This window comes from Euleptes europaea, chromosome 5, assembly GCF_029931775.1.
Source record: "Euleptes europaea isolate rEulEur1 chromosome 5, rEulEur1.hap1, whole genome shotgun sequence".
Taxonomy (NCBI): Eukaryota; Metazoa; Chordata; class Lepidosauria; order Squamata; family Sphaerodactylidae; genus Euleptes; species Euleptes europaea.
Window position 1 is genome coordinate 83,035,290 of NC_079316.1, and position 144,179 is coordinate 83,179,468.

General features: G+C 44.3%; 4 protein-coding genes across 6 annotated transcripts in view; 2 read left to right on the forward strand and 2 right to left on the reverse strand.

Moving 5' to 3' along the window:
- Nucleotides 1-46,758: 46,758 nt before the first annotated feature.
- FAS (Fas cell surface death receptor) lies at nucleotides 46,759-64,029 on the reverse strand. Its single transcript, XM_056850491.1, has 9 exons — nucleotides 63,982-64,029; nucleotides 61,441-61,606; nucleotides 59,456-59,590; nucleotides 57,776-57,887; nucleotides 54,691-54,755; nucleotides 51,887-51,961; nucleotides 49,558-49,613; nucleotides 48,523-48,547; nucleotides 46,759-47,102 (listed from the first exon to the last, which is right to left on the reverse strand). The coding sequence occupies exons 1-9, from the start codon at nucleotides 64,027-64,029 to the stop codon at nucleotides 46,759-46,761; spliced, it is 1,026 nt and encodes a 341-aa protein (XP_056706469.1).
- A 6,259-nt stretch (nucleotides 64,030-70,288) lies between these two features.
- Nucleotides 70,289-89,855, forward strand: ACTA2 (actin alpha 2, smooth muscle). Its single transcript, XM_056850207.1, has 9 exons — nucleotides 70,289-70,345; nucleotides 77,582-77,752; nucleotides 79,222-79,350; nucleotides 81,558-81,668; nucleotides 86,247-86,331; nucleotides 86,420-86,581; nucleotides 87,515-87,706; nucleotides 88,392-88,573; nucleotides 89,655-89,855. Exons 2-9 carry the CDS (start codon nucleotides 77,624-77,626, stop codon nucleotides 89,796-89,798), a joined length of 1,134 nt encoding a protein of 377 aa, XP_056706185.1. The 5' UTR covers nucleotides 70,289-70,345; nucleotides 77,582-77,623; the 3' UTR covers nucleotides 89,799-89,855.
- A 1,712-nt stretch (nucleotides 89,856-91,567) lies between these two features.
- Nucleotides 91,568-104,359, reverse strand: STAMBPL1 (STAM binding protein like 1). Of its 3 annotated transcripts, none has more exons than XM_056849590.1 (10): nucleotides 104,288-104,359; nucleotides 103,404-103,621; nucleotides 102,286-102,361; nucleotides 99,906-100,001; nucleotides 97,142-97,484; nucleotides 96,707-96,831; nucleotides 95,547-95,684; nucleotides 94,269-94,381; nucleotides 92,782-92,881; nucleotides 91,568-91,661 (listed from the first exon to the last, which is right to left on the reverse strand). In XM_056849590.1, the coding sequence occupies exons 1-10, from the start codon at nucleotides 104,315-104,317 to the stop codon at nucleotides 91,605-91,607; spliced, it is 1,296 nt and encodes a 431-aa protein (XP_056705568.1). In that variant the 5' UTR covers nucleotides 104,318-104,359; the 3' UTR covers nucleotides 91,568-91,604. The 3 variants fall into 3 exon arrangements, with proteins under 3 accessions (XP_056705568.1, XP_056705569.1, XP_056705570.1); XM_056849591.1 differs by having other exon boundaries at nucleotides 96,749-96,831; nucleotides 104,288-104,342; XM_056849592.1 differs by lacking the exon at nucleotides 94,269-94,381 and having other exon boundaries at nucleotides 91,578-91,661; nucleotides 104,288-104,342.
- Nucleotides 104,360-128,887: 24,528 nt separating this feature from the next.
- ANKRD22 (ankyrin repeat domain 22) overlaps nucleotides 128,888-144,179 on the forward strand; it is a 21,219-nt gene continuing 5,927 nt past the window's right edge. The window contains exons 1-4 of the mRNA XM_056850214.1: nucleotides 128,888-128,990; nucleotides 136,104-136,295; nucleotides 143,000-143,107; nucleotides 143,515-143,592. Of these exons, the coding sequence (XP_056706192.1) occupies nucleotides 128,970-128,990; nucleotides 136,104-136,295; nucleotides 143,000-143,107; nucleotides 143,515-143,592 (399 nt within the window). The 5' untranslated portion in view covers nucleotides 128,888-128,969. The remainder of the gene's footprint in view (nucleotides 128,991-136,103; nucleotides 136,296-142,999; nucleotides 143,108-143,514; nucleotides 143,593-144,179) is intronic.

Below are 144,179 nucleotides of genomic sequence, written 5' to 3' on the forward strand. Positions count from 1 at the left end.
GTTTGGGGTCTGTACCCCCAAAAATGCGCCCCCTGCAGCCATGGAAAGAAAAAAGGGGGGAGCCCATATCTCGGGACCCCCTGACCCAATGTTTACAAAACTTGGGTGGTCTCTTAAGAAGGCTTGTCTGAATCTCTGCTGAAAGTTTGGGGTATGTACTCCAAAAAATACGCCCCCTGCAGCCACAGAAAGGAGTGAATGTGCACAAGCACCCCCCCCACACACACACACATGAGGATTTCCCTCTCTCTCTCTCTCTCCCCAGCCGGGCCGCACATCAGCTGATTCCTCCAGTACTCAATCCTGACTGATTGGCCAGAAGAAGACCCAACTTGGCCACCGATTGGCCGGGGGAGGAGAATGCTGCTTACTGACGGTTATGCTGCTTACTGCCGCCCCGAATTGGCCGGATTTATTCGTGAACTCCCGAACTCGCTGAATTCGGTCCCCCCGGTTGCCCACCATTTTTTAGTTCGGTTCGTCCCGAACTAGAAACCACCGAATCAGGGGAAATTCGGCTGTTTTTCAGTTCGGGCCGAACCGAATCAACAGCCCTATCACCTTTCCTTCCCCTCTCCACAACACACACCCTGTGAGGTAGGTGGGGCTGAGAGAATGTGACTTGCCCAAGGTCACCCAGCTGGCTTCGTGTATAGGAGTGGGGAAACAAATCCAGTTCACCAGATTAGCTGCTCATGCAGAGGAGTGGGGAATCAAACCTGGTTCACCAGATCAGACTCCACCGCTCCAAACCACCGCTCTTAACCACTTCACTACGGTGGCTCTAAGTAAGGTTTGGGGAGGGGAGGAACCTTAGCAGGATATAATGCCACAGAATCCATCCTCCTAAGCAGCCATTTTCCCAGAGGAATTGACAATGACCGTCTGGTGATCAATTGTAATAGCAGGGGATCTCCAGGTGCCACCTGGAGATTGGCAACCCTGGAGACATACAAATTGTGGTTTGACACAAATGATTGCCTCTTTGACTAGTTCAGATTTCTTTGTGACCCCCGTGGTTTGCTCCCATGTCGAAATGGTCACCACTAAGGCTTGCGTATGTGATGGAAAGTATAATAAAGTTCCTTTTCCAAAGGTGTAATCATGTCAGTCTATTATAGCAAAACAAGACAGAAATACACCAGCACCTTAAAGACTGAAAACATTTATTTCAGCATGAGATTTTGTGAATCTGAGCAGACTTCCTCAGATGAAATGGGAAAAAAGAAGACAATTCCCCTAAATTACATGGGTGGGGGATTGAGCACAGAGAGGCTTGGTGTCATGAATGAGATGTGGTTGAGCTTAGGTTGTATAATAGATGCTGAAAAAAGTCAGAAGTGCTAGCCTCTGTCTTCTAGGAACATGAATGGACTGTTCTTAATGTGTTGCATCATGCCATGACTATTTACTGGCATCAGCTAATTCTCTCATACTTCAGAATGATTTTTTCCCCTTTCCACTGCATCTGAGGAAGTGGGTTTTGATTCACAAAACCTCATGTTGCAATAAATGTGGTTGGATTTCTGCTTTAACAAATGTACATCCTCGGATGGCTTTGATATTTTGACACTGGCTTAATTTTTGCACTGTTCACTGGAGCCAGGGATTTTCCAGACCCCAGAAATTTCCCAATCCAGAGCTGGCAAGCCTAGGCCTATCCCTTGCCTGTAGAACACTGGTTCCCAACCAGGGGTCCATGGACCCCCAGGGGTCCACGAGAACTAAATTAAGGTCCGCGAAACAAAGTTATAAACCCATAATAAATTAATATTTTCAATTAAAAGTTCTCTATTATAAAATATATATATATATATTCAACTATAATTCTAAGTTTAATGTTTAACTAACAGTTATGATTAAAGTTTATTTTCAAATTCCCGGAATTTTTATTTTGAACCTTGGGGTCCCTGCACTGAACGAAAAAGTCCTAGTGGTCCCTGGTCAAAAAAAGGTTGGGAACCACTGCTGTAGAATGAGTCTTCCTTCCACCGTATCAATTTTGACAGACATCTGCAGTGCTATTCCCCCCCATGCCCAATGTTCCAGATGAGCTGGCTTAAATGCTGTATCTTCATTTAGCTCTTCTAACTTATTAATACAAGAAATACACAGCTATGTGGGAGAGTCTTGCAGATATCATGCCAATCTGTGCATAGCTTCCCACTGCTCCAGACTTGCAGAACCAGATTCCTTCCACCTACCCTGAGCTTGACCCAGCAGAGAAAAATTTTTTTTTTCATTGAATACAGTGAGAATGCTTCCAGAGTGCAACATAACTGCCTTCTTGAAAGAGTGTATCGACAGCCCAGTTCACAATGTCCACTTGGCAGGCATGTGGCCACCAAAAGAACTTTGGGTTTATGGTTGCTAACCTCCAGGTGGCAGCTGGAGATCTCCCGCTATTACAACTGATCTCCAGCCAATAGAGATCAGTTCACCTGGAGAAAATGGCCGCTTTGGCAATTGGACTCTATGGCATTGAAGTCCCTCCCCTCCCCAAACCTTGCCCTCATCAGGTTCCGTCCCCCAAATCTCCAGGTATTTCCCAACCTGGAGTTGGCAACCCTATTTGGGTTCTATGCTGGGAAGTCAATTTCCAGGTATGTGGGGCCCCAGTTCAGATTGGGACAGTGGCACGCGAAGAGAACCTGTGCTGTTTTCTTGACTTGAAATGGTTCTAGTAAGTTATCATTTGCCTCGTTAGGGGAAATTACTTGGAGCTGTCAGTACAGGTAAATTTCCCCAAAGGGCTCCTCTGAGCAATTTCAGGTTGGGGAAATTATGCAGAAAGTGGTGCAGAAGTCCTTCTCCTTGCATGCCTTGGTTGCCTTCTGACTCAGGCTTACATATGCTTGGGAATTAAGTTCCCAGTGGGAAATCCCCCAAAGTCAATCCACAGGGAGACCATTTTGACCTCGTAACACGAATTAGCCCTAGCTTCTTTCTCAAGCAGTAGGCACCAGCTGTGGATATACTTCACTAAGAAGTGAATCCCTGGAAAGAAAAACTTAGTAATGTTTTCAACATGTTAAAACTTTAAACATGGAGCCAGTTTTTCAAAACTCCTTTCTCTCATTTGCTTGGCCAAAATAGAAAGGGTGGGGGGAGACGTTACGAGAATTGGGTTTAAGTCCTGTAACTTTGGCCAAACTCAATCTAATTTGCATTCTTACATCCTGATTCAATTTTAGACTTATTTTTCTTAAAATAAACAAGGGGGCCTAAAGCACTCAGTATATACTACATTTAAAAAAAGTGTTATCCAGGTTAGATTGCATCTCAGACCTCCCATTTTGGCTTGGAAATGCTTTGGAAGCGCCAGACATCTCTTTTTTCCCCAAACACCTATACCACGATGTATTTCGTTATGTCGTTTCAAAACCGGCAATCTAAGGGGTGCGTTCAGTTACATACGCTATTCAGTTCTCCTCGCCTCTTTTTGCAACACCCAATGAAAGGCCTTTCTCCTCCCATCCCACCTTCCCCCTCCCCTCCCGTTTTCATCCACCAATCATTATTGTTACTTAACCCCCCCCCCAAGTGCTTGTGGTCTTACAAAGGAACATGGGAACGTTGGAACATTAGATCAACCATTTTTATTTGTGCAGGGTCCCAATCAAACATTTCCCTCATATGGAATGCCCTTGAAGTGGATTTTCTAAATGGTTCGTGGGCTTGAGGGGGAAGGAATGCACAGGAGGGTGAGGGCTGGAAAAGTAGCAAAATTGCTGCGAGCGGCAGATGGGGGAGGGGGAAGCAGGAGGAGGAGGAAGGGAGAGAGACTGAGGGATAGAGAGAGCGCTTGCACGCACACACACACACACACACACAAGTCAGGGCTCTCCTGCCAGCACAGTTTCTTCCCGTCTGTTCCTCTCTTTGAGAGCTTGCCTCACTGCTCTCAAAAAATTTTTTTAATGTGCTCGTCCCAACAAAAAAAATTCAAGATCGTTGGACCAATGCCCAACAGCACTGTGCTAGAAACGGCTCATTTTGGTGTTTTTTTTTTTGGGGGGGGGGAATGCCTGCATAGGTTGTGATTAGGGTTTCCCTGCCATTCAAATGAGGCAATTCTTAATGGCGTACAGCACTCCTTTGTATCAATGATATTGTGCATGCGTGAAAAAAAAGGGCTGGGAGGCGGGGAAGCATCAGCGACGTAGACATGACGCAGTGCTCCCCCACTCTCCTCCTTGCAATATGACGATAAACCATCTTGAGTGCAGTCTTAACAGGCACAGTGTGATCGGAAATGAAGAATACGCATCCAAAACACACACACCGAGCACGATGATAATATGCTGTAAATTGTTGGTGCGATAAGCCTCAAGGTTTACCAGTTAGTTGCGTAAACTGTTTTTCATATGCAGACGTATAATGCTGTGTTCCCACCCTCCAAAGGCTTGTGACCATTATCTGAAGGGCTGCACAGATGTTGCCTGAAATCCTCCTCTGACTCTCTGGGAACTACTGTAAGTTTGGTTTCCTTTGGAGAAGCCAGCATGCCTTAAGTTGTTTTTGTGAAAATCAGTTGGTCTACCAATATTCACATCGACCAGGTATGATAGGGGCACAAGCTGGGACTCACAAGGACTTGTGGGGTGAATTTCCCTCTCTCCCACTATTTCCTTCTTCCTTTCCTTGGAAAACCCCATGACCACTCCCCCTTTCCTGCTTCCTCTCCTTCCCAGCCACCAGCCAACCTACCTTTATGTTCTTGCCATCTTGAGGTTTTCACCCTACCCTACCTCTATCCATGAAAACTTTAGCTGAGTAGCACAGTGCCAGTTGCCAGGGCAGGCCCAGTTGCACACTGAAGAACGTGCAAGGAATTGTGAAGGGCACTCATTTCACCCTGTCACCGCTTCCCCACACTATTTTCTAATTCTAACCTGAAGGAGTTCCTCAGGGTCTGTAAGACAGAGCTATTCCGCCAGGCCTATGGTTGAGGACGGCCGCAGGTGAGATTAAGTAAGATCTGTGCTGACCTCCCTACTCACCACCCTCTGTTTTTGATCTACTTGAGGGTGGACAGCCGAACCAATGATATACTATGGTTGTCCTTACCTGCTGCAGTATGCACTTAAATACGGTGGCCATCTTTTTAATTAGTCGGGTTGTTTTGTGGTTTTATAGTTATATATTTTATTCTTACTGTTATATTGGAATTTGTAGTGTTGTAACCCGCCCTGAGCCCGGCTTTGCCGGGGGAGGACGGGCTAGAAATGTGAAAAATAAATAAATAAATTCCATCTATCTGGTAGTGGCGGCGGAAAGTGCTGGGCCAGGTGCTGTCACCTGCCTCGCTTTGTGTGGGCTGAGCCAGGAGCTGCCACCACCCTAGGCAATCATCTAGGGCTGCCTAGTGGATTGGCCACCCCTTTGTCAGATTGTCATTTGATTGACTGAGAATTTCATGACTGCCTGGCTCCCCTAAAGGCTGGCTTGAATCCAGACCTACTCCCACCATTTTCACCTCTCATGCAAAAAAGGATAGAAGGAAAACAGCCCTTGCATCTTGTTCACATCGTCCCACTTTTCCAGTGTGTTCAGAGTTTGTTGAATTCTATCTCTGTCTTCTCATGTGTTTGCTGTTCCTCCCAATTTGGTGTCATTTGCAAATGTAATGAGTAGTCCTTCCACCCCCTCTTCTAGATCATTTATAAAAATATTGAAAAGTATCAGGCCCATTGACAACTACTCTTCTGCCATTTATGCTTGGTTACTTTGCCTTGTGTTCTCCCCCAAGCTGCTTTGGGGCTTCGTTGGACTTATTCATGATTTTTCCAACCTTCAGAAGTCACTTCACAGCTGCCGTGCATTTGTCCCACGTTTTCAAGAACCTGTTTTATCATGATTTTAAAGTTAACCCCAATCCCAAAGAGTAGTTAATCGATGCCATTTCTATGCATAGCCTTAACTTTGGGTTCCTCTCCCCACAACCCATTATTGCTTGTCCCTCCCTCAACCTCTCCCCTAGATGCCGTTAGGGTGAGTTTCAGTAGTGAGTGTTTTAAGATCTCAGGAACGGAGCCAGCTGTCCCCCCCACACCTCATACACGTCCTCTCTGGTCAGTTTCAGCAGCAAGAGTTCTTTTGAGTTTGCCAGACCCCTGCTTTGAGATAGCCACAAACAAATTGGTGTATATATATATGTGTGTGTGTGTGTGTGTTTGTGTGCGCAGGGGGGGTTCCTTCTCAGCTTTGTCTGTAAAATGGCCACTAGGTTCAATTCAAATGAAAGAATCCCACTGTGGGGCTTGTGGGGGCTGGTGATCCAGGGCTCCCTGGCCCTGCTGCCTTTTTTTGTTTTTTAGTGGTATTTTAGCGATAAAATGCTAACATAGTAAATATAAATGAAGAGTAGCCGAGAGAAAGACTGTGCTTCTTGCCCCCCCAGTCTGACAGAAGTCAGACTGACTGAGGTAAGGTGACAGTACAATACTGCTTAAAATATCTATTATTTTGGAAGAATATTTGGATATATGAAAACACTGGCCAGAGTTATATTTGTGACAAAATGGAAAATGGATGACTGTCCACAGCAGGAAGACTGAAGAAGCAAACTAGCAGAGTATGCAGTAATGCTGAAATTAATGAGTTATGTGAATAATAGACCGATTTCAGAATTTCAAGATAAACAGAAAGCATATTATTCATGTTATCTCCATGAAATGGAGAGCAGAGGAGGGGAAAGCTGAATTGACATATATGTTATGTATTTCATTTATATTTATTATGCTGTATTATATGTAGCGAGGCGAGAGGGAAAGGAAGGGGAAGAGAGAGGGGAGAAGGAGAGATAAGGAAGAAGAAAAAAAGAGGTATTTAAAAGGGAAAAACATCTGAATGAACAGCAGGAAGATATATATGGATATATGAATGTATGGATGGACTACATATGGATTTATTTTCCAGTATCTGGAAACTATTTATAGAAATTTATGTTTAGACTTATATTATCATTGTTATTATGTTGCTGTTGCATGGTTCTTTTTTCTGTTTCTTTTATTTTCAAAGAAAATACAATCTTTAACAGGAAAAAAATTATTATTAGCTCTTCAAAACAATTCTTTTCCTCATTCGTCTTTGCTGACAATTATAAACATTTCCTTTTCCGCTGAAGTCGTCACAGATTGAGGCAGAGTAATTTCACTGTGAGTTCCTAGGAACACAGGAAGAATAAGGGAGCCATCCCCCTTTCTACTGTTTTAATCTTAGCCATTTTCTTTTTTTTAACCGTGATTTACTGTTGCACTGATTTTCAAGCTCTCTCAAAAATGCGACAGAAAAGTTAAGAATTTATAAACTGCCACCATTCAGGCTATCCTCCTGTCCTCCTTTATTTATTATACGGATCACAGTGAGATTTACATTTATGTAAACATCCATCACCTGAGCAGTGAAAAATCTAAGGATACTGGATTGTGAAAGAAAACCAGGAAATCCACATTTGCTTCACTGCCATGGAAGGGCACGTGATGTTCCTTCGGTTCCACGGGAAATCCCAACAGTCACCCAAATACCTTTCCTTTCATTGTTATGCAGGTTCAGAGGTTAGTCATGGAAAGTGGGATTTTGCAATAAAAGTATGCAAAACAGCTCTGAGCAACCTGTGTCCCCTCAAAAGCAAATAGCTGGTAGAAGCCTTGGAATTTAAGAGTCTTCTCACATGCCTCACTTTATTTTTCACATTTTTGCCTCACTTTGGAGCAGTAGCTAGTAAAATGAACACACTTTTAAAGCAGTGGGATTCTTGTATTTCAGTAACTGTTATGAACCTATGCTGTGAGAGGTGGTGCAGTGGTTAAAGTGTTGGATTAGGACTTGGGGGGATCTGGGTTCAAATGTGGGCAATATTGCAATCTAATTAGGGTTGCTAACAGGCTTGGAGGAAAATGTCCATTTGCCTTAATAGAGGCTTCCTGTGTGGAAATAGGTTGCTGAAACTTATAAAGCTTATAACATCATCTGGTAAATAATATCCCATTAAGTCTCTGTTAAAGGGGCAAGAACATGTTTGTTTTTTCTCTCCAGGCAGCTCTATGTAGACCCAGTAAGTGTGCACTGGATTGCAACCTCAGGCAGTGCAAACACTATGAACAGCAGTCCCCAATCTTTTTGAGCCTGCAGGCACATGTGGAAATTTGACAGATAGGGTTTCCAACCTCCAGGTACTAGCTGGAGATCTCCTACTATTACAACTAATCTCCAGCCAATAGAGATCAATTCATCTGAAGAAAATGGCCACTTTGGCAATTGGATTGGATTGCACTGAAGTCCCTCCCCTCCCCAAACCCTGCCCTCCTCAGGCTCCATCCCAAAAACCTCCAGGTATTTCCCAACCTGGAGCTGGCAACCCTACTGACAGATCATGGTGGGTGCAGAAACAAAATGGCTGCAACAAAATGGCTGCCTAGGGTTGCCAGCTCCAGGTTGGGAAAGATTTTTGGGGTGGAGCCTGAGGAGGGCAGGGTTTGGGGAGGGAAGGGACTTCAATGCTATTAGAGTCCAATTGCCAAAGTGGCCACTTTCTCTAGGTGAACTCATCTCATGTCATGGCACCCACAGCCACCGTGCTGGGGACCCCTGTTATAGCAGATACTCATTTTGCTCTCTCAGATGCACCTGACACATTTCTGGGAGACACACATGTTCTGCCAGTCCTTGAACATGTACTTTAATAATCTCCAAAGCCTTGTGTAGCTTAGGGTTTCCAGGTCCTTCTTCGCCACTGGCGGGAGGTTTTTGAGGAGGAGACTGAGGAGGGTGGGGTTTGGGGAGGGGAGGGACTTCCATGCCATAAAGTCCAATTGCCAAAGCAGCCATTTTCTCCAGGTGAACTGATCTCTATTGGCTGGAGATCAGTTGCAATAGCGGGAGATATCCAGCTAGTACCTGGAGGTTGGCAATCCTAGTGAAGCATCATTACAAGAATGTTTCTCCCTGCCTCCAAAGTGGCAATGGAACAGAAGGAGGGGATGATGAAACACTACCATGAAATCTTTCCCAACTATGCATTACTATGAAGGTGCAGATCACCAATATCTACACATTTCCCCATAATGTGTGGTTTGGGCCTTTTCTTTTTAAAAAGCCTTTTAGAAAGCCTATACTGTCTGGAAAATATTAAAATTGCTAAAGACCACCTACATCTATCCAACCTAAAAGAACAGGGGGAAGGCAGCTTCTACTGGCAAGAATCACATACAGCGTAATGTAGAGTCGCCTAAACATTTCATGACTTTTCATACCATGCCTTTAACATTTGAATAACATTTGAAGTTCAATGAGTGTGGCCTTTTTTGGGCTGGAGATACAAGCTCTTGTCGGTTCTTAAGTTTGGGGAGGTGTCCAATCGCACGCACTGGGAGAGTGTGCTACCTGTGATCCTTCCAATCAATATGTGTGGTCACCATTGAATAGGTGCCCGAATAGGTTATTGCACATGTTGACAGCTTCTGTGCACGCTATGTGGAACTCACACAGCGTGAACTGAATTTGCAAATATGTTATTCAGTGCCCAGAAAAGGAAAAGAATCTCTCCCTCCCTTCTGCCTCCCTCCCTCCCTCTGTATATATATCTCAAAACAAATGAAACACATACACGCAAGAAACAGAATAATCTACAATGAATAATAAAAAGCCAGCTTGGAGGACTTTAAGAGGGGAGTGGACATATTCATGGAGGAAAGGGGTATTCATGGGTATTAGTTAGAATGGATACTAGTCATGCTGCATACCTATTCTCTCTAGTACAGTGATGGCGAACCTTTTAGAGACCGAGTGCCCAAACTGCAACCAAAAACCCACTTATTTATTGCCGAGTGCCAATGCGGCAATTTAACCTGAATACCACCCCCAGAGGGGGCCCAGAGGGAGAGGCTAGGGTTGCCAAGTTCCTCTTCGCCATGAGTGGGAGGTTTTTGGGGTGGCGCCTGAGGAGGGCAGGGTTTGGGGAAGGACTTCAGTGCCATAGAGTCCAATTGCCAAAGTGGCAATTTTTTCCAGGGGAACTGATCTCTATTGGTTGGAGATCACCTGTAATAGCAGATCTCCAGCTAGTACCTGGAGATTGGCAACTAGTTCCTTAGTGTTTTCTCTCTACATATCAAGACAAATGGAAAGGTGTTTGGAGGATAGCTTGTGGGCACTTCAAAGGTGGAATAGGACTGCACGCCCCTCCGCCCGCACAGACCCAGAGGGCGCCGGATGAGCCGCTGGAGGGAAAGAAGGAAGGAAGGAAGGAAGGAAAGAAGGGAAGAAGGGGAGGGAGGGGGAAAGGGAAGGAAGGGAGGGAGAGAAAGAAAGAAAAAGAGAGAGAAAGGGAGAAAGAAATGGAGCAAGGGAGAGAAAGAAAAGGACAGAGGGAGACAGAAAAAGAAAGAGGCCATTTATGCATGGGAGGTTTTGCCTTGGATTTGCCACTCGGTGGGGCGCGGCGGCAGGCTTGTGAGAGGCGAGCAGGGTGGGGCAGAGGGCACTTCCTTCGCACCCACCGACCAGCCATGCCCCTCCGCCCGCACAGGCCCAGAGGGCGCCGGAGAAGCCGCCAGACATGCCGAGTGTGGGCGCTCGGCTTCTGTTCCCCGCTCTCCCACCCGCCTGGCTGGCCGCGCACGCTCCAGCGGCAGCAATGGCGGCAGCTTCTGTGGGAGAGTCCGAGGGCCACCGCCAATGATGTCGGAGGTTCCCCACCCCTGGGCTACAGCCTCCCCCATCCGGGGTGGGGCAGAGCCGGAAAGGCCAGAGGATTGGAGGAACCGTGAGTGCCGGCAGAAAGGGCTACGCGTGCCGGAAGTGGCACCCGTGCCATAGGTTCGCCAACACGGCTCTAGTATCAGAGGAGCATGCCTATTATTTTGGGTGCGGTGGAACACAGGCAGGATGGTGCTGCCCTACTCGTCTTGTTTGTGGGCTTCCTAGAGGCACCTGGTTGGCCACTGTGTGAACAGACTGCTGGACTTGATGGGCCTGGGTCTGCTCCAGAAGGGACTTTCTTATGTTCTTATGTTTTTAGATGGGTAAATCTTGTGACTTATTTTCTCATTCCAGAATGTAATAAACTATATACAGTGTTTATTACGTTTACCTTTTGAGGGGGATTGCTCCTTGGGGTTCTTTGACAGTCTTGTCAATAAAGAAGTAAACCAGATTTTATTCAACCATTCATTTATAGCAGGGGATTCTGCCTTTTTCCACTTTGGAACTTCTTATGTTTAAGAAGTCATCCTCACAGAAAGGAAGGCCCATAGTTCAAAAGCACATGCTTTGTGTCCATGGGCGAAAACGCATGGTCACTTTAGCCTCCTTTATTCCCTGTTTCAGCCAGGATTCAGCCAGGATCGAACGTACGTTCAGCGAAACGCATGTGTTCAATCCTGGCTGAAACCTGGCTGAAACAGGGAATAAAGGAGGCTAAAGTGACCATGTGTTTTCGCCCAAAATCTCCACTTCAAAAAGACCCTTGGTAGCAGAGATGGGAAACTACCCCTGTCTGAGAACTACTGCTAGTTAGAGTAGCTAATTTTGGAATAGAGAAAATTTCTGACTCAGTACAGTTCACCCAGTACATCATTTTTAGCATGGGAGTGACAGATTGCATTATCACTTCATAAATTCTGACATATATACTCTGTTTCCTGCCCTCAAAAGGGGGACATGCTGATTAATGCTTACTCTATTGCTTGCTCCCATTCCTTTAAAAATGAAGTTGATTTACACTGAATAGCTTGTTTGATAGCTGCCAGGCCACCCTTCAGTTGTGTCCTAAAAATGTGCTTGTAGCTCTAGCAGCTGTAGAAATTGTGCTCTTCTCCTGTCTTTCCCAACTTTAGTGAGTTAGGTAAAAAGGGTGAAGGTAGTCCCCCTGACCCATGGGGAGACGTCACATCCCGACGTTTACTAGGTTTATGGGGTGGTTTGCCAGTGCCTTCCCCAGACGTTTTCCCTTTACCCCCAGCAGGCTGGGTATTCATTTTACCGACCTCGGAAGGATGGAAGGCTGAGTCAACCTTGAGCCTGCTACCTGAAACCAACTTCCATTGGGATCGAACTCAGGTCGTGAGCAGATCTTGGACTGCAGTACTGCAGCTTACCACTCTGTGCCATGGGTTACTACTACTACTATGTAAAAAAGACACACCATGATATTTAATTAGGTTTCCCATTCGATGTACCTAATTGTATTCACCTTTGCTCTGTGTCTTCCTCTGCTCCTGGACCCTTTTCAGTGTTGATCCAAATGGATTTGTCAAGACGACAGCTTGTCCTTAATAAGTCAGTTTGAGGGTCAAAGAAAGTAGCAGTGCAGTCTTAAAGAGATTCACTTCAATAGGCTTAGAGTAGAGCAACTCTGCATAGGATTGCGCTGTAGATTATTTAGTCAAGGGGTACAAGGTCAGAGTTTCAATGATTTTGGGGGAGTTATCATCTGTCATGCTAAGACTGCAACCCAGAAAAGGATTTACTAAGAAGTAAGTCCCATTGAACGCAATGGACCTTACTTCAGAGTATACATGTTTAGGATTGTAGTGTACACATGGGAAGCACAGTCTTTCATATACTATTTAAGAGCTGGTGTTCTGGTTTGCTCTGATTTGGAAAGTCCCTACACCAAATGTTACTTTAGCTATGAACTCAGAGCTCCAGCCTCAGACCCTCCCCACCCCACACGACTTAGGGAGAGCAATGCTGACTTCCCTTACAGGGTTTTGAAACTGCTGTTAAGATGTACCCAAAGTGATCTGAAAATACATACAAGAACTGACTGAAAATACTTATTTAGTTCACTGGGGGTGGAGGTGTTAGTTTATCTAGGGTCTGATATTCCAATATTCAGCGCAACGGAATCATCCTCTAGATTCTGAACACGTGTGTGTACAAGTCTGAAACAAAAGAAGCATCAGGCTTCTGTTCTATTTAAACTAAACTCATTTATTGGTGAAATACAATGAGGATAGGAAAGGACAAACAAGGACCCTTATCCTAATCTATCTCGCTTGCTTTCTAGATATAAAAAGGTAACCTGCCCTCCATTCCATGTGGGATTGGAAGGCCTGAGCGCAGCAGCGCTCGGCTCTAGCGGCTTGCTTGGATGAGGGGCGGAAGGGAAGAGAGTGAGAGAAGGGGAGTTTCCCTGACAATATAACTGTAAACATCAAAGGGGACAGGAAATAAGGGAGAGGTGTAACTAGAGGAGACCTTCTGTATCCCGTCTATCTATCTGACTCTATGGTCAGTTCCCCCTCTGAATGTGGAGGCAAGTGACACCGTTAAGAAGGGCATATTTTCCAACAGGGGGGACTTAGGTAACAGCACCAGCTGCGATGCATGCTTTGAACGACTGCTGACATGTCTGTCAAGAGCAGACAGTGTTAACTTCTATATCTACAAGAAGTGTTAACTTAAAGGGGTTGTGGATTCACTCATCTACAGAACCCATCCAGGCGATGAAAAGAACCATATTACACATCCTCACCTAATCAGAACTACAAGGCAGTCAGGAATGTGTGAAAGTTCACCTTACGGGCAGATGTCGCAGGTGAGCAAGTCTCTGCATGCCTGATGTGGTAGGCTGCCAAGTCCTAAGGGGAAGTCCGCATCATATAATTGCTCTCTAAAAAGCACACGCAGATTAAGAGGCTTTAGAGAGCAACTCTAAGCAGGTCTACTCAGAACCCTACTTAAGTCTATCCAGTGGGGCTTCATCCCAGGAAAGTGTCCTTAGGCTTGCGGAGTACAGAAATAAAGTTCACAGTCTAACAGTGCAATTGTAAGCAGTTATACCTTCTAAGCCTGTTGAAGTCAATGGGCGTTAAAGGGTAACGCTGCTTATACATATGAATTGCACATGAAGCTGCCTTATACTGTCTGATCATTGGTCCACCAATGTCAGTGTTGTCTACTCAGACTGGCTGCGGCTCTCCAGGGTCTCAGGTAGAGGTCTTTCACATTACCTAGTGCCTGGTCTTTTTCACTGGAGATGCCGGAGGACCGTTTGCAAGCAAAGCAGAGGCTCTTCCACTGAGCCACAGTCCCTCTCCAAGGAGGGACTTCACTGTAGGACTCTATGATGACCCATCGGCTTCTGGGGTGTGTTTCTTATTTGGGGTGGCTTCTGTGAACTGCTGCTGTTGTAGCCCAAACCAGGGGTGATTAACTGCATGTGTGTCCCCTGATGCTGTAGCAGCAGCACCCATAGCAGTGCAGGAAAGGGGGCTCTCTTCTTTCCCACTGTGATGAGATGGATTGTTGGCTGTTTCTTTCCTCTCTACGTGCTACTGGGAGAATGAAGGTTTAGGGCAAGACAGCAGGGAAGGCCCATTGTTATTCATTTCTCAAGGTTAGGTTAGAGGAGCGTTGCTACTGTTGGACGAATGTGGCAGCCATGTTGTTCTGAGACACCTTCCTGAACTGATTTATGATTAGAGCTGCAGCCTCCAGGTGATAGCTGGAGATCTCCCGCTATTACAATTGCTCTCCAGGTGACAGAGATCAGTTCACTTGGAGATAGGGTTGCCAAGTCCCTCTTCGCCACCGGTGGGAGGTTTTGGGGGCAAAGCCTGAGGAGGGCAGAGTTTGGGGGAGGGAAGAGACTTCCATGCCGTAGAGTTCAATAGCCAAAGTGGCCATTTTCTCCAGGTGAACAGATCTCTACTGGCTGGAGATCAGTTTTAATAGCAGATCTCCAGCTACTCCCTGGAGGTTGGCAACCCTACTTGGAGAAAATGGCCGCTTTGGAAGGTGGACTCTGTGGCAGTATACCCCATTGAAATCCTTCCCTTCCCCAAACCGTGCCCTCCTCAGGCTCCACCCAAAAATCTCCAGGCATTTCCCAACCCAGAGTGGGCAACCCTATTTATGATTCTGATGTGAGGGAAGAGGGTAGAATTACTCATTTATTTATTGACCATTTATACCCCGCCTTTCTCCCCACTGGGAACCCAAAGCAGCTTACATCATTTCCCTCCCTTCCATTTTATCCTCACAACAACCCGGTGAGATGGGCTAGGCTGAAAGTATATGACTGGCCCAAGGCCATCCAGCAAACTTCCATAACAGAGCTGGAATTCAGAGTTGGGGCTCCCAGGGCTTCTGCACCGACACTCAGGCTGTTAGGGCTACATTATTTTCACTTCCCATTCCCAATAGCAGAGTTATGGACAAACACAAAATTTTTGAAGCTCTAGGACAAAGATTCCAAATTGATAGCTGTCAGTTGTGCTTAGGCTTCTCTTGGTCTGCATCTTTTATAAGAGATTATATTGGGCACTGTGATTTCCTGAGGAAATACCCCCCCCCCTGTCTTGTATAGGTAGTGATTCATCTCTTAACTGGGCTTTGTGTCTTTTCCCTGAGGAGTAAAATAGCAACTCGGGTGCTGCTTTGGAACGAAATGTTTTGGGGTGGGAATTGTTTAATGAGAAATAGAGAATGTTAAGGAGCCTCGTGGCGCAGAGTGGTAAGCTGCAGTACTGCAGTCCAAAGCTCTACTCACGACCTGAGTTCGATCCCGACGGAAGTTGGTTTCAGGTAGCCGGCTCAAGGTCGACTCAGCCTTCCATCCTTCCGAGGTCAGTAAAATGAGTCCCCAGCTTGTTGGGGGTAAAGGGAAGATGACTGGGGAAGGCACTGGCAAACCACCCTGTAAACAAAGTCTGCCTAGTAAACGTCGGGATGTGACGTCACCCCATGGGTCAGGAATGACTTGGTGCTTGCACAGGGGACCTTTACCTTTACCTTTTTTTAGAGAATGTTAGCCACAGGAAAACTTTTTGCTCCTTTTACTTACCAGTTCTTTAGAGGAAAGCATTGATATTATTTGCACAGACATCAGAGTGGGTTCAAAGAAGAAGAAGAGTTGGTTTTTATATGCCGACTTTCTCTACCACTTAAGAAAGAATCAAACCGGTTTACAATCACCTTCCCTTTCCCTCCCCATGACAGACACCCTATGACGTAGGTGGGGCTGAGAGAGCTCTAAGAGAGCTGTGACTAGCCCAAGGTCACCCAGCTGGCTTCATGTGTAGGGGTGGGGAAACCAACCTGGTTCACCAGATTAGAGTCTGCCGCTCATGTGGAGGAGTGGGGAATCAAACCTGGTTCTCCAGATTAGAGTCCACCGCTCCAAACCACTGCTTTTAACCACTCAACCACACTAGCACTTTGTGTGTGTGTGTGTGTGTGTGTGTGTGTGTGTGTGTGTGTGTGTGAAGTGCCGTCAAGTCGCAGCCGACTTATGGCAACCCCTTTTGGGGGGTTTTCATGGCAAGAGACTAACAGAGGTGGTTTGCCAGTGCCTTCCTCTGCACAGCAACCCTGGTCTTCCTTGGTGGTCTCCCATCCAAATACTAACCAGGGCTGACCCTGCTTAGCTTCTGAGATCTGACGAGATCAGGCTAGCTTGGGCCATCCAGGTCAGGGTGGCAACATATTACTCCATTAGTACATCAAAAACTCCAAGGAGGCTGAAGTTGGTTCCCAGTTCAGGGTTTTTTAAATTATCCTCAGTATTTGTGACATTGGACACACACATAAGGAACTAGGAAATGTGAATGAGGAACCTATGTCAGCCTTGTGAAATTCACACATACTGCAAGATGGTATATAACAGCACAGTGCAAAACTTAACTTTTGGATGTGAACAGAGCTTCTGATCATGGAAAGTAATACTCACAATGTGATAAACATCAGCCTTCATAAAAAAAAGTTCCCAGCCTGTGTATTAGTAAAGAATTTGCTCTCTATACTATGCCTAGCTTCTGAGGTACATCTTCATCATATCTTTTTCAAGTATACTGAAATTCCCTACAGCCTGAACATACATCAGCAAAGTAACTGGCCACGTATTTCTTTCTAACTAATGACAATTGTATCTTTAATCTTGTACTCTGTATTTCCACAACTATATCGCTGGTCAAGATAAAAGCAGTGCTAGAGGGACAATTTTATTTTTTCCTTCTTTGAACTGGTCTAATTCAAAGACCTTCTGATTAAAACCTGTAATATCCAAGAAATGAGTGCTTAAAAACCTATGTTCCTGGGTTTTTTTTTTTCTTTTTTCTTATGTCTGTTTGTACTGGTCCCATGAGAATTTCTGATAATGAACATAAGAACATAAGAAAGGCCCTGCTGGATCAGACCCAGGCCCATCAAGTCCAGCAGTCTGTTCACACAGCGGCCAACCAGGTGCCTCTAGGAAGCCACAAACATCATCTGTGGTTTTGTTTTGACTAGTTGTCATTTTCTGCTTGTTTCTCTAAGTCAGTATACTCATTCTGATCATTTTTATTCATTCCTCCCTCCCCCCAGCTTTGTCCCTTGAGATGCTGAGGGAATGTTAATAACTGGTTAAAAGTACCACAAAAACACAGAATAAAAATACCCAGTTTTAAAAATAAACACAGTTACTCTTGCTTAACGCTAACCTCTAGTAGCCAGCCCATTTAAGAAAGTGTATCAGTGCTTTAAAGCATTCAGCTCAGATTTTTGCAAACTTGGAGGGAAAACAGTGTTGAATGGCTGCAGTTCAACATTAGGATATTGACGGCACTGTGAGGGAAACTGAGGATCACAGGGGAGAGGTGGCCGCTGTACTCCCCACAGTGGATCAGTTTATACGCCTGTATTCTTGCACTGTTTTTTGGAAACTGTAGTTTGTATGTGGCGGGAGGCATCACTTTGCCAAGGCAACTGTACAGTGCTTTGTGGTACATCTTAGGTCACAGTGCTTTGTCCAATGAACGACTGCTTGCCCGTGCGAAAATTATCATTTACTAGCCAAAAGCAAACAAATCCTAACTGAGGAGTAAGAGTTAGACACAGTGGTTCTGGCATGGTGCCAGTATCACCCATATTGTGAAATGATTCACAGGTCATTTATGCATGGGTACTTTCACGTTTGCCCCCTGGTCTGAGAAGGTCCCAGGTTCAATCCTTGACATCTTTAGCTAAAGGGACTTGGCAGGTAGGTGATGTGAAAGACCTCTGCCTGAGACCCTGTAGAGCCACTGCCGGTCTGAGTAGACAATACTGACTTTGATGGACCAAGGGTCTGATTCAGTATAAGGCAGCTTCATGTGTTCATGCATTATATTCGTTTAGCCTTGATTTGATAAGGGCATTAATTATAGTTGTCAAGCCTTGGTTATACTGAAAATGTCAAAGCCTCCTTTACTAGGCATGTACAAATGTATGATTTCCCCTCCTAACCTTACCAGGGGAGGTTGAACACATTATTTGGTATGCACACTGGCTCCCACTCTAGTCACAAACTATGTCTGAACATGCATCTATTCTGGTTTCTGTGACAGTGCTGTCTGTTTATGAGAGGGCCAGAGTGGTTGACTGAATAAAATGTTGTACTTTGTTTTGGCAGTTGTGTTTAAATCCTGCATCCAGGGCACTCATAGGGTGGTCTGAGGCCAATTAAACTCTCGACTGAATCTAAGTTGTAAGGCTGTTGTGAGAATAAAGTGGTGAATTGTAGCCAGCATTCTGCCCTCAGTTCGCTAGGAAAAGAGTGAGATAAAAATGTAATGATGAAGAAGAGTTGGTTTTTATATGCTGACTTTCTCTACCACTTAAGGAAGAATCAAACTGGCATACAATCACCTTCCCTTCCCCTTCCCCCAACAGACACCTTGTGAGGTAGGTGGGGCTGAGAGAGTTCTAAGAGAACTGTGTCTAGCCCAAGGTCACCCAGCTGGCTTCATGTGTAGGAGTGGGGAAACCAACCCGGTTCACCAAATTAGTGTCTGCCGCCCATGTGGAGGAGTGGGGAATCAAACCCAATTCTCCAGATTAGAGTCCACCGCTCCAAACCACTGCTCTTAACCACTACACCACCACTCTTAACCACTGCACTAATGTGTAAGTAATAGATTATTTTAAATTAATAAGTAATAGACAACTTTAAATTATTGATTTTTAACATATTGATTTTAACCCTTATTTTAACTGATACAAGAGCTGTAGTCTGAAGTCATTGTTACCAGCATTTATAGTATTGGGTTCTCTCTAACTCTCACATCCTCTGTTGTTCATTCTTTGTACGTTTATCACCACTTACAAATTTGCTGCTTCCCGGTAATCTTGCAAACAATCTCCAGAATGTTTTGTTCAGTTACCAAAATGCGATTGATTATTTAAAGCTGCTTGTTATTCCTCATCTGGTAACAATCTGGGGAAATTCTTCAAAGCAACATCAGAAAGTACAGCTTTGTCCCTGATGTAGAAAATCTATAGCAATGTGAGTATAGTTTTGTTACATTATCTATGGACAATTTTTATACACAGTGCCAGTATGTATGTCCCTGTCTAGCTGACCTCTCTGGGATAGGATAGCCACAGCCATGGTTATATCTGAACCACTGATGACTAGAAAAGTCAGCAGATAGCTATCCTGCTGATTAGATGTTAAAGACTCTTGACCGTTTCTTTCACACTGCCCCAGAATTTCTGACTCCAGAGCTACGCAGTGCCTTTCCTCAGAAAATGTGTGGCCTTTTAAGACAAGGAAGTCAATTTCTCTTGCCTAGGAGATACTACATGTCTTTGTGAGTAACATTGCCTCAGAGCATAAATGCAATGCTTTGGGAGGGGCCATGGCTCAGTGGTAGAGCATCAGTGGTGGCATGCAGAAGGTCCCAGGTTCAGTCCCCAGCATCTCCAGTTAACGGGACTAGGCAAGTAGCTGATGTGAAAGACCTCTTCCTGAGAGCCTGGAGAGCCACTGCCAGTCTGAGTAGACAATGCTGACTTTGATGGACCAAGGGTCTGATTCAGTATAAGGCAGCTTCATGTGTTCATGTGGTAAGTGCTGATTCTTACATTAAAGGTACCCAAACAGCTCAGGGCCAGAGTTCCTGATGGATCATCTCCTCCTGTACTGCCTAGCCTGGCGATTAAAATTTGCCTCACAAGCCTCTGCTTTCTGTGCCTCCACCTGCAGAGGTGAGGCATACGTAGGGTTGCCAGGTCTGGATTGAAAAATACCTGGAGATTTTGGGGGCAGAGCCTGAGGAGGGTGGGTTTTGGAGAGGGGAGGGACTTCAATGCCATAGAGTCCAAATGCCATAGAGTGGCCATTTTCTCCAGGTGAACTGATCTCTGTTGGCTGGAGATCAGTTGTAATAATGGGAGATCTCCACCTGGAGATTGGCAACTCTAGGCATGTGGCAACTAGAGACAGAGCATTTTCAGGTCTGGAATCTTGCCTTCAGAATGTCTTTCCCCTTGAGGATGGAGATCTCCCGCTATTACAACTGATCTCCACCCTATAGAGATCAGTTCACCTGGAGAAAATGGCCACTTTGGCAATTGGACTCTATGGCATTGAAGCCCGTCCCCTCCCCAAACCCCATCCTCCTCAGGCTCCACCCCAAAAATCTCCTGCCAGTGGCGATGAGGGATCTGGCAATCCTACCTCTACACCACACTGGTGAAACACCGCTACACTCACATGCTGGCCTCCTTTTATTGTTTATTTTCTCTATAGAGAGGGTGGCCAAACTCCAGGTGGTGGCTGAAGATCTCCCGCTATTACAACTGATATCCAGCCAATAGAGATCAGTTCCCCTGGAGAAAATGGCTACTTTGGCAATTGGACTCCATAGTATTGGTCCCTCTCCTCTCCAACCCCTGCCCTCCTCAGGCTCCACCCCCAAAATCTCCTGATATTTCCCAACCTGGAACTGGCAACCCTATCTACATATGAGTGCGAAGGTGCTTCAGCAAAGAAACTAGTTATTTATGTCCATCAGGCCCTTTAAACCTCTTCGAACTTCAGCCAACCCTTCTTATGTTCATCCTGCACTTCTTAAGAAGAATCAATTAAAGTCATGCCAGTTGGGAAATACAAAATAAAAAATCTTCCCACTCATCTCTAGATAAGCCAAAGAGAAGGCATCTGTCTTCACTTACACTGTGATGATTTCCACTGCACAGATTTCTGTTAAATGTTTATGAGTTCTGCTTAGGAATCACATTTGGAAACGAAACCACACAGAAACATCAAAATCCATTACAAAAGTACAGTCATTACAAAAGATCAGTTTTAGGGGCAGAGCCTGAGGATTGCAGGGTTGGGGGAGGGGATCTCCTGCTATTACAACTGATCTTCAGCCGATAGTAGGGTTGCCAGGTGCCCAGTGGTGGCGGGCAAACCCCTGGCAATTTGCCCCTGTGCCCGCTGACCACCTGAGGGTCGTCGGGCAAATGTGCACGCACGCGTACACATGTGCGCACGTCACTTCCGGTTTACAAGTGCCTCGCGAGGGGCCTTATATCACTCAAACTCTTAGTTTGAGTGGTAAAGGGCTGCTTTACCACTCAAACAAAGAGGTATAAGGCCCCTTGCGAGGCGGCACTTCCGGTTGTCGCATAGCCTTCCGCAGGAGAGGGGGGACCTGGCAGCCCTAGCCAATAGAGATCAGTTAACTTGGAGAAAATGGCTGCTTTGGCAATTGGGCTCTATGGCACTGACGTCCCTCCCTTCCCCAAACCCCGCCCTCCTCAGGCTCTGCCCCCAAAACCTCCCGCCGGTGGCGAAGAGGGACCTGGCAACCCTAGTAGAGAGCACCCATTCAGGAAAAAGCTGCCTTCAGCAAAGGAAGATGCTTTGCTGGGAACCACCTCACATGTTGTGGAGTCTCTGAACAGTCTATGATCGCCCCCCTCCCACATAAGGCTGCCAGGTCCCCCCTCTCCTCTGGCGGGAGGCTTTTGGGGCAGAGCTCGGAATCACTCACGTTTGCTTGAGTGGTAAAAGTCCCCTTGCGATGCCTTTACACCCGGAAGTGGCCTTCTGGTTGTAAACCAGAAGAATTGCCAGGGGTTTGCCCGCCACCACCGGGCACCTGGCAACCCTACCCTCACAGCCCTTTTGTTGTGGTACCCACTTCCTGTTCCCCAAATTCCAAAAGTGCCCATGGGTTCAACAAGCTGGGGGAGCCCTAACTTAATTTGTGAAGTGGGGTTGGTGATGTGCTTTCCAAAGGGCATCTGCTTAGGATTTCATTTCATGCCCTCATCCTGGATTCACTACTTGTTCAAAAAAAATCTGTTTAAGAGAAGAAAATTCTTTTTTTTTTTTTTTGTTTCATATAGGCCTATTGGGGGTCTGGGCAATATTGTTGTCATGAAGAGCTCTTGCGCTTCAGATTTCAGCACTCCATTCATGTTGTGACAGACTGGAGCACATCAGTGATCATCCCAGTGCACCTACTTATGAATAATTACTGTGCAAATCTTTGCACATTTGCTGGACGTACAGGAATGGGGAATTTGTACAGGAAAGGTCAAACTAGAAGAGATGGCGCCTCCTTGAGAAAACCCAACTGGTCTGAGCACAGTCCAAAGCTTCCTGGTTTTGCTGGGCCGTATGCTAAGGATCCCTTTTTTAGACGGGCTGTGTCCCTGCCCTCTTCAAGTCAGTGGACTGCTTGGTTCATAACCTTTTCCATTGTCCTTACATATACCAATTTAGGCTAAAATGGATTATTTCATGTTTTAACAAATGGTCCACATCTTCTCGAGCAACTTTGGAGCAAAAAGTACAGTTCCTCTTAGAGGTCTCTGACCCTCAGCGTACTTATTTTGTTGCTCGTTTTTTGGAGGCTGCAGAGAAGAGACGAAGGGAGGTGTTTTTAGAGATGGGTCTTATTTAAGTTTTATGGGTTTATTGTTCAAGACCTTGGTCTAAGAACAGGGGGAAATAAAGAAAGGAGCTTCCTGGTTCAGGAAAAACTTTCCATTCCTTCTCTTCCCAAAAACGTATTTTATGATAAATTAAGTAAAATCACTAAAGGAAACAATTGCTGACATTTCCATCTTCCGGCTTTCTCTTATTTTCAGATTCCAGTCAGGGCAGAAAAGACCATGATTCACTCTCTGCTTTAGCCAATAAGTGTCCAAAGCGCGCCGGGTAGTCTGTGCATGTTCAAGCATGGGAAAAGCCACAACTTTTTTTAAAAAAAAACTTTTCTCCTGGTAAAACAAGCAGTTCCTACCCCTAAAAATTTCGATGTTTTGTTGTCTCTCTGGACTTCCAGTAAAAGTATTGATGGTGTTAGCTGTCCTGAGCCCGGCTTCGGCCAGTGATAGAGGGTGGGATAGAAATCAAAGAACACACAAACAAATAAAATCATTCTCAAACATCCTATGGTATTTGAGGCTGATACTGAATATCCCAAGAGAATGGACACTGTTTCAGGAACATGTTTTCCTGGAAAGTTAAGTTTGTTATCAGCGAAGACATATACAGTAGTACAATTTCTTTTGTGGCCTTCCAGTAAGTCTGGGACATTACAGGGCTTCGTTCGCAGCAATGCTGTTTCCTGACCTTTGACCAAATATTCTATCACCCCGATTTATGTGCAGCCCAATTAGAGGAACTGCAGCTATTATTTCCTCCCCTAGTTCTTTAGAACGGACAATAATAGGAATGACATTCCTACAAAGAACAACGATGTGCCCTTGATTCCATTTAAAAGTAATACAGATAACATCCCTTTTGAGTTGAATTGTGAAGGGAATGAAAAGAGTAAGACCAGTAAAATTTCTCAAGAGGATTTTGCATGTCCTCTCTTTAAATTGTGGGGGAAATTGGGTTTGCCGCTGACGTTAAAATAGCAGGAGCAAATTCTTAAATAGGGTTACCAGCTCTGGAGATTTTGTGGGCAGAGCTTTGGGAGGGCAGGGTTTGGGGAGGGACCTCAATGGGGGATATAATTCCATAGAGGTCACCCTCCAAAGCAGCCGTTTTCTGTAAGGGAACTTATCTCTGTATTCCGGAGATCAGTTGTAATTCTGGGAGATCTCCAGGCCCCCCCCCCTGGATATTAGCAACCCTGAATGTCATGGGTCTGTCACTTAAGAATTCAAATTGAAAAACTCCAGGGGTGTAAGTTGGCCAGGGGTAGGGTTGCCAGGTCCCTCTTTGCCACCGATGGGAGGTTATTGGGGGGGGGGAACATGGGGAGGGTGGGGTTTGGGGAGGGGAGGGACTTCAGTGCCATAGAGTCTAAATGACAAAGTGGCCATTTTCTCCAGGGGAACTGATCTCTATTGGCTGGAGATCAGTTGTAACAGCAGGAGATCTCCAGCTAGTACCTGGAGGCTGGCAACCCCCAGGGGTCTCAAAACAAGAACTCCAGGAGTCCGGCCAGAGCCTGACTCTACCCTGGCCATAAGCAACCTATCAATCTGGGCATGAAGTAAAGGACAGCACCATCCTGCAAGGGACACTTAAGGAACTGCAGCAAAGGTGTGTGCCTGGGGAAGCCAGTCGGAACAGAGGATATGTAAACTCTTCCTCCGATTTAGTCCTAGTGTCTGTCATGGAAGGACAGTGCTGGTTTCTCTGCTGCCCCTTTTGCCAGCTGCATTGCTTTACCTGATTATGCCTCCTTCCTCTAGCTGCCTGGATTAGCTCTGTTGGACTTGAACCTTGGGACTGACTAGGACCGTACCTCTGGCCCTGTTGTTCCAGCTTCCTATCCTGTGGAGTTTGTGAGTCTGGTTTAATTAGGGTTGCCCACCTCTAGCTGGAGATCTCCAGCAGATAGAGATCAGTTTCCCTGGAGAAAAGGGTCACTTTGGCAATTGGACTCTATGGCATTGAAGCTCCTCTCCCAACCCCACCCTCCTCAGGCTCCGCCCCAAGAACCTCCTGCTGGTGGCGAGAGGGACCTGGCAACCCTAAGCAGTAGCAAGGTGTGCAGGGACAGGCAGCAGCAGTGTCCACACACCCTCATTCCAGTACCGTTTGTTCACCGCTTGCTGTCCCCCCATCCCTTCCTGTCACACATGCACATTTTTCAGGGCTCCACATACCCACAGCCCCCTTTAAAGCCATATGAAGAAACTCCTCAGTTTCTTTTCCCCAGACATATTACTGCAGCTCACACTTCCTTTATATCTCACTGGTTTGATTAGGGTTGCCAACCTCCAGGTACTAGCTGGAGATCTCCTGCTATTACAACTGATCTCCAGCCGATAGAGATCAGTTCCCCTGGAGAAAATGGCTGCGTTGGCAATTGGACTCTATGGCATTGAAGTCCCTCCCCTCTCCAAACCCTGCCCTCTTCAGGCTTCACCCCCCAAATCTCCAGGTATTTCCCAATATGGAGCTGGCAACCTTAGGTTTAATTCAACTGGATCCCAGACAGATGGCTACTGTAGTATATAGCATGCTTTGATAAATCTATAAACTGTGCACAATTATATCTTTAGAAAGCAACATTTTCGTCATGTTTCGGGCAATAGCACCAAAATGCCTTCATTCTCAATAACTTTTTAATGTATTAAGATTCATTCTCACACAAGATTCTCACATACTGTGCAAAGAGCATTATGACAGTGATTCAGTCCCGTTTTCTAAAACAGCCCAAAGATCCATCTTAAACCCACACAAGTAACTACTGGAATGTTTTGACTCTTTTCCTTGGCTGCTTTCCCACTCCTCTCCATTTCCAACTCGGGCTCAGGGGACTACTGTTGAAGAAAAAAAAAAAAAACCAAATCCAAAGTCCCTTTGGGGCCTGGCACTAGGTTTACGGCTCACGGAATCCTGGCCAAAATCTGCAGAGTTTGAGTCGAAAATACCCCATGAAATATTATGCCTTTTGTTCTTTCCCTAGATTTAACAGTTATTGGCTATTCATCTACCATTTCACACTTTAAAAAAGGGGAAATGAAATTTAATTTTTCCTTGACATTGCAAAAGAGAAAAGTTGCCACATCTCTCATGCAACTGACTGATCTACTTGACATCAGATAACGCAGTATCCACTTCTCAGAAAGTGTCTTCAGCTGTTATATCCAGGGAGTGATATATTTTTTGTGTGCAGTATTATTTTGTGGACATGCTAAAACAATGTGGGCTAGGGAGTCTACTTGATCCGGACAAAATGGACATTTTCCTTCTGTGATAATTTTATTGTATCACCCTTGCATCTTGGCTGAGTCTAAGGCATTACATCCCACCAATAAGAAAGCTAGTCTAAATTTATGGATTTCTAACCAGTGCAAATAGTCTGGCAAGAAGAAAGTTCTGTTAAAGGGTATCTGAAAGAAGCAAGCTGAACATTTATGAAGAACCAACCCTCATTTAAGATCTTATTTTGTACTAGTTTACAACTTGCTTTCCGAATACTATTCCTTGCAGCTTTCAGTTGCTCTAAAAATAAAAATAAATGAAATAAAATTTATTGCCATCTTTTGACCAGTATAACAAAAGTTATCACAAGATTTAACAAAAGTTCCAGATTTAAAACAATGATTCAATACAACAGAAGAATAAAAGTCTACAGCTTTACTATCGTTCCCTGAGTCTTAGGGGCTTAACGCACGGCCAATTTGTCTCGCTTTTGTGCCTTAATAGTAGCGAATCTCCATGGTCCACACGCACGACCGTCCAAGGGCTGCGCATCGGACCCACCTTAGTCACGAATTAAGGCAAAAAAAACCGGGTTAATCAATCCCTGGTTTATAGCGATCTTTTCGGTTCTAATCCGCTACTTTTTTTTAATTCCGCTACATTACCGGAACGCCGACGTGCGTGTAATTACTCGGCTAGCTCGCTACTAATGCTCCTTACCAGTCTCCTCCGTCCCGCCCCCTTCCCTGCGCAAGCAATTGCCGCTTCCCGTCCCCCGTCCCGCCCCCTTTCCTGTGTGAGCAATTGCTGCTTCCGGTCTCCCGTCCCGCCTTTTTTTAATTGACAGGTTGAGATGATGGTATACCGGAACGCTGGCGTTCAAAGAAAAAAAAAGGGGGGGAGAATCGCCCTTTGATTGGATAACTCCTCAGCCAATCCTTGGGCGATGTCACTCCCCTGCTATCCCGCATTGCGAACTATCCCACATTATATGGTTGGTTCAAACGCACGGGGAGCCTCCAGCAGCTACTTGTTTCAGACTTAATGTGGGATAGGCTGGCGTCATGCGTTTGATTATCCAGGCTTAAATATTGTGGGATTAAAATATTGTGGGATAATAGAGGAGCGAACCAGGAACATTCTGCCCATGCATTAATGCCCTTACATATCCTGAGGCAAAATTTATCAGCTTGTCTGGATGCCCAGAGATTTTTATCAGGCAGTAAATTTTCCAATTTAATTTCATCGGATTCACAATCGCTCTATTGGAAGGGAAAATCTTTTGTCTAACTTACTACTCCATGTGAAATATTATGCATTCATGTGATTGAGTTGCTACCTTCCTTTTAGATATCAATTAATTGAGATGGGATTATTTCTGAGTTTAGCACTTCACATGATCAACTTTCGAGAACTCCACCAATTTGTGGTAATCTATGTCAAAGTAATCAAGCAAAATTAGACACCGGGCTTATTGCACAGCAGCACCAATTATCTGAATTCCAGTAATCTTCTATGTTAGAGGCCCCAATCTTTTTTGAGCACGTGAACACTTTCAGAATTCTGACACAGTGTGGCCACAAAACGGCTGCTACAGAAGGTGAGGCCGGGCACAAAACGGCTGCTGCAACTTACCTTCAGTCACTCAGTAAAGATCCTTGTGCTATGGTGGCAGCTGCTGCCAAAGCAACATTTTTTTAAATCTGCAAAGCCCATCAAATCTCCAATGGCCAATCAGCAGCCTTGCTGGGCAAAACCCCCACCTAACCCCACCCACTTTCCAAAAACACTGGGCGGGCACCAGGAAATGTGTTGGCAGGTACCATGTCACCCATTATGGTTGCCAGCTCCAAGTTGAGGAATACCTAAAGGTTGGGGGGGGAGCCTGAGGAGGGCAGGGTTTGGGGTGGGAAGAGACTCCAATGGGGTATAATGCCACAGAGTCCCCCCTCCAAAGAGGCCTTTTTCTCCAGATGAACTGATCTGTGTCACCTAAGGTTGCCAGGTTCCTCTTCGCCACTGGTGGGAGGTTTTGGGGGCGGAGGCTGAGGAGGGCGGGGTTTGGGGAGGGATTTTAATGCCATAGAATCCAGTGGCCAAAGCAGCCATTTTCTCCAGGTGAACTCATCTCTATCGGCTGGAGATCAGTTGTAATACCAGGAGATTTCTAGCTAGTACCTGGAGGTTGGCAACCCTACTGTCCCCTGGCAATCAGTTGTGATAGTGGGAGGTCTCCAGCCACCACCTGGAGTTTGGCAACCCTAGCATCATGTTGGGGACTCCTATCTTTGGAAACACTTGCACTGTATCCCCCTCTCCCCATCATGTAGCCCATTGCTCTGATCCAGAACTGGAGTCCCACACAGAACAGAGGTCTTTTTTATTTGGGGAACAAGCACAATTCATGTACGGAGTATCCTAACAACACTTTTCTGTGAGAAAGGCCCACTGAATGAATAGCTTGTTTAGGACAATACTAGTAGATGCTCATCCGGACTTCTCATCTAGGCACTGTTGTGTTTCATCAATGCACTTTTTGCTTTGGATAGCAAATATGCATTCCCAATCCTGGGAAATATCGCACACAAAGCGTTTGTTAAGATTATGATCAGAGCTGTGTGATGAACTAATGATATTACAGTAGTATCTATCTTAATATCTGTTCTCGAAACAGTTTTGGGTTAGGACAGGGGTCTGCAAACTGCAGCTCCCGAGCCACATGCGGCTCTTTGGCCCATTGAGTGCGGCTCTCCAAACTTGGTTCAGAGCCCCTGCTCTCGCGCCCGCTCTCAAAAGAGAGCTCTCAATTTGGCTCTCAAAAGAAATCTCAATCGTTGTACTGTTGATATTTGGCTCTTTTGACTAATGAGTTTGCCGACCCCTGGGTTAGGACATATAAGAGCACATTTAAATTAAATAAAAAGGCATATAAACAATGTAAAACTGTAAACCTTCCCATAAGAATCGTGCAACAAGATACTGATATGCATGATTTGCTAATTGCCTCCAAACGATACTGCAATGTTAATTCAAGTTTTGTATTGTTGCATCTACATCGTAGCCAGCTTGAACATATGGTCCAGATCAGATAGTTTTTGCTAGAACTCTGACAAGGAATAAAACCTTTCTTGCAATTTTGGAGATCATAATTTAAATCATGTGTATTATTGTGCAACAGGAAACAAGAGACTAGCTGCAAAATTGAAGTCCCTGATTCAAATAGTACATCTACTAAGTACTAGCTCACTAGCAGCGCAGTCCTAAGCTGGTTACCTCCTTCTAAGTCTACTGAAGGCAGTGGGTTTAGAGGGGTATAATTCTATTGAGGATTGCATGGGAGATGGCTTCATACAAACTTCTGTCTCTCAGATTCAGCCCCCAATCTGCAGAACTCATACTGACCTACATTATTTCCTGCAACTGTAATAATTTCCTTCTCATTTCCACAATTGCTGAAACAGTTTGGCAACATTAGAAGAGCCCTTGTGATTGGACCACATATGGTCCATTTAATCCAGCTTCTCTCTGTTTCCCACAGCTGTCAATCAGATGCCCTTGGGAATCCCACAAAAAGCAGGAACAATTCTAGAATAATTTACTGAGAGGGGAAAAACACAGATTCAGGGAACACTAGTTGGGTGGGGATCCTAACCAAGGCCATGCATAGGGTTGCCAGGTCCCTCTTCACCACCGAGTGGTTTTTTGGGCGGCGCCTGGGGAGGGTGGGGTTTGGATCTTCAATGCCATAGAGTCCAATTGCCAAAGCGGCCATTTTCTCCATGGGAACTGAACTCTATCGGCTGGAGATCAGTTGTAATGGCAGGAGATCTCCAGCTAGTACCTGGAGGTTTCCAAAAGTCTTCACACACAGTTGCTTTCAACAATAATTGTCCATAGCTTAAATGATTTATAAAGTTCCCAGACAACACAGCTGAGGAATGATGCAAATGGAGTTGATCAGAAGAGTATTCACGCATAGAAATATTCTCTCACGTCCTCCCCACTCCTCTGAATGGTAAGAAGTTCCAGGGACTTTGCTTACTAGAGTTGGCTCCCTTTACAGAAGAAAGCACTGGGGATGAATGGGGAGGTCTTTTTTGCTTCTTCAAGGAGTGAGAAGTTCCAAGGCACTACTTGCTTTTATTAGGTCACTTTGGAGAAGAGAACACTGGAGACAGATGCTGATTTTGCAGTGTTTGGTTCATTTACAAATAGATTAGAAGAACAATAGGTAGTAACAAGGGTTGCCAACCTCCAAGTACTAGCTGGAGATCTCCTGCTATTACAACTGATCTCCAGCCAATAGAGATTTATTTATTTATTTGTTGGGGAGGGGCCGTGGCTCAGTGGTAGAGCATCTGCTTGGCATGCAGAAGGCCCCAGGTTCAATCCCAGGCATCTCCAGTTAACGGGACTAGGAAAGTAGGTGATGTGAAAGACTTTCACCTGAGACCCTGGAGAGCCACTGCCAGTCGGAGTAGACAATACTGACCTTGATGGACCAAGGGTCTGATTCAGTAGAAGGCAGCTTCATGTGTTCATGTGTGCATTTATTTATTTATTTGCTTTATTTACCCATGTACAAGCCAAGCACAGGCAGAGGCAAAGAAGTTCTCCTCCAGGGCAGCAGATCTGCTCCAACCATTCACCTGTGTCTGTGTACCTTTCTTTCTGTCTCTTCCACACTCTAAACCAGTGGTTCCCAAAGTGGGCTGTACCACCCCCTGGGGGGCAGTGAGATTACCTATGGGGGCACTAAGAGGCAAGGGGGCAGCAGACGGGTGCTAGAGGTGGGCCCCTTCAACTGTGCTGTTGGATAGGGTGGGGGTGCTGGGGTTGAGTTTGTGGAACCAAGGGGGGGTGGCCCGAAAAGTTTGGGAACCACTGCTCTAAACTTATTTTCTCACACATACAGACTTCTGGTTGCATGGAGGTGGGTCACCTCTTCCAAGCTCTGATGGATGCTTCAACAGAGCCATCAGAAGACCCAGCAATTAGCGCCCATTGTGTATGTGTAAGCAGCCTCCAAATGGGGCCTGGAGATTGGGAATTGCAGTTCATCTCCAGACTACAGAGATCAGTTCCCCTGGAGAAAATAGCTGCTTTGGAGGGTGGACTCCCTGTCCTCCCTGTGCTCCACCTCCAAATCTCCAGGAATTTCCCAACCTGGAGCTGGCAACCCTGCCCCACATCCCCTGCCAGGGGTGACCTGGAAACCTCAGTAGGATTTTCAGGGCAGGAGACACTCAGAGGTGGTTTGCCATTGCCTGCCTCTGCACAGCAGTGCTGGTATTCCTTGGTGGTCTCCCATCCAAATACTAACCAGGGATGATCCTGCTTTGCTTCTGAGATCCGACGAGATCGGGTAGCCTGGGCCAGGCCAAGTCAGGGCTAATGCCCAATAGGAAATATTATTTTGTTGTAAGTTTAGGATCCTTCCTAGGCATCCTACTTCAGGACAAGCCCACAAGACAGTGCAATTTACAACAGCCAGTCTCAGGACCTATGATATCAGTGGAAGGCGAGTTGCCGGTTTTTCTCCTAGAAAAGAGGATATAGGAACAATTAACAAGAAAAGGAAAGCACTCATGATGATTAGTCACTGTTGACATATTGCTAATGTATTTCCTCATTGCAACAGAAAGAGCCATTGTCCTGCGCGTACACCTTACTGTAGGGAAGTTCTCACCTTCAAAAGAAACAAATGCCATAATCAGATGTTTTATTTTCCTTTGGCTTAGGCTGAGTAGGATTCCATGTTCAGGGCGATAACTTGCTGGGAAAAGAATGTCCAGGCACATTTTCATAAACAGTAAGCAAAATTGTCAATCAAGATTTCTCTCTGTGTATGAAAACAGTCACAGTACTTCCATTTCCTTTTACAGCTTCTGAATGGGTTCCTATGCGAATAGCGTTGCCAATCTACAGGTACTAGCTGGAGATCTCCTGCTATTACAACCGATCTCCAGCTGTTAGAGATCAGTTCTCCTGGAGAAAATAGCTGCTTTGGCAATTGTCTCTTTGGCATTGAAGTCCCTCCCGTCCCCAAACCCCGCCCTCCACAGGCTCCGCCCCCAAAATCTCCAAGTATTTCCCAGCCTGGAGCTGGCAACCCTACTTATTTAACCAGTAAGAGTGACTGGTTTTCTCCCACCTTCTTCAATCCATAATGTCACAAAGTAATCAAGAGCTGGGTTTGAGACAGTACGCATTTATAGTTCAAGATCTTTGAGAGGTCTAGGCTTCTGAATACTGAATGTACAGCTATGTAGGCATTTTTCAGACAGCCTTAATGTTCCAGTTTTATTTCTCTCTGTTACCTTTCGGGGGGGGCGCCCCCTCATTTCCACACAGCGTTAACAATCCCTTGCTCTCTTGGTCTTTCAAAAAAAACCTTTCCCCCCCTGAAATCTGTTTTCCCCCAGGTTTCACAAAGAGAGAGAGGGAAATGTTGTGAAACAAGGTGCATTGCAGCGGCCAAGTGCTTCCTATATGCATGGTTGGCAGGCTTCCAACGAAAGGAATCCATGACATAATATGGAATAATTTTTAAAAGCCATCCAGGTTCGCAAGGGGAGAGCTTGTCAGGGCCTTTGAGAGAAGAAAAGTCAAACCAAATGTGTGTCTTTACAGTAGAAGTTAATGCTCCTAGCAATCAGCATTTTTTATCATTGCCAGGTAATTGGCCATTGGCAGAGGGAAAAAACACTCAGCAGGGAACCATAATCAACCATGCAGGTCACAAAAGAAAGAAACAGCTATGCCAAATGAGTAATCCCTGCCAGACATCCAAGAAAGGAACACAACTAGACAGGGGACAGGAAGGAAATGGCTGAGATGGGGGGAAAGACGGTTCACATGACAAGACCATTGAAGATGGAGAAATGCAACTGAGAACCTACAAAGATTGACTATTGTACAGTTTACTTTCCTGTGTAACTGTGTGGGGGTGGAAAGGGCCTCAAGTCACTGCTTATTCCTGGTGACCCCGTAGGGTTTTCAAGGCAAGAGATGTTCAGAGGGGGTTTGCCATTGCCTGCCTCCGTCCGTGTCAAGACCCTAGTATTCCTTGGAAGTCTCCCATCCAAATACTAGCCAGGGTCAGGGCTGAGAGTGTATGATGGCCCAATGTCACCCAGCAAGCTTCCACGGTGCGAGTGGGGATTTGAACCTGGGTTTTCCAGGTCCTAGTCTGACACCTTAACCATGGCACCATGTGGCTTTATCCTGTGTAATTATGCCGGGATGAAAAGAGAAGAAGAATGTGTGCTAATTTATGGTCACCCCATCCACAGGGCGTTTTGGGCAGAGGAGCAAAGATGCTTTGCCAGTGCCTTCCTCTGCATAGCAGCTCCAGTCTTCCTTTGTGTTCTCCCAGATCCAAGTACTGACCATAGCCAACCCTACTTAGCTCCTGAACTCTGATGAGCTCAGGTACAACTGGGCTACTTAGGCTGCTAGGGGAAAAAGAGAACAATCCCTTATTCTCTGGGTTTTTCTTTAGGGCTCTACTGATATTGCAGTTTAAAAAAAAACCCTGCAGTGCCATTCCAAGCATAGTGACACACTGCTGTGTCCATTGAGATCACTGGGCTTTGAAGAGTAGAACTCTGCTTAGGTTGGCCACATTTCATTTACAGTGTTCAATGGATTACTTAGAGTGGCCCATTAAAATAAACGTAATCCGTAGGCTGAAGCAATACTAAAGCAATACTCCTTGATGACCCAACAAGCTAGGGTTGCCAACCTCCAGGTACTAGATGGAGATCTCCTGCTGTTACACCTGCTCTCCAGCTGATAGAGATCAGTTTAGCTGGAGAAAATGGCTGCTCTGGCAATTGGACTCTATGGCATTGAAGTCCCTCTCCTCACCCCGCCCTCCTTAGGATCCACCCCAAAAATCTCCAGGTATTTCCCAACCTGGAGCTGGCAACCCTACCCCAAGCACAGGGGCATTCTGGAAGTCTGGCTAAAAAGAATGCCCCCCTCCCTCACTGTGGTTTAATTTTGTATGCCTGTGGGTGGGAGACCGCAATGATCGCCAGCCTGCCAAGACATACAGCACCAAGTCTCCTCTGCAGACTGATAGGGAGGTTGGATCAATATATTGTCATCACCAGACCAATGTTGCTGCTTCCACTGCCAAAAGCAACACAAGGTGAGTTGCTACTCAAGAGCCATTCTCATTCCCTCACATACTGGTAAACTAACCAAGGCACAGCGAGACAGAAATAATGAACTACTGCTTTTGGTGTGGGTGTCTTTTCTTAAAAGACAAACTGAGAAAAGCAGATAAACCGAAATATGAGACTGAACACACACAAACACCCACTCACAGGGGAACAATGAGTCAAGAGACAGATGGTAAACCAAAATTTTAAAGTGGGGGACTTTTTGATTACTTGGATTAACTCTGTTCCCCCTGGCACCCACAGTGTGGTATAAACAATGAATGAGAGTACCTAGAGCAATGGTTTCCAAACTGTGTTTGGAAAACTTCCCTACTCAGGGGTCCTTGAGAACTTATCAAATGTTCTTCATTGCTGAGATAGTAGCACAGCCAAGATCCGTGGCCTAGAAGTAGAACATAATGGCATGCTATCAGTGAGTTGTTAGTAGGGTTGCCAGGTCCCTCTTTGCCACCGGTGGGAGGTTTTTTGGGGTGGAGCCTGAGGAGGGCAGGATTTGGGGATGGGAGGGGCTTCAATACCATAGAGTCCAATTGCCAAAGCAGCCATTTTCTCCAGGTGAACTGATCTCTATTGGCTGGAGATCAGTTGTAATAGCAGGAGATCTCCAGCTAGTACCTGGAGGTTGGCAACCCTAGTAGTTAGAAATGTGGCTACCTGCCATCAGCCATGGTTGTTCCTGGCTTAAGAATTTCCCAGAAGAGAAGTGAGAAGGATTTTTTGAAGGTAGATGTTCTGGAAACGATTGGACTATGAGATTTCCTCAGGTATTATACTCAAGTGGGGGAACAATTCCCATCGAAATTTGCAAAATGTGGAAGAATGCTGAGGAAGATAAGGAATGCTGGATCAACATTCCAGTGTTTTAAGTAAATGTCACACAGCCACATAGAAGAGGAAGACAGCCAAAGCACTGGGTTTAATTGTAAATAACAGTATTATTTATGAGTCCAACAAGCACTTCCCACAAGTGCCTCCAAGATGTTGTGTTCACTTGTTTCTCTCTTCCAGCAACTAAATGGGAACTTGCAAACTTCATGCATCTATTTTGTTCAATCTGTGGTCAAGAAGTACAGTTTATTCCAATTTAAGAAGAACAGTGGGCACCTTATGGTTTCTATTTGTGGCTTCCCCACAATCACCATTGAATCTGACCACCACCGCCAAAACCTCACATCCGAATAAATTATATTACAATGGCTATTTCAGGGCAAAACAATTTGCACAGTGGTTGTTAATTAAAAAAACCTTCTAAATATCATGAGTGACCAGATAGGTTTATTCTAACATTGACCTGATGATCATAATTCTGTCTGTCTCTGTCTGTCTGTCTGTCTGTCTATCATAACTCTTGCAATAGAACTTAGAGAACAATCCTTGCAGGTACTCAGAATCCTACTCATGTCTATTCAATGGGGCTTACACCCAGGAAGGTGTTCTTAGGATTTCACTGTAGGGTTGCCAACCTCCAGGTACTAGCTGGAGATCTCCTGCTATTACAACTGATCTCCAGCTGATAAAGATCAGTTCACCTGGAGAAAATGGCCACTTTGGCAACTGGACTCTATGGCATTGAGGTCCCTCCCCTCCCCAAACCCCGCCCTCCTCAGGCTCCAACCAAAATATCTCCAGGTATTTCTCAACCCAGGTCCAATTGCCAAAGTGGCCATTTTCTCCAGGTGAACTTCTCTCTATCAGCTGGAGATCAATTGTAATAACAGGAGATTTCCAGCTATTACCTGGAGGTTGGCCCGGAAATGCCACATCGTGTGAGACACTCTAGCACTCTCACCCCCAAACTCTATGGAAACTGTAGAGTTTTTTTGGGGGGGGGGAGTGCTAGAACATCCCCCATTGTGATGCAGCATTTCCGGAGTAAACCCGAAGGTGATATAACTGCAGTGCTGCGGCTGTTCATACACTGGATTGCTGGAAAGAAGACTTCCCCGTTCAGTCCGGTTAACTGGCAAACACTTGCCCACCAGAGCTGGGCATTTGCTAAGCTTTGCCGGTTGTAATCAGTTTTGGGGGTCCTCTTATTTTTTAATGTCTGCTTCTTTTCATTTGTGTCAGCTTTTAATGACTTTATGCTGTTTTAGGGTTTTTTTAATCAAGTTTTGCTTTGTAAGCTGAATGAAGTAAGTTGTCAGGAGAGATGGCGTACATTTTCTTAATTTATTAATTAATGTGGTCTTAGTTACCCTCCACAGATCTGAACTAGTATAGCGAAAGGTTGCTTGTTAGGGTTACCAGGTCCCTCTTTTCCACCAATGGGAGATTTTTGGGGCGGAGAGTGGAGGGCGGGGTTTGAGGAGGGGAGGGACTTCAATGCCTTAGAGTCCAATTGCCAAAGCACCCATTTTCTGCAGGTGAACCGATTTCTATTGGCTGGAGGTCAGTTGTACTAGCAGGAGATCTCCAGCTACTACCTGGAGGTTAAGCAAATACAAAGTTCGTGTTACAAAAGTAGTTACAACAAGAAAATTGCAGCACTGTGGCCACAAAACAACAAGTCACTCGGTACTGGATGCAAGCAATTTATAATGCAAGAAATATATAACTATTGCAACTACTACTATCTATCTATCTAACTATGCCTATAACGTACAAAAATATATACACAATCAATATACAAAGGTATACAAAAGACTGAACTGTGACAATAGGTGAAAACAAGGTGACGCACAAAAATACGGTGTTGCTGTCGGTAGTCCCAAACGGGGCTGCATGGCATAGCTTCCCACTGCGCCGCCACTGCCAAGTAAAATTTAAAGGGGCAATGCCTTTAGACGGAAAAGAAGTATGTGGCTCAATGCACCTGAATGTAGTAAATAGTCCGATTTCAGAGAGCTATCTAGCCTAGTCGGAAGGAGATCAAAGTATTCCTCCGCTCAATATAAGATAACACAATTCGTGGAAGTAAATATGACTGGAAATGAATTCCCTATAAATATTTGGTGTGTTTAAAGCTATAAAGGTCCGTTTTGACGTTAAAAATGCAACTGAAGAAGTAACTCATCGAAATAGGGCTATCAGATCCTTCCCTATTTTGATCTTCCAACATTCCAGCTGAAAGCAAGCCTGTCTCTTGGTCCTTCTGCTTTTTAACCTTTATACAAACGACATGATACCCTTCCTCCAAAAATTATCACTGCATGCACCTATATTGGCTGGTCACGAAATCCTAGTTCTGCTGTATGACATGCAGATGACACAGTGCTATTATCTAGGTCAGATGATGGCCTTCGCAGGGCATTAAATGCGTTGATTGATTACTGTTCTCAAGAGGGCCTATCTGTAAATTATGACAAATCAAAAGTCATGGTTTTCTCTAGGTCTTGCTCTATGCAGAAAGTTTTGGAATATTAATGGAGGGAAAATAGAGCAGGTGGCATATTTTAAATACTTGGGAGTCATGTTTAGTTAGTTGGAAAGCTCATGTACAATCAGGTAGTTTCTGCATGGGAGTTTTACCTGAGATTCGTTGCTCGCTGGACCCACACTTACATGTTAGGAATCTATGCACCACCAGTCTCCAAACTCAAATCAAGTCCCCGCCCTTTCAAATGCTGCTCTGTAATTGGCTTACTGAGAGAGAAAAGCCCTCCCCCCTGAACCCAATGGCAGCATAAAACAGCATTTTAAGGAGAGAGAGAAAAAACAGCAATCTGAAAAGGGGAGGGAGAAATCCAAGCCTCGTTTTTAAAAAGCCTTTCTTCTGCTCAGAAAGAGCTCCAAGGAAGCAGGAAGCCTTTGAATCCCCACCTTTTTACACGCTGCTTTGTAATTGGCTGTGAGAGAAAGCAAGCTTCCGTGTCCTGCGCTTGTCTTATGCATGGGGATTTCAAGCGGGCTGAGCTCAGGGGAGAGGGAAGAATTGGGTTAACAGAGGAACAGGAAGGTGGCAGCAAGGGCTGTGAGGGCTGGCAGCGAGGTAATCTCTAATGGAGGGAAAACTCATGCATAACTCCAAGGAACAACCGAGACAGACCTGGGGGCGAACGTGAGTAAACGTTTGTGCATAAACGACCTCAGTAGCTAATTCTGCTAGGTTTAATGTAAATGTGCTCCTAAGGTTTTTTTATTCAAAAGTTGGCCATTATATACCTGCAGCCATAGAGGCTTTTAATGCAAAAATAATCTCTCAGTTCTGTTTGGGGCAGGAATTTGGATAGGTGGAGTTTCTGAGTATTTGGACATCACACTTCTCTAGTTCCTACAGAAGTTGGGGAGTGCCCAGTTGTGTTTCAGGAACTGCACTTAGGGTGGAGTTTGCGTAGTGTTCATTTGAGTCTAGGGCTTGGGTTGCTTCTTTTGAGAATAAAGATTTTTTTTGCGGTACCCAAAAACTATGGGGGCTTTTGCATCTCTTAAAGGAAGACAATTTTAGAAGTGCCTGGGTGAAGTGTGTAGATGATAAAATTGAATCCCTTGGCCTTTCCTTTACAACCCTCAGGAATATGGGTATCCAGGAAGCACTGAAGTTGACCTTGACCGAGCTAGTATATTGAGTCGGGCAAGGAGAGTGTGCTCGACTTTTGCACTAGGAATTTCTCCTCCAATTACCCTCCCTTCATATTTGAAGTTCCTCACAATCCCTAGTCATAGGCGTGCTTTTATGCTCAGCAGATTAAATGTCCTGCCGACAGCAGAACTGAGATTTGATAAGATTCCATTCTCAGATCGCTTCTATGGTTGCATATCAGGGGCAACAGAGACGAAAGATCACCTGTTTCTATTCTGTGATCAGTGGATTTCACCCAGAGCTATCTGGATTGCTCCTATTTTATCTCTATATCAGCTTCCTGTTGATCCATGGGTGGTATTACTATTGCTAGCAGACTCTGACCCAGAAACAACTAGATGTTGCAAAATATCTGGCAATAGTAGTTTCTTTAAAGCAGTGGTTCTCAACCTTTTTCGAGTCGCGACTCCCTTTTACAATTGCCAAGTAACCTGCGACCCTCATCACATTTGCATAAATTTGCATACATTTGCATAAATGACATTTTCAATAGGATAAAGAAAACACATTTGTTTTTTTGGCAGTCCAGGGTATCCATATATATATAATTACTTTAAATTTTAAAGTTTAAAACAAACAAGCAAACGGTACTACCACCTGTTGCGCAGCGGCTGTGACTGTGTGGCGCGGCAACCTTTTTTGGCAAGGAGGAAACAGTGCCTCTGAGCATGCACTGCGTTCCTTGTCCTCCCCTCTCTCCCCAAAAACTCTTCCAAGCAGGCCGGGGCTCTCGTGAGGAAACCCCCTCTCTTGCGACTGGGACACTGCTTGTGCACAGAACTGCAGTTATCCCTCAAAGCGGAGCTCCATTTAATCACCTCACGAGAGCGAAGGGCCAGGAAAGAGCAGAGGGCCGCTTATGCCGCTCGGACTTTTCATGCCTTTTTCTCCCCGCCGCCAGTCACCGCTCCTTCTGCGCCTCACCGAACCTGCGCGCTCGAGGGGGAAATCCCGAACTGCGCATGCACTTCGACTCTCTCCCCCTTGGCCTTGCCAGAGCGGAACTGATGACTCAGGGCAGAAAAGCGAAGCCACACTACAGACATGCGCACTTGGATTCCAGGCTGAAGCTCCCGCCCCACCCGAGCGCGGCTAAAAGTAAAAACAACGTGGCTGTAGCAGCCTCAAGGGGGACCGCCCTCTTCTCCTCCGAGACCTGAACTGGCCGAGCCAGGGGAGCTTCCTTGGCCTCCCACACATCCTGCCGCATCATCCGCCCGGCGCAGGTGCGACCGCGCCCAGGGCTGGCCCGCCCCCCTCTCAGCTGGGCAGCGGGGCTACAGCTGGTGTGCCGCGGCACGCTGCCGCATCTCTGCAGCCCGGCTCCTTCTGGCTGTCGGTCGGCCAGTTCCTCACCTCTCTGCTTGGGGTCTTCCCTGCCCTCGCGGACAGATCAGGGTTACAGGGCATCTGGGTTAGTCCTGGACAGCCCGGGATGGGGGTGTCCCAGGACAGTGGCGGCGACCCCCCAGAAAACACTTCGCGACCCCCTTGGGGGTCCCGACCCCTAGGTTGAGAACCACTGCTTTAAAGTTACATTAAAATTGGTTCTTCTAGGTTATCCAGGCTGTGTAACTGTGGTCTCGGTTACAAGACCTGGATAACCTACAAGAACCAATGAACTCTTGGTTACAAGACCTGGATAACCTACAAGAACCAATGAACTCTGACCGTGAAAGCCTTCGACAATATTTACATTAAAATGTTTTTATTGCTGATTATATACAAATTAGATGGGTCTATGTATTTATTTTCTTATGTGCTAACTGGAGTTATTATCTATTTTATTGTTTATATTTGTAATATAATGTTTTAAATCCTTTAAGATATTATCATGTTTTAATGTTGTTTTATCTTTTACATATTTTTCATGCTCAGGATCTTTGGTCATAGGAGCTTAATAATAAGGAAAGGAATAATTGGAAACTGGAATCTTTTTTTAGTTTTGATTTTATATATTGTAAAACAACTAGAAGAAGAAGCAGCAGCAGTGTTGGTTTTTATATGCCAACTTTCTCTACCACTTAAGGGAGAATCAAACCAGCTTACAATCACCTTCCTCTCCCCTCCCCACTGTCCTTCAGTGTTACTCCTCTGAAGATGCCTGCCACAGCTGCTGGTGAAACGTCAGGAAAGAAAATACCAAGGCCACGGTCACACAGCCTGATAACCTACAAGAATGCAAAGTATACTCAGAACTTCTTCGTAACTCTCTGAAAGATCACAGTTTTTGAAGAAACCGGAGCTTCAACAGCACTAGGAGCCATTATTTAGGACATTTTCCAATTAGGCGTTTGACACCAGCTTTCACTTTACACACATTATGCTATTTTATTTGAATATGTGCTGCCCTCTGGTGGACATAGGAAGGATAATGCATCTCTCAAGAGCATTCCCCCCCCCCCGGAATTTTGACTTTTACCCATCACCGATGAGCAGCAAATGTCCATGTTCTCTGAAAGGACTGTTTAAGTTTTATTATTGTAGCACACCTTGAAACGTCCTCAAGAATAAGCACAGACTGGTAATGGACATCGTGTGTAACACCACCAGCAAGTCCCACGAGGCAAACACAGAGCGTGGACAGCACTCACTGTGCGTTGTGTCTCAAGATGGGTCTTGTAGCAGCGAACACAGCAGAGGATCTTGCAGCTACAACCACAGCAGATGCTTCCAGGGAAGGCTTTTGGGGAGAAACCAGGGAGTGCCAATAGGATGAAAGCAATTAAGCCACACCAGTCTAGAAGGCAAAGATGCCTCTTCCTGTATTGTCTTTTACATGGTATGCCATCACTGACCATTAACTCAGTTCAGACGTTAAGTGCCCTGTGACAGCTTGGAATCTCAGATGCAATACCTCCCATTGTTCCCAAAGCTCCCGCCAAATATATGGGCTTTTATGCATTCTCCGTTTCCTCCTGTCTAACTTCCTGTTTCTTGGAGGGAGGGGGGGGTCAGTTCTGCACATGTTTTGCACCCTCTGATGGTCTATTCGACATCACAGTTTAAGGCTGTTACCGCACTAGGTATTCCCACCGATGTATTGAGAGTTTGAAACTGTTATAAAAAATACTGTTCGCACTTTGTTTGGCCCCTTTAGCTGTGAAGACGTCTTCCAACCATTTTTTCGCCGTGGCATCCAAAAACCCTTTTAAAGCAATGGGGGTTACCGCACTTTGTATTCCCAGCGATGTATTAAGAGTTTGAAAATGTTGTAAAAAACATCGCTTTAAAAGGGTTTTTGGATACCACGGCTTATAAATGGTTGGAAGACGTCTAAAGGGGTTGTTTGGCTAAAGGGGCCAAACAAAGTGCGAACAGTATTTTTTATAACGTTTTCAAACTCTTAACACATCGCTGGGAATACAAGTGCGGTAACCTCCGATAATGCGGTAACCCCCTAAATCTCCTCCTTACTTTTTACAGCGAGGTGTTGTGTTGCCAGGTCCCTCTTCGCCACCGGCGGGAGGTTTTTGGGGGCAGAGCCTGAGGAGGGTGGGGTTTAGGGAGGGGAGGGACTTCAATGCCATAGAGTCCAATTGCCAAAGCAGCCATTTTCTCCAGGTGAATGGATCTCTATTGACTGGAGATTAGTTGTAATAGCAGGTAGTACCTGGAGGTTGGCAACCATAACAAGGTGGCATTCCCTGATGCAAGAGGCCCTTCCAAGGCAGTCTCTTGCATTGCAGAAAAGCACCTTGTGCCAAAGTATGGTGCTACCATTAGTTGAACCAGTCTATAGAACCATACATCGTTGGGCTTTGGTGCCCATCTTATGGGGTGTTTTACCATTGTGTTGTGGTGTCAGCTGCCTTGCTTCAATCTCTCAGGCCTGGTTTTAACATACCACTGTCAGGAAAGAAAAATGTTCAGCTCTGTCTAGATAATATAAGTAGGAAATGGCCACATCAAATCTTACAAAGTTCCCAACTGAAATACAGGCTTCCTTGTGGGGGGGGGAAAGGGGAAATGCATGTGGATTAGCACGACTCTTGTGGGTTACCAGAATGCGTATAACAAAGTAGGGACATGTGCAGTCATGGCAAATAGCCTTCATGTGGTTTTCATGTTTTCCTCTCCACAAGTGTGTAGGAAATGCATAGCATGTAAAGTAGCTCTCAGGAGACAGAGCAGAACGGCACATTTCTCTCAGGGAAAGAATGACTCATTGCTGAAACTTTTTTAAAAAATTGTTCTTAATAGCAGCATTTGTTTAGGAAAGTCCATTCTGTCTAAAGATAACTCATCATCATTCCTTTATTGGCATAAAAACATAATACACAAAGGGTACAAAAGGAATGGAGATATTAAAAAGTGCCCTTTATGTTTAAAAGACAGTTACATCGAATAGCGCTGTTGGTTGATAGTGCCATCGAATTAACCATTTGGCGGGCTTTTAAAACAAACTTTAAAAACTGTGCCACCGTCTCCAATGTATGGGGCGAACGATTGTTCAACAAATAGGAAATGTTAAAAGAATCTGAGACTTTCGGTCTATTAACCAACAGGGGGCTTAAAAGTTCATTGCGAGATTCTGTGTAGAAACTACAATAAAATAAGACACGAGCAACTGTTTCAATACAATTGTTGCCACAAGGGCAAAGCCTGTCAGACAGAGGAATTTTCTGAAATCTGCCTTCTAGTAGCGCAGATGGCAAAACATTAAATCTGGCCAGAGAAATGGCTCTACGTTGAGAAGGATCACACAGGTGAGATAAGTATGGAACGGGCTGATAAACATCAAAAGGTACCCCTAAATTTGATGGGTAATAAAGATAACTCAACAAGAGTTTTCATTTCAAATCATTTTAATTTCAAGCGGAGGATAGAACTTGGATCTATAGCACCAACAGATTAAAAAGAGAAATCTAATTTGTGTGCACACCTTTTAGACATGCAAAGGGAGGAAATACAAGTACATGCTTACATTCACACAATTTCCTCCTTAGTGAGCAGTGGAAAAGTTTGCCCTAGTTTCTTAAAGCATTTGAGCCTTGCTCCCTTCTCCCTTTCCTTTTGTTGAATCCAAGCAACAAAAGAAAAGAGGGCTGCACCAAATAGGGTTGCCAACCTCCAGGTACTAGCTGGAGATCTCCTGCTATTACAACTGAACTCCAGCCAATAGAGATCAGTTCACCTGGAGAAAACGGCCACCTTGGCAACTGGACTCAATGGCATTGAAGTCCCTCCTCGAATCCCACCCTCCCCAAGCTCCACCCCTAAACCTCCCGTGGCAAAGAGGGACCGGGCAACTCTAGCACCAAATCAAACGAAGAAAAAAAATTGGTGCAAGGAAAAAGTATTTAATAATTATGCTTCCTCAGGTGGAGCTTTCTAAACTCAAACGTCCCAAGCAAGCAATAAAACAATCATGAAGATTCATGGTTGTTTCATTGCTTGCGATGTTTGAGTTATGAACGATCCACCTGAGGAAGCAAATCCAAGAAACCCAAACTTCCTGCATTGCAAATTGCATGAAATGACTGAGTAATGCTGAGAATTACGGTAACATTGGCAGTGGTTCTGAAAATGGTGTGCGCGTGTGTGTGCCTCATTGGAGGACATGATACACTTCAGCGGTGTCCGTGCACAACATATATGCCAAGCTCAAACAGAGATGGGATCCTGAAACAGCTGAACGTTTTGTCTGATCTTCAGTCCAGACCTAAATTGGTTGAATAAGCCCTGACAAATTAGGGGTTTTTTGGTCACATTGGATTTATCAGGTTTGCTGTTCCTTGCTCTACCGTGTCAACAGAACTTTGGAAACCCCAGAAAGAACTGCTGTTCAAACGGAAATCCACTGTGCATTTTTGGGGGATGTATCAGATGTCCCATTCTAGTCTTCTCACGATTTCTGTGTTTGACTAGTGCTCATTAATTTGAAGATCTTTAGACACAGTAGCGGAAAGCTACAAAAAAAGAGTCCACAAGGATCGCCACACACTCTCCTGTGGACCACATAATTAGGTGAGGGATCACATGGTAGAAGTTCAGAGAAGGAGCAGTCTGACTTTAAAAAAATTGAAATGTAGTTAGGGTCAGGGTACTAGAGAGTAAATTCAATGCTTCACTCCTCCCAGTTCTCTGAGCAGTGAGAAATCCTCAGGGTCCTTCTTATAATGTTCATTTCATTAAAGGTAAAGGGGTGACCCATGCGGTGACATCACATCCCGACGTTTACTAGGCAGACTGTGTTTATGGGGTGGTTTGCCAGTGCCTTCCCCAGTCATCTTCCCTTTACCCCCAGCAAGCTTTACTGACCTCGGATGTAAGGCTGAGTCAACCTTGAGCCGGCTACCTTAGGGAGAATACAAGAGACTAGTATTGCTTTTGTAATTAGCTCTTTGCAAATTTATTTATTTATTTAAAATATTTATTAGCAACAATGATTATTTATGCATGGGAGATTTACCTGAGGTTTGTTGCTGGCTAGACCCACACTTTCCAGTTGGGAATCTCTGCACCAAGCTCTCTCCAAGCTCAAATCAAATCCCACCCCTTTAAATATTGCTTTGTAACTGGCTTACTTTGCAGTGCTCACTGTGAGAGAAGATTCCCCACCCCAAAACCCAATTACCGCATAAAAAAGCATTTTAAGAACAAAAAACGGAGCAATCTAAAAGAAAGGGGGGGGGGTGAAATCCAAGCCTTGGTTTTAAAAAGCCTTTTTTTTGCTCAGAAAGAGCCTCTAGGAAGCATTTGAATCCCCACCTCTTTATATGCTGCATTGTGATTGGCTGTGAGAAATGCCAATCTTCCTGTGGCCCGAGCTTTGCCTTCTGCATGGAGTTTTGAGCCGGGCTGAGCTCAGGGGAGAGGGAAGAGTCGGGTTAACAGAGGAATGGGAAGACCCGGACATTGCGAGGTCTGGCAGCAAGGTCATTTCTAATGGACGGAAAAAACACCTGCAGAACTCCAAGGAACAACTGAGTCAGACAGAGGGTGAACATGAATTCAAGTGACCATGCATAAATGACCAATGTAAACAGCAAAACACAACATAATACATTAAAACCACTGTTTTAAAACCAATAGTTTAAAACTTCTGCTATGCAGTCATGAATAAAACCATCTTCAGCTGCCTTCTAAAGGTTGGGGGGGGCAGGCTCACCTCCCTCAGGAGGTTGTTCCACAATCGTGGAGCTGCCACTGAAAAGGCCCTCTCTGGTGTACCTCTCAGACAAGCTTGTTTGGTTCATGGGACAGTCAAGAGGGCCTCTCCTTGTGATCTTAGTTCCTGAGCAGCAATGTATGGGAGAAGACAGTTCTTCAGATAATTCAGTCCCTAGCCATGTAGGGCTTTAAGGGTCAAAACCAACACCTTGAATTGGCAAGAGTGGATCAGAAGCCAGTGTCACTGCACTAGTATTGGGGGGGGGTTGTCACATGATAAGTGGCCCCAACCAGCAGTTTAGCTACAGCGTTCTACATTAGCTATAGCTTCTGAACATTCTTCAAGGGTAGCCCCAAATAAAGCACATTGCAGTAGTCCAGTCTAGATGTAACTAAGGCATAGATCTCTGTGGCTAGGTCAGATGGTGCCAGGAACAGGCACACCTGACACATCAGCTGAAGCTAGGCATAAGCACTCCAAACCACAGCAGGTTGAACAGATAATAAATGAGCATGCAGGCAGTAGTAACCATCAAGCCACATCAACTTCAGTTTCCCCAGTACCTTAGAATAATGGTTCTTAAATCTGTAATTCACTACCATCCACCAAGTATACACCCACCTTTGATGCATATGCTGTGACCTTCCCTGCTCAAATTGCAGGCAAGCATGTTCGTGTGTGTGTAAACTGCGTGTGTGTGTGTAAAGTGCTGTCAAGTCAGAGTGCTGACTTATGGTGACCCCGTAGGGTTTTCAAGGCAAGAGATGTTCAGAGGTCGTTTCCGTTGCTTGGATCTGCATGGGCTGAGAAAGTTCTGAGAGAACTGGGACTGTCCCAAGACAGTCCCAGAGGGCTTCATGTGGAAGAATGGGAAATCGAGCCCAGTTCTCCAGATTAGAGTCCACTGCTCTTAACCACTACACCACGCTGCCTCAGGTTACTGGACGCATAAAATGGCATATGCACAAAGCAAACACGCGTTTCTGGAAACAAATGTAAACGTTGCAACTTTGATAGCTGGATTTCAACGGCTGGAAATTTGTTATATAGGACTACTTTCTTCAAAACTGGAACTGTTTTGATACTCTGGCATTGGTACATTGTTCTGTATATGAGAAGGCATCTTTCGTTCAATCTTTTGAGCAAGGGCGTGTAGCTTAAGGCCTTTCAGGCTGCTGATTAAAGTTCCATAAGCATCTTTTATCCCTTTCTCTTGGTACCAGCATTCAAGTAGCTTTATCTTCTTCTCAGAAACATCATGCATATTATCCAGATTGATCCTTTCTATGGTAGGGTTTGACAGCCCCTGTTTCCGAATAAACTTCATGACTTGTTCAAAGGTCATTTCCTCTGCAATGTCACTGATGTAAGGCGTTAAGTCAATATCTGGAAAGAATTGACAAAGGGGGATGAAGAAGTAATCAAAAGTATATGCCATCAATTTCATTTTAAATTGGAATAGTATAAAAGAAAGGAAGAAAAGAAGAAGAGTTGGTTTTTATACGCTGACTTTCCCTACCACTCAAGGAAGAATCAAACCAGCTTACAATCACCTTCCCTTCCCCTCCCCACAACAGACCCTATGAGGTTGGTATGGCTGAGAGAGCTCAAAGAGAGCTGTGACTAGCCCAAGGTCACCCAGCTGGCTTCTTGTGAAGGAGTGGGGAATCAAACCTGGTTCTCCAGATTAGAGTCCGCCACTCTTAAAAACTACCTGGTGTAACGGCACAATGCCACAGCAGCACAATGCCACAGAGTCAAGCAGAAGTGTGGGCCTGATTCTGTTGGGAGTCTATGCACCAACAGTCTCCAAGCTCAAATCACAAAGTATTTGAATCCCTGCCCCATGAAATGATGCTCTGTAATTGGCTATAATGAGAGAAAAGTTCTTTCCCCCCCAAACCCAACTGCCGCATAAAAAACCATTTTAAGAACATAAAAAACAGCAATCTGAAAAGAAGGGGGGGATTTCAAGCCTTGGTTTAAAAAAGCCTTTCTTCTGCTCAGAAAAAGCTCCGAGGAAACAGGAAGTATGTGAATCCCTGCCTCTGGACATGCTGCTTTGTAATTGGCTGTGAGAGAAACCAAGCTTGCATGTCCCGTGCTTTGCCTTATGCATGGAGATTTCACCTGGGCTGAGCTCCAGGGAGAGGGAAGAATCGGGTTAACAGAGGAACAGGAAGTCCTGGATTTGTGAGGGCCGTCAGCAAGGTCATCTCTAATGGAGGGAAAACTTGTGCATAACTCCAAGAAACAACCGAGACAGGCGGAGGGTGAACATGAGTGAATGTACCCATGCATAAACGACCAGAGAAGTCTGTTCTCTGAAGTGATAACTTGTACAGGGATAACTTGTACAGCAACTTTTACAAGCTGCTCCATTTGTAAATAATGAGCTGACAGAATCTTGCGAGAGGACTGACATATAACTGAAAGAGTATGTTTGAATTGGTCCTCTCATGTGTGTACAGAAGTTTAGCTTCTATTTGAAATAGGTTCATTCCACAACTTTTCAAGCTTCCATTTTGACTCTCTGACAACACAGGTGCATGGACGGAGTTTTCCCGGAAAAGATAGGAACAAATTTTAATGGAAAAAATGGCTAGGAGGGAAAGAGTTTACAGTCATATCCTCCCCAGCTGCACCTCACAACACACATTGTACTGCTCATGACTGCAAAGTTTCATGTTAGTTTTCGCATTAAAATAAACATTGAGAGACCATGGCCTGCATATACTGGGAAGCATGTAGTTTGGCCTTAACAGAAATGCACACTGAAAAAACATATTTTCTATATTTTCTATACCTGGGTAAAAAAGAGGCTTCAGTTCCTAAGAAAGACAAAGTGAAAAATTGATTAGTGAAAAACATCCTACCCAATCCTGTTTCTCACTTTTAATTTCTTTCTGACACCTCAAACTAGCAACATCAACCTGCTGTCAAAAGGGACATTTTTGTGCCATTTTTCACCCCTCTCCTGTGCAGTGTGGAAGATCATGTTTCTTGTCTCCTGACATCATCCCATCCAGGAAGGAAATGAATGTTTACAAACTTGGAGTAATTCACAGGAGTGGTCCGGGTACGCACCTGACTGAAAGGGTATGTGATCCAGCGCCACAAGGAAGTGCATGCCAATCCCTTCCAACTTGTGTGAGAATTAAACAAAAAAAACCACCCTGGATGTGTCACAACTGGCCAAATCCTGAAGTGATTCATCAGGTTGCTTCATCTTTTCACCAGAGGAGGTTTTAGCATGTGCCGGGGACCAAACCGTACATGCAGTTGGCAAATCAGGCGACTGCTCTGCCATACGGCTAGCTGGGATGTGTTCTGGTAATGAGCGGCGAGTCCAAAAACTCATATCGATATCAGTGCTGTTAGCCTTTAAGTGGACACTGGACTTTTGTTTCATTTTGGGATGACAGATTAACTCGGCTACCCCTTTGCAATTCAAAAGTCTGATCTGGCAGTGGCAAAGCCAGTTCATCTATGGCTGCTATGTTGTCATTGCATATTGTCACTGCAATGCTGATTCTATGACCTTAGGTAGATTATGAAAGGGAGGGCAGCTTGGCCAACTTCTGGGCATGGAGTAGGGGGTCACTGGGGGTGTGGTGGGAGGTAGTTTGGAATTTCCTGCATTGTGCAGGGGGTTGGACTAGATGATCCTGTTGGTCCCTTCCAACTGTATGGTTTTAGTTATCCCAAACAAAAGCAAAATGATGTTGTCTTGTCTTGTCAAAGTCTTGTCAAAGTCTGGCACTGACAATTCTCTCCCATTTATTTTCTTGGTATCTTCCTTGATTATCTGAATTGCATTCATGTGAGAAATTATACACACCGTATTTTTCTGGTCATCTTTGATTTGTGTCCTTCGCATCCTGCGGTTATTGCGCCCTGCAAGAAGAGAGATCACTTGGTGTAATACCCACAAGAAGCACCTCTAGCTGCCAGATTGAGGTGTTTGTATATGGCCACAGCAGGCACGGAACTGGGGGAAGGAGCACCTTGGGCAATGGGGAGGGAGGGGGGTGACACCGCCACATACCCACCCCTGGCCTCACATGCAGCTGCTGTAGGCAAGGTGCTGGCAACGAGGAAGGGTGGGCATCTACATGCTGGGGAGAGGTGTGCACACCTGCCGGGTCGCGGGTGGGCAGCTGCATCCATGCCACGGTGCACTAGCGCTCCTCTTGTCCATACCTGTGCCGGCACCCACCTCCTTGTGCCTGGGGCGCTTGCCCCCTGCAGACCCTCCCCCCCAAGATCCTGCCCTGGGCTCACATAAAGTGACCCAAGAGTTGCAGCTCCAGATAGTGGGAAACATGTGCTGGGCCAGCATTGCCTAAGCTGCAGAGTTGCTACCCTTGAGGCTGCGCGCTATGGTAAGTTTTGAAGTGTTATGGGGCAGGATCCATCCTGCACCACTAGATTCTTTTCAAGGCCATGTATGGTTTCCAGCTCACGAGCCACAAGAAGCTTTTTATTGGATTATATGTACTTTATAAAATATTTGTTTGGGTCTGATACAACTGCCAGCACATACACTGCCAGCACAGTCTTGGGAGCAATGTTTGTGGTCAATGGCTAGTTTGAGCTATCAGTAGCTTTGTTGGGAGGGAAGAGGGTTGTAGCTGGCTTGCTGGTAGCCACGCTGAAAGGCTGCACACACGGGTCAGCAATGGAAGAGGATGGAAGAAGAAGAAGAGTTGGGTTTCATACCCCACTTTTGTCTACTGTAAGGAGTCTCAACGTGGCTTACAATCGCTCTCCCTTTCCCGCCCTCAACAGGCACCTTGGGAGGTAGGTGGGGCCGAGAGAGTTCTGCAAGAACTGTGTCTAGCCTAAATAGGCTTCATGTGGAGGAGTGCGGAATCAAACCCAGAGTCCGCCTTTCTTAACCACTACACCACGCTGGCTAGAGGAGCCCAGTGCTGTCATTGACACCTCCCTGGCCCTCCCAGGAGCCTCCCCCCCCCAGCCCCCAACACTCAGTCATGTGGCTGTTGTGGGGCTCTGCTTCCTAACTGTGTCTGCAGCAATGTTGTGGCCCGAGGCACAAAAGAGGGCAAGGGCTGGGCCAACAGGCCTTGAAAGCCTTCTCGCTTCTGCCTAGGGTTGCCCACCTCCAGGTACTTGTAAGGAAAGACTCACTATACTGTTAATCAACAATTGTTAATAAAGAAACAGTACAGACTCAATGTATATAACAAACACTATATTCAATGAACTATCTATATAAGAAAGTGCAACAAAAACAATACATGTGATACATACAATTCAAGACTATATACAAGAGATACAAAATGAGGCAACAGCGCTAGTAGCATATAGCTATCTCCAATAGCAAACAAAGGCTAGAGAGTCCAAACCTAAATGGAAGTAACAGTCTCAATTTTATAACAGCAATTGCTCCAACGCTGCTCAGTAGTAAAGGTGGAAAAAATGAGAAAAATGCTCCAAGGGTGCTCTGGAGCATTTTTCTCATTTTTTCCACCTTTACCTCCATTTAGGTTTGGACTCTCTAGCCTTTGTTTGCTATTGGAGATAGCTATATGCTACTAGCACTGTTGCCTCATTTTGTATCTCGTATATATAGTGTTGTATATAGTGTTGAATTGTATGTATCACATGTATTGTTTTTGTTGCACTTTGTTATATAGATAGTTCATTGAATATAGTGTTTGTTATATACATTGACTCTGTACTGTTTCTTTATTAACAACACCTCCAGGTACTAGCTGGAGATGTCCTGCTATTGCAACTGATCTCCAGCCAATAGAGATCAGTTCACCTGGAGAAAATGGCTGCCCTCCTTGGGCTCTGCCCCAGAAACGTCCCACCAGTGGTGAAGAGGGACCTAGAAACCCTACCCCTGCCACTCTGGCGCTGGTAGCCTCCACCCACCTGCGTCAGGACTGACACACACTTCCCCATCCACAGGCTGCCTGCAAACCCCTTGCTGAAGGGTGGGATGGAGTGGTATTGGGAGGGAAGAAATCGGAAATTGTGAAAGCGGAATTCTAGATTTCAAGAACATTTGCCCCTAAACATTATTATATGCATTATAAGCATAATTATGGGGGAAGGGAGGAGTTATAATTTTTTTTTACATTCAACTTTTGAATATAAGATTTCAGAAAAGTTTAAGAAAAAGGAAATCAACTTACAATATTTCCATATTATGAATAAGATCGGAGCGAGTGTAAGTGGAATGACAATTGCAATGATCCAAAGCAAATTCTCTGCAAAGAGGAAAAGTTCTGTACGTTAGGCAGATAAATATTATTAAGAAATATTCCCAAGGCAAGTGAGTCGCTTTGCAGGTTTGTTTCACAGGATGCTCTTCTGATACAAAAGCATTTTAAGAACCAGATATGCAAACCAAAACCACTGCTAGAAGTGCAAATATTTGCTCAAATGGGGTAGAGAAAAAGTAACATCCATCTACAGTGGAATCCTAGGCAGAGTTACACCCTTCTAAGTCTGCTGAATTCAGTGGACACAGAAGAGAATAATTCTGTTTAGGACTGCACTGCTAGGAACCTATTCACATGCCGGCTTTGGCCTACACCTTTAGATTTAGGCCTTTTATGCAGGGACGTTTCCCCACGGTCACCCCGGCCGACTGCTTTGGGGCTTCCTTTTGATTATGCATGCCTTTTCCCACCATCAGAGTTGCTCTCCCCCCACGTTTTGCCCACGTTTTCCAGATTCTGGCTAAAACAGCATCCGGAAACACACGGTCAAAACACGCGGGGAGAGCAAGCTGACCTCTGACTGTCGGAAAAGGCATGCATAATCAAAAGGAAGCCCCAAAGCAGTCGGCGGGGGTGACCACGGAGAAACATCCCTGCATAAAAGGCCTGACAGTCAAGCCGATCTCATGCATCACTGACTGGATTGCTATCCTGCTGTTCCTCCAAGGAGCTCAAGATGGCGGAAATGGTCCTCACAGCTCAACCATGTAAAATAGGTTAGGCTGAGAGACAGTGGCTGTTACCGCACTAGGTATTCCCAGCGATGTATTAAGAGTTTGAAAATGTTATAAAAAACATCCCTTTAAAAGAGTTTTTGGATGCCATGGCTAAAAAATGGTTGGAAGACGTCTTCACAGCTAAAGGGGCCAAACAAAGTGCGTACAGTATTTTTATAAGTTTCAAACTCTTAATACATCGGTGGGAATACATAGAAAGTGCAAACAGTATTTTTTATAACATTTTCAAACTCTTAATACATCGCTGGGAATACCTAGTGCGGTAACAGCCAGTGACAGGCTTAAGGTCATCCAACAAACTATATGGCAAAGTAGAGCTTTCCATCAGTCCCATCAGTTCTAGTCCAGCATTCTAACTACTACAGCACACTGCACATCATGTACAAAGTTAATATGCATCAGGGGAAGGGCTCAAGGCATTTTTCTAGGCAGTTTAATGGTTTTAAATTTGTTTTTCTTGTGTATGTTTTGTTAGCTGCCTTGGTGGCTAGGGTTGCCAACCTCCAGGTACTAGCTGGAGAGCTCCTGCTATTAAAACTGATCTCCAGCTGATAGAGATCAGTTCACCTGGAGAAAATGGCTGCTTTGGCAATTGGACTCTATGGCATTGAAGTCCCTCCCCTCCCCAAACCCCACCTTCCTCAGGCTCTGCCCCAAAAACCTCCCGCTGGTGGCAAAGAGGGACCTGGCAACCCTATTGGTGGCCCTTGTGAGGGCAGAAAGGTGGGATATCAATTATGACTAAGAAGGCACACTTAAGTTTATGAATGCAATGGAAAGAGTGAATATAGAGGAAGACGTGTCTCTCTTTCTCAGTCTAGCAGATCTCAGATCACCCGAAAACTAGCACTAAATTCCAGCTCAGAATAAAGTCTATTTTCAAAGATGCTACTTTGTTGAATAACAAATACTGCCAGTGGGTGTGGGCTATTGCTTTATAGTCTGCATGTGAGCTTCTTGGAAGCATCTGACTGGCTTCTGTGGGAATCAGGAAGCTGGATGAGATCGGCCCTAGATGTGGGCCTTTTATGCAGACGTTTCCACACGGTAACCTCCACCAACTGCTTTGGGGCTTCTTTTTGATTATGTATGCCTTTTTTGCCCATCAGAGGTCACCTCACTCTCCCCACATGTTTTGCCCATGTTTTCCAGATGCTGTTTTAGTCGGAATCAGGAAAACGCACAGGGAGAGCAAGGTGACCTCTGACGGATGGAAAAGGCATGCATAACCAAAGGAAGCCCCGAAGCAGTCAGCAGGGGTGATCACGGGGAAATGTCCTTGCATAAAAGGCTGTGATTCATCAGGGTTTTGTGATCATAAGACAAAATCATTTCTTGTGCAGTGCATAATTCTGTAAGGTCTGAGTCCACCTGTCAAATCCCAAACAACAGAACATCCAGACAGAGTCGTCTAAGAAGCAGTTTATTTGGGAAGCACAAGGTGTGTAGCAGCAACTTACAGGAAAAGGTACGAGGACTCAAGTGGGGGAAAGCGGGCAGGTTGAAACATATACATCAGAAAGGCACCGTTGGATACCAGGCTGAGCCTGGTTCCCATGATAGATTACAGGGCACAGGCCGTCATAACAAACCTCTGAGCTACTCGACCTTGACTCCAGCTGCGCTCTCAGCCTGAATAGAATTCAGTGCTATTCACAGATGGCCATTGCTAGAGACACTGAGTATTGGATTATATTATCCAAGCAAGGAAATTCTTGTGTCCTGAAATGGCAGCTAATTGAATTGACAGCATTTGGAGTAACTGGGATTGGCTATCAAAGGATTATTTTGCAGCACATCATTGGTCCAAAGACCAGAGAAAACTGTGGTAGCATGGCTAAGTTTGAAATGGCTGGCTGAAAAATTGTGCTTTTATGTGCTGAAACAATTGCATTGATTTAGCTTTCTACATATCTGAAGGCAGTTCTTCCCCTGGAATTATACTCTGAGGGGTATTTCAGAGGTTTGTAAACTTACGTTTACTTCCACAGATGGTGTCTTTGTTTGGGGTGCATTCTTCTACGATTATATCATGTTCACATCTACAGAGAAAAAATATATGAAAAGGCACTATTGGAAAATGATGGAAGATTCAGTAGCCTTTAAAGAGAACAAGTCAAGATTATCCACCTGTTTACTTATTGAATTTCTGCCATGTTTCAATTCTTCCATTCAGCTGGGCCAAATGCCCTTTATACTGCAATGTCAGAGCCAGGGCCCATCAGGACCATAAGCACGTGCACCCAATCTTAGATTTGCTCCCTCATGAAGCCTTCCAGTCTTTAAGAACTGCCAACAAGGCCTTGCTTGGGGATCAAATTCACATTCAGTTTCTACCCCATGTTTATTTTAAATACCATTTTAAAAAATAGTACATACAGGTCATTTAGGCATGGGCACTTCCATTCATGTTTGCCCCCAGTCTGTCTCAGTTGTTCCTTGGAGTTGTGCATGAGTTTCCCCTCCATTAAGGTGACCTCACTGCCAGCCCTCAGAAATCCTGGACCATCCTGTTCCTCTGTTTCACTGGAAAAAGTCAATCTTAAACTGCCTTTCCACAAGTTAAGGTGTGTGTATGTGTGTGTGTGTGTGTGTGTGGGGGGGGATACAGAAAGCCTGAAAGCTTTCCTCAGCAGAAGTAAAAGCAACTTGCAGGTAAGTTTTTTTCCCCAGCAAGAAAATGGCAAAGGAGCAAAGAGGTAGTTTCCCTCTATTTCCTTGCCATTTTCTTCCTTGATTATGAAATTCCAAATGTTGTTTAAAATAAACCTGGAAATAATTGTAATGTATATTTGAACCTTCAGAACAGCCTCTTAGGTTGTGTAAACACTGGGCAAGACCAGGAGAAGGGCTTTCTCAGTAGCTGCCCCTGGAGGCTCCCCTTTCTTCATCCTTTTTCTGTGGCCACAGACATTTTCTTATTTCTCTGAGCTGTTTATACAAAAATGTCTCTTAAAGTCTCTATTCTTCTTCTGATGAATATGAACGTTTCTTAGATAACAGGCCTGAATTTTGAACTTTTCATATGGTGCTTTTATTCTCTTGCTGGTTGTTTTATTTGTGAGATACTTTGTGAGCAGTCATTTTAAGGCAGGGGTGGGGAACGTCAGGCCCGGGGGCCGTATAAGACCCGCGTAATCATTTGGTCTGGCCCTTCATGGGTCCTGGCAGATCTCTAGCTCAGAAGTATGCTTCCCTGCCTGAATTTCTTGGGCCCAGCTGGGGACAGCAAAGCTCAAAAGCGAGTCGCTCTATGTGGCAGGCACTCGGAGCCGTCTCCGGTCGTGCCCCTTGGCTAAATGTTTGACCAAATATAGCAGGCTAATTTTTAAGTTGATAATTTTGTATGGCCCCCGAATGATGTGTTAAATATCCAAATGGCCCTTGGCAGAAAAAAGGTTCCCCACCCCTGTTTTAAGGCCACATAAACAGATTGCAAATAAATGCATGAACAGCCATCCAGCAGCTCAGAATCTACTCGGATTCTCTGTAGCACAAGACAGACTGGCATTTATAGCCATAAGGAAAGTCCGCCACCTGGTGTTTGGAAACGAGTGCACATTTTTCAATCTCAAATCTCTCTTCCCAACAGGGAAGCGAAGACTGGGTGAATATCTTCCACTTTATATACTGCTTACTGCTCCTCCTGTATTTATTAAACTAATGATATTCCCATAAAGAATAAACTTTGAGTTGGATCCCCTGAAAAATTACTGCTAATGAAAGGGGGAGGGGATTCCCACCAATTCCCCCCTCCTGTTGCAAGCTTCCAAATTCCCCCATCATGCCATTCCTGAAGTTTCCCTGGAGTAAAACCACACCGCTTATGTGTGACAGCTGCTGGCAGAAGTCTACCCCCTGGCCCATCTTTAGGAGGTTGCCCAGTCCAGTGAGGGTGCTACACAAACCTAGGGTTGCCAGGTGGGTGGTTTTGGTAGGCAATCCACCCAGTTGCTTAGAAGCATCGATTGTGTGCATGTGCGGCCACACACATGCGATGATGTCCCCTCCGGGTTTACCCCGGAAGCACCGCAGATGCTTTAGCACTATTGGGGGTTGAGTGCTAAATCGGCTGTGGAGATGTGGCACTTCCAGAGGTAAACCTAGGGCTGACGTTATCGCGTGCGTGCGGCCGTGCACACACACCGCTGCCCCAGCTCCCCCCCCAAAACCTCCCGCTGATTTAGAGGGGGTACCTGGCAACCCTACACAAACCTTTGCATCAGGAAAAGGCAAGGTTAGATGCTACTGAACTTGTCTACATCCAGAGGACTCACAGGACCCAGAATTGTAGTGGAGGAATACACAGGAACTATTTAAGCTCCCATAGCCAGAGCCAAGACTAGATTAATTCATGCCATCGTATTCCCTATTACTATGTATGGGTGTGAAAGCTGGACAGTGAAGAAAGCTGATAGGAAGAAAATAGATTCCTTTGAAATGTGGTGTTGGAGGAGAGCGTTACGGATTCCGTGGACTGCCAAAAAAACAAATCAGTGGGTTATAGATCAAATCAAGCCTGAACTGACCCTAGAAGCTAAAATGACTAAACTGAGGCTATCGTAATTTGGTCACGTCATGAGACGACAAGAGTCACTGGAAAAGACAGTCATGCTAGGAAAAGTTGAGGGCAGCAGGAAAAGAGGAAGACCCAACAAGAGATGGATTGACTCAATAAAGGAAGCCACAGCCTTCAATTTGCAAGATCTGAGCAAGGCTGTCAAAGATAGGACATTTTGGAGGACTTTCATTCATAGGGTCACCATGAGTCGGAAGCAACTTGACGGCACTTAACACACACACACAGCCAGAGGCTGAGGAAAAAAAACTTCAGGCTCATTCCTCTCCCAGGGCAGGATTCTGAGATAGAGAGTGAGGGGGGAAAGGGAGCGTTCTGAAAGGAGAAGTACCAAGGCAGAGCAAAACCCCCTCCCCTCCCTAGCTGAGGCCTCTTATGGGGAGTCAGTGGGGCAGCAGAGCCTCGAGGGGGTGGCTGAAGTAATCCCAGCCTTCCTGAATCCCCTATGACTCTCCATCTTTAGGAGCTGTACAGGCAACTTACTTTGTACATGGATTACAGTGATGGCACGGTTCCGAGGAATTGTAAAAAAAGCCAGGCCTGCACCGGCATTTCACATTTCGGGATCTGATACAGGGTTTGTCAACTTCCAGACCTAAAATAAATTGAAATGTTTGGTTACATCGTTCTTTTTAAAAGGACTTGGCTGCTTCTACTGGGCAGCTTCTGAAGGCTCAGAAGCATCTGGCATACCTCAGGGAAATGAAATCTGAGAGACATGGACACCCATTTAAGTGTCTCAGAGTCCACTAATAGCACAGATATGGCAGCATATCTAACTTTCTGTGTTCTGCTTGACCACATGGGTTTTTGTATGTCTGCCTCAATTAGATTTACTTCCCATAAATAATAAGATGCCCCAAAGAGAATACAAAACACTGAACTGATAAAGGCTACAATGAAATAAATGTGTTTCTTCAGAATATCTTTGGCACCAGGTCGGCTGTAGAGGGGAGAGGATTTCCTCTGTTGCATACGCCTGCTGAATTCTGCTATAAGTAGGCGAGTTTACAAAAATTAACTCTGGAACCGGAGCACGTGCAGTTTGTCACCACTCCAGTCCTGTCATCTTTTGTATCTTCCACCCCCATTTATTTATTTTCATTTACACCCTGCCTTTCTCCTCAATGGGGACCCAAAGCAGTTTACATCATTCTCCTCTCCTCCATTTTAATCCTTACAATAACCCCATGAGGTAGGTTAGGCTCAGCGTGTGTGACTGGCCTAAGATCAAGCAACAAGCTTTATGGTAGAGGGGGGATTCGAACCTGGGTCTCCCAAATCCCAGGCCAGAAAACTAACCATTATGCACCACATTAGCCACATTGATAAAGCACTGTGAAAAAAGCAACCTTCCCACAGCAGTACAAATGATTACATTAGGATTCCTTTCATGCAGTGTTTCACTCATATGTACCTGTGCTCTTCCAGATCGGCAAAACAATGAAGACACACTGCACCTTAGGAATTGTGATGTGATAATTGGTATGATCACAGCAATGCTGCTTTTGGGGGACTCTTTTATTAATGTTCACATGCATGCTGAAAATGGAGAGGTGGGGGAAAGTTACAAATGGGATTAAGGTGTCTACAAAGTGGCTTACAATCGCCTTCCCTTCCCCTCCCCGCAGCAGACACCTTGTGGCTCTACCCCACTTATACCCCACTTTTCACTCTAAGGAGTTTCAAAGTGGCTTACAATCACCTCCCCCTTCCCCATCAGGTACCTTGTGAGGTAGGTGAGGCTGAGACTTTTTGGAAGGAACTGTGACTAGCCCAAGGTCACCCAGCAGGCTTCATGTGGAGTGCCGGGCAATGAAACCCAGTTCATGTGGGGTACCGGACAATCAAACCTGGTTCTCCAGATTAGAGTCCGATGCTCTTAATCACTACACCATACTGGTTGGTGTAACAGCACAATGCCACAGCAGTACAATGCCACAGAGTCAAGCAGAAGCGCAGGCCTGACTCTGTGCCATAGCAGCACTCCGAGACCCTTCTACTCATGCCCAGGCACATCATAGACTTCTGTTCTCTGTATAATTTACGGCACCCTATTGCAGACTGACCATCCATACCTTAAGCGTTCTGCAATGAAATGTACTCAAAGTGTTTTCCCCTGTATCTGATGTTGTAATAAAAATTGATCAGTTTCAAATGTACCATGCTCTGCATCACAAGAGCTGCACCGTCGGCATTTGGAAAGGTAATTGTAACCATCTGTGTACTCTTCTCCTTCCTTACACTCTTTACAAGTTGTGTTACTGGAGTCTGTACAGTCTTTGTCTATAACCTTGCCTGCAAATAAAGTTAACAAACAAATCAGTATCGTATGATCCCATTGGACATCTCAGATTTCCTGAATTATTCTTACTCTGCCAGACCTTTTAAGAATGATTTTAGGAAGATTGTTACCCAAATGCTGGTGGGGCAAATTGGTATCGGTATATATAGAGGTAGACAGATAGACATAAATTAAATTTGATAATACATGGAATCTAATAGAAAAAAATTCTAGAGCCTTCTTTTTCAGTGATTTTATAATGAATAGACCCTGAGCCAATAGGATTAATCAATACCATCTGGGGAAATTAATGTTTATGGTGATTTTTGGCAAATCCTACATCCCTAGCAATGAAAAATAGATGACGGCACTGCATCACTCACAGCCTTCTATGTGTAATCCCAGCTGTTTTTGTTTCCTCTCTCCTACAACTTTCCATGGCATGCTATTGGTAAGCCATTGTCTACACAAAATCCATTCTAAAAGATTATCAGGAGGATACAAATTGGACACCAAGTATTTGAGGGGTTATCTTGTACAGAGATATCAATAACAGTTTGATTCCTTGAGCATTTTAGGGTTTCTTTTGTCTAACATACAGCCCAGCACAATCATTCCGCTTCATTTCTAAAATCAACAGCACCAAAATTATGGATTTGGCTCCCCGGGGAGATCTGTCTGTCCCCCTCTATCACGGTCTTCCGCCAGCGGGTGAAGATTTAAGTTTTATCTGGCAATCTCTCACGGAGCCTCCTTCCTGGGTGTTTGTTTTAACTGCGTTTAAAATAAATAAATAATGTCACTAATTTGCTCTATTTTCTATTTCAGATGTTAGCTGTTTCTGGTTGTGGTGACATAACTGTACAGTGTGATCTAAGTAGGCTACAGTAGAAATGTTGTGGGAGGGGGGGAAATGCAAACAACCTGGGTCTTTTCAAGGTTAGTGTGTCATTCTCCAGGCTTAATCAAATGAAGAAGGTTATTTACCGTAGTCAGAATGAATGCTGACAACTCTTCTAAAAGCTGCTGTGACAGACAGCAGCATTCTAATGAGTTGTCCCGGTCATAGAACCCCCCTGATTGACAGGGAGTTCAACTAGAATTCTGAGAGTGGCAGTTAAGAACTGACAGTTAAGACTCTGACAGTTAAGAACTGACAGTTGACGGAGAGAGAAGTTAACAGACAGAACTTGGAAACAGCTGTGTGAGCCGTAAGCTGTCTGGTGGAGGTTTCTCCTCAGGAATGAAAAGGAACACATTTTGGGTTTTTGGATCAAGACAGGATCCATACCCAGATATCTCGGGAAAACTGCTCTAAGGTTTATAGGGTGATCCCTAAGAGTTTAATGGGAGATAGCTCTTCTGAAATGAGTGGTCCTAGGCCAGTTTAAGAGAGAAACAGGGGAAGTGTGCTAATGTTCCTAACTGCTAAAGTAAAGAACCAGTGTGTAAAAGAAAAAAACTTCAGTTTAAGAAAGTGTAAAAGAAGCTTAAGTTGAAGAAACAAACCAGTGACTGCCAAGAGAAATCACTCTCAGTAGAAAATAAAGATTTAAACACTTGATACATTTGGAAGTACAATATATCACTTGAACTTAACCATCTCAACTTCTCAATTTTGTTATGCTATTACAATCTACATTTCTGGTTATGAAGCACTGCTAACCTGTCTTTTAAATCCCACAAAAAGAGACAAATAAAATGTTTTAAAAGTTGTATTTCAAAAAGCCTCTCAAGTGCCAAATATTTCTGACCATCTTATTATTAAAAATAACTCCCTCCCTCCATCAAACTGCTCGAGCAAGGATCCTGCTGCAATACCGTACTTGTCAAACCTCTTCCGCAAACTTACAATAATACCTACCAGGCTCACAAAGGTCACAGCAGTTATCTCCTGATTGGTGCTTCCCCGGTGGACATACTTGCCGTTTGGAAATATTTTTCACTGCAGCAAATTTAATATACGCACTGTGTATCACAGGATCAGAATCATTGTTATGAGGTGGTCCAGCAGCAATCAATTCAAGGGCCTGTGGAGGGAGAGAAAAAGTGTGTAACAGGCTGAATGCTGATGTGTGCTGCTTATTCATATCGAGACCCTGGAATACTGCTAGAGTCTATTGCTATTGACACACCTCTTACCTAGGGTTGCCAGGACCCTCTTCGCAACCGGTGGGAGGTTTTTGGGGCGGAGCCTGAGGGGTGTTGGGGAGGGAAGGGACTTCAATGCCATAGAGTCCAATTGCCAAAGCGGCCATTTTCTCCAGGTGAACTGATCTCTATCAGCTGGAGATCAGTTGTAATAGCAGGAGATCTCCAGCTAGTACCTGGAGGTTGTCAACCCTACTCTTACCAAGAAGGACTCACAGGGGAAGCAATTGTGAACTTGTTTAGCTATACAAAGAGCATGGTAGGGAAATGAGTTATAAAGGCAAACGGAGGCCCGTAAGTATAACCAGGTACAGGAATGGAATGGAGCAGATGGGAAGGTTTGGGGAACCAGAACTGAATGATAGAAGAGAATGGCTAGCTGTCTTGGAACCATTCCTCAGCCTGCATGGCTTGGTTTTGAGCATATGGAACTGGACGTCAGGGGATGGGAGAAGGGTGAAACGATTCCATTTTCATGGCTCTGGGAAAGGCTGTGGCTCCTGAGTGACCCTGAGGAGCTTTCTTTCTTGCAAGGAGGAGGAGAAGCAGGAGTTGGATGAGCACTATAAAACCTTAGCAGTAAGTCATCTTAGTTCTGGGCTTATTGCTTATTTTTTTATCGATGCTGTTTTTATCACTGTTTAATATATTTGTATATGTGGTATGGCGGTTAAGTGTGTTGCACTAGGATCTGGGAGACTTGGGTTCAAATCCCCACTTTGCCATGGAAGCTTGCTGGGTGAAATGTGTTGCATTTTAAAATGTTTCACATGTGAAAAACTCCATGCATGTAGAGAACTAGCATATTGGAAAGATCCTGGCGTGCTAATTTATTTCCATGCGTGCAGCTTTTCACATTAAAAAAACCCCAACCTTCTGTCTGAAGATTATGGAATCTAACTAAGCAAGCGTGAATACTTTCAGTACAAAATTAGTCAAAGGTACTTTCTTCTTAATTTAATTTCAAAAGCAGATGTATTAGGCAACTACTTCTTGGAATTCCCCTGTGCTGAGTAACATTTTTTTTTAAAAAGGTCAAGCCTCTTGCCCTATCTGGTCAAAGGAGGGGCAATCGGCACAGAATATAGCTGAAAAGCTTGCTCCACTCAAACTAGTAGCTAAAGTACATTTCAATTCAAAAAAAGCAATTCCACACATTGCATCATTTCCGTATGAACTTCTAAGAGCTCAGCTTTTACCGCAAGTCCTGCAGTCATTGGAAAACCGATCACTGTTCGATTTGAACCATCAGACTTCACGAATTTACTACAGAGGCTTGCACCTGCCATTTACTTATGGGAGCTTTTGCCTTGGATTTGCCACTCTCTAGATGCACGCTTTCCCCATCCAAATCCCCCAAACTCCACAGTTAGCCCCCATGCAGAGCTGTGAGAACTCAGATGGGGGAAACATGCATGTGTAAAGTGCCGTCAAGTCGCAGCCGACCTATGGCATCCCCTTTTGGGGTTTTCATGGCACGAGACTTAACAGAGGTGGTTTGCCAGGGCCTTCCTCTGAACAGCAACCCTGGACTTCCTTGGTGGTCTCCCATCCAAATGCTAACCAGGGCTGACCCTGCTGAGCTTCTGAGATCTGACCAGATCAGGCTAGCCTGGGCCATCCAGGTCAGGGCAAAGGTGCATCTAGAGCAGTGGTTCCCAACCTTTTTTTGACCAGGGACCACTAGGACTTTTTTGTTCGGTGCAGGGACCCCAAGGTTCAAAATAAAAACTCCAAGAATTTGAAAATAAACTTTAATCATAACTGTTAGTTAAACATTACACTCAGAATAATATTTGAATATATATATTTTATAACAGAAAACTTTTAATTGAAAATATTAATTGATTATGGGTTTATAACTTTGTTTCGCGGCCCTTAATTTAGTTCTCGCGGACCCCTGGGGGTCCATGGACCCCTGGTTGGGGACCAGTGATCTAGAGAGAGGCAAACCCAAGGCAAAACCTCCCATGCGTCAATGGCAGTTTCCCAGAGCCAAAAGCGGCATTCCTGGATGCCGATGGTCTCCTTTTCCCGGACATGATACCTTCCCAAAACTCTCTTTCTACATTGCTTTCGCATTTCGGTGCAAGCAGCAAGGGCGATCAGCGCCCATTTCAGCTCACGCGACCCTTCCTGGCATCGATCTCGCCGCCCTCCGCTTCTCAACAGCCTTCGCAGCGCCTTGGGGACGGGAGGGCTGCGAAGAAGATTGTCCCCAAGTCCCAGGGGGGCTGTGGACAGAAATACTCACGGGAAACAAGCTGAGGAGGTGGAGGAGGAGGAGCAGCGGCTGCTTCATGCTGCCTCTGGCACAGCCCGTGAGCAGAAGCCTACCGAAAGTGAAAGGGTGACGCTTCGGAGAACCTCCCTCCTCCTTGGCTCTTAAGCAACGTCGACAGCAGCAACAAAGGTGCCTCCGCAGGACGTCCCGCAACTCCCAGCAGCGATTGCCCGTGGACAATACACGCTTGGCGACAGAAACAGGCACGATTGCCCATAGAGAATAATGGAAACAACGCTTGCCCATAGGGAATTGTGGAGAGCACGCTTGGCTGTCAGTCAGGAATAATATTGTGACAGCACCCCAGAGATCTCCCGGGAATAATTGGCTTCCAGACTGCCAGGGAAGGCATTTCTGCCTACCCCTGATATCGCTAGTGCTGTTGCAAGGTTTTTGGCGGAGGTGATGTCGCTCAAACGTCAAAACAAAACAAGCGTGTATGCATTCCCATCTAGGATGCTCTCAGGCCGATACCTCCAGATCCCTAGACATGAACGCCTATGCACATGCGGTTTAAACTTGTTAGACACAATTGACCACATCCTTTTAGATTGTCCCTTCTATGTGACTCTGCGGGATAAACTGCTATCTACTTTGCTCCAGTACAAGACATACAGGAGTAATGAAGTGAAATGCAAATTTCTTTTGAGTGACCATGATCCTAAAATTACGGCTACCGTGGCTGAATTTCTTACAGGAGTTCTTAAAGAACAAGAAAAGTTTTATTAACCCGACTTGTAACTTATATGTATTGCCCTTTGGAGGTATATTGTTTTTTTTTCTGTTTTTTTTTCTATTTCTGTCTTTTGGTATGCCAATAAAGGTTAATGAAATGAAATGAAATGAAATGAAATGAAACAAGCATGTAAGCTGCGAGTTGAATGCTGAAACAAATTTTGTGATTTCAATGAGGCTGGTTCAGGGGGAATATATTGTTATGGTGTTAGTGATGCTGTGTTTAGTAATTGTTTTCTACTGTGTTTTAACCTTAAGTAAACGTTGGGTGTTGTAAATTGATTATTTGGTGTTGTATTATGTATTATTGTTATGGTTAAGCCCAAGACCTTTGGTCAAAGGAGCTAGTAAATAAATGGAATGGAATCTCTGCCTAGCTACAAGCCTGCTCTGTGCACTGGGTAACTGGGCTAAGAGTCATGGAGTGTCAGAGTGAACGATCAACAATGATAGGAGAAACTGGATGCTACTGCAACTGTCCTGAGTCGCCTTTCTGTCTGTAATACAATCAGATATGCATAACTTGTTAATGTATCGTCATAACTTGAATCTGGATAAATATCTCTTCCCCAGTATAATCGGGACTCAGAGATTTCTGCCCATTAGGGCCTCTGAGTCAGCAGCTGCAAATAAACTGTTTTCTTGATAACGATCTTGGGTCTCCCTCTCCCCCGCGAACCCCTGTTTTACTGCAACAATATAAACCATGGTTACCCATAGGGAATAATATAAACCACGCTTAAAAAAGGGAAAGGTCCCCTGTGCAAGCGCCGGGTCATTCCTGTCCCATGGGGTGACGTCACATCCCAAAGTTTCCAAAGCAGACTTTGTTTACGGGGTGGTTTGCCAGTGCCTTCCCCAGATCTTCCCTTTACCCCCTGCTAGCTGTGTACTCGTTTGACTGACCTCGGAAGGATGGAAGGCTGAGTCAACCTTGAGCCAGCTACCTGAAACCGACTTCTGTCGGGATCGAACTCAGGTCGTGAGCAGAGCTTTGGACTGCAGTACTGCAGCTTACCACTCTGCGCCACGGGGCTCGCAAACCACACTTGTCCATAGGGAAAAATTATAACCTTGCTTGTCTATAGGGAAAAATGATGAGCTTGCTTGCCCATAGGGAATAGTGGAGAGGACGCTTGCGCATAGGTAGTAGTGGAGAGCGCACTTGCCCATGCTTGCCCATAGGAAAGAAAGGTAGGGTTGCCAGGTCCCTCTTTGCCACTGGCGGGAGGTTTTTGGGGTGGAGCCTGAGGAGGGCGGGGTTTGGGGAGGAGAGGGGCTTCAGTGCCATAGAGTCCAATTGCCAAAGCAGCCATTTTCTCCAGGTGAACTGATCTCTATCGGCTGGAGATCAGTTGTAATAGCAGGAGATCTCCAGCTACTACCTTGAAGTTGGCAACCCTAAAGAAAGGCGACCACACTTGCAAATAGGGAATAATGGAAACCATGCTTGCCCATATTTATTCCCTAAGGGCAAGCGTGCTCTCCATTATTCGCTATGGGCAAGCATGCTCTCCGATGTTCCCTATGGGCAAACATGTTCTCCATTATTCCCTATGGGTAAGCATGCTCTCCACTACTACAGATGGGCAAGCATCCTCTCCACTATTCCCTATTGGGGGTGGGGTAAGTGTGCTCTTCATTATTCTCTATGGGTGAGCATGCTCTCCATTATTCCCTATGGGCAAGCGTGCTCTCCATTATTTTATATGGGCAAGCATGTTTTCCATTATTCCCTATGGACAAGCATGCTCATCCTGTAGGCTTTTTGCCTTCCTCTGGGCATAGAGCTGGGATCACTGGGGGAGTGTGGGGGGAGGTAGTTGTGAAGCTCCTGTGTTGTGCAGGGGGTTGGACTAGATGACCCCTGAGTTCCCTTCCAGCTCTATGTTTCTGTTCACCCAGACTTTTAATTAAGGGAGTGACCTTCTAATGCCACTTTATAATGTGCTTTTAGTATGATAACTTGTTATTTTAAGCCACTCAGTTGTCTGTTTTTTATGCTAGACTGGGTTTTTTTTAATTAATAACATCTTATGTTTTATGTATTTATTTGGTTTTATTTTGTCAGCTGCCTCAGGCAGGTTCCCTGGAGAGGTGACATAAATTTTTTCTAAATAAATAAATATGCATTCTCTCCAAATTCCCTAGTGGTAAATAGGCAAATTAGTCATAGTAGCAAAATGAGCAAAGGATTTGTTGATTGCAAGCAAGCCCAAGGAACAAGCCACCTTCATAGCACTTAGTTGCATGCTTAATCAAACAATTTCTAGGGACACTGTGCTTTTGGAAGTTATCTTGTGCAAGCCCCATCAAAAAGAATGGGGGATACGCAATAGAATGTGTGTGCGCTGGCATTATTCCTTCCTTGCAGAATGGATTGGATCCAAAATCGGTAATTACTTTCAGGAAGATACATTTTTACACTCATGATCTGGAAAGGCCTTATAATACAGACGTGGAAATTAGAAGGCTGGAAAACCCTACAGCAGTGGTTCCCCCCTGGGGGGCGGTGGGATTACTTAGGGGGGCACTAAGAGGCAAGACGACAGCAGGAGAGCACTAGAGGTGGGCCCTTTCAACTGGGTTGTTCACTAATTTACAATTGATCAAGCTATGGCACCATGCTGGCAAATCTGGTGGAAACTATCAGAATTTTTTTCCAGACTTTGAAGAGCTGGTATTCCTGGATCAAGTTTATCAGTTTTGTTGAATAATTTTCAACTAAAAAGTTTTAATTTGATTTTGAATAGATGTGCAATTAATTGTGACTGTATTGAATAATAATAATTATTATTATTAATTTCTTTAGTGAATCATGCAAACCCCTATTTTGAATAATGCTTTTTATAGGATAGGGTAGGGGGTGCTGGGGTTGAGTTTGTGGAACCAAGGGGGCAGTGGCCCAAAAAGTTTGGGAACCACAGGGTTGCCATAAATTGGCTATGCCTTGAGGGCCATTTTCCACCACCAAAATAGTTTATACAGTTACATGGTCTTGACACTAGATGTCCTCATAGCTCACCTCACAATGTACATAAGAACACAAAAAGTGTCATGGACTTTGACACACTGACAGTCAACAATCCATTTTTATCAAGAATAGCATATAAATAAATGACCCATAGGGTTGCCAGGTCCCTCTTCGCCACCAGCTGGAGGTTTTTGGGACGGAGCTTGAGGAGGGCGAGATTTGGGGAGGGGAGGGACTTCAATGCCATAGAGTCTAATTGCCAAAACGGCCATTTTCTCCAGGTGAACTGATCTCTATCGTCTGGAGCTCAGTTGTAATAGCAGGAGATCTCCAGCTAGTACCTGGAGGTTGGCACCCCTAATGACACATGATATGCAGACTGGCTGAAGAGGATTATTTTTGTGCTGTGTTTTATTGACATGCACATATCCCCCTGGGCATTGGTAAGTCGTCATACAAAAGAAATCTTAACTCATACATTCATGCAAAGATTTTTGTAGTATTCACTAATATGCGCACATCTTTGTAAAACATTGCAGACAGAAGGATGTCGATGCAATCTTGCCTTTTCTTTTTCTTTTTCTTTTTGCTGTGCTTTATCAACAAACCAAAAGAAGCAAACGCTGCAGAAACTGTGCATGGCCAGTGCTCTGTACAAAATACGGAATTAAAAAACAGACAATTCCTATTTCGTCCATGCCACTTCAGTAACAAGCCCAGGACAATTAAAACGGCCAAACAAAGGAATAAAATCAGATGAAAAAATTTCCTGAATATGATAAATCAGTTAAAATGGCTCACAGTCGAAGCAGCCTTTTCCCCATATAGCCTTCCCTTTCGCCTCCCTTCGGCTAGAAAAGCAATTTGGCTTGATGCCTGAGAATGCTCCCAGCCAATTGCTGCAATGTTAACCATAAATGTAAATGTATTTCTGTCTCAAAGTGAACTTCCCAGATTCTTGATTTTGGCCATCAGACTTCCCTGCTCTCTCAGTGCTGTCCCGTGTCCGTGTTCTCCCAGTCATTGGATGTAGTGAGTTCTGTTCAAAAGCTCTGAAGTAATTTCCACTCGGAAGTAATTTTAGGGTTGCATAAAAAATGTCCTGACCCTTTAATAGAGGCTTAATGTGTAGTAGGGTTGCCATCTCTGGGTTCAGAAAAACCTGGAGATTTGAGGGTGGACTGGTCACCTGGGAAACCTTAGCCAGTTAGGACCACATTGCCTCTCATTTAATCAACCAGGTGAAACTGTATGGTAAGAGATCAAGATCTCTCCATGGATTGAGGCTCCTTTTCCGTTCACTAGCCCTCTTCAGACATCACATTGACATGAACTGGGAGCCCACCAGCCATGTGCTTTTGGAGTTGTGTGTTCCCCACAGTGCACTCAATACTTGCAGGCCCCACTTTGTGTGACTTGGCCAATGCATGGATTTCCATATGCCCCATCAGCGGTGTTAAATGGAAGATATGTCCCCAATACAATTCTTATTTCAATCAATGGATCACTCCTATCTTAATCAAATTACCTGCCACCGTAACAAAAGACAAAACAATCCCCTTTTTGCTGGTGGATAGAGACCCAAGAACAACATTGGCGGTAGCCAAGTATCTCTCCACCATATTTTCCTTAAAGAAGAAAAAGAAGAGTTAGTTTTTATATGCCGACTTTCTTTCCCTCTTAAGGAAGAATCAAACCGGCTTACAATCACCTTCCCTTCCCCTCCCCACAACGGACACCCTGTGAGGTGGGTGAGGCTGAGAGTGTGTGACTAGCCCAAGGTCACCCATCTGGCTTCATTTTTAGGAGTGGGGAAACAAATCCAGTTCACCAGATTAGCATTCTCTGCTCATGTGGAGGACTGGGGAATCAAACCCGGTTCTCCAGATCAGAGTCTACCGCTCCAAACCACTGCTCTTAACCACTACACCACGCTGGCTCAGAGAGAGAGAGACTGGCCCAAAGTCATTCATCCAATAAGTTTCATGGCAAGTGGGGATTTGAACCTGGTCTCTGGTCCTAGTCCAGCACTTTAACCACTATCCATACTGACTGTCACACCTATGCATGACCTAAGAGAAAAAAGAAATGCCTTAAGGGCACTTACTTCATGTTACTAGCATGTATTTAAAAAGGTGGAGCATTTTTAAGAAAGCAGCATTTGGCTTCCTTTCCCACAGCACATGAAGACTCTGTGGGCTGTAGCCTGTCAAGGCAGGGGCATCTGCTGACTGCCGTACGTATAACAAGCACAGCAGCGCGGGGCATGTTGCTGGAGCATGTGCTCCCTGCCAGAAGCTGCCTGTCACTCATGCTCAGCCCTCCTGCCATGTAACTTGTGTTTATATTAAATGCGGCCGAAGCCTCCTCCTGCGCTGCAAACAGCAGAATGGAATGCACCAGTGGAAGAGACGCAGAGCCGTTGTGGCCACCCAGATCAGAGGGTTTTGTGCAGAAGGCCCTATATGGTTCTGTTTGACAGAGGGATGGGGATGGAGCCTGGGTTTGCTCCTTGTTTGGGAAGCTGATGGGAGGGGAGCAAGCGAAGGAGCTATATAACCGGGGAACTTTCAGTTTCCCACTGCGCCGCCCCAGAGCAGCTCTCCCCAGCCAAGCACTGACAGGGTAAGTGGGCAGAGAACCAAAAAAGGGGTTGGCTGAGCCCTCTCGGGAGTTTCCTGAACAGTTTAGATAAGAAATCCTTTCCTTATTGTATTGGTCAATTATGTCACTGTCTGAAATCTCATGCCGGACGAAATGACTACCAGACAGTTCTAGGCAGGGTTAACTCCAGTCTAAACCCATTGATTTCAGTAACTCTGCCTAGGAGGATCATTCTGTAAACATTGACCATTTGCCTTCAATGAGGTTTGGCATACGTTTGTTGGTGGCAGTCCTGCCACCAGATATTCTGGACAATAAGAGCAATCCTGACCAAGTCTACTCAGAATTCTATTCAGCTTTATTCAGTGGGGCTTACTCCCAGGAAAGGGTCCTTAGAATTATACTGTAAATTGCACCAACCTCAGTGGGACTCAAACCCAAGCCAGGGTGCACAGGATTGCAGCCTTCCCCCCCCCCCTTTTAGGTGCCCAAACCTTTGGCATGCTGAGCTCGTTTTTAATCTCATTGATTTTTATTGGACACATGAAGCATTGGAATTGATGGGGGTTAACTTTGGCTTGGTTGTTCCTTCTGTCTTTTCTACTCCCTTTCATATTTATTTTGCAAAATGCAAATGGTTATAATGTTTACTGGCTAAGACATTTAGAGTTGAGATTTGGTACTGGTCTGTTTTGTTGATATGCTTCACCTATGATTTGGATGAAGGAACAGAAGGGATGCTTATTAAATTTGCAGATGATTTTAAGTTGGGAGGGGTAGCAGATACAGTAGAAGACAGAGCCAGGATACAGGATGATCTTGACAGGCTGGGAAACTGGGCTAAAACTAATAAAATGAATTTCAACAGAGATAAATGTGAAGTTCTGCATTTAGGTAGGGAAAATCAAATGCATAATTATAGGGTGGGGAGAATTATCTTGGCAGTAGTATGAGCAAAAAGGATCTAGGGATCTTGGTCAACCATACATTGAACATGAGTCATCAGTGTGATGCAGTAGCTAAACAGGCAAATGCAGTGTTGGGCTGTATAAACAGAAGAATAGTGTTCAGATCATGTGAGGTGATGGTATCACTTTACTCTGCTCTAGATAGACCTCATCTAGAGTATTGTGTTCAGTTTTGGGCACCACAGTTTAAGAAGGTTATAGATAAGCTGGAATGTGACCAGAGGAGGGCAGCAAAGATGGTGAGGGGTCTGGAGACCAAGTCATATGAGGAAAGGTCGAAGGAGCTGGGTATGTTTTGCTTGAAGAGGAAACGACTGAGAGCTGATATGATAACCATCTTCAAGTACTTGAAGGGCTCTCATGTAGAGGATGGTGCAGAATTGTTTTCTGTTGCCCTAGGTCAGACCAGAACAAGAACCAATGGGTTGAAATTAAATCAAAAGAGTTTCTGGCTAAACATTAGGAAGTTAGTATGGTTTCTCAGTGGAACAGGCTTCCACAGGATGTGGTGGGATCTCCTTCACTGGAGGGTTTTAAGCAGAGGCCAGATGGTCATCTGTCAGCAGTGCTGATTCTGTGAACTTAGACAGATCATGAGAGGGAGGGCAGGAAGGGTTTGGTTCTTGTGGCCCTCTCTTACATGACCAGGGAAATGCTGATCATAACTTTGGGTTTTTTTGGCCATCTTCTGGGCATGGAGGGGGGGCACTGGGAGTATGTGGGGAGGTAGTTGTGAATTTCTTGCATTGTGCATGGAGTTGAACTAGATTACCCTGGTAGTCCCTTCCAACTCTGTGATTCTATGATTCTATGTCACTCTGCCATTAATACACCATTCAAAGCAATTTTTGCTGGGCGGTGTTCTTTCTCGCCAGGCTTTGGCTCAGATTTGTCGCTGGTGTTGCCTTTTACTTCAGATAAAGTGGATTTGCTCTTGCATGAATTAGCTTCTGTGTTGCCTACCTAATTTGATTGCAGCAGATTCTCTTCAAACTTACCTAGTCTAAACAAGACTGCTGGATTGGGCATTTAGCATTTTAGTTCCTGGCTCGCACTACTCAGGAGTAGGAGCTGCATTTATTTCTGGCTTCAGAGCAGGAGGCACTATGTAAACTTAGAAGGGCATAAGTTTTGCCTTGCTTTTGAGTATTAGGCAAAGTATGTGTACCCTGCTGGTGCTACGTAAATGCATAGTGGAAACACATTAGAGGTAAGCAGGGCAGATGATTTCCAGTGCAATATAAAGACAACTACACAGAGCAAAATGAACTTGGCACTGTGGGTTTTCTGCTACAACATAACCGACATAATATAGAATCTCAAACGTGGGATATTCTCACTTGAGATCATGGGTAGATTTACAATCTTTACCTTTCTCTCAAGGAGCACAAGGTGGTTCTTTCCCTTCCCCACTCTCACATCACTCCTGTGAGGTGAGTTTGGCTGAGAGGCAATGACTGGGCCCAAGGTCTCCAGGCAGGACTTCACAGCTAAGTGAGGACTCAGTCCTCCTACACTCTGACCTCTTCACAATACTACATGACATGGTAGCCCTTAGGGTTGCCAACCTCCAGGTGGTGGCTGGAGATGTCCCGCTATTACAACTGATCTCCAGCCGATAGAGATCAGTTCACCTGGAGAAAATGGCTGCTTTGGCAATTGGACTCTAGGGCATTGAAGTCCCTTCCCTCACCAAACCCTTTCTGCCTTCCACAGGCTCAGCCCCAAAAAACTCCAGGTATTTCCCAACCTGGAGCTGGGAACCCTAGTAGCCCTGGGGATGACTCCTTTCCTGGTAGCAGTTATCAGCATGATGCAAAGGAGACCACCTCCTCTGTGTCACTAACCTTGCTTGGTGTGGCACCATGCATGCAAACATCTTTGTTTTGGTTGTGGCGTTGTTGTTTTTTGCCATCAAGTCACAGGCAAATTAAGGTGACCTTGTAGGTTTTCCAAGGCAAGAGATGTTCAGAGGTGGTTTGCCATTGCTTGCCTCTGCATAGCAGCCCTGGTATACCTTGGTGGTCTCCCATCCAAATTCTGACCTGGGCTGACCCTGCTTTGGTATCTGAGATCTATCGATATCAGGCTAGCCTGGGCCATTCAGGTCAGGCCTCTACTCATTATCTACTGGGGACAGGGGAGCTACTGCTCCACTCTATCAAATACATAATTTTGAACTGGTTTGAGTGAGGTTTCTCTGAGTACCACTCCAGGGTTTCATCATTACATGAATATTAGCATTTGATTTTGTCCTTGCTGATTTAATTAAGGTATAGGTTCAGTTTTTTAAATTATTAAAGGTAAAAGGTTAAGGTCCCCTGTGCAAGCTCTGGGTCATTCCTGACCCATGGAGTGACGTCACATCCCAACATTTTCTAGGCAGACTTTGTTTACCAGTGCCTTCCCCAGTTGTCTTCCCTTTACCCCCAGCAAGCTGGGGACTCATTTGACCGACCTCGGAAGGATGGAAGGCTGAGTCGGCTACCTGAAACCAACTTCTGTCGGGATCGAACTCAGGTCATGAGCAGAGCTTGGCCTGCAGTATTGCAGCTTACCACTCTGCGCCACGGGGCTCCTCTTTTTTTTAATTATTAGCTATTTTAAATAATCTCTTGTGAACTATTTCATTTATATATCGTTCATTGAAAAGGCTTCCTTGTTTGCTTTTCCTTTCTGCTAACTGTACATATCAAGCTGCCTTAGACAGCTGGCATATCAAGATCAGTATTTTCTACACTGGCTGGCGGGGGCTGTGTGGGATTTTAGGCAGCAGTCTTCCACATCACTTACTGATCCGTTTTTAATAGGAGACACAGGGGGACAGAACCTAAGACCTTCTGGGTTCACTGAGCAATGACTGACTGGCTGTTTGACTAATCCTGCAGGTTCCTGCCATGTCCACCTCAGTCTGAAGGGTACTGCAGGCCCAGAGCCTGCTCTGTAATGACATGGTACCTGTGGCATTCTCCCTGGAGGGAGGTTTATCTGGCCAGCTCATTTCAGATTTTTAAGAAAAGAACAAAGACCCTTCACCTTCCTCATAACCTAGATTAGCACCTGCTACCTATGTATTGCAATTTTATCCCATCCTTCCTCCAGAGAGCTCAGACCAGTGAGCCCGGTTCTCTCTTCCCTATTTTATCCTCACAATGGTACTGTAAGGTACATGAGTCTGAGGGGAAAGCGATTGGTCCAAGATCACCAAGTGAGCTTCATGGCAGAATGGGAATCTGAACCCTGGTCATCCAGATTATAGTTTGGCCCTCTAACCACTATAGCACACAGTCTGTAAGACTTTTGACGTGAACAGCACAATCCTATGCATGCTTTCTTTTCAGAACTGAGTTCCCCTGAACTCAATGCAATTTACTCCAGAGGAAGTGTATACAGCATTTAGGGTTGCCAGATCTCTCTTCACCACTGGCGGGAGGTTTTTGGGGCAGGGCCTTAGGAGGGTTGGGTTTGGGGAGGGGAGGGACTTCAATGCCATAGAGTCTAATTGCCAAAGTAGCCATTTTCTCCAGGGGAACTGATCTCTATCGGCTGGAGATCACTCGTAATAGCAGGAGATCTCCAGCTATTACCTGGAGGTTGGCAACCCTAATAGCATTGCAGTCTAAATCTGGTGATTTTGGCCTTGTTGATTGTTATGCTTTTTCTTCCTTCATGAATTGACTTTTGTGGTTTTTAACTGCATTTTTCAAATTGTAGATTTGATGTGTGTGTGTGTTGTTGTTTTTTTTAAAATGTTTTATTCGATATTAAGTGCTGCACAGGGAGCTTGTTCACCTGAAAGCTTGGGTAAAAATATCAGAATTCACCCTCATAATACATCTCTGTAAGATCCTGCTGGCAGTGTATTTCCAAGGAACCTTGCTTTGGCAATACTGTGCTGGGGAACTTGGTGTGCTGAAATCAGTTTTAGATCTTCCTGGGAACAAGAGACAATTAGCAGTTAATTGCATCCCTTAATCACCCAGGAGAGATGCGCATTACAGGTTGGTTGCATCAGCTACTGTATGTTCTCCTCCCTGCTCTCTGGAGCATCCCGAGGCTTTAAATCAGAGCTGGGCTGGCATCAGAGGGAGCTCCAATTTCCTCCGATTTCTGAGCTTTGTTACTAAATATGGCTTTCCTGCAGAGTTCACCATGCTCAGACAGAAACGCTGCACTCCCCCCCTTGCTCCAAGGATTTTTTTGGCTCCGTTGGCTGAGTTTGAGCAAAGCCCTTTGACCTCTCCAGTTCCATTCCAAAAACAGACTTTTGACAGACTTTGTTTCCTAATTAGGAAATGGTTTGTTCCAAACGGGCTCGAGGCATTCATGTTAGGTAAAGTTCCTGTGTCTTAGAGCAAACGCTTACATAAAAATAGCACCTATCCCAGATAAAGTTATCGTTTCAAACATTTCCTTTGCAGTAAAAGGATATTCTTCTGAAACTGAGATTTATTTCTCAAATTCTTTGACCCAAGAGCTTCAGGTGAGCTATTACAAATTCTCATTTTATTTTGTTTTCCCAGAAACTCTGTGAGGGTTGTTAGGTGATCGGTGTGGGGGGCGGGGGGGGGGGGAGAGGAGGAGACCTTCCCAAAGCTATCTGCTGAGGATCTTCTCATCCATTATGTTAGGTGTGCACCTAAAAATGTCATCTGTGAATGTGACAGATATTGCAAACATGAGCATCCTCATCAGGGAGGAAGGCTAAGCTACATTTGTTGAGCGCACATTTGCAGTGACAACTCTTGGTTTGCCAACTGGATCACACAGCAGATCCCCCGAACTCTTCATAATTGGTTATCCTGCTGGCTGACATTAATACAGAGACATCCGTGGAAGAGCACGGGGTTCACTGATTCAAAGTTTGCAACCCCATGCTCATTTACTTGGGAGTACATTGAATGCCATTGGTCCTACTTCAGAATTAATGTGGAAAGGGTTTTGTTGCAAAGTGTTTTCCCTCTTTCTTCAGAATCTGTTCACTGTTTCTTCAGGTGAGATGAGGTACTGACATTTTAGGCTCAGTATAGCCTTCTGCGTAGGAACATCTTTATATAAGGAACTTATGCTATCAGGACCTGGTGCATGGCCCGTTTAACCCTTTGAACTCAAGTGTAGGTCTGGAATTAAGGAGGAGAATAATAGTATCAGAATAATAGAATCATAGAGTTGGAAGGGACGACCAGGGTCATCTAGTCAAACCCCCTGCACAATGTAGGAAATTTACAACTGCCCTCCCCCCACACCCCCAGTGACCCCCACTACATGTCCAGAAGATGACCAAGATGCGTTCCCTCTCATCATCTGCTTAGGCTAAGTGATGTTAAGGTTAAGTGATGTTATGGGTGATACTTAAATTAGCAGGAAGATGTGTAATCCTTGCAAATAAAAATTGCATCAAGAAAAATGAATCCTGATGTTGTGTATGTAAATAGTTAGCGCTGGTAAGTAGGGGAAACCTGGGGAGCTTGAGTCCCAACGAAGGCTCCTAAAACCTGCACATGCCATTGGCTACCTGGGGAACTGTTCCCGGAGTGGCTGCAGGCGGCCAGGGGGGGATATAAGCAGGGCCGGTTCACTGAGTTCTCCAGTTCTGTACTCGTTCTGGATAAAGCGGTTGTTGTTGGAACTCCGTCTCCGACCTCGTGTATCCTCCCCACACAGACTTAACACCTGAAAAATGTAAAAATTAATCAAATTGAGGTTAAGGGGGGATATGATTGCTCTCTTTGAGTATTTGAAGGGCTGTCACTTAGAGGAGGGCAGGGAGCAGTTCCTGTTGGCAGCAGAGGGTAGGACCCTCAATAATGGGTTTAAATTGTGGGCGGAGAGGTACCTGCTGGATATTAGGGGGGGAAATTTACTGTAAGAGATGTTCGACAGTGGAATCAGCTATGTAGGGAGGTGGTGAGCTCCGCTTCACCGGCAGTTTTGAAGCAGCTGTTGGACAAGCGCTTGACAGGGATGCTGTAGGCTGATCCTGACTTGAGGAGGGGGGTTGTATGGCCCCTTCCAATTCTATGATTCAAATCTGTCTTTTTAAATATTTACTCTAGTTTTGCTAATTGCAAGAAGAAGAACAATGCAGGGCATTGAAATGCCACCCCCAGCCAGTACCACTGAAAAACGTATGCAGCTACCCCTCTGATCTCTAAGGTTTTAGCAAACGTTATCTGCATAACTTCAAGCCTATATTCATAGTCATAAGTGATGAGGTTAAGCTCTGTGTTGCCTACTGTTCTACGTTCTAGAAACATTTTATTATTTTGCATTGGTTTTCTCTTTATAGGACTGTAACTGTGTGGAGGGTCTGAGAAAGTTGCCATAGAAGATGTGTGAAGAAGAGGACAGCACCGCACTGGTTTGTGACAATGGCTCAGGACTGTGCAAGGCGGGCTTTGCTGGGGATGATGCTCCGAGAGCTGTTTTCCCTTCCATCGTGGGACGTCCCCGGCACCAGGTGAATGATTGGTTCAGGTGCTTGATTACTGCTTCATAGAGTAAACAGGATAGGTCCATAACAGTTAATGGGGAGGAAGACTTATCTTTTTCTAACCTCACCCTCCTCAGACCATTGAGCTCTCTTCAGTTACTGCTTCGTAGAGTAAGCAGAACAGATTCATGGCAGTTTATGGTTAATGTCACCATTCTTAGATCATTTATTCCAGGCTCATCCACTTAAAGGATACAATGCCCTTACTCATTTTCAGCTTGACTATGAGCAGCCATCTTGGATGTCAGCCATCTTTTGTTGGAATCTGGCCACTTTCTCCTTCTGCCAGGGTCAAACTATTTTACACATAGTAAATACTTCAGCGCTTGTTTTGCTGAAGTGGGGTGGGTGACTCAACTCAGTATATTTAGTCAAGTTAAAAATGGGTGAGAACGGAACCAGAGTAGCCTGCATTCTGTCATCACAAGAGCAGTTGATAGTAGAGGTGGGTATGAATCCCGGAAGTACTGTGTGCCTCTTACTAAACCACAGTGAAATTAAATGTGAACGTCACAGCCCAAGGAGGCCCCATAACTGTAGAGGGATCTGGAAATCCCAGTGAGGGGGTTGTGTATGTATAGGCTAGGTGTTCTGCCCAACTTGACCCCTTGTCTCAATACTATAACTGTGGCTAGTGCTGCATATTTCCTGGGTTTGATAATCATTGGAGCATGCAGCAGACTAAAACAAGAGTCTGATATTGTTAAGAACTAACACAATTTATTCCAGTTTAAGCCTTTGCAAGTCAGAGGTCACTTAATCAGGTTGCATTAAGTTAACACTGGAAGGCCTTTTATGCAGGGAGGTTTCCCCGTGGCCACCCCCACCGACTACTTTGGGGCTTCCTTTTGATTATGCATACCTTATCCGCCAGTCAGAGGTCACCTTACTCTCCCCACACATTTTGCCTGCATTTTTCAGATTCTGGAAAAAACAGCATCTGGAAAGCATGGGCAAAATGCACAGGGAGAGCAAGGCGACCTCTGATGGGCGGGAAAGGCATGCATATTCAAAAGGAAGCCCCGAAGCAGTTGGTGGGGGTGACTGCAGGGAAACATCCCTGCATAAAAGGCTTTAGAGAATTAACAGAATATGCTGTTATTCAATTATTTTAAAATAACTAGAACTCTCACTTTAAGGCTGAAATCACAATGTTTGTCACTAGATGGCTTTTTTCCCATTTGTGTCTCTGAATTTGTCCTCACAAAAGAAAAGAAACTGGTGCTACGGCTGAAATGCTTGTCAATAATCCATATTTAATACATAATTCTGTCGGGCATTGCATTATGCACTTTAGATTTAGACAGTTTGTCAGCTTCAGGTTCTTCTCTAACATGAAATTTTTAAAAAAATGATCTATGGGGCATCTTGTGTGCTGTTGACTTTACTTACTGCAAAGCTTGAGGGAGCCATCTTTTGTTTCTCTCTCTTATTAGGGTGTGATGGTAGGAATGGGACAGAAAGACAGCTATGTAGGTGATGAGGCTCAAAGCAAAAGAGGTATCCTGACGCTGAAATATCCCATTGAGCATGGAATCATCACCAACTGGGATGACATGGAGAAGGTATTTAAATTGTATGTCTGAAGTTCTGCAAAAGAAAAGGGCCCTGATCAAACTGTAGTGAAATCAGTGTTTGTTTAATTACTTTTGCAAAATAAAATATGTTTTCCTGATTTGTGCAAGCCTTCTAGTGCATGTCTTCTTGAGGTACATGACATTTTAGACTCAAGTGGTAGATACACACATGGGTACAAATAGGAGGAGGGTGAGGGACAGAAATGATCACGGAGTGGTAATTTGAAATAACAAGACCCTTTACTTTGTACCTTGCACCTGCCTTCCGTTGTAAGCTTGTGTTTGCGGTAAAAAAATTAATTTTTACTCTTGAGGATTTTTTTCAGTCAATAGCAAGTCACAATATAAATAGCAAGTCACTTTCTCAGGCCATTGCTACCTAGCTTCTCCCTGCTTGGCTCCTGGGATATTGTTATCAATCTATCTAATTCTTAATGTGGCCAAATCTGTGGATACTTAAATCCAGAGAGTGGAGGCATGAATAGACAGATCTTTCTAGCTCTGAGTTTTCAGAAAAATCTGAAATCTAAAAAACAAAGCAAAACACTGGGGATTAAAATCCCTCCAAACTATAAAAGCAATGCCCATAGCTTTAAGAAACAAATGCCCTCAGTAAGTCCTGCTAGGCAACAACATATTGTTGCTCATCTTCAAGATTTTGTTTCTGTCACTAAAAGGTTGGGGGCAAGGGCAGGACCCTTACCAGGGCTGATTTGACCTTTAGGGGAGGACTAATGGGGCCAGGACCATCAGCAACCACTGTGTGACTTGCTACCACACAACTTTCATGACTCACCCAAGCCTGGCTGCTTGCTACAATTCAACTACAGTCACTGTATGAACACCTGTGTGGTTTAGTGATTAGTGTTTCAAACTGTGATCTGGGAAACCCAGATTTGAATCACTACTCTGCAAGGAAGCTCACTGAGTGACCTTGGGCAAATTATAAGTTTTCAACCTAAGTTAACTCAAAGTATTGTTGTGAGGCTAGAATGGAGGAGAGAAGAGGGGGGAAATGAGGTGCCCCCATCAAGTCTTTATGGATTCTCCACCATGCAACTGGGCCCAGCCTGGAGGCCAGCACTGTGCAACTGGGACGTAGTTTTCCCAATTAGAGATTTCCAGTGGAAGGTTAGGGAGGAAGGCTGAAGTCAGGGGGACAGATAAATGTAGATTGGTTGAGAAGGAGAGAAGGAAGCAGGAAAAGAGAAGAAGCTAAGGGGGCTTTCAGAGAAGGGATAGAGGAAATAGTGGGGGAGATGAAAGTGAGATGTCCCACGCATGTCTTGCATGTCCCCTATTTGTAAGATCTCTGATTCTGGGAGGAGGAGGACAGTGACTACACCACTGAAGCAACTGCCATTCCTAACTTACCAGTGGAAATGCACCTGAAGAAGAGCGGCATTGCTTTTGGTATGTCCATTTGGAGAGTGCAGCACTATTTGGAAATCATATTCTGAGGCTGAGATAATCATGCTGTGGTTTTCTTCAATCATATAAAAATGGTGGGAAAGGACAGGTACCATTCTACACTGTTGAGCCTGGATGAGCTATGGTAGATGCATGTCCCATGGTGAGGATTGAGGCATTGGGATTGGAAGAGAAAGCGGGAAGGCAGCATGGTATAACCTGTTCTTATCAGATCTCGGAAGTTAAACAGGGTTGGTACTTGGATGGGAGACCACCAAGGAGAATAATTGCAAACCACCTATGCTTCTCACTTGACTAGAAAGCTACTTGCTTGGGTTGTCGTAAGTCCGCTGCAACTTGATGACATGTAAGTACTAAGAGGGAAGGAGAGTAAGAAATTACAATGGCATTTCAGAATGTTGTAAACCCCTTTGGGGACCTGATGATTAAAAAGTGGGAAATATAATAAATGTATACATCTTTTGATTGTTCTTTTTGAAATGCTGTAAGATTGTTGCATATAGTGTGCATTTATTGGTCTTTGACCGCAAATAAAATTTAATTCAATTCAAATTCAAGATTGTTATTTAGGCTTAGACGACCCCATATGAGTCACATTGCTCAGCTGAATATAAAATGTTGGCAGGTTTTTAAAAATGTATTTAGACGTTCCACTGTTATTGCAGTTTCAGAATTCTGTTAAGGGGTGGTGGTTGTGGTGTTAATTATTGTGAGGTTAATGAATACTGGCTTGATAATAATAATCATCATCTTGCGTTTTATAGATTTGGCATCATTCTTTCTACAATGAGCTGCGAGTTGCCCCTGAAGAGCATCCAACTCTGCTTACAGAAGCTCCATTGAACCCTAAAGCTAACCGAGAGAAAATGACACAGGTAAATGGCATAGTCCAAGTTTTTGGAGGAGTTGATTCTCTGATTTTGGTTGTTCCTCTTTTTGTGTTGAGGAAAATGATCCCTATCATGCTTCAGTTGTGTACTCCCGTTTTCTCTGAGGTGAGACATGAAGAGTACAGGTTATTCCAACAGTCCTAGTCTCTTGTTGCTTGCTTACTTTGATACAGATAGTCATAAAATTGTCCCTGTCTGAATTTGTTCTGGATTTTTTTAAAAAAAATTATTGCCAGTCTTCAAGCCTTGGCACCAGTGAGTTAGCCATTCTTCCATTTTTGATTTCTGGACTTTATATCAATGTGCATGCAATTTTCTGTTCACCTCCCCCCCCCCCTCCAAATAGGTAACCAATGCACATATATACATGTATACTGGCTACAAAAAAAAATAAAAAATATAACACAGTTGTTCCAGCATGATTATATTAACACTCTGTGTTGCAGAGTGTTTTCAGCAATGTTCATAAATGTTCATGCGTGCTGTTAACTTGGAAGAAAGAAAAAGATGTAATCTGAAGACTGCAGCAAGCTACGCACGCACCAATTCCAAAGTGAATTTTATAAATTCTCCACGTTAAATTGGAAAAGCAGGCAAAACAGAATGCAGGGCAGAGCCAACTCACATAACAATAACAAAATGGAATAGAATGGGAATGTTTAGTCTGGAGAAGAGGAGGTTGATGGGGGGACATGATTGCTCTCTTTAAGTATTTGAAGGGCCGTCACTTAGAGGAGGGCAGGGAGCAGTTCCTGTTGGCAGCAGAGGACAGGATTCACAATAATGAGTTTAAATTGTGGGCGGAAAGGTACTGGCTGGATATTAGGAAAAAATTTTTTACAGTAAGAGTTGTTTGACAGTGGAATCAGCTACCCAGGGAGGTGGTGAGCTCCTCCTCACTGGCAGTCTTTAAGCAGTGGCTGGACAAGCACTTATCAGGGATGCTCTAGGCTGATCCTGCATTAAGCAGGGGGTTAGACTAGATGGCCTGGATGGCCCCTTCCAACTCTGCAATTCTAAGAAACAAGAAAACAGTGTTCTAAGAATACCTAAGTAAGAGTTACAAAGTATGACCAGTACTATGAGTTCTCCCCACAATCCAAGTACTACTTAACTGTGCGGCTTGGGAGAGTGTCAGATTGCTTTCATCCTGAGTCAGTTTCTACTCCTCTTGAAAGAACCGACAGAACCCGCTCCACCATTGTCCTACTACATGCCACTTGTTTGTTTGCTGACTCTCTACATTCAGGTTCTCTACTGTGGGGCAAGCATCCTAAAGAACAGCCATGTGGGTTTCATTGCCTTGATGTCTCATCTCTGTCTGTGGCTTGTTGTTCACTGAACCCCACTACTGCTTTTCCTTCTTTGATTGGTAACCTTAGTTACTTTATGATGGGTAGCCGTGTGGTCTGTCAATAACAGTAGAAAAGAGCAAGAGTCCAGTGTTTCTGGCAGGATATGAGCTTTCATGAGCCACAGCACACTTCTTCAGATGCAGCTAGAATGTGAGTCCAGATGCAGCTAGAATGTGAGTCCATCTATCCTTAAGTAGAAAAGAGTGAATTAGACACCCGATGGCAATGTGAATGTCAAAAGCAAATAAATTACATTAGTTGCTGAATTACAACTAATAAATAAGCTCAAGACAATGCATTATCTTGGACAGAATAGAGATGTGGGATTCCTGTCTCATTAAGTAAAGCAAAGGTCCCCTGTGCAAGCACCGGGTCATTCCTAACCCATGGGGTGACATCACATCCCATCGTTTACTAGGCAGACTTTTGTTTTACGGGGTGGTTTGCCAGTGCCTTCCCCAGTCATCTTCCCTTTACCCCTAGCAAGCTGGGTACTCGTTTTACCAACCTCAGAAGGATGGACGGCTGAGTCAACCTTGAGCCAGCTGCTTGAAACCAACTTCCATCGGGATCGAACTCAGGTCGTGAGCAGAGCTTTTGACTGCAGTACTGCAGCTTACCACTCTGCGCCACGGGGCTCCTGTCTCATTACCAATGCTAATTTTTCCATGCCTACTACCCCTCTGCATATCACACCTAATCCAATCATGCCTGCCAATGTCATTTACTTGCTTTTGACATTTACATTGCCATTGTGTGTGGAATTCACTCTTCTCTACTTATGGATCGATGGACTCACATTCTAGCTGTATCTGAAGAAATGAGCTGTGTCCCATGAAAGCTCATACCCAGATTACATCTTTGTTAGTCTTTAAGGTGCTACTGGACTCGTGCTTTCTACTGCTCTTGGTTGCTTTGATAGCCATGATTACGTCACTGGAACCATGATCTTAATGTAGATTCGTTACTCCTTAACATACTTCACTAGCCATTACAGTCAGGGAGTGGTTAGGAATAGTAACGGAATAGATAATTTCTAAATGTTTCATTTAGCTGAAGAAGTGGAAATTTCAGTTCATGTTTTTAAGATAATCGCATAGCTACTTATATAGGTCTGATACAAATTCAACTGTCATGGCTTCTCCCAAAGAATCCTGAGAACTGTCGTTTGGCAACGAAGAAGGAATGACTGTTAAACCAGTTCAAGTTTGTAGTGTAAAATATGTCCAAAGTGGTGGGTGGTGTTCTTATTCCTCATGAAAGATCTTGTCATGTTGTACATGAATGATGACAGCTGCTGAGACTTCCTTGTTAGTCATGATTTGTACTGATTCATGCAGCGGATTCATCCTACATTTGCATTTCTCTCTCTCAGGACATTTAGAATTTATTGTTTAGAAGGACAGGAGAAATCACTTAAAACTATGCTGTCAATAAATACCGGAGCAGGCCCAGCTATTTTGTCAGCAGCTTTAATATAACAAGTAGTGTGTGGCTGTCCTCGACAAGGGCCAAGGCTCTTTCGGACCTGGCTTCGGCCTGGTGGAACTCCCTTCCTAGTGACATCAGGGTCCTGTAGGATTTGAAAGAGTTCTGTAGAGCTATCCCACCAGGCTGACAAGTGAGGGCAATCTCAAGTTGTCATCGGTGCTGGGATCCCTACTCTCACCTTTAGTTTTATCAATTATGTGGGGCACTGACTGCTCTACTGGGCCCTCAGTGTTTTTATTAGGGTTGCCAACCTCCAGGTACTGGAGGAAAAAAAGGCACCACTGTACCAATATCAAAGGATAAGGAACTTAGTACAGGAGTGAAACATACAACGAAGTGCAAAAGTACAAACTTTATATGCTACAAAGATTCCCAAGAGTAACAAGGTGTCTATATAAATAATACACCAACAGTAAGGACAAACATAGTGGCTATGTACAAAATCATAGAGTAACTACGGTATGTACAAGATCATGGAATAAAGTTACTTTCTCATAGCATGTCTTTCTATGGTAGATAGATAGCCTCCGAATGTGAGGGATTTGGAAAGAATCCCCCTTCGTGGCATGTTGCTGACTTTACCCCTTTGGGGAAGCTATACAAACTTGGCGGCTTGAAACTTTACCCGGAACGGGAATTTGTTTATACATATGATTGTACAAGAGATTTTTGAAGGACTGATGAAGAGTTGCTTTTTGGAACTCGAAACGATCGTCTCCTCATTGTGAAGTCTCTTATCTTTCCGGATCCCTCACGTTTGGAGGCTATCTATCTACCATAGAAAGACATGCTATGAGAAAGTAACTTCTCATAACATGTCTTTCTATGGTAGATAGATAGCCTCCAAACGTGAGGGATCCGGAAAGAAGAAGAGACTTCACAATGAGGAGACGATCGTTTCGAGTTCCAAAAAGCAACTCTTCATCAGTCCTTCAAAAATCTCTTGTACAATCATATGTATAAACAAATTCCCGTTCCGGGTAAAGTTTCAAGCCGCCAAGTTTGTATAGCTTCCCCAAAGGGTAAAGTCAGCAACATGCCACGAAGGGGGATTCTTTCCAAATCCCTCACATTCGGAGGCTATCTATCTACCATAGAAAGACATGCTATGAGAAAGTAACTTTATTCCATGATCTTGTACATACCGTAGTTACTCTATGATTTTGTACATAGCCACTATGTTTGTCCTTACTGTTGGTGCATTATTTATATAGACACCTCGTTACTCTTGGGAATCTTTGTAGCATATAACGTTTGTACTTTTGCACTTCGTTGTATGTTTCGCTCCTGTACTAACCTCCGGGTACTAGCAGATCTCCTGCTATTGCAACTGATCTCTAGCCAATAGAGATCAGTTCACCTGGAGAAAATGGCCGCTTGGGCAATTGGACTCTATGGCATGGAAGTCCCTCCCCTCCCCAAACCCCGCCCTCCTCAGGCTCCGCCCCCAAAACGTCCCACCGGTGGCAAAGAGGGACCTGGCAACCCTAGTTTTTATGCGAATTACGCACCATCTTGTTTTATTTATTCGTATGGTTGCATGGTTTTAATAATTTTAATGGATGATGTTTTATTGGTCTTGTTGTGTTTTTGTAATGATTTGTTACCCGCCCTGAGCCCGGCCTTGGCCAGAGACAGAGGGCGGGATACAAGTCCAAATAAATAAATAAAGACCAAACAGTAAGCAGTACTGTTCCTTTGTTTTACTATTTTTCAGATTATGTTTGAGACTTTCAATGTACCAGCCATGTATGTTGCTATTCAGGCTGTTCTGTCCCTCTATGCTTCTGGCCGAACAACAGGTGAGTGTCATTGGATTAAGGACTTTTAAAAATAAACAACAGCCAACAGATATGGGCCCCAATGCTGTTGGTTTTGTGTCCTCTAAAGGGATCGTACTTGACTCCGGTGACGGTGTAACCCACAATGTGCCAATCTACGAAGGCTACGCACTGCCTCATGCCATCATGCGCCTGGACTTGGCTGGCCGCGATCTGACCGACTACCTCATGAAAATCCTGACAGAGCGTGGCTACTCATTTGTTACTACTGGTAAGTGAAGCACTTGTTATCAGGTTTTGCTTGGTGTGTCCTATTTCTAGAGTTTTGGTAGTCATTATTTTAAAAATGCATTCTAGTCTGTATGTTACAGCAATCATTTTCAAATGTTTCTGTTTTCGCCGTTCCCTTTTCTGCTGAGGGTTCCTTGCATATTATGTTCTTGGGTGTATGATCAATTCATGTGGAGTATTGTTGGATTGCAGGACATTGCCTGAAATTCTCTGATGCTATTGCAGGGGAAGATGGGTTGATTGCCTTACCTGCCTGCAAACAGTGATTTTTCTCATTGAGAAATTTGCTATAGGCTTTGGGGAAAAAACCAGTTCCCCAAAACATGTTCTAATCACAGCTGGATTAGACTGAGCAAGAATTGGCTTTGATGCAGAGATAGTCAAATGCAACAAGTTGATACAGACAGGTAGAAACATACACATGGATCGTACTGAGACGTAGATTCATATTAACATGGATGAAAAGCAGCACTCCCCTTTTTAATGTTTATTTATTTTTGAAAATCAGCTGACATACATTAATTTCTAACTAACAAACCACACTATTTTCTGCATTACTTTACCACTAAATTTATATCTAATTAAGGGTTTCCAGTTTTCGTCTTCATATTTTATCGGTCCATTCCTTGGGGGTGCGGGGGGGGGGGAATCGCGGCAGCAGGGATGGCACAGCTGAGAAACCATAGAGTCCACCTTCCAAAATGGCCATTTTCTCCAGGTGAGCTGATCTCTGCAACCTGGAGATCAGTTGTAATAGCAGGAGATCTCCAGCAACTACCTGGAGGTTGGCAACTCTAATTAAACTATAGAAAAACAATACAAATACCAAGATAAAGCCATATGATTGTTATGACTGAGGAAAAACTAGTAGGTCTTGTCATGTACAGATCTTTATTTTGAATCCCAACTACAGCTGAGCGTGAAATTGTCCGTGACATCAAAGAGAAGCTCTGCTATGTTGCCCTGGACTTTGAAAATGAGATGGCTACAGCTGCTTCTTCATCCTCCCTTGAAAAAAGCTATGAGCTACCTGATGGCCAAGTGATCACAATAGGGAATGAGCGTTTTCGCTGCCCAGAGACCCTCTTCCAACCCTCTTTCATTGGTAAGATCATGTATATTGTCCCTTAGCCAGTTATGTTAATGTTCTTGCCCTGTTCGGTTCTGAAATTTAGTCTCTTCATCCTCCCTACATACAGTTCCAAATGTCCTTCTTCAGCTTCTGCTTAGTTCTTATTCTGGACCTATTCAATGCATATAATACTTGAGCAACCATATTGGGCAATGAAAGCCATTTCTCAGTTTATGGATTTTGCCACCATATATACGTTTGACAAGGAGTCACAGCCATTCTTAATGCATGCATCTGTTTGACATACATAAATAAACTAAAGGGTTGATTAGAAGTGCCCACACTATCTTAAGAAAAAACTAAGGATGCTTCTGAAAATTTCCTCATCCAAATTGCTCCCTGGAGTTTGGAGTTTTCAAATTAGATGGTCTTATTTACCAAGTGGAACGAATGCATTAAAAATCTTCCACTGTTCCAATTTTTTGTTTCCAAATGGCATACAAAGCTCTACGCATGTGCATTTCATTGCATCTTCTCATTCCTTCAGTTCATTTGGATCACTTGCAATGTTGTCAGTATGCGTGCACACGTCAATAAAGCTCTGCAAAAAAAGCACTCCTTATTCTACACACAGTTGCATCAAAATTCTTTTACTGTGGTGTAATCCAAGGGTATTTCACCAGCTCTCCTTGTAACGCATTTGCTGAAACCATTACAGGCATGGAATCTGCTGGCATTCATGAAACCACCTATAACAGCATCATGAAGTGCGACATTGATATCAGAAAGGACCTTTATGCAAACAACGTCCTTTCTGGTGGCACCACTATGTATCCTGGCATTGCAGATCGGATGCAGAAGGAGATCACTGCCCTCGCACCCAGCACTATGAAAATCAAGGTACCCCAGGATCGTTCATTATTGTTCAGGGTGACAAAGAAAGCCAGCTGTAGATGAACTATTTTAGTATTATATTTTAGTATGTATCAGCCATTTCAGTATTATAATGCCACCAAGTTCATTCAGAAATAGGAAAACTCTCTGTGTAATGCTAAAGAAGACAGCTCATCTTGTTCCCAGAAAAACAGGAACTGGGAAGCTTGAATCTATTGGAAGACCCAGAAGGTCAGCAATGATTATTAAGATGATTTCCCTTTTTTTAATAAATTAAAAGTCCTCAGATGATCCCCTTTATCTATAAGTCCCATCTGACCTATGGTGACCCCTGGTGGGGTTTTCAAGGCAAGAGACATTCAGAGGTGATTTGCCATTGTTTGCCTCCACATCACGACCCTGGTATTTCTTGGAGGTCTCCCATCCAAATACTTGCCAGGTCCAACCCTGCTTCGCTTCTGTGATCTGAAGAGATCAGCGGAGCCTGGGCTATCCAGGTCCCCTTATCCTGGTCAGACTTACCCCAAGTTTTTGAGGTTTTCTAAGCAAACAAGCCAACAACGTGGCAAATTATAAACCTCACCACATGGGTGCACTTTTCGCAAGAAAGCTGAAATATAGCAGGTCTAAAGAAACGTGGTTTGGATCCACCAGAGCGTTTCCACAGTTAGGAGGATTTCTACCTGCAGAGTGCATGATCTCCAAAGTGCTATTTTTTTGATAAATTCATATTTTATCTGTATTTTATCTATTTTGTTAGCAATTCTTGAAAAGCAAGGTTTAGATTTTTGGAAACGTAGCATAGAAATGCAATATGATATTTTCTGGTCTGTGCAATAAATTAATTATTATGATGATTATAACCTCAATCATGCTGAGATTCCAGGAGTAGCTCTCCTTACCTTTGTCAGATGCACAAGTAAGTATAGATTTAAAAAATCCTTCTGGCAATACAAGTTTCATCATAGGGGCAGCTTAAGCAACACCCTTGAATGAACATTCTTTATGCAATACAGTCCAGGGTAACCTGTTGCCCAACATTTTTGCAAGAATGCTTATTTCTCTCTTTCCCCTCCCCCCTTTCCAGATTATTGCTCCTCCTGAACGTAAGTACTCCGTTTGGATTGGAGGTTCGATCCTTGCTTCCCTTTCCACCTTCCAGCAGATGTGGATCAGCAAACAGGAATACGATGAGGCTGGGCCATCTATCGTACACCGCAAATGCTTCTAAATTTCTTCCTCCTGTTCTCTCTCTCTTTGAGCACATTACTGTGAATGTATTCAGGAATAATAGCATTCTTATATATCTCCATTCCCAATACTCTCATTATGATGTCTCTTTGTTTCCAATTAGATTTATGTATAATTTGAGGGGCGGGGGAATAAATCTTAAAATATTATGTGCTAAGTTCTTTTTATTTTTCACAAATAAAAATTCCCTTTGGCTTCTCTTGTTGCAAATCCATTCCTTATGGAACAAAAAGAGTCTGGCCCAGCAGGTACGTACAGGATTGACTAATACTTGTGTATTAGTCATGAAAGCTAAGTAGAACGTTCATGTTCAAAGACAGTGAACTTCTGAATATCTTATTCTACAACGACAAACAATGGAGATCTGTTGTTGGCATGCCCTGCTTTGAGAAGAAGCTGGCCGGCCACTGCTGTTAACAGGATGCTGGACTAGATGGATCCTCAATCTGATCCAGGGCTCTTCTTAGGTTCTTATGACAACTGTAGGGAATGCTCCTAAGAACAGGAAAAAAAATTAGTAATGAATGCTTCCTGTGAATAAAAGTGCATACAGGGATCCCCAAAAGATAGATTCCTCGGGCATGGGAAAGTTCTCCTGTAGGGAGATTCAGCCTCATTAGTGCATTTTGGTGACAATTTCTGGTACAGTTCATACTGGAATCGGTACTAATATTTCAGCTTTGGGGTTGAAACTAGTGGTTTTGATAAGGCTGAAATTGTTTTGGAATATTCAAAATATTTACTAATAGATGGAAAGTAGGGTAAGGATTTTTCAAGTAAGTCTTCAAGATTTGTAGCTTCATCAATATGGGCTACCAAAAAAAAAAGTAGATAGTATTGCTGTGTGGACTGACTCTTAATATTTCAACCTGAAGCTCAGAATGAACTTAGAAACATTTTTATTTGTAGTCTTCTTTCTGCTCCTTTGATAGTTTTGCTTGTGCCCATTTTGAACACTTGGTCACTGCAGTCAAGATAGGTAGGAAGTTCCAGGAGTTGCTCCAAATTTTTTATTTTTTTTAGTTTCAGGGAACATTAGTGTTCCAATTATACTCTTCCAATTGCTGTCTCCCCCTTGCTTTATAGGAAGCATTACTCAACTGGGAAGCACATGGTAGTGAGGCAATAGGAGTAGTCTGTTTTACTTGGAAGTTTGTTTGTCTTTGTTCTTTTGTGCAGTCCCACATTGGTACTGCACAGGCCAGCTGGTTGGAAGAATCTTCTAGAAAATTTTCAAGCCTGTAGACACTAAAGAGGGAGCCCCTGCCATCTGAAGCATGTCAACATCCGTTTTCATGCTCAAACGGTCATGTGGTCCAGGTGAGGGGCTTCCTTTCCCTCAGTTCTGAGCCGGAGAGTTGGAATATTCAGGAGTCTTAAGAAATGTTCTGTAGTCCATAATGCTTAATCAATTCATTAAACAATTCAGTTAAACAATTCATTAAAATATGTGTAGCTGAAAAGCTGCAGTTGAGAAAAATCATGAAGCTAGAAAGATCAGAAGTAGTACAAAAATCCCAGTACTGTCACTGTTTCAAGTTCACTTTATTGTCATATCACAGTATTTCAGAATAAACAACAGATCCTGATTGAATGCCACCGTGAACTCTTATCTCAACAGAACAACAAAATAACCTCAAAATGGGAAAGGGTAATAAATATCAAATTATTAAATCTAAAACGTACAAATATAAAATGTCAGTAACTTTTGGAAAACACTGTAGTAAAATCTGGCAGCCACTGTTTGGCCATCTGTTTCGGGAAGGCCTTTCTTCTACCATCCGTATCACCTCAGATCCAAAACAGTTATTTTTACATCTTTCTCGATGACATGTTTGCAAGTCTGTAAACAAAACAATCAAATCAGTCAAAGACATCTGTTAGTGGGGAATCAGCTGCAGCTGAAGTCATTCAAGAATAAAACATGTAACAGACAGAACAAAATGATAGCTTGTCTCTTGGAAAACACGGTATCTATCCAATGGCTAGCACTGCCCCTCTCAATGGGATCTGACTGGGAGTTAGGGAGGGTATTTTCCCGACACACAAAGAAGCGTTTCCTTTTTCTGGCTCACCCTTGCCTTTCTTGAAAGCTTGGTGGTGGTGGAAATTTCTGTCAAGTCGCAGCCAACTTATGATGACCGCGTAGGGTTTTCAAGGCAATAGATGTTCAGAGGTGGTTTGCCATTGCCTGCCTCTGCATCATGACCCTGGATTTCCTTGGTGGTCTCCCATCCAGGTACTACGCAGGGCTGATCCTGCTTAGCTTCTGAAATCTGAGGGGATCGGGCACCCAAGTCAGAGCTTTTGAAAGCCTGCCGTCATATAAAGTGTGAAGCAATAATTACCAAGTTTTTGTGACATGTCGGACTGTATATTGTTGGATACTGTGATACCAATGCACTATACCAATCTTGTCCACAAAGGAAAATCCAACTGTGAGTGATTGCTATAGCGTCACAATAATGTAATATCCACCGATGTGTGGGTATATCATCGGTCAGTGTAAGCTTAGCCACACTGTTCCAAATAAAAGGAATGAATAGTGACTGGAATACTAGGGAGGTGCCAGGTATATTAAACTTTCTTTTCATGGAATGAGCAAGGGCAAATCTCAATCCTATCTCAGCTACAAGCTGGCAGAAACCCCCTCCCCTAAAGTTATAGGATTTGTGCTTATTTCTTCTCCTCCCTCACCAGTACACTACAGCCAGCTTCAGGAAGCAGAGGGGAGAAGAAATGGATCTCACATATCCTCCCTGTTTCCAGAGTCAAACTGGTAAAATGTAAGCAAAAATCTCCAACATACATGTTTTGGGATATTATTAATGAATCATTTCTTTCAGTACTGCTGCCACTGGTATGATCTAAAAAAAAGAACTGCTTTGTGACAATATATTTTGTGTTTTAAAATAAATATCCTTAACCGAAGTGATGGTAAGCAACGTAAGTGTTATCCTTACATTAAATAGCCTAGGGTCCTTTGTATGAGGATGGAAGCCCTTCTTTTTACAAGCAGAAACTTCCAACATGCCAGCATTGGTAAGTCTGAAGACTCTGGTGCTAGAAAGGAAAGAATAAAAGTAACTTGTATACAATGGTGCTCCTCTCCACTCTGAAAATATATCCACAGGTTAGCCAGAATCATAATTAAAGGTGCACATCTTCATAATTTACTATGTGTGAATAGTCAAGTGTGGGCCTTGCGTAAAGAGCAGACAAGCCTAAGTATTTCCAATCAATCTCATCCCTAACTACTGACACACAAGTAGCCCAATCCCATGAAGTTGCTTTAAAGGCAGAGGTGGTGCCCAAAGCGGCATCCTCTGCAGCAACTACAGCAAAAACAGAGGTTCCGAATTGTCCAGCTGTGCCCTGCTTGAATTTATAAAGCCCTGAAAGTATCTTACTGTATTGTGCTGCAAATGCAGAACTCTGCTTAACCCTAAAGAGCAAGAGTCCAGTAGCACCTTAAAGACTAACAAAAATATTTTCTGGCAGGGTATGAGCTTTTATGAGCCACGGCTCACGAAAGCTCATACCCTGCCAGAAAATATTTTTGTTAGTCTTTAAGGTGCTACTGGACTCTTGCTCTTTTCTATTACTGAAGACAGACTAACACGGCTAACCACTGTGAATTATCTGCTTAACCCTAGGAGGCAGGCGGTTTGCTTCACCAGCCATTAGGACACCATCAATGCAATCCTAAATAGAGTTGCACTTTTCTAAGTTACGGGCCAGACCTGAGGCCGCCAACACCATTTTAGAGAAGAATTTGGCGATTTGAAAATGCTGTGAGAACGGTGTAGAGGTGGTGGCTGGAGATCTCCCAGAATTACAACTCATCTCCGGACTACAGAGATAAGTTCCCCTGTAGAAAATGGCTGCTTTGTAAGGTGGTCTCAATGGCATTATACTCCTCTGAGTTCCCACCCCTCCCCAGCCCCCTGCCCTTCTCAGGCTCCACCCCCAAAATCTCCAGGAAATTCCCAACCCAGAGGTGGAAACCCTAGCATATACACTAAGGAAATGAAGAAGGGTAAAACAGGCCTCAATTGAGGCCTATCAATGCTAACTCCTCCACATGTGGGGATAGCTCTACCAGCAGTTATTATTTTCTTTCCTGAACAGGATTTCTATTGGGACAGAAAATGAGATTATGGATCCCCAAGTCTGAGAAAACACCACTGAAATTTGTTTGCGTACTTAACTCGATATTATTAGCCAAAGTTTGTAAAATGCAAGAAGAAAATTAATTAAAATATTATATAAATTGAGACTGAGAAATAAAGTGGCCTGTTAATGAATGATCACTAAAGTACTAAAATGTGTTCCGTTTTTTCCCCACCTTGATAATTAAAAAGGGATTTTGTAGGTGACCTGACTACAGAAAAAGTAGCTACTTGAACACGGCTGAGAGTTTAGAAAGAGAGAGAGAGAGAGAACTCACTCGTTATGTTTTGGCGAACAAACAATTGCAATAGCCTCCGGTAACATTAGCTGATAAGAACAATGTGTATGAAGATCAACACTTGATAAGAATGCAGTCTGTGTTGGATGTGTCTACAAAGAAAGAAAAAAAAGGAAAGCTCTGCACAGTGGACACATTTTTTTTCTTTTTACCAGTCAAGGTTAAAATACCATCAAGGAGAAACCATAAGTATATGGGTTTTCTAAACCTATCAATGGAGGAAACCATTTATGCCATGGCCCTCACCTAAAGCAATAAGCAATAAGACCCTCAGAAGTTGACACCTTGAAGTCACAGATGAGGTCCTTTTTGAAAGTGTTAAGAGTAACCAGGCAAGAAAAAAATCCTGAAAGAAACAGAAAGCAAGGGCTTTTGCCTATGCAACTATTTCTGGAATAGGGAAAAAGCACACACAACTAAATGCCAACTTGAATTCAACTGGCTTAATTATTTTCTTGGAGTGCACTCAGAAGTATAGTGAGCTCACTATAGAAAGACACTCATCCTGGTTTAGGGACCTGCAACCCTGGGGATCAGATTTCCCATAGTTGGAAGTGGCTGCTGGAGGAGAGGGATAGAAGAAGCCCAGTAACCATGCAGGCCTTCCACTTATAGATCACTGGATCCAACCAATTATTTCCAATGAAAATGTGACCTAAGATATCTGTTGGAGAAGGTAAATCACGCAAACTGTAAATGAGAGTAACTGTGCAAAGTTAAAGAATTCTTATTATTGTTTTGGCCCAAGTCCATCTTGCCAATACAAATGCAGTGCTGCTCAAAGCATCTCTTTCAATGTAAGGCTGAAATGTTTGAGTTGAGCGGTGTATTATGAATACACCAACGCAATCTCATCTGCACGTGCTCAACTCTGCACTGATCAGCTTGCCCAGAATGCAACACATTAATATGGATTTGACATTTGCACTGCAGTATTTGCCAGCGACACCAGTAACCCAACAACACCTGTTTGGACTACAGCATAATGACCAGCTCAATACTATGTACACCTACCCCTGTCCATAAGGAGGCATGGGAGAACAACCAAATGCACCTTGTAATATATGACTTAGCTTAATCTCTTATTCCTTTCTTTCCACCATGGTTTCGGTGATGAGAACTAGGAAAAATTACACATGTATTTGAGAGTTGTCTTCCCCCACCACCCTGCAATGCTGGCAACAGTATGTTTGTTGTTGTTTTTTAACCTACATGCTTGCCCTTCCATCCCCAGCACTTCACTGGCTGTATACTTACATGGATCCAGCCTAGAGTGAGGAGATCATGTTGGTCTTGAACACTGAATAATTCTTCCACATTCTCCATGTCACAATAGTCTGGCCCTGCAGACTGTTTTGGTACTATCACATGAGTAATAGTGAATTCATTATGGGTCTGTAAAACACGAGAGGGGAGGAGGAAGATATGTTTTTGAACAAGCAACTTTAATCTTCAGAACCTACCGTCTGTATAAACTGGCATGGGTCTTACAACTGACTTCAGTGGAGCTGTGCTAACTTACACCAGCTCATGCTTCAGTCCAGTGATTCATCACAGCAACAGACAAAATAGCAACAGTGGAGTTAACACAGTATATACAAAAACACAAATACACACAAGTCCCCTGCACCCCCAGTGGACTTAACATATTAGATATAAACACACCCACACACAAGTCCCCTGCCCCCCTAGGATGCTTGTCTGGTCATATCTATAGTTAGGACATCAGTACTGCCCTTTTAGTACGCAAGCCTGAACATTTGGGACCTCAGTGGAATTTACTTCTTAGTAAACATACATAGAATTGGCCTGCATACTACATTATTTTTACATTCTTCTTAGATATAATATACACATTCAGCATTTGTGTATACCTCAGGTGCCAGGCTGAACATTTTGTACATCATCCATGTTTTACATACAGTTAAGTATTTCAGTAGTGAACGTTAGACACCAACATGTATTATTGAGATGCGTAAGGAAAACCCATGCCACAGTAAATGATAGGCGTTAGAAGTGGATTAAAAAAAAAAAGCAAAATCTGAGGATAAAACACATCATTGGCTTCTGCTATCCTTAACATCAATTTTACTGCAACAAAATTCCTTTTGCATTTCATGGAAGAAAAAAAATCATGAAAAATCTTGTAGGCACCTAACGTCAAGAAGGTGGATGGCTGCAGGGTAATTGCATTCCGTGCCTCTCACAGAATTAACTACTTCTGCAGAGAGGCAAACAATCAGACCTCGGTTCAATAAGAATTTCTGCCCATACCCATACAAGCTATTTTACAGAAATCCAGTTATATAGCACACTTACACTTCAGATCAGCTTTTGCTCTGATACCACTTCATTATAGGAAAATACAGTACTATTACAAGTGCCTTCCCCATACAAATGTGAAGGATCAACTGTACCAGTTTGCCACAGAGAATTCCACATGTCTCTATTCCTCTTACTGTATTTACTTCTGCTAGCAGCAGAAATTTGTGACTCAGATCCTTGGGTAGAACTACACTTCGCAGCCCTTCAGTCGCATTGCCTGAAAAGGAAAGGGAGGTTGGAAAGGAGGGAGGGAGAGGAGAGAGAGGTCATTTGTAAGGAAATCTTACAGTAAAGCACTTCCCTAAAACACAGTGTCGAACCGGATCCTAACAGGTTTAATTGTCGGAGATGTAAATGTTTGGATCTTTGAAGTTAGTTAAGTTGGACCTTTTACTATATCTGAATTGTGGTGCTAATCCTGATCATTAGTGCTCAAATGACCCATAAATGATGATTCTAAAATGGGAAACATTTTAAAAATAAAAATGGGAGGCATCGGCCCATTAGGAAAAAAGATGCTTGCTTACTCTGGACAGCACTTAGGGTAGCAGCTGGCTTTATTGCCCGACTAATTGGAGGAGACCGTCCAGCCGAGGCTTCACTTTTGTTTGTTAATGAAGCGGACAAAGTATTGTTCAGATGTGGTGAAAGGCATGACGACAACATACTCCCATCCGTCTGCTCAGAAGAAACAGAATCATCTTTAATTTTTTGATCACGGGCTAGTTCTTGCTTCTTCAGTTGATCTTCAAAGAACTGAAACTGCTCCTTTTCCAGCTGCTGTTGACGGATTTGGGCAATTCGCTTTTTCTCTGCTTCGATCAAATTCTGCTGCTCCAGTTGCTTCAGTACTTCAGCTTTGCATTTGTTCTGGAAAATGCGTTAAGTGGAGAGATTTAATCAACATCCAAAGACAAGGGTGGGAGCCTAGCTAAGGAAGGCCAAATCCTTTAAGTGGTGTTGGCCTGTTTGTACTGATTGTCTCTGGCGAGGCGACATAAATTTTCTAATTAAGTATATAAACAAACAGGACCACGGGGGTCCAAACCACATGCAACAACGACAGACCATGTCTTTAAACTGGGCTCTGCCTCAATCATTAGTAAATGTGTTTTTTCTTAAAGGCAGAGGTAGTCCTCTGTGCAAGCACTGGGTCATTACTGACCCATGGGGTGACGCCCCATCCCGATGTTTAGTAGACAGACTATGTTTACAGGGTGGTTTGCCATTGCCTTCGCCAGTCATCTACACCTTACCCCCAGCAAGCTGGGTACTCATTTTACCAACCTCGCAAAGATGGAAAGCTGAGTCAACCCTGAGCCAGTTACCTGCAACCAACTTCCATTGGGATTGAACTCAGGTTGTGAGCAGAGCTTTTGACTGCAGTACTGCAGCTTACCACTCTGGGACTTATTTCTGGTACTGAAGCTTGGATGAATGGACTGAAGGGCGGGTGGGGATGGGATGCCATCAGGGCACCCCCACTTTGGCCCTTTAATTCCTCTGCATGTCAATAAATCACATTTAAATAAGTGGATTTGCAGCCATTATGCCAGTTTGGCCATCCTGATCTGGGCTTGGGAAACAAAAGCACACTCAGTCTATATTATTATAAGGGACAATAATAAGGAAGATTAGAACCCCAGTTAATTAAACAATAGTGCAAAGCTGAAAAGAGTTACACTCTTCTTAAGTCTACTAAAGTCAATAGGCTTGTAATTCTGAGGTCAAGGGTACAACTCTGTTTAGGATTGCACTATAAGTCTATCAAGGCTTGCTGAGTATTTAATTTTTATTGAATCATTACTGTGTATGCTATCTTACTTCCTTGAAACTCTAGGCAGTATACATGGGTGCTTTGATAGGAGTCCTCCTGGAAACACCATCAAACCCAGACCTGCTTATCTTTAGCAAGCTTTCTGTCTCACAGCTTCCTAGAAAAAGTCTGAAGATTTTAGAGCTGACGCTCACACTACATTTTGTGAAAAGATATTACTATTTGTACATAGTAATGCAGAAAAGGATGTGGAGTGTAGCCCAATCTCATCAGATCTTGAAAGCTAAGCTGGGTTGGTACTTGGAAGGGAGACCTCCAAGGAAGACTCTGCAGAAGAGGGAAATGGCAAACCACCTCTGCTTAGTCACTTGCCTTGAAAACCTCACCAGTGGTTGCTGTAAGTCAGATGAGACTTGAGGGCATTTTACGCACACAGTGTGAAAAGGGCCACATGAGTGTATATTTTGGTCTTTGTAAATGCATCTGGAATGAGATATGGAGACGGATAATTACTTCTCAACAATCGTTTTGGCCCATTAAATGTTTTCACAACTACTTTAACTCATTGAGATTAACTTCCAAACATTCATGCATGGGACAGGGAAGTTAGGATGTTTAAATACCACGGAATGCAGTGGGACTTAAGCAACCCAACTGGACGTCGCCTTACTTTTAAAGAAACTATAAGAAGCATCAAATGTACTTAGGGCACTGGTACCATATATTTTCCCTTGCACACTAGTGTTTGAGTACTCAGGGAGACAAAGCCAACAAGGCCCACAGAAGAAAGAACTATGGTAGACATTTTCCATTCCTATCTGGAGAAATTGCAAAACTCCCAGGCTAGAAAGAGAATTATCTGGGGCTTGGTTATGTGCCCTGTGTGTAGATGGGAGGGGTGAGAAGTGGTTGTGATATTTAGAGTGTTTTCACAGATCATGCCTGGAGGCAATGAAGTTTGGCTTTTAAGTAAAAAGCAGTACGTTTCTCTGCTGATTTCCAGTCACTCACATGACATTTTGATATTATTATTGGTATTATCATATTACTACATTAATGGGATTATAAAAAACAAACAAACCACTTTATCTATTTACAGAATTTATATGCTGCCTCTTCAAAACCAGCTCAAGATTCATCCCATTAAAAACAAAACAAAAAAACACCCAAACAATTCAATTATTTCAAGAAGGGGACAAGAAATATACCTTTGCTGTTATTTTGTGAAATATGAATTAAGCTTCACATATATTATTTATTTAGGTATTTATCCTCCACTTTCCTCCCAAATAGGGACCCAAAGCAGCTTACAATATTATTCTCCCATCCTCTGTTTTATCCTCATAACAACCCTGTGGAGTAGGTTAGGCTGAGAGAGACCGCTAAGCCCAAGGTCCTCCCGTGAGCTTCCAAGGAATAGTCGGGATTTGAACGTGGGTGTCCCAGATCCTACTATAACACTCTAATCGCTATTCTGTGGTTGATAAAAGGTATAATTGTCTGATGACATTTACCTTGTCTTGCATATATTCCTGATATTCTGCACTGTATTTCTTCAGCAAGTTCTTCTTCAGTTCATCCGTTCTTGGAAATGCAATGTCCTTCAGTTTCTTTGAGGGGAGGGGGGGAATAAAAACAAATAAATCCTTTGCATATATACGCATGTGAATGCTTCAGCTCCTCCATTCCGAACCATCATCTGGATACCATATCCATCATTTACTACTGTAAAGTTAAACAGAAAGCAATGCATTCATGCTCACTGATATGTATCACCCGCCCTGAGCCCAGCCTTGGCCAGGGATGGAGGGCGAGTTACACAACAAATACATAAATAAAAATAAATAAATTGCTGCAAGAAGTGTGATACCAATACGGCCACGGTGCAATTTTAATGGCTAGCTATGTCCTTCCCCAAATTTAACATATGGCACAGGAGTAGGGTTGCCAACATCCAGGTATTAGTTGGAGATCTCCTGCTATTACAACTGATCTCCAGCCGAGAGAGATCAGTTCACCTGGAGAAAATGGCCACTTTGGCAATTGGACTCTATGGCATTGAAGTCCCTCCCCTCCCCAAACCCTGCCCTCAGGCTCCGCCCCCAAGAGCTCCTTCTGGTGGCGAAGAGGGACCTGGCAACCCTACACAGGAGGTGTAAATGCCCTTGTCTGATATGGGCAATGGTACCTCCTCTACTGGGAGGAGGAGGAGGTAATGTTGCATCTGCTTCAGCAGACAGGCTCACAGAATCAGGCTACAGAAAATCAACGCATTCAGTCCTCATGTCAGAACTGCAGATTACAAGGCAAGCACGGGCTCCTGACCCTGAGTTCTTGCACTGAAATACTAAAGAGGGGAGGCATTTTACAGGGAAAATTGACACACAAGGAACACCTCCCCCCACCCACAGTTCTTTGTTTTCCCTTGGGGCATTTTACCTCCATTCTTACCCCAGCTAAGGCTCCAAACAAACTGGACTGGGGAAGTGAACAGTTGGGGGGGGGGTTTCGGTGGGGGGTGGTATTTGCATCAACAAAGCTTGTTCAGAGATCTCTTATTTTTAGGCAGTAAAAATGCTTAAATAGCTTCAGCAATAATGGGGCTCCAAAAAAACACTGAAAACCATGGCTTCATTCAAAGAGTAGGCACCGTACTCTAGAAAATCAGACAGGAAAAAATACAATGGTTTTAAATATCTCTCTCTAACCCAAATAAATTTATCATTTAAAGCAGGGGTCCCCGACCTTTTGGAGCCTGCGGGCATATTTGGAATTCTCACAAGGTATGGTGGGCGCAGCAACAAAATAGCGGCTGCAGGAGGCGAAGCCAGCCACAAAATGATTGCCACAGCTTAACTTCAGTAACACAGGGCAGACTCTTGTGTTGTAGTGGCAGCTGCTGCCAAAGCAACATTTTAACAAATCTGTACAGCCAATCAAATCTCCAATAGTCTATCTGCTGGGCAAAGCCCTACCTGGCTTTACCCACTTTCTAAACCCACTTGGTGGGCACCAGAAAAGGAGTCGGCAGGTGCCATGGAGGCCACGGGCAGTGAACTGGCAAGCCCTGATTCAAAGTATCTACCATCATTTATGAAACTATGAATGTATGGTATGTTAGCCATAAACCTAAACAGATAAAGGTAATTATATCTTGCTCATTCATTTCTATTGTGGTTGTTTTTATTTTAGAAAAACAGAAAACAGAATGGGGGGGGGGTCTACTCAAGACAGAATCCTAGATAGATACAGTTACACAGACCTAACCATAATACATTTTACTGAAACCAGATATACACATAAATGTATTTAGGATTGGAGTATCAGTTATGTATTCAGCATCTGATGTAATGATGTGACATTTTATAGATGATTTGCATTAATAAAGACTGCAGTTATAATTTAGGCTGCAATCCTATGTGAAACTTAGAAAGGTTTATGAGTAATCATGCCTAGGGCTGCACTCCTGTGATTACTGCTAGTATAACTCTTCACTGGATGGACTTTAAAACAGGCCATATTAGGGCCACTTTCTGGAAAACCTGGAGTTCTTTGGAAGCTTAACAAGGAATGTAAGACAGCTTTCTTGAAAGACACTGTATATCATGCCGCTGCCAAGAGAGAGTTGGGTGTGTTCTCAGTTAATTTGGAGATAATGGTGATGCTGAACAGGCCTGTACAATGCCCTAATGCACCAATTGTGTATCCTGGAGCATATCTTTGCAATGTGCTGGCAGATGTACAAGGGTTCCTTATCTGACAAGCTGATGGGGAAATGTTCCCTGAAGCAGCGAATGTGAAAGCCACTGTTCTAGAGCCCTGGTGAAAGTTTATAATTTCTAGAAAGACACCCCCTCCTCGCTTTGAAATGATGGTTTAAAAAAGCAACTCTACCTTCATAATATCCTGTTTTTCTGGAACAGCACATTGCTGGTAGTCTCGATGACCAGGCAGCTTTTCTACAAACAAGCTAGAAAATGAAACACACATGTTGTCCCTGATGAATACACACAATATCATTAGTATGTTTTTTTTTGTCCTGAGACAAAAGCAAGTTGCAGAAATCATATGGGACCAGACACAGTGTTCCTTTTTTATTATTCATATTGGTTTTCTATAACCTTTCTAAGTTTACTTTATGAAAACATAATTCTACAATAGGCTCTCACAGAGCCTATGTGCACAATAGCTTTAATTCTCATACTATTTAACAACAGTAATGCCACCAATGCTAATGTCACTATTCTGGAACAGGTGGTTCGTCAAACACAGCCAATGACATTTCTGGAAGGCATTTGTAGTAACTGTTTTGTTATGGTATTTTCAGCTGATACAGACTACTTGTCTATTGAGGGCAGTATTGTCAACTCTGATTGGAAGTGGCTCTCTAGAGTGTCAGGTAGAGACATTTCACATTACCTACTATCTGATCGGTAAGAGCCCTGTGGCGCAGAGTGGTAAAGCTGCAGTACTGCAGTCAAAAGCTCTGCTCACGACCTGAGTTCGATCCCAATGGAAGTTGATTTCAGGTAGCTGGCTCCAGGTTGACTCAGCCTTCCATCCTTCCAAGGTTGGTCAAATGAGTACCCAGCTTGCTGGGGGTAAAGGGAAGACGACTGGGGAAGGCACTGGCAAACCACCCCATAAACAAAGTCTGCCTAGGAAACGTCGGGATGTGATGTCACCCCATGGGTCAGGAATGACCTGGTGCTTACACAGGGGGACCTTTACTACTATCTGATCTCTTTTAAACTAGACACACTAGGGATTGAACCTGGGACATTCTGCATGCAAAGAAAACACTATACCACGGAGCCATGGTCCCACCCTAGAGACAGCTTCTAGCCCTGTGCTAGAATAAGGCAAGGATTTGCATAGGTCAGCAAAGTACTTATATCCAAAAAGGAAAACTCTTCCTTCCCAGCAGCCTGCATGAACAGTATCCACTAGCAGTCCTAAAATCTAAATGAAGTATATATCAAATAAAAATCTGAAAGCAGACAAATTCTTACGTTATAAACTTGTTATAGAGCACAAAGGCGTTTTCAAGATTTCCTTCTTCAAGATATACAGATGCCATACGCTCCATCTCCACTCCAAACCTAAAGTAACGTCGTGGAGTAATGTCTTCATTTATGGTGATATTACAACCAAGCTTGCTTAAGGCACGTACACGTTCTTCTGGGCTCAGTGAAACATCTGTGTGGTCAGGCATGGCGGCTAGCCTTTTCTATTAAATCAGAGATCACAAGTTACGTGTCACTTTGTTGACTCTATTGTCCTTATTCACAAACAATCTTATTCAAGAAACTCAAGAAAAATCTTGAGCTGCAATTAGGTGCCACTTCTAGTTTTAGCAACAATCAAAGAGCTTTGCTGCTTCCAGGCCATTATAATATAATGGCAGAAAATTACACTAAAAGCAAGATCATACCCAGCCGCACGTTCCCCCCAAACCACAACTTCCCCAAAGCTTCTTGCTACTGATGAGCTGCGAGGTTGTTTTTTAAATGCCTATTATGTTACACTTCACTGTGGTTCTTATTTCACTTCACTTTGCACTTATACAGGTGGGTTGCAGTTAAAACCAATATTAACTGCTCCGTTATTTTCATTTTACAAAAAAGTATAATGAATGAGGTTTGAAATGCAGTTCAGGCCAAAACAAAGACATAATGGAGTTAGTTGTTGTTTTCACATTGCCTTCTCCTCGCTTTCCCTCCCTCTCCAGTAACGTCTAATAATCTAAAATGCATAACATGATGTTACCATGCTGAGATTTTCCCCACCCATTTACCCAAGTTGCAACCAATATAATGGAGTGGGATTACTACACATGATATTTAATTAGCTCAAAATTCAGTTTCCCATGGATGCATCAATCCTCAGTACTTACCAAAGAACTCGCAGAGAATGGCTGGTCCATATTAGTTTCTCCCTTCAAACCAACTTCACTGCTTCATCAGAGTCCTTCCATATAGCCACAGAATGGGAAAAAATGTTCCTATTCTGTCTTCAACTGCATTTCTTATATTTGCCTGTAAATACAAAACACTGGCATGAACTGATATGTAGGGGTAATCCAAAGTATTTTGGGCACAGAAGAAAGAAATTCCAAGTGGCTCAGTGCAACTGATTTCCCCCAAACATGATGATGTTCACACAAACCTACGGTATACATTATTCTGGCTTTGACAGAACACAGTATTGAAGCAATAGGCTTGCTCTGCACTTTAACACACCAAATATCAATTAACTAACCAACAGTTACATTTTACCAGACAGGGTGTTGAGGGTGTATACATAACCTTATTTTTTACCCAGTTAAAAAAATTAACCTAGTTTGCTGACAATTAGCCACCTTTCAATGGATGCTGAAAGTAGACACTTCATTCCCACAGGAGTGTCTGAGCATTAATATCTTGAGTAGAGGCACCACTATGTTTGCCTCCACTTTTGAAGGAGGTAGATGGCTACTAGAGGATGGTGACTCCTCTCCAGAAATTTCCTCCTTCCTTCCCTGAAAATATTTGCCTGGCCCTATATGTGTTCACTTGACAGCCATGTGGGAATAATTGGTGTATTTCATTTGGTGGAAAATACAGGGCATGTACCCATGCTGGAGCAACATTTTTCAGGAAAGGTGTCTGAAGAATTGAGTAAAATGGAGGTGACAAGAAATGAAGTTCTAGAACTACAATCTAAACTGAAAACTAGTAAGTCTCAAGGTCCAGATGGCATACACCCAAGGGTTCTTAAGGAACTCAAATGTGAAACTGTTGTTCTGTTAACCAGTAACTAGTCTCTAAAGTCTTGCCAGATGACTGGAAAGTAGCAAATGTCACACCAGTTTTTACAAAGAGGTTCAGGGAATTACAGTCTAGTTAGCCTAACATTTATTTGAGATAAAGTACTAGAAACTGTTATTAAGACAGAATTCTTAAGCATATTGAGAAACAAAGCCTGCTGAGGGAAAATCAGAATGGCATCCGCAAACAGAAGTCCTCCCTCGGTTAGGAAAAACAATGGCTAAGCACATGATAGAGGTTTATAAAATTATGCATGAGGTGGAGAAAGTGGGTAGAAAGCATTTTTTTCCTCCCTTGCCCATAATATTAGAACTTGGGGGCACCCAGTGAAGTTGATTTGCTATAGGTTGAGGATGAATAAAAGGAAATACTTCTTTACTCAACAAGTAATTAAATCATGCAAGTCACTGCTACTACACCACTGACCTAACCCATACTACCGCACGAGAAGAGTTCACAGTGGGGTAGAGGTAGGGAATGTTTGCCTGCACAGAAGACCTCAATGACCATCAGTTACAGGTAAGTGAAACATGCTTTTCAGTTTTGGTCTTCTGTGAAGTCCCCCATTGGGATGTTAACAAGCTTCTTACTAGGGTGGTGGGTCTAAGCTCTCCTTAGGCGCTGAAGATGGGAGTGCAAGATGGCCTTTCCCATCTGGGTCTCCCTTCTTGCCTGCAGGTCTAAGGTGTAATGCTTGATGAAGGTCTCTGCCGAAGACCATGTGGCAGCCCTGTAGATCTCCAGCAAAGAAATGCCATTGAGGAACACTGCTGAAGATGCTTGTGCCCTGGTCGAATGGGCCCTCAGAGCCAATGGACAAGGAACTCATAGCGCCTCCTGATGGTAAGGACCAACCACCTGGACAATGTTTGGGGAGTTGCCCTCTTCCCCTTGCTCAGGCCAAAATAGCACACAAATTCCTTAGATCTTTCTAGATAGAATAGTAGGGCTCATCTCACATCAAGTGTATGCAGCATCCTCTCGCTATCTGATGTTGGAGGGGGTTTTTTTTGGGGGGGGGAATTGGTAAGATTAACTCTTGGGCTAAATGGAATTTTGAGATTATGTTAGGCATAAACTGGATGCTCAGAACTACCGTTTTCAGAAAGATCTTTAGAAAGGGAGGATCCATGCTAAGGGCAGTTAACTCGCTGATTCTCCTTGCTGATGTAATAGCCACTAAGAAACAGTCCTTCATTGACAGCAGACCAAGTGAGGTTGTGGCCAAGGGCTCAAAGGGCTTTGACATTAATTTTGTCAATACCAGCGACAGTGACCATTGTAGACCATTGTAGACATTGTATTTTTAGACAGACACGAGTTGAACAGGCCCTTGAGGAACCATTTTGAGGTTTTGTGAGAATATACTGTGGAACCCTCTACCCCCTCATAGAAAGCCAAAATGGCAACCATATGGACCTTCACAGATGAAAAATTTAAGCCTGTTGCCTTAATGGCTACCAGGTAATAAAAAATAGCCACTAAAGAGGCTTTCGCAGGAATCAAGCTCTTCTCACACCGTTTAGTGAAGCGAGACCACTTGACTTCATAAGAACACCTCATGGAAGGCTTGCGGGACTGGAGTAGTATGTCCCACATGAACACATGAAGCTGCCTTATACTGAATCAGATCCTTGGTCCATCAAAGTCAGTATTGTCTACTCAGACCGGCAGCAGCTCTCCAGGGTCTGAGGCAGAAGTCTTTCACATCACCTACTTGCCTTGTCCCTTTAACTGGAGATGCCAGGGATTGAACCTGGGACCTTCTGCATGCCCTACCACTGAGCCAGGCCTCTCCCCTAAAGAGAATTGGTCATTGTTCAGACCCTCTAGGCTGTGAGGTGGAGACAAAGGATGTCGGGGTGAAGGCCGCCCTTCCAGGACAACAGATCTGGGACCATCGGGAACCTGATGTACTGTCCTGTGACATGTCTATCAGTACTGGGAAGCACACCCGTTTGGGCCAAAATGGGGTGACTATGATCTTCTTCTTGCCACACCTTCCCCAGCACCCTGGGGATAAGCAGAATGGGAAGAAAGGAATAACAGAACCTCCCCTTCCACCATATTTGAAATGTGTCCCCCAGTGATTCTACTTCCTTCCCAAGCCTTGGAGCAAAACACCATTCACCTTTGTATTGGCAGCTGTGTCAAAGACATCGATATCTGGAATATGGGTTCCAGGTATACACCTGCTACAGACCACTCGCATGACGTGGGGACCTGTTGAGCCTGTCTGCCCTGAGATGTGGATGGCTTTTATTTGACAGAGACATGTGATAGCCCAGTGAATGATGGACAGTGCCTCCTGAAAGAGGCGATAGCATCTAGTTCCACCTTCCTTGTTGAGATAGAATATTATTGCCATATTGTCCATCTGGACCAACACTGAGCATCCCTGTAGCATATCTGCAAAATGCCTAAGGGCATTTTTCACAGCACAAAGCTCTAAAACATTGATATCAGTCTCTCTATCAGCCCATATATCCTGCACCTCTCTCCTGAGGCAACATGCTCCCCACCCCACCAGGGAATCACCTGTAGTGAGAACAACATCGGGAAGCATCGGTAGTGAGAACAACATTGAATTCTTGCACCCCAAGGGTAAGGGATACCTTCCTGGAGGTTACGTAAAGAAGACCACTACATAAGTGACTTCAGAACTGGTCTAGGCATGGAGAACTTTTTATGCTGGGAATGTATGAGTGGTTTAAATAGCAACAAGGACCAGATCTGCAGTGGGCGCATAAACAATCTTGTATGCGGCAGAAGGGGAGCAGTCAATGCTATCAGGCCTAATAACCTCTGGATTGCTCCTGCTGTTTGAACTCAGTGTTTTAGAAACATATGCACCATGGCTCTAATGGCTGCAGTTCTCTCTGGTGGTAGAAACCCTTTTGTCTGGGTATTATTCACTACAGCTCCAACAAATTGAGTTTACTTCTCCAGTACCAATTTGGATTTCTCCCAACTGATTACTAGGCCTGAGTTCCGGCAGGTTCTCACCATTATGTCAAGATGTTTACGTAACTGTTGTTCTGAGTCAGCTACTAACAGCCAATCATTGCACTGATTTTGGGAGGTGGGTTTGAAAATGCTATTGCTGTGCTGTACAGAGTATTGTCAATTCTTGCCAGCACAGAAGTCTCCATGCATTCTGCTGTGCTGGTCTAATGCTCTATTTGTCTTGTGATGTCACCTCAAGTGGCATAGCTCTGATTTTATGAAGCCACAGAAATCTTGACACATGAACCTATATTTGTATTTGCTGATACAACAGCAGATAGGTTCAGGCAACTATAGAAGCACAGCAAAGATGACATACAATATTTTAAGAAATGTATTTAATTGACAAACATCTTCTTTTCGCTTTCAACCGAGGCTGATTGCCTTACTGACTCATCCATTGAGGACTATTCATTTCAATGAAAGTGGAATTGACTGCCTAGCTGCTTTGGAACATTAAGTCAAAGGATAAACTATTTATAGGATTATGGACAATGATCCCAACAGGCTCACTGTATTCTAAGTAGAAGAAACCTGTGTCTATAAATCAACACATAATCATCAAAAGCAACCGAGAATTAAGAGTCATTCCACTGTCACAAAGCTGGCATTATCCGTTATCTCACTGTGCACATTCTTCCTCCGAAACAGTAAAAATATAGAGCCCTTAGGCCCACACACATCTGACAGAGGTGAAAGAGCTGAGTGGGTGAGGACCTCCATGAAGACTTCTCATTGCAAATTCACAGCACATTGTCTTTCTAGCTAAGGAGAAACAGTTCTCCCGTGCCCTGCAGGAAGCCGGATAGTTTTTTCCACTAGGAGAATCACATTACTTATGGGAATACAGAACTACAGCTGACAGTTGGGACTTTTAGATATGACTCAAGAGATACTACTTTCACCATCATCTCAAGAGATACCATCTACTGTAGTGGTTGAGAGGAAAGTAAGAACGAGACAACCACCTGATGGGAGGAAGGACTATGTTATGGGTTAAGAAAGGGGGAAATGTGGTGTAGGCATGTACATCTCTTTAAGAGAATTGTAAGAGAATTGTATAGAAGTAGATGTAGAACGTGGGAGAGGATGCAGCTGTTTGGATGTGTTTTATGTTGCTTGGTTGAGCCTGAATAAAGAACTTGGAACTTAACGTGGAGGCGTTATTGAACGGACATAACAATATGTTCATTTGCCTGCATTTTCTATACCTGCTCTTTTCAAAGCAGTTTATTCAAGTAAGCATTTCATTGTTGTCTGATATTTTTCAGTCAACATCACCGCCGTCAAACACATCTTACAAGATAGTAACATTTTTTTTTCCTAGTGTCCATTTCTAATTTCATGATGGCAGTGAGTGCCTGAACCTAAGAATCAGAGCCTTCTGGATTAAACCAGTGGTCCATCTAGTCCAGCATATTTTTCACACAGCAGCCAACCAGTTGCCCTGGAGGTCCAAAGAAACAAGGCATAGAAGCCACAGATATCCTCTGATACTGCCTCCTAGCACTGGTATTCAGAGGTTTGCTGCCTCTGGATATGGATACTCCCTTCAGTCACCACGCCCAATAGCCATATATGGACCTCTCCTCCATGATGAATCTGTTGAATCCTGTTGTAAAACCAATGAAACGGTAGCGCTCTAGAAACACTTTTCTCAAGCATTTTCTTGAGCTCTGCAATACACAGCTTTGAAGTTTCTTTTAAAAAGCTAAACAAGTAGTAAATTTATTTATTTATGATATTTATAGACTACCTTTCTTAGTTTTAATTTGATAGTCATGTTTTAGTTATATTGTTGTATGTGAGACCCTTCTGAGCGAGATGGAGGACATCTATGCACTCTTGTTATTATTATTATCATGCCAATAAAGGTGACTGAAACTGAAACTGACTACTTTTCTCACTTGGGACTCAAGGCGCATCGCACAGAGTCAATACAATTCACGGATGGGACATTCAGTGAACAATGTTATGTTCTGAGAATACTAAGAGCGCAATCCTGAAAGGGGGGGTCGAATTGGCATTGGAACCAGGGTGACCCAACGCTGACACAAGTGCCTATTTATCCTGGGATAAGGGGCACTTATGCAGGCAACGGAGGGCATTCACGCTGGCGCTGGCAGGCAATGCCACTGTGCGGGACTCCGCCACTGGCAGTCATGCTGGGAGTGAAATCCCGGAAGTGGGGGGTGTTCCAGGGGGCAGAGCTGCCTTTAAACAGCATCCTAACCTCTTTTGCCCAAGGAATGCTCCCTCGAGTTGCAGCGTTGCTACACCACCTTTTTTGTGGAGTAGCCTCGCTGTTTTCTATGGGGGCATTTCCCCCATTTTACATTTTAACTTGTTTTATTTTCTACGGAGCAGCTGGGAAGCCCCTGGAGGCACTCCGGCTACACTGCTCCCAGCCACAGCGCATCCACCACCACCCTTCAGAATGGGCTGCTCTTCTTCCATATTAAGCTTACTCATGGTGGGCAAATCTTGCTGAAAGAGTTTACCCTGACTAACCTTGACCTGCAACATGAAGTCACCTGTCTGCATTCAATGGCATACTTTTAGCTTACACTGGTTGACAGGCCTGACAAGCTACAAGACTTGTACAGCAACACTGGAGAGATAAATGCCCACCTCCTGTAAATCAATGGATTGAAGACATTACAGCTTTATCAATATTTGAACACATGGCATATAGCCAACAACTGTGTATGGACTTATTTTTAAATATTTGTTAACCTTTTATAGAAACTTATCTATAAAACACCAGTGTTGAATACATAGAGACAAAAAATATAACTTTTTATGTATACTTTCTTCTTTTTCTTTAAATTCTATTTAGTTGCTGGAGTTTTAAGATTTTTCCCCTTACTGTTCTTTTTTCTGTTTTTTTTTTAAAGAAAGAAATTAAAAACAAACAAACCATCTAACAGATCTGCAGTATCTCTGTGAGCAACAGATTCTACACTTTCCCAGTAGCAAAACACAAGTAATTTTTTTAAATTGAAAGTTTTACAAATAAATGCATTTGCTATTTCAAACAGCTGATACACAAAACTTTAATTTGCCCATCAAAGCTCACCAGACTCCATTTTCAGAGAAAGGTGTACCAAAATGCTCTAAATGAACTTCTCATAATTGTATCCCACCCCTTTCTCAGTTGAACACAGGGTCACTAAAAGACACACATTAGCGTGTCCATGGGAAAATAAACACAGATCAAACATATACTTTATAAAGCTTCACACCCATTTGAATTGGAGTAGTGTTTCAATCTGACATTCAGCTTTATGCACCTAATTAAACCGCATAATAAAAAACATAACAGTCCCAGTATAATTTTTTTAATGAATGCTTTAATCCCTGGAACTCAGTGTTACAATTTCCAAAACGGTAGCTGCTGTCTCACAATATCCTCTGCAACTATGACATCTTTCACCTTGGCATCTTTCACCTTGTGCTACTGATTTTCTCAAGGTGATGATGATTGTCCTCAGGGGGTTACTTCTATCCTAGAATCATATCACTTATTTCAATCCCTTATCATGTGAATTACTCTTCTTTGGGGGGATTTAAAGCAGAACTGTCACAATTTATTTTATCGGAGGTTGTTTTTTTTTAAGTAAACCAACTTTATATGTAATTCTCCTAGCAACACATATCACAAGTTGGGTTCACCTTGATGTATCAAAGGGCAATCTGTGATTTTAGATTCCTTTCTTCTTCTTTTTTGTACTCTGACCATGCCATTCATGTGTTATTTATGACATGTGGAGAACACAGACTTTCCAGGAAAAACAAACCAAAACCCACCACCCCAAGCAAGCATTTTCATATGACACCTGACCCTATGCATTTACTCAATTGCTTTTGACTCCAGAAAAGCAGCGAAAGTCCCCATGATGCATTCAAGACCCTAATGACAGAAACCATAAGTGCTGGCGAGATCAATAACATCACTGTGAAACCGCTGAGAGCAGGCAAAGAGAAATCTGCAGCCTGGGTGAAGATTGAACTGGAACAGAGACTAAGTCAAATCCCCTAGAGCAGACACCACGTGCCAACTAAAAGGAAGCAGCATAGGGTATAACGTGTCCTAGACGGTAGGGAGATGACTGGATATGCACAGTAGACGTCACAACCGAAGGAGCTGTGCCTATTTTACACGGATGCACTTAGGGTTGCCAACCTCCAGGTGGTGGCTGGAGATCTCCTGCTATTACAACTGATCCCCAGCCGTTAGGGATCAGTTCACCTGCAGAAACTGCCCCCTTTGGCAATTGGATTCTATGGCACTGAAGTCCCTCCTCTCCCCATGCTCCGCTCCAAAAATCTCCCGCCGGCGGCGAAGATGGACCAGGCAACCCTAGATGCACTACTATGACTAGCGGCGGTTGGGGTGTGGAAGGCCCTTTACGCATGGGAGGTTCTGACTGCGCTCTGGATGCACATTTCCCCCATCCAAATTCTCAAAACTCAACAATGAGCCCCCCCCCTGCAGAGTTTTGAGAATCCGGATGGGGGAAATGGGCATCCAGAGCGCAGCAAATCCAAGGCAAAGGGCAAAAACGCACGGTCGCTTTATCCTCCTTTAATCCCTGTTTCCAGGATTCAGCCTGGATGGAACGCAGGCGTTTCGCCGAACGCGCGTTCGATCCTGGCTAAAACAGGGATTACAGGAGGCTAAAGCGACCGTGCGTTTCCGCCCACAGTCTCCCGTGCCCAAACGGCCACAATCTCCGGCTCTGCGATGCCCTGAAACGCGCCTCCGCCTCCCGGGGCGCTCGAAGCCCCGCCGCAGGGTTTCGGGTCTCCCCCACCTCCAGAGCCATCTTTGGGCCAGCTCTTTCCTCCCGGAGAAGGAGCTCTCCAGATCCCCAAATCCAGACGCGCCCTCGGCGGTGCCCATCCCAGCTGGCTGGGGGCGGGGGGGGGGGATCCCGGCGCCAGGCCCCGGGAGGCCGGACCCCGCCGCTTCCGCCTCGTCCCTTGGCCATCGCGGCTCGCCACGGAAGGGAGAAGCGCGTTCCTGGCCCGGTGGGGCGCTCCGGGGAGGAAGGCGGGAGCGGCCGCCCGTCGCCGGGTCGGGCCGGCCGGCCCCCCCCTCCATGCCCTCCCCGGGGAGCGCAAAGACCCGCCCGGGCCGCCGCCGCCCTCGCCCCGCGCGCACAACCCGGCAGGCGCGCGGCTGGCTCGCTTACCACCAAGCCACCTGGGCTGGAGGCCAGGCGGGGAGCCGCAGCGCGCGCGCGCTGGAAGGACCCGTCGCCGCCAGCGCAGCAGCGGATGCAGCAACCCGGGAGAGGGGCTGAGCCTGGCCCTGCAGCCGCCGCGCGCCGCCTCTTTCCTCCGCCTCCCCGTCGCCAGCCGCGAGCCGCCGGGGACGGCGCGCGCCCGGCTTCCCCTCGCGCGCGCTTCGGAGGGTCCCTGGGCGAGGACACCGCTGGCAGGGAGGGGCGCGGCGCCACGCGCGCGCCCACCCCGGGGCCGCAGCACCCCCGGCGCTGGGGAGGTGGGGTGGGGCCTCCTGCTTTTTGCGCGGCGGTGGGGTCCGGGCCGCTGGGGGTTTCTCCCTTCCTGGCCCGGTTCCAGCGGAAAGCGCCTCCGCCTGCGGCTAGACCTCAGAAAGGCCCTGCTGGGTCAGGCCTGTCATGCCCAGGTGGAAGGGCTGGTTGAGAACACTATGTAGTCGTACGCGCGCGCGTGGAAGCTTTGGGGAAGTGGGCACCCGGGAGCCAGGAACCAACAAATCATGCTCTCCGTGCTTGGTACCACCTCTCACCAGTTGAGAGCTCTGAATTACCTTCATCTTTAGGTATGTGGTTTCTAGTTACGAAGATCACAAGACCTAGACAGCCTTTGGCCAATATCTATAGGTTATGCTAATTAGAGTGAAGTAGACTCTTAATGTGCATTGGTGCTTTTGTGTATCAATTTTCTTGTCAGCAGCCATGGGCCTGCCCCATGCGAATACATAAATGACACTGACTTTCCTTTGTTTCTCGGGTGAGTAACTCTGCGTCTTATTTGTGGGTTACTTCACCCCCAGGTCTGTGTTTAGCTAAATAAAGAACTGTGGCTCTTTTTGAGCTCCTCCTAGTTGTCTTCATTGGACTCTATAAGACAACCAGGGCACTTCAGGCCGAGGTCCAGCAGTCCATCCACACAGTGGCCAACCAGGCGCCTCTAGGAAGCCCACAGGCAAGACGACTGCAGCAGCACCTCACATAATAGGCATGCTCCCCTGATCCTAGAGAGATCTTCAGACAGCAAACCCTCTCCTTCCTTTGGAATTAAAACCAGGCAGCACTTCTCCCCCAAAGAACCAAGTCTAGCTTTCCTCAGCCTCCACAGAGCAAGAGCTTCTTCAGAAGAGTGCTAAAATTACAAATGTGTAAATTTTAATAAGGTGCACGTTCAAGTTACAAACATCAGGCCTCTAGCTTAGGCAAGACTTTCACATGCAGTGTATACAAACATGAACGCCTGCGATGTACAATCTTACATTGACCAAAGTAGGATCCAAAAAAGGACAAAAAATATTTGTAATTCTAGCATTTTTCAGCTCAACCTCTTTGGTTCAGAATCAGTACTCTGGATGAGTTCCATTTGGTTCCCCCCCCTCTTGTTGTTTTTCAGAAGAGACCAAGGGCGAAAACGCATGGTCACTTTATCCTCCTTTAATTCCTGTTTCAGCCAGGATTCAGCCAGGATCGAACACATGCGTTTTGCCTAATGTGCGTTCAATCCTGGCTAAAACAGGGATTAAAGGAGGATAAAGCGACCGTGCGTTTTGCCCCAAGGGGATTAACGCATGGGCAGAATGTTCTTGGTTCGCTCCTCTCTTATCTCACAATATTTTAGTCCGAGACTGGATAGTCAAATGCATGACGCTAGTCCATCCCACTGTAAGTCCGAAGCAAGTAGCTGCTGGAGGCTCCCCATGCGTTTGAGCCACCCATATAATGTGGGATAGTCCGCAATGTGGGATAGTAGGGGAGTGTCATCGGCCAAGGATTGGCTGAAGGGTTATCCAATCAAAGGCCGATTCTCCCCCTTTGTTTTTTCTTGGGACTCCAGCGTTCCGGTATACCATCGTCTCAACCCGTCAATTAAATGTCAGGAGAATTGATCAGTGTGAGTTGAATGGCTAGTTGACACCTCACTGGAGTCTCCCTTCACAGTCTCCCCACATAGCGATGAGATCCGAGGTCTCTTTCTCTCCACGACCTCCCACGGGCCCCTTGTGAACGTCCCGATGGAGACATGTTATTTGTCAAAAAATAGTCAAATAAATCCCCACACAAGCCCTCACACGACCAATATAGTGACGGAATGGGGAATGACGGGAAATGGTGGGAAAAGCGGCAATTGCTCGCGCAGGAAAGGGGGCGGGACGGGGGAGACCGGTAAGGGGCGTGTCCCTAAATGAAAGGAGGTTAGTAGCGAGCTAGTTGAGTAATTACATGTTCAGGTAACGTTGCAAAATTTTAAAAAAGTAGCAGTTTAGCACCGAACAGATCGCTAGAAACCAGGGATTGCTTAACCCGTTTTTTTGTTGTTGCTTAAATCACGCCTAAGGTGGGTTCGATGCGCTGCCCTCGGACGGTAATGCGTTTAGACCATGGGAATTCGCTACTTTTAAGGCACAAAGGTGAGACAAATTGGCCATGTGTTAAACCCATAGAGACATGATGACCTTTGCATATTAGGGTTGCCAGGTCCTTCTTTGCCACCGGCGGGAGGTTTTGGGGGTGGAGTCTGAGGAGGGCGGGGTTTGGGGAGGGGATGGACTTCAATGCCATGGAGTCCAATTGCCAAACGGCCATTTTCTCCAGATGAACTGATCTCTCTGGGCTGGAGATCAGTTGTAATAGCAGGAGATCTCCAGCTAGTACTTGGAGGTTGGCAACCCTATTGCATCTGCAGGGAATGCCCATTCTCAAGGGAATGCCTTCAACGTATGAAAAAGAAGAGTTGGTTTTTATATGCCGGCTTTCTCTACCTTTTAAGGAGAATCAAACCAGTTTACAATCTCCTTCCCTTCCTCTTCCCACAACAGTCACCTTGTGAGGTAGGTGGGGCTGAGAGAGTTCAGAGAACTGGGAGTAGCCCAAGGTCACCCAGCTGGCTTCATGTGTAGGAGTGGAGAAACCAACCCAGTTCACCAGATTAGAGTCCGTCGCTCATGTGGAGGAGTGAGGAATCAAACCTGGTTCTCCAGATTAGAGCCCACCTCTCATAACTGCTACATCACACTGGCTCTCTTGACCGTTGCCCTTGAGCCTCCCAATGTTTTGTGATGGGTAGCCGTATTGTGGTGATGTCCATTGTCTTTTCCCAACATACTACACGTGCCTACAAGTTCAAACAGCGTTCGGGACCTTAGTCTCTCTTACTGTTGGGCAGGGGTGCCACAAACTCTTGCTTGTTCCATTCATGCCACCTGTAATGCAGATTGGCTGCCCTTAGTCCACCCCCAGGTTAAGCAAGCAGCCTGGCCTGAGGCGGTGGTATAGCTGAAGTTACCTTTTGAGATTATAAAAGGATAGGAAACAGAACTGCAATTTTTCTCTTTGAATTCCTAGAGTCCTCAAAAAGTATAGAGAAGCTACACTTATTTCAAGTGTAGGATAAGAAAGGTGACATGGGTCGTTTATGCATGGGAGTTTTACCTGAGGTTTGTTGTCGGCTGGACCCACACTTTCCTGTTGGGAATCTATGCACCAGCAGACTCCAAGCTCAAATCAGGAAGTATTTGAATCCCTACCCCTTGAACTTCTGCTTTGTAATTGGCTGTAGTGAGAGAAAAGTTCCCTCCCCCCAAACCCAATTGCTGCATAAAAAAGCATTTTAAGAACATAAAACAAAAAACGGAGCAATCTGAAAAGAAGAGTGGGGGAGAAATCCAAGCTTCGATTTTAAAAAGCCTTTTCTTCTGCTCAGAAAGAGCTCTGAGGAAGCAGGAAGCATTTGAATCCCTGCCTCTTTACACCCTACTTTGTAATTGGCTGTGAGCAAAACTAAGCTTGCGTCTCCTGCACTTTGCCTTATGCAGGGGGATTTCACCCAAGCTGAGCTCAGGGGAAAGGGAAGAATCGGGTTAACAGAGGAACGGGACGGCCTGGGATTTGTGAGGGCTGGCAGAGAGGTCATCTCTAATGGAGGGAAAACTCATGCATAACTCCAAGGAACAACTGAGACAGACGGGGCGGGGGGGGGGGGTTGAACATGAGTGAAAGTACCCATGCATAAGCAACCAAAAAGTATAGAGAAGCTATACTTATTTCAACTATAGGATAAGGAAGGTGACCCAGTGTGCTGCAGAAGCCATGTAATCCCAGCTTTCAGCACTTGGTGGGGGGCGTAGTTCATGTGGTCAGATTCTTGTACAAGCAATGCAGCCTTCCTGTTCTTGCAGGGATACGCTCACATGCAGGATGTAATATGTCCACAGGTGCAGCTACCACTGCCTGGCAAGAATTCCTGTGTGCAGCTGTGGTCCTAGAAATTGCTGGTAGATTTCAGCCATGACAGTCACAGGAAACTACAGCTGTAACTGCTGGGAGAACATGAATGCAGGAAGAGGCTTCTTTGCTGTTACGGTTAGTTGCTACATCTTTGTGAAACTCTGTATCTTTACAACACACGCACACACACACACACAGTTCATTTACCTGCAGTGGCAGTTATTGATTCGTGCCCATTTTTAATATTTTTTTTCTATCAAAGGAAGCTTATGCCTGCATATCTGTGCTGTCTGCAGTTTTGTATGGAGATCATTACCACTATGAATTCAATAAAAAAATTCCTTGCTATGCAATAAGTGGAATAAAGGTGAAGTCTCATCAATGCCTGGATTTTGAAAAATGCAGAATGGTGCAGTAGCTTTCAAGTAAAGCACTTCCATTCCTGCTGTGGCTCCCAACTCTTAAAATGGTATTGTTCCAAAAGTATCACCATAGTTGCAGTGCCAGAAGTAAAACAGGACAAAGAATAGTTTCCATATTTAATTGGGGGGCTCCAATGGTCCATTTCCACGGCCACAAGGAAAGTTGCAGAGTACAACTTTCACAGCTTCCCCTTTCCGTGGCTCCCTGAATTGCCCCCTGAAATTCTGTTCCTGGAGAGTTGTTGCACATAAACATAATGTTTTGCAGTCATGTCTGAAAGCAAGGAGAGGTGTGCAACTCTCAGATCACTTGCTCAACAGTCACCTTGTTTAATGGGGTTGCTGTGGAGCCCCATAGTGTAACACTTCACTCCTGTGATAGGGGTATGGTATGTGGTATGTAGGAGCCCTGTGGCGCAGAGTGGTAAGCTGCAGTACTGCAGTCCAAAGCTCTGCTCACTACCTGAGTTTGATCCCGATGGAAGTTGGTTTCAGGTAGCCAGCTCAAGGTCGACTCAGCCTTCCATCCCTCCGAGGTCGGTAAAATGAGTACCCAGCTTGCTGGGGATAAAGGGAAGATGACTGGGGAAGGCACTGGCAAACCACCCCGTAAACAAAGTCTGCCTAGAAAATGTCGGGATGTGACATCACCCCATGGGTCAGGAATGACCCAGTGCTTGCACAGGGGACCTTTACCTTTTAGGAGGTATGTAAAGATGTTGTTTCCACAGCAACCTGAGCACAGCAAAGTCATGTTTAATTTCTTACATTACCAGTCTACTGCAATCTAATTAACACAACTTATTACAGTACCCAGAGCATTGGTAGAGCACCTGCTTTGCATGCAGAGGGTTCCATGTTCAAACCGTGACACTTCCTCTTAAAAAGATCAAGTACTAAATGACGTGGAGGTCCTCTGACTGAAGCCCTGGAGAGCTGCTGCCACTCTGAGTAGACTGATAGACCAATTTTCAAGAGTATCCCAATGTCAGTCAGATTCATATTGCTGTTTTATGTTTTTGGATGCTTTTCTGTTTATAAAAAGAAAACTGCAGAAAGCATTTGTAGGTCGGGGACATTGTTTACTAATATGCAGGTGACAATATCCTAAAAGGAGAAAAATGTTGAGCCACTTCTGTATGCATTCTGCCAAAATAAGTACAATTGAGACAAATTTTTCACCAAATTATATCCAGATTAATAGGGTTTAGAAAAGGAAAGCAGTCTTTTAAAAAGTGTATACATATATATGTATGTATGTATTTATCTATGTAGGTATTTCAGAGAGGCAGTGTGGTGGAGTGCTTAAGAGCGGTGGACTGGAATCTGGAGAACCAGGTTTGATTCCCCACTCCTCCACTTGAGCAGCGGACTCTAACCTGGTGAGCCAGGTTGGTTTCCCCATTCCTACACATGAAGCCATCTGGTCTGTTAGAATACTCCTGTTTGGACATGCAAAGAAGAGCTAGGAAAGGTGATTATGTGCTCATAACTCATGTGGAGAATAATGCAACAAAGGTAAATAACATTCAAAACGTTTTTTGCAGAATGTTTTTATAAAATATAATTTTATAATGTTTTTATAAAATGTAATTTGAATATTGTTGTGTTTTCAGATAGAAGCATTATATAAGGATCTAGATTAATTCATGCCATCGTATTCCCTATTACTATGTATGAGTGTGAAAGTGTGACAGTGAAGAAAGCTGTTAGGAAGAAAATAGATTCCTTTGAAATGTGGTATTGGAGGAGAGTGTTACAGATACTGTGGACTACCAAAAAAACAAATCAGTGGGTTATAGATCAAATCAAGCCTGAACTGACCCTAGAAGCTAAAATGACTAAACTGAGGCTGTCGTATTTTGGTCACATCATGAGACGACAAGAGTCACTGGAAAAGACAGCCATGCTAGGAAAAGTTGAGGGCAGCAGGAAAAGAGGAAGACCCAACAAGAGATGGACTGACTCAATAAAGGAAGCCAAAGCCCTCAATTTGCAAGATCTGAGCAAGGCTGTCAAAGATAAGACATTTTGGAGGACTTTCATTCATAGGGTCGCCATGAGTCGGAAGCGACTTGACGGCACTTAACTCACACAAGGAAACTCTATGTGTACTCATATATCCCATTAACATCCAATTTAGGTACAATACTGTAATACATCATTAAGAAGTAAATATAGTTTTGAAAAATTTGGAGGCAATAATGTTTAAAAAGAATTTGGTTCATTTTCTGTAATTCTGTAAGAAAGAAGCTTGAGAATGTTCTGAGGAAGTTAACCTCTATGAAACAAGTGAAACCTAGGAGCTTGTTAACAACTTAAAGACAGAGTTAACCTGCTACATGAAGGAGGCAACCTGCTACACATAATACATGAAGCACTGCATAAAAGAAAGAAAAAGCACTGTATAAAAGAAAGAAAAAGCAATATAACCTCCATTTATTTTGTTTTTAGTCTGTATTAAAAGGTGTTAATTTGTAAGGCTTGTATTACAAATGTATTACAAATTTGTATTACAAATTACAACTGTAATATGTACCTTTGTTATTATTGAATTGATATTAATGTATATACAAATACATTTATGAACATGTTAACATTCATGAATACATTGTGAGTCTTGAATATAATCCTATACCAGAGGTTGGGTACCAGTTGATATATTGTTTGTCTTGCACGTTTAGTACCCGACTCCCCCCATAATTATTATTCAGCCTATTAGGGAACATAGCATAATGACTGAGCCAACAATTACGGGTCTCTTATGTGGAATTGCATTGGAAGCATGTCTGCGCTATATTCTGCGGGCTGTTACATGGGAATTTGATCCTGCAAGGTGCTGGACATCAAAGGTGTTTGGTTGGGAGTAGCATGGACTAGAGAGGAGTGGCTGATGATCACCCTGGGCTGTGCCTTTCCCCTTATATCTCTGCAAACAAAAAGGCTAGAGCAGGGGTGTCGAACTCATTTGTTAGGAGGGCCGGATATGACATAAATGTCACTTGGTCGGGCCGGGCCATGTGCAAATAAACAGGGTGGTGCTTATCAAGGATGTGACCTCACATTGTGAGGTCATATCCTGTGATGTCACTTCCAGGTCAAAGGTCAAGTGACATCACTCCCAGGACAACCTCATCCCACCACTTCCTGTGAGGTCACTTTCCCCAATGATCAGACAGACTCTCATTCCATACAGATAGTAGCCTACAAATACAGTCAGTAGCTCTTTGATAACATTGTGTGTGTGTGTGTGGTTGTCATTACAGCTGACTTACAGCAACCCGCCAGAGACTTAAAAAGAAAGAAAGCTGAAAATTCAGAGGATTGCCATTAAAAAAACTCTCCGGTGACATGGCAGGTAAAAATAGCAGCTGATGGAGGCGCATGTGCCCCAAGCTCCCACATGGACTCTTCATTGCCAGCGCAAGTGCCACTAAATTTGCAGCAGCAGCAGCAGCAATGAGAGCTACAAGGAGCATCCATGCTGTGTGGACGCAACTGTAATGACAAACTGTCATTTTATGGCTTTACTGCAGGGGGTGATGTTTAACTCTGACTTTGTACCTTAGAAGAACAGTTTTTTAAAAAATGACTTCCCTCTTTAGAATGTTTTGCCTTGCCTCATTGTGCATGTTTGCAATGCTAAACAAGGACAGCGAAACCTGTTAGCCTGGACGAGCATTTTGTACAATAAGCACTATGTCAACTCTTTCTGTTGCTTTTATAAGTAAGCAGAACTTTTTTGGGTCTCCACATCACATTCCTAGAAGGCTACCCGTGTTTCTGAACTTAAGCCTTTTCAAAGTTTATTGAAGCCCTGTATACCACTGCCCTGCTCTCCCCAGGCTCCGCCCCAAAAACCTCCCGCTGGAGGTGAAGAGGGACCTGGCAACCCTACTAATTGCAGAGCATATAACTCAAAAAAGCCAGTCTGGCCACAGACTAATTAAATCATACAGAAATCATGCAGCCAGAGGACACATATAAACAAAACACAAAGAGACGTGAGCACAAAGTGTACATGGAACAAACATGGATGCAAGACAGCACAAGAAAACACTATAGATGTACATACACACAAAATACACATAAATAGACATACTGTATCTCACTCTGTGGGCTGGCTAAACCAGAGGTGATGTCCAGATTCTTATTTATGTTTCTTCAGAAAGAAGTCATGGAAAGGGAGAGACTACAAAGGGGGAGGCGTGCCAGTCTTTTAGATCTTGTAGATGAGCCGGTTTCACAACTTCTGGTTGGAACTGTACTTTGGCTTCGATAGCTTATCCTAAGTCCCACCCACCACAAAATGCAGTTGGCCACATTGGCTTGTCTACTTCTGCATTCCTCTGACCACAACTGGCACTCACGGGCAGGTCTTTTACCACCCTCTGGCTTAGCTGTGGGGAATAGCTTTTTAAAAATAAAGGAGACACTGTTTGGGCTTGGAACACAGTCAGCCATTTTCCTGTGTTAAAACATTGTTGGGGGGGGAGTTATTGTTCCATTTTTCCTACTCCATATAGGAACCCATCTCTTTAAAAATAAGCACATCTGGTTTGGCCCTCCCAAGTCATGACTAGAGTTGCCAGGTCCCTCTTCGCCACCGGCAGGAGGTTTTTGGGGCGGAGCCTGAGGAGGGCGGGGTTTGGGGAGGGGAGGGACTTCAATGCCATTGAGTCCAGTTGCCAAACTGGGAGTTTGAGTGGTAAAAGGCCTGTTGCGATGCGACACTTCTGGGTGTACAACGCATTGCAAGGGGACGTTTACCACTCAAACTCCCAGTTTGTAAACTGGAAGTGACGTGGCGCTTCGGACAGGCGCGCGTGCAGGCATTGCCCGCCGACCCTCAGGTGGTTGGCGAGTAGCCAGGTGGATTGGTGGGGGTTGGCCCACCACCATCTGGCACTTGGCAACCCTGGAATCGGAACTCACTGCTTTGCTGCTATCTGATTCAAACAAATACTGAACAGCATTGTGGTGGAGTATCCATCCACCTGCCTTGTAACTGCTTTCACATCTGTGCAGTCGGTGAAACAAACAACACTGCAGGGACATGTCAGTTCCAGTAATTAAATGACACTGACAGTGGGGTGGAGTAGAAAGCTACGGCTTCCTTAAGGCTGTGCAAAGACATGGACTTTGATTAACGTCAAACAATAAAAACCCATAGTGTTGAATTATGATCATGGGCTGACTTACTGGTTTACTCACTATTTAACCATTTAGCTGCCGAAAGAATGCAGCAAAGACAGGCCTGAGTGCACATGTGCCTATGAGGGGAGGGTGGCGAGGGCTGTCTTTGTGCCATGTGAGAATGCACATGTATGAAATTCTGCTGATTGCACTATCCTGTATGAATACGTGAGAAGTAACCCATCAAACAGGCTTGAGCTGTTAACTCATGTCAGGTTTGGTCCTGTATTAAAAGACTACCATGTCTTATTTCTTTTGTTCTGAAGCAGCATCTTCATTCAATGCTAGAATTAGATCAGGCAGGGGATCTAGGCCCCATATATCTTGTGATACTTTAGAAAGCCCTGGGGTAGGGTTGCCAGGTCCCTCTTCGCCACCAGCGGGAGGTTTTTGAGGTGGAGCCTGAAGAAGAAGAGTTGGTTTTTTATATGCTGACTTTCTCTACCACTTAAAAAAGAATCAAACCAGCTTACAATCACCTTCCCTTCCCCTCCCCATAACAGACACCCTGTGAGGTAGGTGGGGCTGAGACTGAGAGTGTGTGACTAGCCCAAGGTCACCCAGCTGGCTTCCTGTGTAGGAGTGGGGAAACAAATCCAGTTCACCAGATTAGCCTCTGCCACTCATGTGGAGGAGTGGGGAATCAAACCCGGTGCTCCAGATCAGAGTACACCGCTCCAAACCACCATTCTTAACCACTACACCACGCTGGCTCCTCCTGGTTGAGGAGGGCAGGGTTTGGGGAGGGGAGGGTCTTCAATGCCATAGAGTCCAATTGCCAAAGTGGCCATTTTCTTCAGGTGAACTGATCTCATTCGGCTGGAGATCAGTTGTAATAGCAGGAGATCTCCAGCTAGTTGTATGACTTACAATGACGTCCACTTGAATAATGTGAAGCCCACACTCAATTTCTGGATAAAGCACCTTGTCCTGCAGCCACCCAAGGATTTCTTGGACTGATGACGCCTGAATAGGCAAAATGGGTAGAAAATACCGGAAACCCATCTTTTGGAATCCAGTGGCATTTTTGGTGCAATGAGCAACTGTGTATACATTTGACTTATATTCAAAATTGTGCCATTATTTGCAATTGAAATTCCACTGTCAACATTGTATCCTGCTATTGTACCTATGCAATCATAAATTGGAATTAACATATGTTGTTGAAACCAGTTAGATAAATAATTCTTATTTGAATTCACATAACTGGTATATTATTATCATTTATTAGAAGAAGAAGAGTTGGTTTTTATATGCCGACTTTCTCTACCACTTAAGGCAGAGTCAAACCGGCTTACAATCGCCTTCCCTTCTCCTCCCCACAACAGACACCCTGTGAGGTGGGTGAGGCTGAGAGAGAATGACTAGCCCAAGGTCACCCAGCTGGCTTCGTATGTAGGAGTGGGGAAACAAATCCAGTTCACCAGATCAGACTCCACCCCTCCAAACCACCACTCTTAACCACTACACCACGCTGGTTCTCTTAGACCATAAGTGCTGGTTTTTTCTGTAGTACTCCCAATTTTCAGCACAAAGCGTATTTTGAATACCTAGTACCCGGAGGTTGGCAACCCTACCCTGGGGAAATGATTTAGCCCTTAACCTCTGTTTGAGAGTCCTCATTGCTCCTTTGCCAGCATCTCTCCACTCTGCCTCTGGCTAAGGCAGGCAGTCTGATCTTCCGCTCCACATTGCTTTGTTTACTTTGTCCAGATCCACCCATGTTATGGCTCCAGGTAGGCTCACTCTTGAGCCAACTGGCTGCTTGCCTGCTCCTCTCCCCCAATACACTTGGTTTTGTTGGATACTCCTTCCTGTCGATAAGAGACTCCTGCCACACCTCAAGAAACCTAGCTGCCTTGCAGTTTATGTACCTACACTGGCTGGTTGAGCAAACTTTCTCACCAGTCGTGTTAAAAGTTTCCTTCTCTCAAAGAGTGGCAAGGCGAGTGATGCACATCTTTGAACTCCAACAAGTGACTGAGTCAGGGAGGCTCGTGGAGAGTCAAACTGAAATGAGCATCAGGAAGTACATGAAAGAAGACGAGATTCTTCTCCCTATTTGGGCTGGAGGTAGGGTTGCCAACCTCCAGGTGCTAGCTGGCGATCTCCTGCTCTTATAATTGATCTTCAGCCGGTAGAGATCAGTTCACCTGGAGAAAATGGCTGATTTGGCCATTGGACTGTATGACATTGAAGTTAGGGTTGCCAATTGCCAGGTAGTAGCAGGAGATCTCCTGCTAATTCAACTGATCTCCAGCTGATAGAGATCAGATCACCTGGAGAAAAATGGCTGCTTTGGCAATTGAACTCTATGGCATTGAAGTCCCTCCCCTCCCCAAACCCTGCCCTTTTCAGGCTCCACCCCAAAAATCACCCGCTGGTTGTGAAGAGGGACCTGGCAACCTTAATTGAAGTCCCTCCTCTTCCCAAACCCTGCCCTCCTCAGGCTCTGCCCCCAAAACCTCCCACTGGTGGCGAAGAGAGACCTGGCAACCTAGCTGGAAGTAGGGTTGCCAGGTCCCTCTTCTCAAACGGCGGGAGATTTTGGGGGTGGAGCCTGAAGAGGGCGGGGTTTGGGGAGGGGAGGGACTTCAATGCCATACAGTCCCATGGCCAAAGTGGCCATTTTCTCCGTGTGAACTGATCTCTATTGGCTGGAGATTAGTTGTAATAGCAGGAGGTCTCCAGCTAGTACCTGGAGGATGGCAACCCTAGCCCTGAAAGGTGCCATATTGTGATGTCCAGTCCAAAGCCTACTTTCTAGAAAAGCACTCCAAAGTGAAGTGCCTTAGAGAATCTCATGTTTTGTCCATAGAAAGTATTATTTCGGGGGGGGGGGGGTGTCCAAAACTTAGCTTGGGATACAGAGATTTTAAAATATCATTATTATTTGCAGTTGGATTGAGCATAAGGAAGAAAGAAAGGCAAATATGGAACTGGGACCCACCTTCAGCCTCATTTTCTATGGGAGGCGATACTGGGTTCACACAGTTTTAGAAGCCATTTTCAGGGCTCTGCTTCTTACAAACATTATGAGGAAAAGATTATTGCTGTAGATTTTGTTTTATGTTTTGGTAACAGTAATTTAAAAAAATGGAAACAAAAACATAGTTCTCTCATGTCAGTACAGTTAAGCAGAAATAAGAGATTGTTGGAATTGGTACAGTTTGTAATACAAACTGGAGATGTCATAAGTTTCCCAAACGCTTCCCAGATTTTTGCACTTATGCCCTCATAAACGTGGCTCACAAAGACCCCAGAAGTATCTGAATAATTTGTATAGCGGACAGAGCTGGAGATGTGGCTTTCTAAGACCAGTGGGAGGGGCTGAAATATAAGGGCATCCAGGATGAAAGTTGTAGATTGCAAGAGCTTCTCTACCTTTCTGCCCAAGGTTGAGCATTGCTGTTCTGGTCTCTGGCTCCCTGGTCTACTGGTCTCCGTAACAGCCAGAATTTACCCTACAAATTATCGGTTAGCAAGGTCTTGATTTAGGGTTGCCAGGTCCCTCTTTGCCACCAGTGGGATGTTTGGGGGCGGAGCCTGAGGAGGGCAGGTTTGGGGAGGGGAGGGACTTCAATGCCATAGAGTCCAATGGCCAAAGCAGCCATTTTCTCCAGGTGAACTGATATCTATCGGCTGGGGATCAGTTGTAATAGCAGGAGATCGCCAGCTAGTACCTGGAGAATGGCAACCCTGTCTTGCATGGATCTGGCACCCAACAATCATTTCCCCCCTCCCATGAATTGGTTAATCCAGCAGCACTCCCTTTCTTGCCCTCCGCTTAAATAGGCTGAAGGAAATCAGCCCCAGCTGGCTAGGAGGCAGTTAATGCAACTCTCCTAGTGAGATCGTCATTAGGGCAGAATTCTGCAGGCTAGGTCTGCAGCTGGTGCATGGGCTGCTAACCAGGTACTGTTCTTCATCTCAGCATGAGCCTGTTGTCTCAACTGCTTTTGCTGGATGGAGGTGGATCCTAGAGGGCTTGAGGACCAGGTCTTGGGCTGGCACTTGTTTGCCCAAGGATCTGGGAGGTTGGGTTGCAACCTCCAGGTGGTGGCTGGAGGTCTCCCGTTGTTACAACTGATCTCCAGGTGCCAGAGAACAGTTCCCCTGGAGAAAATGGCCGCTTTGGCAATTGGACTCTATGGCATTGAAGTCCCTCCCCTCTCTAAACCCCGCCCTCCTCAGGCTCCACCCCCAAAATCTCCAGGTATTTCCCAACCCTGGCAAGCCAACTGGGAGGACAAAGGCAAATTCTGGTGGAGGACCCTCAACTTCAGGCTCCTAAGGGACAGCTCAGGAACAGATGGGGCAGAATCATCTACCATCCAGGGGTCTCACTGGGTTTCCTGCTCCCCCCCTAGCCACGTCCCCACCCCCGGCTCCTCTTCTGAGATGTCAGAGTCAGCTCAGTGGGGGCATGCCAGTTGCCTCCACTTCTTGTAGTCAATACAATACAATACCTTTATTGGCATCTTACACTTCTTGTAGTCCAATGGTGAATGAAGCCTGTTCCAACTATTATTTTACACTGAAGGGAAGGGCTTTGATTGATAGGAAGACTGTTGAACTAGTTTTGCAGGTCCTGTAAACACTTTGTGATTTTTCAGATGCTGTATCACTTCACTCCCCTCTCTCATATATATAAAAAGAGGTGTGATTGAGACGAATGCATTTACAGTATTTAGACAATTCAGATGTGATAAAACTAATAAATTCTTGATGGCAAAAGATAAAATACCCAAGGCAATTTTCCTGCACAAACTATATTGAAATTAATGCTTCAAAACTGCCTTTTTGATATTTGATTCATATCAATAAATTATAACCCACAAGGTAATGATTAACTTCTTTATCATCATTAATTGTTGTCCTATGTTCTCTTTCTATGTGGGGACATGTGCTGGGGGTGGGGAGAAATTGCCTGGTTTTCAATGCTTCTAACATCTATGTGCATTATGTTCTGTTCGGGTTGCCAACTGCAGGTCAGGAAATTCTGGGAGATTTGTGGGCAGTGCCTAGGGAGGGCAGAATTTGGGGAGGGGGCTCAGTGGGGAGATGGACGTCATCAAGTCCACCTTCTAAAGCAGCCGTTTTCTCCAGGACAACTGTTCTCTGGGGATTGGTTGTAATTCCAGGAGATCTCTGGGCCCCACCTGGAGGTTGGCAACTCCATGTCCTGCCTGTGACTTTCAGTATACCGTCTACCTAGTAAAGTAAAATGTGGTGCTCCTGCAGTTTCATTCCCACTGCCAGTCACCCTTGGACACACCTCCATTCCTTTGCCGTTGCTCTTGTGACATTTTCCTTTCAGGCGATTTCTAACTGAGGTTGCTAAACTGGCAGAGTGAACCAACTTTCCCTGTTGTAACTTGTACTAAGATGTGAGAGCCTCGTAGTAAAACGACGCTTAGCTTTGTCTCGCTGGGCTGGGATTTTGGAAGCAGTCACCATTGGTTCTCAGGGACTGAGTAAGATAGCCCTTACTAGCAAACATAGGAAATGCTTTGGAAAAGATACACTATTTCAGTGTGTTTGCTGGTCAGAGTGCTTGGGTAAAAGGGCTTTTGCTAATTACATTTTAATCAGATTTATACCCAGTGAAGGGCGATACAAAGTCAAGTGCCTGCCAGTTCCACCAGAAGCAAAGGATCTGAATCCAAAGAAAGATCATGGGAATTCTCTATTCAGAGGTATGTAGCCATTTCCTAGTAGTGGATGCTTTGCATAGAAATCAAGTAGGCCTGTTGAAAAGGCTTTTCAAAAATTATTTAAACATCTTTGTCAGATCTAAAATGTTAAAGGACTAGAGCTATGAGTGAGGCTGTAATTCTCAAGGTATTTACTAAGGTGTTATAGGGTGCAACATGAATTACACTTGGGTAAATATTCTTGGCTGTTCAGGTAGTTCTCAAGCATTTTTTACTTTGAATTAGCTGAGAGGGGTGTGTGTGTGTGTGGGGGGGTAGGGTAGGGTTGCCAGGTCCCTCTTCACCACCGATGGGAGATTTTGGGGGTGGGGACTGAGGAGGGCGGGGTTTGGGGAGGTGAGTGACTTCTATGCCATAGAGTCCAATGGCCAAAGCGGCCATTTTTCTCCAGGTGAACTGATCTCTATCGGCTGGAGATCAGTTGTAATAACGGGAGATTGCCAGCTAGTACCTGGAGGTTGAAAGAGATCCACAACAGCACTCACAACTATAATAATAAAGAATTTATAAAGTGAAAAAGGTGCAAAAAAAGTGAATATATATACATGAATACAATAGGGTACAATAAGATACAAATTATCAAAGGAATCCAGCACAAATGGAAATTCAGTTGAAGGATATAAGCATCCTGTAAGCCAGGTAAGTCAATGTATATGGTCCACAATATGTTGTTATTTCACATATTGTGGACCATATACATTGACTTACCTGGCTTACAGGATGCTTATATCCTTCAATTGAATTTCCATTTGTGCTGGATTCCTTTGATAATTTTTATCTTATTGTACCCTATTGTATTCATGTGTATATATATATATATATATATATATATATATATATATATATATATATATATATATATATATATATATATATATATATTCACTTTTTTGCACCTTTTTCACTATAAATTCTTACTTTATTATTATAGTTGTGAGTGCTGTTGTGGATCTCTTCCTTTACCATTGCAGCACTGAGCCTCGTTTGTCTCCAGTACTTGGAGGTTGGCAACCCTACGGGAGGGGGATATTTCACCTGTTGTTTTATCTTGTGTAACAAATATCCCAGTTACACAAATATTGAGTTGCATTTTCCTTCCCAGTAGTCTCAGTCTGTATGTCCTTACATACATGTATTAATGAGAGGGATAAGGGGCCAGCAAGAGATTTCTTTTTTCCAAGTTCTCCTCAACTACAAATTCTCTCATCAGCCCAGTTCTTGGAAGTTGGAATTTCATTTGTAAAACACTCTATTGGTGTCACAAGACTCATGTTTGCTTTGTCAAATTGCCGCCATTATTAAAATTAAACAGATTTTTAGTATATGATATATTTAAAAATTATATGACTGTGTGTGTGTGTGAGTATATATAATCAATGCCTATTTATACAACTATACAAGTTGCAGTCCAAACATACAGCGTAGTTTATTGGTGTTTGTGTTTCAGGGTTTAGCTATGTCATACTGATCTTGGGGAAAAAACAACCTTTGGTCTGCATTTGTGTGTGTGTAAAGTGCCTTCAAGCCGCAGCCGACTTATGGCGACCCCTTTTTGGGGTTTTCATGGCAAGAGACTAACAGAGGTGATTTGCCAGTGCCTTCCTCTGCACAGCAGCCCTGGTCTTCCTTGGTGGTCTCCCATCCAAATACTAACCAGGGCTAACCCTGCTTAGCTTCTGAGATCTGACAAGATCAGGCTAGCCTGGGCCATCCAGGTCAGGGCAGTCTGCATTTAAAAGCTCATAAATTAAAGTGTACATCTTGGGGGGGGGAAATCAAATGCTTGTTAAAAGGGAACAGGAAAGCAATTATTCTAGTATATCAAAACACACGTGAAGTGATGAATTGGTCTGGTTAGATTGCATTCCTTTTTAGCAAGCCATTTGAATCCCTGGCGTTTCATCTAGTCTCTGTGTTGTTGGCTTTACTTTATCCAGACTGTTGAAATGCAAATGGCAGGGTGTGTTTTGTGAATGTATATAATGAAGTCCTAAATGTCCCATTCTCTTTATAACTGTTGAGGAGGGTGGGAGAGGCAATATGCCTACGTTACATTGCAGACCACCTATGATAACTCTGTAGTATCAGCTTAGGGTTGCCAGGACCCTATTCGCCATTGGCAGGAGATTTTGGGGGTGGAGCCTGAGGAGGGTGGGGTTTGGGGAGGGACTTCAATGCCATAGAGTCCAATTCCCAAAGTGGCCGTTTTCTCCAGGGGGACTGATCTCTATTGGCTGGAGATCAGTTGTAATAACAGGAGATCTCCAACCGCTGCCTGGAGTTTGGCAACCCTATATCAACTGGTGGGCCCAATGCTTGCTGCACTCTTTACTCATATCGACAAATTGGCTCACATCCCCAAAGATTGTGGCCTTGCAATTATTGTTCCAATATATAAAAAAGGAGAAAAGTCGAATCCTGCCAACTATTGACCAGTCAGTCTCCTTACTGTCATTAGCAAACTGTACTCAAGACACCTATACTGGAAACTTCTTGATTGGTTGAACAGAGAACATATATTGATGGGTGAGCAGGCAGGTTTTAGAGCTGGTCGTTCCACCATAGACCAGTTCTAGATCTTGCATCATCTGATGGAGAATTATAGCTCTTTCTTTCTTTCCCCCCTGTTCTTAGACCGAGGTCTTGAACAATAAAACCATAAAACTTAAATAAGTCCCATCTCTAAAAACGCCCCCTTCATCTCTTCTCTGCAGCCTCCAGAAAACGAGCAACAAAATAAGTATGCTGAGGGTGAATTAAAGCTCTAGGCCTAGTGGGGCACTTCATGCTGCTTTCTTTCCTTTTTTTTTAAACAGTTTTTTATTATTTTCCATAATACTATAATCAAACATTTCAACAATTGATAAAAGTCATCAACAAAGAGAAAAAAGCATAATATTGTTGAAAATACAGTTTATCTTTAAGTAAAAACTGAAACTTCCCCTTCACCCCCCTCCATCTTATTATAAATTTATGTACTCTTTTGTATAAAAATTCTAATCCTAATATTATTTTATACAATTAAATATAGTTTCTTTGTTCACTATCAATTAGATTGTAATTACGTCTATTTCAAATAATAGATTTCATTATTTCAAATTAACCATAATATAATAATTGTAACTTTTAATTATTAGGCATTATTTGTAATAATAAAAAATGGATTAGATCAATGAATAACCTTTGAGCATCCCCATATGGAATTCATTTTCACAGTAAACCCTCCACGCCTCCCATTCACCCATAAATTGTACATTGTCTTTTTGGTTTATCAATGCAGTAAGTTTTGCCATTTTCATGGACTTTAAAGCAGCATTAGATAGTATCTCCAGAGATAGGCTTTGGGAAAAGCCCGAGAACTCTCCAATAGATTGAAGACTTTATATACTTATCCACTCGCTTCACAAAGGAAATTCCTTAAAAATAAGAGGTAGTCTTCAAGGCCACCTCTCCAGTGTCAAAGGAGTTAAACAGGGTTGCACCTTGGCTCCCTTACTTTTTAATTTCTACATCAACTCCCTGGTGCAACACCTAAGAAATCCAAGTTTTCATTCTCCAAAACTTGCAGATTAAATGATCCCTGCTCTGTATATACAGATGACATGGTCATTCTATCCTAGGGTTGCCAACTGTCAGGTAGTAGCAGGAGATTTCCTGCTAATTCAACTGATCTCCAGCCAATAGAGATCAGATCACCTGGAGAAAAATGGCCACTTTGGCAATTAAACTCTATGGCATTGAAGCCCCTCCCCTCCCCAAACCCCGCCCTCCTCAGGCTCCGCCCAAAAATCTCCCGCAGGTGGTGAAGAGGGACCTGGCAACCCGATTCTATCCTTATTCACAAGTAGGCCTCAGGAGAGCACTCCATGCCTTCACTGCTAATAAATTACCAAAAAAACAGAAATGCTCACTTTTGCCAAGAAACATCCAAAACATAGATGGCAAATAGATGGTCACAACATCAAACAAACACAAATCTTTAAATATCTTGGTATAGTCTTTCGTCTGGTCATTGGAGCTCATGGAGTAGAGACCACCCATAGAGCAACCTCTGCCATTATAAGATTCCATTTCACAAAAGGGGCCTCTTTTATACCTGCAGCAATCAGGGTCTTTCAAGGAAAGGCTATTACCCAGCTCCTGTATGGCTCCCAGCACTGTATGTACAAGGAAAGGTGCTTACTAGAAGCTGTACAGTCTAGGTTCCTATGAATGATTTTTGGAGTCCCCCAATGCATTCTGAATGCCCTTCTCAGACTAGAGGCTGGGATGATCTCTTTAGAGACACATATGCGGTTATTGGCTAAAACTTTTTTTCAATCCTAGGGTTCTGGTGCCCTTGATCCATACCTGTCTTGCAGCAGTTGAGGGGCAACTCCAGGAGCATGGCCTTTCCTGCCAAGTTCTATTGCGCCTTGGGCCCCAAAAAGAAAAATAAATGATTAAACAGCGGCTTTGAGATAATGCTTTACAATCAGACAGGGCACAGATACAGAAACATCCAGTTATTCCACAGCGTACCAATACTTTCAACCAGCAGATTACCTTAGGTCATCAAATCTTAGGCTGTTTCTGCACCATTAATGAGACTCCCCCACCCCCGGCACTTTCCCCTCTCCATTTATTAGTGGAACCACTTTGAAATCGTTAAATTGCTGTGATATCTGCAAACACTTATAGCTTGATGTTTCCGCTTCCTCCATTTCAGGGACAATTTCCCCCTGAGGAGTGGACATGTTTACAGTGTTATACATTTCTCTGCCCCCCTGTTGTCAACTATGTAGCCTTTCTTCCCTCCCCTCCTCTTTCCCCCCTGGCAGTAGGGTTGCCAGGTCCCTCTTCGCCACCGGCGGGAGATTTTTGGGGCGGAGCCTGAGGAGGGCGGGGTTTGGGGAGGGGAGGGACTTCAACGCCATAGAGTTCAATTGCCAAAGCGGCCATTTTCCTCCAGGTGATCGGATCTCTATCGGCTGGAGATCAGTTGAATTAGCAGGAGATCTACCTGGCAGTTGGCAACCCATTTTCCATGCTTTGTAATTTGAACTACCAAAGGAATGCTGGGGCCTTGGAATGTTGGCTGAGACAGATGGTGCAGCCTGAACTTTTGCAGGGCATCTCTTTTGCAGATTTTTAAAATATATTATTGCATTATGAGGACCAGTTAAATATAGTATGTCCCCCCTTTTAATTCCTCATCCCCTTCCCTCTTACCCTTTCTGTGCTTTTTATTTCTACTGCAATTGTACCAACAACATTAAAGAGTTGGACTGGCCAAGGGACATTGTAGCATTGCACTAAACAACCCCCTTCTTCCCTCTTCCCCCATCCTATGAGAGCCGCAGGAGTATGATCAGCTTTTCTCCCCAGCCCCATGTGGAGCATGGCTGCCATCAGTCCTGGAGAGCCCTGCCAACCCTGCTCCAGCCTCCAGTGGCATTTCGCCACCTCCACGACCCCTGTGCTGGCTTTGCAACATCCACGGGGCGCGGGGGAAGTGTGTGTGCAAAACAAAAAGAGAACTTTCTTCCTGAAATTGATTTTTTGGGGGTGGGGGGTGGGCTAGTGTTACAAGGATTACCTTAAATGAAAACACAACCTGTGCTCCCAGGTCCTTCACCTTTTTACCCAGAGCTGCATAGTCTCTTTTAAATGCGTTCTGAACCGAATATCATTTGTTCCCACATGGATTAGCAAGAAAGGATAATAGTCTCTGGGTTTGATGAGGCTTTCTACTGCTTGATGAGTCTTTGGACTGCATTCAGTCTTACCCCACCCCGACAGCGGAATGCTGAAAATCTGTGGTGATTAATCTAAACTAGGCTGAAGAGGAGTTGTGTGAATCCAGAAGTCTATTTTTTTTTGCATGTTCATCATTTTGTCAACTTTTTTCCTGCTTGTAAGGCAGAGAATAAATACTTCTAAGCCCTTGGCAATCGTCTCTGACATCCTACCTATTTTTTCCCACATGCTCTGAGGAATGCCAGTTATTTTCTATCTTTTGACGGTTATGCACACTAATCATAACATGACTGTAGGACACCACTGCAGAGCAATACTTGAAGAATGGGTGGCGTTATCAAAGACATGCCACTCTCCAGTGTTCACAGGCTGTGGTTTCCAAAAAGAAAATGCTTAAAGCAATAGGATTTTGCAAAGACCAAGAATTTCAATTAAAAATGCTATTTTAAGTTTGTGGCTGATGTGTAACTAGGATGATTTCCCCCTTCTCTAAGCAGCTACCTTTTTATATGATGGAATCTGGCAATCATATACAAAACTGAGTCAATCTGATTGAGCAGATTTGCAAGTAGATAAAGGAAGGCAGGAACAGCAATATGCATGGGACAAACATCTGTCCCTTCCTCCCTACAGTTGCAGACAGCAGTCAGAATGGGTTGCCACTTGCCACAGCCTCCATTTTACAAGCCATTTTAGAGTTGGAAAAGAAGTCCTCCTCTGAGTAAGTGCTGGACTGCAGAAGAGGTTCCTAGGAGTGGCATCTAGTTGATTCCCCCCCCCCTTGAGTTGCATATTATGCACAAGCATAATTTTCTGAGCTCAATACAAACTCGTAATCTCTCCTCATCCTACTTGTAATCTCTCCTCATCCTATACATACGGTGGTGAACATCCAAACATTTGCGCCTCTTCCCCGCCAACTCCTCACGCCGCATTTTCAGGAATGGGCTGGTAGTGAATTACATGTCATCAGCCTTTAAGGTGTCCCTGGACCTGTGTTACGTTTTACAGCTAAACAAAACGGGTGCAGTGGCACTATAAAGACTGACAACACTGATTCCAGCATTAGCTTCTATGAGTCAACGCTTACCCCCTCAGATGTGTGAACGGGGGGTGGGGGGTGGGTAGGTGGGTCATTCCTGGATGCACTCTGGGGAAATCACAGAAGGGTGGCAGAGAGTGGCATGGCATGAGGGGGGTGGGAAGGGGACAGAGAGCAAGTCTCACCTGCTCAACAAACAGGTCGGGACAGAGCTGAAGATCATTCCAGGCTTTAGTGTACAGCGGCAAGAAACAAGATGTCCAGTATGGCCCCAGGTTTGTGAACATGTTCTTCATTTCTTCCCTCTTCCCCAGCCTATTTGTCAGGCAGCATACAATAATGACCTGAATGAAGTTCAGCTCCTTTTGAATGAAGACGGCGATTATTTGAACATCCAGGACAGCTGCTGCGGAGACACACCACTAATCTGTGCCTGCAAACAGGGACATAACAGAATAGTTAGTTACCTTCTGAAAAGAAATGCTGATGTAAACATCAAAAATAACGTAAGTATATACCGAAGGGAGTCTTCTTTTGTGTTTGATTTATATCTGCAAGAGGAGGGAAGATAATGTTCTGCCGTTATCTGATTAGCTCAGTTTCTCTGTTTGCATAAACAGTCAATTTCAATTTCAATTTCAATACCTTTATTGGCATACCATCAAGCAGTCAATCAAATAAAAGCATAAACAGTCACCACATTAACCTTGTAGATGCTGTGATTTAGGGCTGTCAAAAAAAAAAAATTTCGGTACAGTTCGGATTCGGCCGAATTTGGCCCTTGTGGGTTCGGTACCTGCCGAAGTCCGAACTCCCCCACTTCGGATCCGTTCAATTCAGCGGGAATTCAAAGTTCGGAAAAAAAAATTCTGCCGAATAAAGCCATTAAAAACACAATCGCGCCTTTCCGCGGCTCTGGGGGGGGCATTTTTGGGCTTAGAGGTCCCAAACTTTCAGCAGAGCTTCAAAGGACGTATATTGAAAGACTCCCCGAGTTTTGTAAAGATTGGGTCAGGGGGGGCTGAGATATGGGCCCTGAAAGGGGTCTCCCCCACCCTTAATATGTATCTCTCAGCAGAGCTTGCTGCCCAGGCACAAAGCTCCCAGCCCCGACAAACAGCTGATGAGAGCAAGGGCGGGGCAGGTGCTAAGAACTTTGCAAAGCAACACAACTGAAAAGCAACACCTTTGCAAACATGCAAAGGGCGGGGCAGGTGTGAAGAATTTTGCAAAACAATACAACTGCAAAGCAACACAAGCACGCAATGCAACACCTTTGCAACAGTGCAAAGCAACACCTGACACCTGGGAGTTTGCAAACCATGGAAAGGGACAGAGGCAGCTAGCTATGCATAATGAGCAGGAGGGGGTGGAATTTCTCCTTTTGCATTGGACTTGGGACCAGGCAGATGTATTCTTTAAGTCACCATTTGAAAACCAGTTTTGAGCAAGCATCAAAATAACCTAACTGATCTTATGAATGAGGAAAAACCGGAAGAATAAAAATGAAGCCCCCTCTCAAACCAGGGAGAGAGAGACTGGAGGGGGAACACACACCCCAGGCAGAACCGGCAAAAGCCCCTTTTGGCTCCCCCCCCACCCACAGAAACTGCTCCCTCCCCACACACACACACAGACTCTGCTTTCCCCCCCCACACACACACACAGAAAAGAAAAATTATAGATTAAAGCCCCCAAAGGGGTCTTACTGTGGCTGTCTTCTGTTCCAGCAGGAGGGGCTGGGAGGCTGGGTAATCCAATATGATTCCATTTGTATCCAATATAAGATCCATATGTATGCATCTCTCGAGGGTGATCCATTCATCCCAATAGGGAAAAGGGGAAAGCCCATATCTCGGGGGGCCCTGACCCAATGTTTACAAAACTTGGGTGGTCTCTTAAAAAGCCTTGACTGAAGCTCCGCTGAAAGTCTGGGGTCGGCACACCCAAAAATGCGCCCCCTGCAGCCACGGAAAGAGAAAAGGGGGGGAGCCGATATTTCAGCCCCCACTGAACCCATCTTTACAAAACTTGGGTGGTCTCTTAAGAGGGATTCTCTGAAGCTATGATAAAAGTTTGGGGGCTGAACCCCCAAAAAAGCGCCCCCTGCAGCCACGAAAATGGAAAAGGGGGGAGAGGAAAAAGGGGTGGAGCCCATATCTCGGAACCCCCTGACCCAATGTTTACAAAACTTGGGGGGTATCTTAAGAAGCCTTGTCTGATGCTCCGCTGAAAGTTTGGGGTCGGCACACCCAAAAATGCGCCCTCTGCAGCCATGGAAAGAAAAAGGGGGGAGCCCATATCTCGGGACCCCCTGACCCAATGTTTACAAAACTTGGGTGGTCTCTTAAGAAAACCTGTCTGAATATTCCCTGAAAGTTTGGGGTCTGTACCCCAAAAAATGCGCCCCCTGCAGCCACGGAAAGGAGCGAATGTGCACAAGCACCCCCTCACACACACATGAGGATTTCCCTCTCTCTCTCTCTTTCCCCGGCCGGCCGCACATCAGCTGATTCCTCCAGTACTCAATCCTGACTGATTGGCCAGAAGAAGACCCAGCTTGGCCACCGATTGGCCGGGGGAGGAGAATGCTGCTTACTGAAGGTTATGCTGCTTACTGACGGCCCCGAATTGGCCGAATTTATTCGCGAACTCCCGAACTCGCTGAATTCACCAAGAAGGGCATGTTAGGCAGGGAAAGAGGGGGCCAGTGAGTGAGAGAGGAGGCTCTTGCAGGGACCTTTGAATTGGCAGCATGAGCTACCAGCACCATTTCCCAAGCTGCAACCTTGTGGCATTTCCCCGCAGCAACGACCAGTTCATCATTCTCTGAAATGGTTCCCACACCACACAATCACATGGACAGGATTCCCTTCTCCCTCACTTTGCCCCTGCTCTTTATTTTTTTTTAATTTGTTGAATTTTTACTAGTGAAGGTTACAAGTCCCTCCCAGTGTATCTAATGCTGCAATTCGAATGGAGACAGGGGAAGTAACGATTGAAGCAAGGATGTGGATTGTCTCGATCTCCTATTGGCTCAAAATAGCTTCACGTCCCAAAGGACTTGGTAACTTAATTTTATATGACACTTTTGTTTCCCCCTGGTTGAAAAATCTGATGAAAAAACTAGGCTACTATGGTCTCTCACAATATCTGCTCCTATCAATGGACTATCCACAGGCCAGAGCCCTGATCAGGCAAAGAGTTCTGGACGTGGAAAGGCAGCATGACCTAAGCAGAATCAAAAACATGTGCTACAATTGCAGCACTCTTACCAACGTGGTCCCGATGTCTTACCTTTCCCACTTAGATAGGCCAGAATACAGGAGGGCTTTCACCCTGATGCGTTGTAACGCACTCCCTTCAGCCGTCTTGGAAGGGAGATACAAAAAGAGACCATATGCAGGACGATTATGCCCCTGCTCTGATGGGAGTACTGAGACCCTCGAGCACGTTGTGTTTGAATGCAAAATCTACAACAAGATACGAGAAGCCATTCTTTCTGTATTATTGGACCTCCCGGGGCGATCCAGAGCCTTTAGTCTTTTTAATATGCTCTCAGACAAAGATATGGAGATAACTTTTAAAGTGGCCAAATTTGGGTGGCAAGCAATGAGGACCAGGCGTGCATGGGTTGAACTTAATGGTTGAGCGATTTTATATTTATATTTATACTAATTTTAAACATGTAATATTTTTAATTAAGTGCTTAATGGCTTTTATGAGTGAGAGATTGTAAGATGGTATAGGGGTTCACACTTGATGCACTTTTATATATGTTATGTTATGTATGTATATCTGGTATGTTTTTATGCTGGTCTTGGACCGTATTAAACTCTCTTTGTACTTTGTACTAGTGAAGGAACGCTGGAGCATTGTAATAACCACGACAGGATGGCAGCTCTGTGATGGTGAAGGGGGCAGGATTTTCCTGCATGGACATTATGGTTAGGGTCTTCCTACATGCTGTGCAAATGAAGTGTTTCTCAAAATGGCATATGAACACAAGAAGCACACAGAAGTAGCGAAGGGGGAGGGGAAGGTAACCCGGTGAGATGGCAGCCAATTACAGTGCACCACTGCTACAGCGCATGCACAAAAACAAAATAAGGGGAAAGGAAGAGGGGGGAGCTTCTTGGGGATTCACTGTGTCACGAGTGATGCAACGATCCCCTGCAGAACATAGCCCTTTTCCTAGAAGGTGCAGACAGGGGAAAAACATTATTGAGAAGAAGGTATAAAATAGAATAAATTGTGAAACGGGGTCAGAAATTCTGAATTCATAGCCAACCCTCACAGATTGACCACAAGGATAATATGATGTAAGTGAGTAGTGCGGAAACAGCCATAGAAATAAGAATACATAAATACATAGTCTCTAGAAAAATGATAAAGACAATTTTAGCTCTATCCCTTCAGCATTCTACCCTTCTAATTAGTCCACCTAGTTAAAAACTAAGCCTTCTATATATTGAAGCAAGTTTATTATTAATTAATTAATTCACTTGATTTCTTGCCTGCTCTACCCTGCCAAGGCCAGGCTAATTTTCTGCCCAGCGTTTCAACAGTTTGGGTGTTCTAGTTCTATAGCCAAGGAATACTTGTCATGAAGGTGCAGTTGGTTGTTGCTGACAGAGAGACACTTCTCCCCACTGTATCATGTGATTCAAGTTTATACCTTTTCCCTAGATTGTGAGCAATATGATATCAGTTTTACCTTTGTAGATCTCCTTCCCAGTTTACCTGATCATTTTCCACGGGGTCAACAAAATGCTATTAACACTATCCATAAAAAAGTTGTTTTTCTCCTGCTGATGACTTGTATCCAACCATTTACACGCAAGAGACACATGGAGCATTTTTGTAAATCAACCCCAGAAAAGATCATTCCTGGGGGTCATAGGAGCCAGAGAAATAGCTGTGTGGGTTAGTGGGCTGGATTGAGAAGGGGTGAAATCAACCCCTTTCCTTAGTGGAGCTGTGCTTGCAGAAGAGGAAGAAGGAGTGATTGTTCGTCTGTTCAAGTTCTGTGGGAATGATTTTTCCAGGGGTCTGATGGGCTGCAAGAAAACCATGCATTCCTTGCACAGAGTGGTTGGAGACAAGCCAATGTCTATTCAGCATTTTCCTTAGTTCCGACAAGTGAATTTTTCCATACTTTGATTATAGTCCATAGCTGTACAGGAAAAGCATTTCTTCTTCTTCTAACTGGCTGAATTCTTCAGTGCACTTGCTCTGTGCACACAGCATCTCTGGGCCATCACGCCATCAGACTCCTTCCAGGAATTTTAAAAATTCAAACCTGAACCAATAGACGGACCACACTCTCAGGCCTTCTTTAGAGCAGCATATAACAGTGGTTCTAAACCAGTGGCAAGTGGAAGTAGTCCATGTGGGATGCCTGATTTTCAGTCAGATGTGCCTGCAGAGTTAGGAGGCGTATTTGGGAAAATCCATGGCATTGCAGCATTTAAAGCAGATGCCAAATTGTTTGAGGTAAGAAAGGGAGGAACCTCTGTTCCTTAAAGTATACTTTCGGAAGTCTGCTTTCCAGCACTGAAATATTTTTTTACCCAGTACTTAAAGAGGTATATATTCAGTTTAAAACCTACAGATATAACTCCAGGTATCTGTAGGAGATCCAGCGTGGTGTAGTGGTTAAGAGTGGTGGTTTGGAGCGGTGGACTCTAATCTGGAGAAATGTGTTTGATTCCCCACTCCTCCACAAGAGTAGTGGTCGCTAATCTAGTGAGCTGGGTTGGTTTCCCAAGTCTTCCACATGAAGCCAGCTGGGTGACCTTGAGCTAGTTACACCTCTCTTAGAGCTGTCTCAGTCCCACCTACTTCACAGGGTGTCTGTTGTGGGGAGGGGGAGGGAAGGTGATTGTAAGCCGGTTTGATTCTCCCTTAAGTGGTAGAGAAAGTCGGCATATAAAACCAACTCTTCTCCTCCTCCTCTTCAGAGGAGGACTCTTTGGTTCGCAAAAATAATCCTAAGGAACATGTTCCCCCACACCCTAAAAGTAAGATGCCAGACATCACTGGGGCTGGTCAGGTTTCAGTGTCTGGTTTGGTTACTTCTCACACCCATAGATACCTTAGGGCAGGGGTGGGGAATGTCAGGCCCGGGGGCCATTTAAGGTCTGCGAAATCATTTGGTCTGGTTCTTTGTGGGTCCTGGCAGATCTCTAGCTCAGAAAGATCTAAGACTGGTGATCCGCCCCCTCCCGCGGGCAGGAATAGCCTCTATTCAAGGCAGATGTGAGTTTGTTTTGCCAAGAAAAGGAACCCTTTTTCCCCCTTGCAGAAGAATCGTTAGCTATGGAGCTGCTAGGACTGACCAAGAAACTGTGTTAACCCTTTCCCACCCGGGCCATGGAGAAATGTATTGGTTGGCTAATTTTTAAGTTGATAATTTTGTATGGCCCGCGAATGATGTTATAAATATCCAAATGGCCCTTGGCAGAAAAAAGGTTCCCCAGCCCTGCCTTAGGGTGAAGTCAACAAATATACATGAATCCTGCAAATCCTTAATTAGGGACCTAACCAATCTCACTAAGACCAGGCCTATTAAATGTATTTCCTTCCCCCAGATCAGCAGTGAGAAGCAGGGGGAGGGGGGGAGAGTTCTTCACCTGACCAATTAAAGAAAAGTCCCCCAAATTCCTGTTCAGCCCCAATGTGATCAACTACTTCCACAGGGAGTAGAAAGAATGAGGATAAGAAAGCTCTTTGAGCAAAAAGTGGTCTGGAATGGGTGGGAAAGCTTTAAATACCCTTCAATTCATGCTCATTTTGTTGGCCAGGATTAAAAATGCATCCTACCCTGAAAGGTACCTGACATCTCTTCCCTGTAAAAGAGGTGTGAGAAAATAATGATTCCCACTCCAAAGCTGGGAACCCATCATGTTGAAATACTTCCAGTGCATTACCTCTTTGAAAGCCACAAACCTATAAGGCTTGGGGGTGTAGATTCTTTCCTAAGATCTTCAAAATAGGTAGTATTTGTTTCTTTCCATAGAACATTCAAGACTGGAGTTCATTCTAACTTCAATTTGACCACATGAGTGTGGTTTGCCCAATATGCAGAGTGAGAGTAAAAGAATCTCCAAATAAACAAACCTCTTCACTAGTTAACTGTTGTGAGAAATGGTAAGTTACAAATTCAGGGAAGTTTTAATTGTAATGTCAATTTTGCATTTCTCTCTAGAGAGAGCGAACGTGTTTGCATTACGCTGTCAGAAAACGGTTCAACTACCTTGACTACCTTCTCATTATCATCCTAATGCCTGTTTTACTTCTTGGGTATCTCCTCATGGTAAGTTCAGAGAAAATTCAATTATGAAAATCAATTATTAACTTTGTTTATCAAATGCTCAGAATGTGAACTTCAGCGTTTCCTCCAGAACTTTGTGGACTACCGGTTGGACTATGGACATAGCTGACTCTGGACTACAAAGATCTTATACTAATCAACTGTGATATAATCTTTCCCATGGAATAGTGATCATGCAGTGTTGGCATATGGATAATTGCACAAGATAATATTTTTATTATCTGATCTCTTTTGAGTATTATTGTTAATATTTACTGAGCAATTTGAAAATGTATAACTTCCCTTTGAGTACAATGATTCTCAAAGCTAGGTAAGCTAACTTTTTGTGAAGCTAAGATAAATGTTTGTTTACAATATTTCATCTTTTCCTCCCCAAATCTGTTAAACAGGTATCTAAAAGTAAGCAGAATGAAAACCTTGTCAAGATGTTACTCAGAGCTGGAGTAGATGTCAATGCTACAGATGATGTAAGAAGACATACACGCAGAGAGAGAGGGTCTCTGCCTTATCCAGATCTCAGAAAATCCCAGCAACCATGTAAAAGCAAAGTCTCTCCAATGTTTGAGAGCAGTTCTTCCCAGACTCCCCACCCACCCACCCCGAATTAAAGTTGAAAGCGTGTTGCACTGTTGCTTGCCTCAAAGTTTTCTTCTAGTGTGTAAAAAGAAGAGAACATTTTGCTTCAGGGGCATTCACTTTCTGTATTCAACGTGAGTGCATTGGTGAGCATATCTCCTTATTGTAAAGATGGAAGCCCAAACATTGACTCATGCAGAGATGAGATCCAGCATGGTATAGTGGTTAAGAGCGGTGGTTGGAGTGGTGGACTCTAATCTGGAGAACCGGGTTTGATTCCCCACTCCTCCACATGAGCGGCGGAGGCTAATCTGGTGAACTGGATTTGTTTCCCCACTCCTACACACGAAGCCAGCTGCGTGACCTTGGGCAAGTTACAGCTCTGTTGAGCTCTCTCAGCCCCACCAACCTCACAGGGTGTCTGTTGTGGGGAGGGGAAGGGAAGGAGATTGTAAGCCAGTTTGAGTCTCCCTTCAGT

Bases quoted from the DNA above. Each gene is read 5' to 3' on its own strand.
- STAMBPL1 (XM_056849590.1), bottom strand. From the start codon at position 104,317: ATGGACCAGCCATTCTCTGCGAGTTCTTTG. The intron at 102,362-103,403 runs GTAAGAATTTGT...TTCATTTTCTAG, and splicing joins CTCTATAACAAGTTTATAAC to CTTGTTTGTAGAAAAGCTGC. The intron at 100,002-102,285 runs GTAGAGTTGCTT...CTCCCCTCAAAG, and splicing joins AAAAACAGGATATTATGAAG to AAACTGAAGGACATTGCATT.
- FAS (XM_056850491.1), bottom strand. From the start codon at position 64,029: ATGAAGCAGCCGCTGCTCCTCCTCCTCCACCTCCTCAGCTTGTTTCCC. The intron at 57,888-59,455 runs GTACATTTGAAA...AATTTATTTTAG, and splicing joins CTCTTGTGATGCAGAGCATG to GTCTGGAAGTTGACAAACCC. The intron at 48,548-49,557 runs GTGTGTATAATT...TGTCTTTCTTAG, and splicing joins AAGATGACCAGAAAAATACG to GAACTGAAGCCTCTTTTTTA.
- ACTA2 (XM_056850207.1), top strand. From the start codon at position 77,624: ATGTGTGAAGAAGAGGACAGCACCGCACTGGTTTGTGACAATGGCTCA. The intron at 86,332-86,419 runs GTGAGTGTCATT...TGTCCTCTAAAG, and splicing joins TGCTTCTGGCCGAACAACAG to GGATCGTACTTGACTCCGGT. The intron at 88,574-89,654 runs GTACCCCAGGAT...CCCCCTTTCCAG, and splicing joins CCAGCACTATGAAAATCAAG to ATTATTGCTCCTCCTGAACG.